At 30.0% G+C, this 144,179-nt stretch overlaps 9 protein-coding genes across 9 annotated transcripts in view; 2 read left to right on the forward strand and 7 right to left on the reverse strand.

Moving 5' to 3' along the window:
* Positions 1-1,953: 1,953 nt before the first annotated feature.
* LOC119687370 lies at positions 1,954-3,130 on the reverse strand. Its single transcript, XM_038101661.1, has 2 exons — positions 2,914-3,130; positions 1,954-2,861 (listed from the first exon to the last, which is right to left on the reverse strand). The coding sequence occupies exons 1-2, from the start codon at positions 3,044-3,046 to the stop codon at positions 2,032-2,034; spliced, it is 963 nt and encodes a 320-aa protein (XP_037957589.1). The 5' UTR covers positions 3,047-3,130; the 3' UTR covers positions 1,954-2,031.
* Positions 3,131-9,831: 6,701 nt separating this feature from the next.
* On the reverse strand, positions 9,832-11,616 carry LOC119687376. The gene is made up of 4 exons (XM_038101665.1): positions 11,444-11,616; positions 11,277-11,386; positions 10,959-11,210; positions 9,832-10,795 (listed from the first exon to the last, which is right to left on the reverse strand). The coding sequence occupies exons 1-4, from the start codon at positions 11,511-11,513 to the stop codon at positions 10,766-10,768; spliced, it is 462 nt and encodes a 153-aa protein (XP_037957593.1). The 5' UTR covers positions 11,514-11,616; the 3' UTR covers positions 9,832-10,765.
* A 9,997-nt stretch (positions 11,617-21,613) lies between these two features.
* Positions 21,614-22,827, reverse strand: LOC119687375. The gene is made up of 2 exons (XM_038101664.1): positions 22,530-22,827; positions 21,614-22,468 (listed from the first exon to the last, which is right to left on the reverse strand). The coding sequence occupies exons 1-2, from the start codon at positions 22,636-22,638 to the stop codon at positions 21,759-21,761; spliced, it is 819 nt and encodes a 272-aa protein (XP_037957592.1). The 5' UTR covers positions 22,639-22,827; the 3' UTR covers positions 21,614-21,758.
* A 3,926-nt stretch (positions 22,828-26,753) lies between these two features.
* Positions 26,754-115,104, forward strand: LOC119688415 (voltage-dependent calcium channel subunit alpha-2/delta-3). The gene is made up of 17 exons (XM_038103096.1): positions 26,754-26,782; positions 29,261-29,342; positions 69,284-69,394; positions 102,172-102,639; positions 102,712-102,993; positions 103,058-103,765; positions 103,831-103,928; positions 104,960-105,075; positions 105,152-105,360; positions 105,521-105,732; positions 107,425-107,457; positions 111,252-111,356; positions 111,421-111,682; positions 112,644-113,117; positions 113,189-113,344; positions 113,412-113,568; positions 114,875-115,104. Exons 1-17 carry the CDS (start codon positions 26,754-26,756, stop codon positions 115,066-115,068), a joined length of 3,696 nt encoding a protein of 1,231 aa, XP_037959024.1. The 3' UTR covers positions 115,069-115,104.
* Positions 45,269-46,367, reverse strand: LOC119687374 (zinc finger protein sfp1-like). Its single transcript, XM_038101663.1, has 2 exons — positions 46,148-46,367; positions 45,269-46,080 (listed from the first exon to the last, which is right to left on the reverse strand). Exons 1-2 carry the CDS (start codon positions 46,335-46,337, stop codon positions 45,377-45,379), a joined length of 894 nt encoding a protein of 297 aa, XP_037957591.1. The 5' UTR covers positions 46,338-46,367; the 3' UTR covers positions 45,269-45,376.
* On the forward strand, positions 46,406-48,047 carry LOC119687371 (zinc finger protein sfp1-like). Its single transcript, XM_038101662.1, has 2 exons — positions 46,406-47,146; positions 47,214-48,047. Exons 1-2 carry the CDS (start codon positions 46,957-46,959, stop codon positions 47,915-47,917), a joined length of 894 nt encoding a protein of 297 aa, XP_037957590.1. The 5' UTR covers positions 46,406-46,956; the 3' UTR covers positions 47,918-48,047.
* Positions 115,105-130,168: 15,064 nt separating the features above from the next.
* LOC119689237 (dynein light chain 1, axonemal-like) lies at positions 130,169-132,035 on the reverse strand. Its single transcript, XM_038104022.1, has 4 exons — positions 131,679-132,035; positions 131,228-131,570; positions 130,495-131,149; positions 130,169-130,429 (listed from the first exon to the last, which is right to left on the reverse strand). The coding sequence occupies exons 1-2, from the start codon at positions 131,940-131,942 to the stop codon at positions 131,289-131,291; spliced, it is 546 nt and encodes a 181-aa protein (XP_037959950.1). The 5' UTR covers positions 131,943-132,035; the 3' UTR covers positions 130,169-130,429; positions 130,495-131,149; positions 131,228-131,288.
* Positions 132,036-134,160: 2,125 nt separating this feature from the next.
* On the reverse strand, positions 134,161-135,059 carry LOC119689222 (dynein light chain 1, axonemal-like). Its single transcript, XM_038104003.1, has 2 exons — positions 134,702-135,059; positions 134,161-134,633 (listed from the first exon to the last, which is right to left on the reverse strand). The coding sequence occupies exons 1-2, from the start codon at positions 134,963-134,965 to the stop codon at positions 134,328-134,330; spliced, it is 570 nt and encodes a 189-aa protein (XP_037959931.1). The 5' UTR covers positions 134,966-135,059; the 3' UTR covers positions 134,161-134,327.
* Positions 135,060-136,350: 1,291 nt separating this feature from the next.
* Positions 136,351-144,179, reverse strand: part of LOC119689027 (glycoprotein-N-acetylgalactosamine 3-beta-galactosyltransferase 1-like) — an 8,549-nt gene continuing 720 nt past the window's right edge. Inside the window, exons 2-5 of the mRNA XM_038103761.1 lie at positions 138,486-139,136; positions 138,329-138,425; positions 137,984-138,262; positions 136,351-136,657 (exon numbers count right to left, since the gene is read on the reverse strand). Coding sequence (XP_037959689.1) covers positions 136,463-136,657; positions 137,984-138,262; positions 138,329-138,425; positions 138,486-139,045 — 1,131 coding nt within the window. The 5' untranslated portion in view covers positions 139,046-139,136 and the 3' untranslated portion in view covers positions 136,351-136,462. The remainder of the gene's footprint in view (positions 136,658-137,983; positions 138,263-138,328; positions 138,426-138,485; positions 139,137-144,179) is intronic.

The following is a 144,179-nucleotide window of genomic DNA, read 5'->3' on the forward strand; positions in this document are numbered from 1 at the left end:
TTTTTACAGAAAGATGCTTAATTTTTGAATTTTTTTTAAAAAAATCTATACTTATGTAAATGATTTCATAACTCCGCCGCAAAATTCTAACTTCATATGTCATTTTATTTTACAAAATTATAAACTTTTGTATTTTCTCTGCTTTCTATGTTGGAAATATGTGGCCTTAGTTGACTTAGTTAGTGACAACGCAGGATCTCATATGCAAAAACGTTAAAATGAAATGGCAGAGCAGCTTAAATATTTGGTGTGGAATAAAGCCAACTCTTGTCTGTTTGTTGCAGTGTATGTTGGCTTTTTAACTAGAAAAACACATACATACACACATACAGCGACATATGCATCGAAACGAGGGCGCATATGATACTATGCACGCACATTTTTGCATATATTTTATTATTATACTTCACACATTCCCAAACACACAAAAAAAACATTCATATAGAACATTTTGTATGCTTTTTTCGGAGCATTTTGTGTTGTTGGTCTTTCTCTCCTTTGACATTTGCCAAGCAGCACTAAAGCCTTTCCACACTTTACACTGTCACAAATATTTTGTGTTTTGTTACGTCTTTAATGGTTTCATAATACGATTTTGTGCAGGGCCTGGCGTTACATAAACTTATTTGCACAGACGTCCTTTCCGTGCTAGTGCCCTCATACATTTGCTCCTAATTAACCTCAGAGTAAGTCACAAATTCTGCACACGACATGTCACAATATTAGCAACACTGTTATCCCAACACTGGGTTTTTCCCTGTTTTTCCTTGGGTTGAATTATAACTATTGTTATTTATTACTTTTAGAAAAAATTAAGTTTCATTGGTTCACAAATGTAATTATCAAATATAATGATAATTAAAAAATAAAATTATTCCAATTTTCATTGATTAAGAAGAAAGAGTGGTAATCGCTATTTCCTTATAGGAGTATATCACTTAAGCTGAAGAGATCAACAGATCTTAGGCAAATAACCGCACTTGTTTAATGTTTGAGCTAATGGATCTAAAATTGCTAATGGAAGAGTATTAGATGCAGAAGTTATTTGAAAAGCATGTTCTGTGGCTAGAAGTACCCTCTCATGAGTAGAGTAAAAATTGTAAGACTGCGAAGGAAAAAGAAATTGTTGAAAACTTCTTCCGTGGCTGCCCAGCTGTCAGTTTCACTTTTATTTATGAATCGATGGATAGGTTCTGTATTAGGTTCCGTATTAAAAAGTAGTTTCACAACGGACTAATAGTGGCTAAGTTAAATAGCCAACTATGCTGAGTGCTACGACAACCAAACCTGTTCTACCACTTGAACAACTGAATTGACGACACTTTTTTCTTCGTTTTTAATTTTTATTAAAACCATTAATGGTAACATTTATTTTATTAACTTCCTAGTTCCTACAATCCATTGATCATTTTAGCAATTACGGAGATATTTTTTAAAAATGTTTTCACGTTTTGGCTTTTTTAATTACAATTTAATAAAGTTTAATAAGGAAGTTTAAATTCTACGTTGGGTTAAATTTTGATATTTTTGAAAAATGAGCGATTATTTTTGCGGAAAACCCTATGTAACTCATAACTGACATTTTTCTGAATTTGGTTCTGGTACATCAATTACATCAATTAGCTCATTAACTGATAAACATTTTCTTCTTAGAATTTTCCACTATCAGGCATCGTAATACTGTTATCATCCATTGTCTGTTATCATCCATCAACCGCCTACAAAGTTTTTCAACGAAATCACACAAACTTATTGACTGATACTAATATTTCATATAAGTTTCAAGCCTTTATCAGACAAACACTATTAAAAAGAATCCATACATAATATCTGATCGCATCAGTTTTTATTCAGTTTGTAAATACAAATGCTCACTGAATTTTATTTAAAAAATCTATTTATTTACCATATATACATTACTTTCAAAAAATGAAGGAAAAATTACTTAACTGAACATAGCTTCAGTTGAACAATGTTACAATATCTTATTATATATATAATATGTTATATAATAACGCAAACGTAAGTCAACTAAAAAAACATTTTTACATGTTCCATTTTTTCTTCGAGATCTCTCCAAGGTGTGGTTGTTTGTTGCATGCCGTAGTTATTAATCCGATTTATACTCAACCGAATTTTTTTCAACTCCCTTTCATAAGATTTTGAGTGATACTTAATCCCGTTCAAACTTTTATACCTTTTCTTGCAACCACGAATGGGACAAGGAAATGGCTTTAATTGCGAGTGATCCGCCCTTAGAACCGAGTTTTGGACAATGTCTTCCGGGGTCAAACCACTTAAGGCAATATGGGTACTTTCGTTAAGTTTTGGAGGAGATGATATAGAGGTTGGTTGTGTTGGAACATCATTTGACTTTGGCATAGATGGCTCAACATTACGGTTAATAGATGAGATTCTCTTCTTTGAGAATGAGATTTTAGAACTGTTACTTTTTCGCTTTACCGCCGATGATGATGATGGAATATTATCCTTCTTAAATGATTCAGCATCACGATTACCACCTAGTCCCATTGACTGTATCCGCGCTTTGGGAATTGCACCGTGCTTTGCTTGTGCAACGACAGACTGATACGGTGGTACGCAATTGTTGCTGTTTGTGAAAGCCATTGGTACCCGAAATGGTGAATTTGCACTACTGTTAACAATAACAGGTGCTAACACGGACTGCAATGACGAAGCAGCACCATTACCAACATTATCAGTAGCCAACGCAGACTGCAATGAAGAAGCACCACCAATTTCATTCATCATCTGAATTGGACGTTCACAATTAATGTTGTTTAGTGGAGATACTGATGGTTGATGACGTGATCCATAACTAATGCGATGAACCGGAGGACCTATTGATCAAATCACACAAAAATATAAATACTCTAAATACAGTACACTTACGCATCATCACGTCATTGATATTGTTAGGCAATACTTTATGGACACGCTCTATATGCTGAATCAATTTAGTCAGACTACCGAACTTTTCACCACAACCGCTGTAGTGACATTTGTTGTTAAAAAATAAATCCATTGTTTCTATATATAAAATCTGAACTGTTTTATTAATTAATATTAAAATTAACTGACATATATTCGCGTTTAGTTGAAGCTGTGGATTTTTTTAACTTCGCTTAGTCGAAACAATAAGAACGAATGGTAGAATTGTCAAAATTAAGACGAAGGAACGATTTATATTGGAACATTGATAGTTGCCATGGCAACAACGTTAACTGTACCTTAAGAAATGCAGTACACCAAAAAGGAATGCTTCAATCGTTAAAATTACGACGAAGGAACGATGCAGAGAACTCAGACTTACAGAGTTGCCATAAGGAAGTGTTTTCTAATTAAAATTTTTATTAATGAATTGAGACCGTTTAACACTTTATTAGTTTTTATCGTCTGGTGTTTGTCACCGCCTTAGATCTGTGCGCAATACACTTTCACAGCAAAATCCGGTGTGTTTACATTTTTCCTCAGTTGCAGATTAGTCTAAAGTGTCAATTTAAATAGATAGAATAGACTTAATGAAAATAATCGGAAGAATTTTCTTTCTATTAACCTACACAATAGGGATATAGTGAATTATATATTAAGTTATGATTTATTATTTATTTATTATTTTTAAATTCCGCACAAAATAATATACATAAATATATTATATTAATTAATTATTTTATATTCAAAGACATTATTGGGGAATAAGTTAGTAATAATACTTATGTTGATAACTATAATATTATCAACAATAATAACTTTAATAGGTAATATTATTTACATAATTGTAATAGGCACAATAAGAAATTACAGTTTTTATATTTAATTTTAATTTTTATTAATTTTTAAAGAAAAAGACTCTGCAGATACGTAATTGAACACTTTAAGTCCTGGAGTCGGATAATGCAGTTACAGTTATTACCTACTTTAGCAACGTTTCCATTTCGATTAGTCTGTAGGCTAGAATCGAAAATAAAAGTTAGCATGACTTTCTCAGTATAACATTCCTAGATTAGATTCTATACATAGAAAAGAATATATAAATCATGCAGCAAACAATGCCTCTACAAACAGAATAGTATTGAAATTAAACAATTCAAAATAAAAATATAATTAATTAATTCAGTTATTCTATAGCTGGTTTATGATTTTGTTCTGATATAAAGACAGTAAGTAAATTTGTTAATAAAATATTCACAGCAAAGTAACAGAATTCCAGAAAAATGTGCGAACATAAAAGTCAAGTACGGATTTGGATCATTTGATTAAGGAGCGTTTACTCTGAGCTGCAAATTTGGCAGGGCACGAGTTCGATTCCTGATATTGCAGTGTCTTAAAAAATTATTTATGAATAATGATACACAGGAATTATTTCCAAGACCACTGATAATGAATATTTGGCAATACTCGAAACAGCTATATGCTCAGCGCAAAATTAAATTAATTAAAATAATATAAATAAAATTGTTTGTTGTTGTAGTTCACTACTTTTCAAAATCTCTTTATAAACATTTTTAAGAAATAAGCAGGAACAAAAAATTGTCTAAACTCTTATTTAAGTATGTATAAATCTTTCTAATATTTTGTTTAATTCTCTTAATCTTTATTAATATCTTGTTTTCAAAAATAAAAGTTATTCTTGAGTTTTACATTTCTAAGCTAAAAATAACAGTTATTTGTGCGTTTTAAAATAAAAAGTTTTGAGTTATTTGAGTTTGAGAGTTATTTGAGCGTGAAAAAATAAAAGGTACATGATAATAATTATTATTTCTGAAAAATGGAATATAAATCAAATATAATTATTATTTTTTGAGTTTTATTTAAAAATGCAAATAATAAGAGTTATTAATTGGTTTTTATTTTTTCAATGATAATTGTTACGGTCCCAGTTTTCAGCCATTACTCTATATGTTTTTGTATATGTTATCTGCAAATATTTTGCCAGATCAGCAAATGTTAAACGAGGTACAAATATACCGATCAATTGAGTTCAATTGAACATCTTTACCATTTTTCAAATATCCACATCATTTCAATAATTATATAAGTATAGTTGTGGTACATGATAGTGGAAAGGTATTAGGAAGTCACTCTATACGTTGAGTTATATTATTTAATTTTAATGTTTTTGGTTTATTTGACTTCATTTATTATTTTTAGTGATTAGATTATATCTATAGTCTGAGAACACACGTCTCTAGTCAAATTCGCCAAGTGATTGTGATCTGCATGGTGGTAGCATAACATAGACACCCGTTTTTATACGTTCGTTTTCATTATAAAATCTTTAATATTAATGATGAATACATCCCGGCTAAACAGCTAAAGATTATAATGCTTGGTTAGAATTTACTAAGATGGAACGTAGTCTAACAATGTTTTTCTTTCGCTCAATAAGCGTTTTCAGTTTTTCGGACTTAACATAAAAATGTTAAAATTTGTGTAATTTAAATATATATAATATAAATCTAATGTTGAGCCTTTTCTGGGTTAGTGGATCTGGGCACTTTTACTCTTTGAAAGCTGGGGGGTTTCTGCAGAGTCACACCCATCTCACTGACTTATTTGTGTATACGTCATAAGCTTTGTGATTATTCAATAACTGATCTAAGATCTGCGTATCGCCTCGTCTGGCTAGTGATTACTCTGAAATTAGATAGTCATAAGTAGGGCAGCCGTTTGGTTTTCGCATATAGCTTCAGGGCTTCGACCTTTATGTATTTTTTGACCGGATCTATCCTGAGGTCTCTTAGCATGTCATTCGTGCGCATGTATCACTGCACTTTGAAGACTCTTCGGAGAGCCTGGCTTCTGGATAGTAGAGTCGGCAACTTTGCTTATAATGAGTTTTACTTGATTGGTTTTTTATGAGACTGAAGCTACGTTGGCATAACTGCACAATGTGGGAATTAGTTGGTGATGGAAAAAACATTAAAATTAAAGTGAATATTTTGTGAATTAATGTTTAAATATCAAGTTTTTAAATTTTGAAAATCAAAGTGGTTCAAACGAAAGATATTTTTAACTAAAAAAATTTATTTTTTAATGATAATTTTTTCTTGCCAAGAGTGACACGAAAAGAAACTATTTTAAAGTTAGACGGAGTCGAATAGCAAAGAAAAAATAAAGACGAAAATTTTATTTAATTTATTGAAATTTGGCTGACTTTACAACGCTGTTTCGAGTATTGCCAATGACTCATAATCAGTAGTCTTAGGAAATATTCGAATTTCTTAATTAGTTTATAGTCAATATATACATTTATTTTTGATTAAGAGAATTTCTAGATTGTTTACCTAACAGTTTTGTATACTGCCTAGAAACACCACTGTTGGCTTAATTTCCAGCTTATATTTTTTTAACTGCAAGTGTCTGTTATTAAATTCTGTTAAAATACTTTATACAAAATAAAAAATTTCCGAAACTTTTTGATCCTACTTCGTATAATAAGTTTTACGTACTGCCTGATTTTCAAAAAACCATAAAATTTTAAATTATTTTATTAAATTCTTTGTTTGCTAATAATTTATAACTTATAATTCGCAATTACTTCAATATATTAAATTAATTCTCTCTGGGTAGAAAAATAGACGACGTAACAAAATGACAGGTATCACAAAATAAGGTACTCGTACATGGCATATGTTACAGTTCCCCAACTAATTTAGTGATACTACAGCTTTCCAATAAATATATTGTTGTTGTTGTTGCCTCGACCCCTTTTTTGTCCGCATATACAAAAATTTTAAATATTAAACTTTTCCTTCATTTTCTTTTTAAATTGCTCTCAACTTTTTTATTTAATCAGGCAGGACGACTACAGACACGCGCTGCTTGTTGTCGTCGTCACGTTTGCTCCAACAACGGAAACAAATTAAAAATCTTAAATAACCTGGCCCAAAAAAATATGGGAATGAAGGTTTTTTGTATTATTTTGTATTATTTCTTTAAAGAGTATCCCAAATTCTAGTTATATTATAAGTATTTCACCCATTCTATGGCGAAGCCATAGTTAAGCGCACTACTGGAACGGGCTGTGGTGGTGACTTGCAATGAGCATGACAAAGTTGAGGAAAGAAAAAGTAGTTTAAAAGTATTGAGGTCAGCAAAACCGATAAGGATAATAAAAATAAAAATCAAGTGGAAGCGAAAAATAATATCAAAAAATCAAAACAAGAAAAAAAATTATAAAATTAAACAAATAATATATAAAATCTGTAAAGTTCTTTTTATATTAGATAAATATGAAAAATACTTTTCTTTGCCTTGATTTTTTATTTCATAAGTAACATTTTTTTTGTAGAATTTTTAATATCTTTTTTCTATAGCACATATAGTACAAAATGTTGAATATACCATAAGTAGATACATAGAAATCGATATTTTACTCCTATCTGGGATTTGTATGTATATTTAACACAATCGACAATAGTTTAATAATACATATATAACAATTTTTATTGTTAAATAAGAATGGTTGAGAGTTATATAATAGTTACTCTAGAACATGGCTGGGTCCAGACCTAATGCGATCGCGGGCCATTACCAATCACTGTACAGATTCAGTGGCGGAGCTAGACCAACTCTGCACGTCGGCGACATCAGAATTCCGAGGCCCCCTTTATAACCCAGTTGTAAAAGTAAATAAGTTACAATTACTAATACGACAAAGTATGATTGAAAGTTTTATTGCTAATCAATTTAAAATAAACACAAATTAAAATAAATGAATTTTCCTACTTTTAGTATCACCCTATTTTTTTTTAAATTATATCATAATGAAAATAGTCTCTCTTGGACCATCATATTTTTCTAGTACGTCTTAAACAATTTTAACTTTGCTTCTTTCTTTTTTCGAAGCTATACTGACTGGAACTGTGAACATGAATCTGATTACTATATAAACATTAGGGAATACTTCGAATATAGTTAATGCCATTATCAAACCAAATTGCTCAAAATATTTATTAAGTGCTTAGAATCCACAGTCAGTAACTTTTTGCGAGGTCCCTGCGGGCGCGAGGCAGTCGGCGGTCGCCGACAAATACATACGTTCATAGTAGTTTTTTAAACGAAAATAAAAATACGGTTATTATGTCAAATTTAGTTTTATTAATTTAAATTCATTTATTTGGTGTACCATTAAAATAAAATAATGTACTTTTACCAGTACACCAAAAGAAAATGATCGTAATTGTAGTAGATTGAAAACATCTCGAGGACCGCACAAACACTAACCACGGGTCGTGCTTTGGATAACCCTGCTCTAAAAGAACTAAGTTCATGTAATTGTTAAGCGTACCTAAATAAGTGGGTTACTGTAATATCATGTTCATAAATATCATGTTCCTAAATATCATGTTTCCTTTGTAGCTAAAACTATCTATGTTAATGAAATTAACATTTGATCGTTTCCATTGCATGATAAATAGTTCATTGGTTTACCTTTTTACATATAAAACTAATGACAAATAATTTACATTTTAATAACTTCCCTTGTGGAAAATTTATTTTTAAAGGTTGCATTCAACATTTTTCGACTTAAATTAGTTGATTTATTTATAATGAGTTAATTTATATGAAAGCTCTTTGTATGGTAAATTATTCTTATATAAGCTACCTTAAAAAGCAAAACTGCCTAAAGGAGACAGTAAAAATATGGTATAAGACCATTTGAAATTATTCAAAAATTATCTTTTAGTAAATGTATGGACAAAACTGTTTCTGTTTATCACACTCACTATGTTGCGAAAAAAAAAAAAATTAATCGGTCATCTGCTATTATACTTTTCGAATAACACATGGGCTCTTCTTTTCCTTGTTCAAAAAAATTCTTCTCATCATCCAAATCTTCAGCTCATCCATTGGAACTGCTAATTGGTTGTTGCAATTATATTTTGACTCTTAAAATAGCGAATAGGTTTCTAGATAACAAAATTGGGGTAGTAGCAAGCAAATATGTACATATTCGTTTAAAATTTTATAAGAGTAGTACAAACAGAAATCTGAAGATGGAATGGTTAGCCTCAAAGTCTGTAGTTTAGAAAAAAAATGAAGTGTAACAATTATTATACCATTCATTATAGTATTAAGATAATATAATCTCATTTCATACTAATAGAGAGAGTATTTTTTATTGTAATTAGACCAGATCAGATCAGATTAGATCAGCTTAATGATATTGTTTATTGATTTTGTCACCATTTTTTGCTGGTTTATGAAATAAATTTATTTTTTCTCCCGGAAAAATTATATTTAATCCGATTTTAAATAAAAATTTTTTTTTTCTTGATTTAGCTTTTAACAAAATCAGCTTTTAGTTAAGCTATAATAATGATTATTCGTAGTTGTTACGTAGTCCTTGATATGTATATGATTCTTATGTTAGTGTGACAATTATTTTATTATCGGAAAATAAATATACATTACTTCGAATATCAATTTTAATATATGGTTTATCATTATTATTGCTATTATTAGACGTAGTAGTGGTACACTGTTGGCAGTGAGAACCATTTTATTAGTGTGCTTAGGAGAGATTTTTTAAGTGAACGCGGACCAGCTTAAGATATTGTGAAATCGAACATTACTTCCTTGTTTAAAATCTCAGACCTTTTTCGAGTCAGGTACTGGATCTGTATTCTGGCAAACGCTTAGCACATGTATATATTTCCGTTAACTTTTTTTTCAGATGTCTTGTTAAATATAATATAGTTCATATGAATCTTTTTAATATTTATAATTAAAGAGTTTATGAATTGCAGATAATTTTTATAATAAGTATACGAATATGAATGCATATTTATATATACACGCAAATATGTTTCAAAAATTTAAAAATATATTTTTATTGAATTATGAGGCATTTAACATGTAATATCTTTTTCTAGAGTCTATGTCAACAAAATTAATTTATTATAGACAAAATTAATTTTGTTATATTCAATATTGCTTTTTTTGTTTTCTTGTACAAAAGGACATCCTTCTAAATTTGGATCAATATGCCGGAATTTTCACCAAAATATTAGCCACTTCTCATATTGTACATTTGTGGATTTTATATATTGAAGGATTTCATTTTTAAAGGCTTACCGTACTCCAGATTCAGTTCATTCTGTCAATTTTCTTTTTATAATCCTTGTGTTTGTCGTTATCCTTCATTATTTATATCAACATATACTAAAGCAAATAATACTTCTTGGTGCTGGTTACTGTGTCGTTTATTATTAATATACTGCATTGTCAGAGAATCTTCTGGCCGGTGGTTCTAGTAGTATTTTTTTGCTCTACTATAAGTAGAGGACATCAATTGTTACAGATCCTATACAACCCGATGCAGTTTATTTCATAGTTTGTTAGTTCAATTATTATGTTAATAATTATTCTCTTAAATTTGTCTTAAAATACTGTAGTATTAATAAAACTTCTGGACCCTGGTCAAAATGTGGTTTTCTTCTTTTTTTTTCCTGTGCTTAAGGAAATTTTTAATGACGGAGTACCATACAATTAGATTCGTAGTTTGTTAATCCAATTCTTCTAGTCGTCGTTATTCTGCTTGCAATGCATTATCACTCCGTCATGTTAGTACCACTTCTAGGCAATGGTCTCTTTGTCTGTGTTTTGTTATACTGTTAGCTGCTGTTTGGTGATATCTGCAGCAAAATCCACAATTTTAATATTCCAATCAGTGGGATTTTATCATAGTTTTGTCACTGATTGGTATAGCGCCTGTGCAGATAAAATGCACTGGAATTTACCATCGGCGACGCTGCCAATGGTTCAACTTTAATAATGAAAAATAATAAAGTAAATTAAAATACAATGATCTAAAATGAAATAAAATAACATAATATAAAATAGAATTAAATAAAAAAAAAAAATAAAATAAATCAAGTGAATTAAAATATAATATATGTATCAACGATCATAATTAACATTAAGATTACCCGTAAATTATTAAAAACCAATATATCGGCATCACCTCCACCCCTTTCCATCCTACGTCGCCTATGGTGTTGCAAAAGCATCTGAAGTTCATGCAGATTAGCTAGTGGATTTTGTACAGGCTCAGGCTCTGGTTCCGCTTCTGGTTGTCGCACTTCATTTTGATTATTAATCCGTACAACATCGCGAAACCGACGTAACATCATTACAATTTGCTGAAGCATCGGGATGTATAATATTGGACCATATCTTCTCTGTAAGCGATAAAAAAACAAAAATTTCACGTATAAGCTCTAAATTATTGATCATCCAAAAATTACCTGTACAATTAGTATTAAAAATTTGACGACTACTACAATAACCAGCACCAAAAAGTGCTTTGCTAGTATAGTTTTATTAACAGAACCTGAATGCTGGTGAGAAAAAAACACTGGAAAAAATTTGAATTTAATATAATCAGATGACGTTATTTTTAATTTATACATACGTCCATTAAAACTTGGAAAAGGATAGTACGGACACATAAAGATTAAAAGTGCAGTTAACATCGTAAACATTTTAGAATTTGTTTTCCACAAAAATGTCGAGGTAAAGCCAATAACTATTCGAATTTGCTTGACAAAATATCCGTTTCCGTTTACGAAAAAAGAAAAATATTCTGTAAAATATGAAAATTAAAAATTGAGTTGATATATTTTTAAAAGAATGTGTTGCTTTGTTAAATTTTTATATTTTTCAAGAAAGTTAAATTGAAACAATTTGAAACAAAAATGTGTGTAATTATTTCCTCACCTACTGTGTTTAAAGGGAAGTAAAGGGAAGTAGTCATAATTGTTGAACTTCGGAAATTATTTTAATATACTAAAAGATCATTGGTCTAATTTGGACAAAAAACGCACTAGTTAGCTATTTCAACTAAGGTGGAACCTGCTCAGGACCACAGTATCTGTGCTAGCGGGACACTGCGAAATAAGAAGATATGCTATAAGACTGAGTCTACCCGATAATGACTTTTGTCGCGGTTGTAGCTCGCAGAATGACAAAGAGACCGTGCTCTATCTTATGTGTCAGTGCCCTTCTTTGGGTAATTGACGATAAAAAATTTTCGGGGACTCTTTTCTTACTGACTTGACTGAGTTGTCATCCTGTAATATTAGGGACTTAGGACATGGAACTGTCAACTTGGTTTTCCTTTAAGTTATAGGGAAGTCGTTATTTTTTTCGACGTTGGTTTCTGTTAGTCTATGTATGTACCAACGCTACTTCTGTGGTATCACAATGTGACATTATTTGAGCTCAATTGAACTTTTGGATACAAGGCAGCCACTCCTACCTACCTACTTAAAATATCATACTAAAATATCAATTTGCATTTGCTGTTTTGCAACCCATGTTTGAGAGCAAATATGTGGCCTCTAATATTTTTCAATAACCATGAGAGGATGTGCCATACAAAAATGAAGAGATTTAAGGGAATCTGCATCGAATATCCATCTCTCTTCTTATTCGTATGACTTGAAATAGCATTACGACATCTGCTGTAGTTATCATTCATTATAGTAAAGTATCACATTCTTTTATGAATATAGCAAAAAGTTTCAATAGTTGAGGATTTGAGAGGTAAAACCATATGACATTGATCAGCTAAGAATAAGGGACTTTATGAAATATTTAATATATTATATAATGAGTTGTCGTTAATGCTCAAGAGTCAGCCATATCCTTTTTAGAGATAAGCTAGGTTTTACAAGTAGTTAGCCTTGGAAGTTACATACAATAACCCTGTTGAAATATACAATTATGAACTTTATCCGGACGTGCGGTTTTCTAATTACTGAAGCTTAAAATGGTTAACCTGGACAACTTATAGCTAGTAAAAAATCTAATAATATCTCTTAATTCCAGAACACAGACCTTGAGGATTTCCAATTATTGCACTTCACACTAGCAAATTTGGAAAATTTTAGACTATAGGAAATCCTTAAAATATTTTTCGCTATCAAAAAACACTGATTTTATTCTTTTCCATAATTGAAGATACTTTATTCGTTTTTTGTTAATAGCAGAATATGAAGTGGCAAGATAGGCAAAAGATTTATTTTTATGTTTAACACAATCAGCAGATGTCTGTGTTCTTTAGTTCTAATATATTTATGAAAGGTAATAGATAAGAAATCACTAATTAATTCAGATCTAGTTACACTAGTTAGGTGCTTAATTAGTTAGGTGCTAACGTTTTTTAGGATTTCACAATTTTGCATTTAACAAAACCAACAGATGTCGGTGTCCTTTAGGTTTACTATAAAGAAGAAAGGCGATAGTTAATGATCGCCTTAAGACAAAATTCAGATCCATTTGTCTTAATGTTTATTTTGTACTTGAATGAACTCCATGGATTGCGTTAGGACTTAAGAATTGGTTTGAATCTTTTGAAAGCGCTTATATTCAATCATTTTAAATACTGATGAAATTTTACAAATGGAAGATTGTGTGCATACAGGGTTGCAAGTTCAGATTTTACAAAGGCAGCTAGTATATCCTTTTTATATTTATGTTAAAAAAATTAGAATAAAGGAGTTGAAAAAATTGAATAAATAAAATAATAAAAAAACATAAAAAAATATAAAAAATAAGAAGAAGAATAAAATAGTTACACTAAAATACAAAAAAAAAAATAAAATTAAATTAAAAAATGGAAAAAAATAACAAAAAATTAAAAAAAAACAACGAAGAAAGTAGTAAATAATAATAAAAAAAGAACAGAAAAATAACAAGAAAACAAAAACACAAAATAAAAAAAGAAAAAAAAAACAAAACAAAATGAATAAAAAAAAAACCAAAAAACAGTAAGAAACACGAAATAATAAAAACAGAAATAAGGCAAAAAAAAAAATTTAAAAAAAGATAGAGAATAAAAATATAATTAAAAAAGGTGACAAAAGAAAAATAAAAGAAGATAATAACAAAAAAAAAAAGAAAAAATAGGGACTAAAAATAAAAAAATACTAACAAAAGTAACAGAAAAAAAAGAAAAAATATTTACAAAAAAATACAATGAATAAAATAAAAAAACACAATAATTAAACAAAAAAATAAAAATAAGATAAAAAAGATAAAACAAAAACAACTCTGAGCTTCAAATTTACAAATAATTAAATATAAGAAATAGTTCCCAGACCCCTGATGATGGGTATTTGGCAATACTCGAAACTGCTGTATGATCTGCCAAATATTCAATTGTATAATTAAAATAATATAAAAATAATTTTTGTTGTTGTAGTTCACTACTTTTTGAAACATTTCTATTAAATACCAAAGTTTCTATTAAAGTAATAGTCACTACTGACTAAAAGTTTCTATAAAAAAAATCAAATAAATAAATAAATATAATAAAATTAAAAAATAAAAAAAAAAATATGAAAAAAATAACATCAACAATATAAAAAAGAAAGAAAAAAGTAAAAAAGAAAACAATGAAAGAAATTAAAAAAATGACTTTTTTATATATTTTTAATATGGCTGTAGGTCCCTTCTTGTTAAATAATTAAACCTTTAATATTTTAATAAGCAGGTCGAAATGTAAATTTAATGAAAAAAATTTAATTTATGATAAAATTAAAAAAATATTTTCATTTATTTAAATGAGGTATAGTTTCAGTGTAGTTGTGTGTTTATACGAGTATACTACTCTCCGGCGCTTAAGGAAGTTATGATTTTTGTCATTTTTAAAGATATAGACGCCATTTATGTGGGTCAGTAAAATTAATCACAGTTTATTGTGTGCTTCAGTGACTTATGCTTGAATGCGGTAATTATTAAAATGTGTAAAATTAAAAGTCCTTTTCTTCCTTCCCTTCACTATTTTCCACAACTAACAAAATTCTCAACTAACAAAATAATTCAAATTTTTTCGGCTTGATTTGATATGCCCACACGTAATTAAGTCTAAAAATATTTCCACATTCTATAATTTAAACATTTTCTAAATGACTGCTATTAAAAGAGCAATAACAACGACGAAAACAATAAAAACAACAAAAGCAACAATAACAACAACAACAACAGATTAAAGTTGGAGTTTATTTTCGGTTCTCAAAGTTTTGTATTCGCATGAGAATCTCAAAAAGAATTTCAGTCAAATCCACTCAAAGCCAATGAATTTATTGACGTAAAGAGTTGAATGTTGAATGTTAACTGTCGGAAGGTACATGTGTAAGCGTAGGTAAGCATGTGTTCACCGCATATGTACATGTGTGTCGGCATGTGTAGTTGTGTAGTGCTTTGCATCCAAAAGTGTACTTATATTAGGTGGGCAAGGAGTATCAACACAACATAGGTTATTACCCAATATTTACATAAACTAGCAAAATAAAAAAAAAATTATATACATATGTAATGGTAAAAATAGTAAAATTGAAATTTTGCCATGATGAACGTTGGTAGCTGCGTTGAGAGTGCGAGTTACAGTAGTAGTTGGCTACACACACATGCATAATTTGCTGTATGCATGTGAGCTTCTAGTTCTGCATGATTATTTTGAAAGCGGGGTTGATGGATATTTGCTTTAGCTACTGTGGGTGTACTAATTGGTTTGTTTATGTTTGTTTTCATTTTTTTTTGTTTTTTGTTTTTTTTTGTTTTATTAATTTATTGTTTTGTGTGAGTTGCTTTTGTGCTTTTTGGTGGCGTTGCTCACGTGGAACTTTAAAATCGTCCCAATCAACGATTTAGCTTATATAAAGCGTTTTCATTTGGATGGAAGTAAGTAACCAAAATGTGAAAAGATTAAGTATGTTAGCAGTATATGTGGGTTTGCATATTTGTGTGTCAAAACGTGTGTATGTATGCGTGTGTACATGAAATTCAACCCTGCATGCAATTTTTGTGAAAATTCTTTGGCATTTGATTGAAAGTACATAAAATAGATTTCTGTAGTGTAAGAATTTTTCAAGATGAATTTATTGAATTTAATTTAATAAAAATTTAACACAAATTATTGGATTTGACTGAAAATATCAATTATTTATAATCGGTTTAATGAACTGACCAACAAAGTACTAAGATGAAAGAAAATATTGAATATATTTTCAACGTAAAAGAATTCCTACAAAATTCTAAATATTTCTATAACTTAAGAAATTGATTGATATGAAATTTCTATAAAATATAATTAAACAATTATGTAATATATTAAATAATTAAAAAATATTAAAATTTCAAAAAAAAAAAAAAATTAAAAACATTTTTAATAGGAAATAATTAAATTAATAGGAAATAATTTAGAAATACTTATATTACTTTTTAGATGGTTTCAAAACATTTAATGATTTTTTCCGATTACACATTTAAGCAATTCACATATATAGTAATATCATATTTAATAAAAATGGAGTGGCCGAAGTGATAACTGGTCACTGCCTACTGAATAAGCATTAGGTGCGGTTAAGACTTTCAACAACCGCTGAATATAAACAATTTATGGATGACACAAAAACACTCTTACCTATCCTTGTGGAATATTGCACTCTTTTACAATAGTTAGTTGTGGTGAAGTGAGGAACGAATCCTCCTCAACTAGCTAAGAAAGCGGTTTTGAAATGAACCATTTTCGTAATAATGGGCGGAATGCCATAGCTGTAAGCTTTATATATATAATATAATTGTTATATATTTCTATGTAATACAACAAATTTAAAAAGTAATAAAACTAATACTACTACTACTACTAACATATTAGGTAGAATAAATACTACTAATAGGTAGAAAAGATAAGGTCAAGTTAAAACCAGCCAGAGGCATTTATTAGTCTGTTCAATGCTAATGCTGGAGATATCGCCGAGTGTGTTAAAGAAAGGGGTCCCCAGGAACTTAAGCCTAGTTCTGACCATGCCTGAACATAGACACAGCAAGTGTTCTGATATCCTCTCTTTGAGAGCAGGTTAGGCCAAGACTAGCTCCATGCCGGCCTATGCAACTAGTGCCCTGTAAAGACAAATATTAATCTAGATACCTCTGATTTGCTTCTGTGTATTAATTCAGAGATTCTACATTTGGAATAGATTGGCCATGTAGCCATTGACCTGATTGCTGAGGCGGTCACAATTTGCATTCGGAAAAATGCTCATGAATTAATCTCTCACTGTAGCTGACAAGAGCAGAGATTTAAATAGGGGTATCAGCGCGCTCATTTCCTACTACATTAGAATATTCATATTAGTATAGAATAACAATACTCTTATACAATATTTGATAAGAATTTTCCATAAGAAATTGATCCACCAAACAGAGTAGTAAAACTAGAAAAAATAAATTTTCTGAATACAGCCGAAGTGAAACAAATCGTTTAGTCATTAAGGATAGGTTTGTCAGGTTAGGCTCATCATCACGGTGAGTACCATCAGCGCTCATATTGGAATTCTAAGAAAATTCTTCAGTACCAATTAAAACCATACATTTGATTATAGTTTTCTCCTTTGGAAGAAGTGAGATTCTTTTAACACAATTGCTGCTGTTTAGGTTACAGCATCCGGTTGTAAAATGCAACTCCACATCGAATGAAACTAAATAAATACAGTCATTCTAATCGTCTAACTTTGGGTTTTAACTAACTACAGCCACCACGATACTGCCATTAGAATTGCCAACCCCGTGAAACGTCAAAACATCAGAGTATGGAAGTCACCAGATGACGAGAGAAAATAACACTGTAAGAAAAGCAAAATTTAGATAATGATACTAGTTTTATTTGATTCAAAGTAAATCGTTTACAGTGAATGCGTACCAGACGGTCGAATAATAGTACCGCAGATAATTGCGACAAATTCGATTAGATAGTCAGAGAGATGGCTTTGTTGTACGATAACATTTCATTTCACACAAACATTATAGTACTTTAGTGTTAAGAAAAAGGTTAAGAAAAAGGTTATTGCTGTTAAAAATCGCCTATCTTTTTCAGCTGATTTCGATCAGATGAATTAAAATTATTTTAATTTATTCGAACGTCTCTTATCTTAAAGAGTTGGACTGATTAAAACCAAGTACCACCGATGACTATAAAAAATATTTCAAAAAATTCATTAAACGTTTTACACCGCTATGTTAGAAAGGAAAGGAAATGACTTTGAATGTTAAAGAATAATAATATAATATATTATAAATTTTTTTTATTAGGTGAGAGACAATATGTACTCAAGAAGGCTACAAATAAATTTAGATAGGTTAGTAATAATGATGACTTAATTATTTATGAAGTGAGTATTTCTAGAACTCATACTCCCTCCTATATTAGTATGTTTTCTTGTATGCTTTCACATATTTTTATAAGTGTGAAGTCGCGTCGTCTATATATACCTAGAGGGCTGAGTGAGTCAATCAGATTCATTTAAAAAATTTTTGAACTACTTCATGGATTTCTCTAATATTTTAAAGCGCATATTCCAGTACGTTTTTATTCTGGAAATTCTGGTTTGTTTATAAAGTTAGTATTTCTAGAATTCCTACTCTATGCTCATTTAATATCATGCATACTTTTTGATTTATACTCCGAATTTTCGTAAGTGTACAGCAGAGGCGTTCATATTTAGATAAGTGATTAAGTTATTACATTTCTGAGTTTATCTTCTAGTTAGATAGAGGGACTGTTAATATTTCAATACGACTTTCTTCCAGAAGATCTACTATTATTGGGTGTTATTTTAAACGTCGCCCGACTGATGATAAATTGAATACATTATTGTTATTGTTATAACTATTTCTGTGAATTACTAAACTAATGGAATTTCAAGATCCATTGTGCTCTTTGAGTGATTCTCTGAGTTCAAGTTCTTTACTATATTCTTGTGTAAATTATAATTTACTGAGTGTTACTTCGTTATTGTATGTAATCTGTTTACACTTATTCTATATATATTGAAAATGTTAAAATATGTTAAATACGTTGCTAAGTGATGTACTCGTGTATTACTTTCATTATTTTTCGCAATAAATTTGTACTGGAGGCATTAATTTTAAGACTATACAATCTCACAATGTGTGCATAGGCATATCACCAAATTCTAAAAGTTCTTCCAATTAAATTTTAAAAATAACTAAAATCCTATTAGCAAGCTAAAGTAGCACTTATAACCTACACGTGGCCCTTATTCTCAGGGTATAGAACCTTTTCAAATGTGTACCGGGATATGGTTAGATACATACATATGTGTGTATTAGTTCAGCGGTAAGCGTGCGTATTTTCAACCTTATTTTCGTAAAGACTTCCAGACTTATTTGCAAATCGTTTTAGGCTTTTGTTTAAAATCGCGCCTACTAAATCTTCCCACCTTTCACCACCCAGGAAAACAAAAAAAGACGTAAGCTGATGCTACTTGCTTTAGGGCTGTTGATGTTGTTGGTGCTTGTGCTGTTAGCTCATATTGTTGTTGCTGTTGTTGGTGGTGGTGGTGTGTGTTAACCACGCAAAAATAGGTTTTTATATTGGGGTGGAGTAGGATTTTGTGCGGGTTTCACTTAATTTTCCCCTCCACTGCCATTTTTACAAAACTCATTCATACAAATTCATGTTTGCATCTACCGCACTTTTGTAAGAATTTTTATACAAATTCAGTTTACACATGGTTTAATATATTTATGCACATTTGTGTTAATGTATACGTGTATATATGTCACATATTATAATCTTCATCATATAAAAAAATTTTTTTTTTAATTTAATTTCGCTTTATTGTTCATCACAGACATGAATAAGTCTTGAAGGCAGCTTAGTGAAGTGACTGGTAAATGCATTTCAGCACGCTTCACTTAATACTGAAATGTTTGTATTTTCAAATGGTTTAATCCCTGATTGCACAGTTAATTATTGTATTAAAAAAAAACAAAAAAAAATTAAATAATTATGTTAAATTATTTTTTATAAAGAGTTTTTATGGTACTTAAGTTTAGATGTAAGAAATTGAAGATAAATTAGAATAGAAACTGTCTTTAAGCGATAACATTTCATGACAGCGAAATTAAACTGTGTAGTGTATAGTGTACTGTGCAATATGATTATTACTGTACACTACGCGAATGACAGTACACTAAATAAAGTCAAAAGCATATCAAAATGTAAAATTTTTAGTATTTGCGTTCACGTAGTCAAGAACTAAAATTAAAATCAGCCTTCAGGCAAATCAAAAACAATTTAATATTAAAATAAAAATAAAACAAAGAGGTTTCTTTATTCAAGCTCTGAATTAATAAATAAAGTTCTCATATACACAACTGGACATATTGCACTGTTCTTGACATATGGAATATAGTTATGAGTTACTAGTTAACTTAAATATGAAAATCCTGAAATAATCAATAACGCTTAGGTTAATAAGCAAGCCTCTATGTAATGCAAGATCTAGATATATCATTCATAAGTCACTCTTTTACAAGTGAAAAACACTTTGACAAGAATTAACTTCATCACCACCAATTGGGTTAAAATTTTTCTTCATTTTTAAAATTAAATACCTATACTTCGGAAAAAAATTTTATAATTTTCTCTAAAGATAATCCCTAAAAAATTTTTAAATGGCCATGTCTCAGACTTCGTAAATGATAAAGACTTATAATTTCTTGCGTTATAAATATGATATATTGAACATTTTAGAAGTAGTTTAAACGATTCAAATTGATTATATTTAGACACTAATATAAACAGTTAATTTACAAAGATTTACTTAACAAAATATACACCTATGATTTTTATTAATTTTATTTTTTATTAATCATGAAATTATGTGCGCTTATAAAGGACTCCCAGATACCATTTCTATTAAAATTTAGAATACCTATGTACTTGCGTGACAGGTTGCTATGTACTTGCAACCTGTGATTGGTTGCAATTCTGACCTACGTTTAAACGCTAAAGCTACCACTAAATAATAAGTTAAACTAATTAAATATATTATGTGACAGTATTTACAATTTGTAAAATTTTATTTAAGATTGGTTCAAATGATACTAAATTTTCTAAACAGACAACTAGACATAGAGTTTGTTGTGCTTGACTATATATGATAGAACCATTAGAAAATTGCAGACACTAACGTTCATAAATTTTTAAGTAGAGAAGTATATTCCATATTATATAGAAAGTCCATTCATTCATATTTATATTCTTTATGTTACCTAAAAAAAAGGACGGAAATACGATTTAGCAATGAAGAAACAAAACGATCTTCCAAAGATAGTTTCCATATCATACAAATCAATTATTCACCATTTAATTGTAAAAATTATTAAAATATTATTTTATGTCAAAAATACCATTCAAATTATAAAATAAATATATCTTTTATTTTGTATAGTTATTTGGTATAGAAACTGCCATTTACTCGCATTTCAATTATCTTCCAAAAGTCAAGAACATGATTTGTCTATTAATACAAAGATATTCGAACAAAAATACAGGGAAATAAATAAGCAGATTATTTCTTCCAATTAAAATTATTACAGTATTTTCAAGCAGATGATTTGAAAAAAAAACGTATTAAAATCTCATTAGAAAATAATAAATACTTGATATTTTAGGAAAATTATATGTATCATAACAATTCTTAATAACATAGGATATAACAATTGAATGTCTTAACAAATGTATTAAGATTTGTAAAATATTATTATTAAAAGTAATAATATATTATTAGAGACCCGTGAAACCTTATTAAACACAAACTCAAAAATGAGTTAACTCAAAAATACTCTTATACATGTTCCATTTCTTCATCGACGTTTCTCCAAGGTGTCGTTGTTGTTGCAGACCATTGTTATTAATCCGATTTATGTTCATCTGCATTTTTTTCCAACTCTCTTTCATACAACTCCGAATGGTATCTTATACCATTTAAATGTTTATATCGTTTGTTGCACCCTGGAATGGGACAAGGAAATGGCTTCAATTGCGAGTGATCTGCCCTTAGAACCGAGTTTTGGACAATTTCATCCGGAGTCAAATTACTCAAGGCAATATGTGTACTTTCGTTAAATATTGGAGGAGGTGATGTAGAGGTTGGTTGTGTTGGAACATCATTTGTCTTTGCCATGGATGGCTCAACATTACGGTTAATAGATGAGATTCTCTTCTTTGAGTATGAGATTTTAGAACTATTACTTTTTCGCTTTACCGCCGATGATGATGATGGCATGTCATCGTTCTCAAATGATCCAGCATCTTGATTACCAACTATTTCCATTAAATGCATCTTGGGAATAAAACCGCGCTTTGCTTGTGCAACGACCGACTGAAACGGTGGTGGACAATTATTGCTGTTTGTCGAAACCGTTGGTACCTGAAATGGTGTATTTGCGTTACTATTAACAGTAGCAGTTGCTAACACGGACTGCGATGATGGACCAGCACCATCATATCCATTTGCATTCAACAACTGAATTGGAGGCTCACAATTATTGCAGTTTACTGGAGCCACGGATGGGTGGAGACGTGGTCCGTTGTTGATGCGATGATCCGGAGGACCTATTGCTTAAATCAGAGAAAAATGCAAATTTTGAGGTAGATTAAATTCGAAAAGCAATACACTTACGCATTATCACATCATGGACACGCTCTACATGCTGAATCCATTCAGCCAGACTACCAAACTTTTCACCACAACCGCTGTATTGACATTTGTTGTTAACAAGGAAAGCCATTGTTTCTGTATATAAGATCTGATACGTTTGTCTATTAATATTAAATAAATTGGTATATATTCGCGTTTGGTTGAAGCTGTGGATTTTTTTAGCTTCGCTTGATCGAAACAATAAGATGAAATGATAGAATTGTCAAAATGAAGACGAAGGAACGATTTATATTGGAACATTGAGAGTTGCTATGGCGACAACGTTAACTGTACCTTAAGAAATGCAGTACACCAAAAAGGAATGCTTCAATCGTTAAAATTACGACGAAGGAACGGTACAGAGAATTGAGACTTACAGAGTTGCCATAAAGAAGAGTTTTCTAATTAAAATTTTTATTAATGAATTGAGACCGTTTAACACTTTATTAGTTTTTATCGTCTGGTGTTTGTCACCGCCTTAGATCTGTGCGCAATACACTTTCACAGCAAAATCCGGTGTGTTTACATATATTCTCAGTTGCAGATTAGTCTATAGTGTCCATTTAAATAGATTGAATAGACAATGAAAATAATCGGAAGAATTTTCATTCTATTTACCTACACAATAGGGATATAGTGAATTATATATTAAGTTATTATTTATTATTTATTTATTATTTTTAAATTCCGCACAAAATAATATACATAAATATATTATATTAATTAATTATTTTATATTCAAAGACATTATTGGGGAATAAGTTAGTAATAATATTTATGTTGATAACACTATAATATTATCAACAATAACAACTTTAATAGGTTATTATTTACATAATTGTAATAGGCACAATAAGAAACTACAGTTTTTATATTTAATTTTAATTTTCAATAATTTTTAAAGCAATAAACTCTTCATATACGTAATTAAACACTTCAAGTCCTGGAGTCGGATAATGCAGTTACAGTTATTATCCACGTTAGCAACGTTACCATCCCGATTAGTTTTAAGCCTGTCGTCGATGGTGCCATATGGCTTTTCAGTTAATTGAGAGTATTTTGTCAAACGCACAAATATTTACCGAGGTACCAAAATACCGAGTAATCGGGTTCAATCCATAACACCGATTCTGCATATTTCCATTAACGATTAACGATTATTAACGATAGATGTATAGTTCAGGCATATGAAAGCCGACAGTATACTATATATAAATTTATTCATTACCTTGCCTTTAACTAAATTTGCTTGCGATTATATTATTTAATTTTAATTTTTAAAACTTTAATTCATTTTATTTAAATTTATTTCTTTTCATTTTATAGTAATTTTTTATTATTTGTAATGATTCGACTGAATCTGTAAAGAAAGTCTGAGATTACACGACTTTAGCCAATTTCTCCAAGGGATTATGATTGGTGTGAGAGTAGTCCCAAGGTCTACAACCATTTTTTTTTTTCAACTAAGCAGTTGAATGTTACAGTACCCAAACAAACCACAACTAAGGATAGAATACTGAAAAGATATTAGACACCGTTCACAGGATTAATATTTAAAACTCCAAAAGTTTGGAGATGAGAAATAAACAAGTATATCTAGTAAAGAGAAGGTAAGGTATTATTAATGACATACCTAAAAGTCGGGATAGCACTGATTTGAATTCTGTGATGGAATCAATAGATTAAATATTGCTCCTTTTTAAGATAAAAGACAAAGAATTTATTAAGAAAGAAATATCTCATAATGTGTAGCAAGGTACAAGGTAGTGGTTTAAAGTGATAACATCGCCTCCAGGCGTGTATCATGCCATGAGATGATGAAACTCCTAGCCAGGCGTAATAACTTATCATTAACGCGAGTTACTTTAAAAGAGTAACAAATGAAAGAATTTAGAATAATGTACGAGGTCAGCACATGTAAATAATTCAATCAATTCCATGTGATGAGAGCTAATTCCATAGTGTCTAATTGCCATTACACTAAAATTCTTAAATAGAATAATTGTGCTAAGTGAATTTCTGAAATCAATATTTTTGAATGTGGCATTCCAAATTGCATATTTGATATGTGGGACAAAGCTTTGTTTGTGAGTAAAGACCACTTTAAAATATTCTAGTAGTGCAAAAAGCACTGGGAATTGCCTTTAAATTTAGTGTTTTTAGTATAAAGATAATTTATAATACACTTGCGTAGCTTTATCAAGCTATATTCTAGCACTTATTTTTATAACATTTTTTTTTTATTTTTATTTGATACGTATATGTATATAAGTAAGTTTTCACATAATTTTATGGTGATATAATTGGATATGATATTAATATATAAATTAAAGCACCATGGCGTATTTAACTGATAAGCTACATTAGCTACAGAAAAGCTAGTTAAATTATATTTATATTATTTTTATAAAACTTTTAGACCTAACTGTAAATTTTCTTGTGCGTCTATTCGTTTATGTTACGTCTACTGACGTTTATGCTAAGCAAGTTTTGGTGGTGTTACCTAGCACTTTTTGTACTATTTTGTAGACTTTTTTGTGTGCTTTTTTTGTACTTTGTATTGTTATTGTAAAATATTGTGAATAGCTTAGTACAAGAATGTGTCATGAAGTAACAGTCATATGCTTTAAAGAACATATCGGAATTGAACAAAACGAAAAGGTAGATGAACTTGCAAAGCCATGAATTCTGCGGCCCAGAGCCTACAATACCATTGGACTACAATATGACTGCAGCCTATATCAATAAATGAATAACTTCACTTCATCTTAGAGAGATGAGCATTTGTAGACAAACTAAACTAATGTTGTTGAAATCATTGGCTAGGAAAGCGATAAAAGTACTTAGCTATTCCCGGAGCATTCTAAGTTGGCTGACCTCATTGTTTACTGTACATTGAAACTTTAAGTATCACCTCAAAAAAATAACTCTTGTTGAGAAAGACACTCACAGACTATGTGTAGAAGAAAAGGAGACACCGATGCAAATATTGTGCCAATGTCTAACACTAGAATGCAGAAGAATGACTGTCTTCGGACACCATTGGGTTGATGTTGACTTGGCAGCCAACCTCAAGCTTAATGAACTGCTTGCAATAACAAGAGATTTAGTTACACGAACGGAAGCCACTTTAGCTTTAACTCAGTACCGACAGCCGAGAATCGAATTACGAAAAAGGACTCTAGTTGTTTTATGGTTTATATCGGGTAATCTTTCAATTCAGTGTGGCCACTTGTTGGACAATGCACTGTCCCATATACTTTTGATATTAATTTATTCACTCTTTATACTTTTGCTTGTTTTTGATATTCTTTTTGCGAAAATAGTGATTTGTTAGTTTTTGCTACTCATTCTGTCTAGTTTCAGTGCTGTCAGCTTGCACTTTTGTCAATTTTTGGTGCTGTTTTGAATACTTTTTGGTGCAGTTAGCTAGCACTATTGTTTTTTGTTGGTGCAAATTGTTCTTGTATGTCTTTTGTGGTTCTATAAGGTAGTACTTCATTTGCATAAAATTTTCTTTGAACTATTAAACAATTTAATTTCCCTCTTTGGGTAAATAATTGTAACTTGTAAGCCATCACAGTGCATATATTTACCTGAGAACTAAAGGCAAAAAAAAAAATATTTTTAAAAGGCACATTAAGCTTAAAATGCTTCTTTTGTAAGCTTATTAATATAATGTGTGTAAAGTCGCCTACGTGAAATTCAATTACTGAAAGCGACTGAAATACTGTGGCTCTTTGGGGAAAGGAAACGCAAAAACTTTTTTAATGCATCAACTTCCTTTGTAAATCAATGTTTACCACCGCCGTATTTATTTGCAATCGAAATTATGTATACAACATTTTTTTTGATTTTTTTTTTGCTAGTGGAAAAAAGAAGAAAGTATGTAAAACTTTTTTCAACACTTTTTTTATTCGCAAACTATAGTATAAGAGAAACAGTGCCAGGACGACAGCAGGCCACTGTGACACTGCAGTACGTCACTCAACGCCTTTGTTGTGCAATGTACGTGAAGCAGAAAACAGAACACTGAACACATAACACAGGACACGGAACACAGGACACATAACACAGGACACATAACACAGGACACAGGACACAGGACAATGCGATGCGTGGAAACTCAGGAAGAAAAAAGTTGAAATAAAGCATAAAAATCTATTCGGTGTAGACGTACACACTGACACTGGCACCAACATCAAAATGGCGGCAAAAATGGCAGTTACGTTAAGGTTCAGTTGTCCTTATTTGGTGGCTTCATCTGTGAATAAATAAAATGCCTAGGGAAACACAAAAATTATTAAATAAATATGTCAGCACTTCTTTTGTTTGTGTGAATGTGCGAGCATATGAAATGTTAGAAATTCGTTTTATCTCTTATGAAGAAAGAAAATCTTTTAAGGAGTTGGATAAAAGTTCCATGTGCTAGCAGTCATAGTTAGTTGCTTTCAATAATTTCAGAAATTATTGCGAAAATTAATTATAATCGAACACAAGAAAGTCCTAGGATTCAATAAAAGTTAGGGAATGTTATGAATTTGAATTAATACTAATTCTGCTAACTAATTAATTCGATTATCTTAAGTACTTCAGCTACTTTTTGGCTTACAAATTAATAAAATAATGAAATTAACTAATCTCTTAGTAACGTAAATTAGTTAATTTTCTTTTTAAATAAAAGATTTATTGTTTTTTAAATTTTTATAAAATATTTGAAAATTTTGAGGGTTTTCGAATAGCAAAGAAAGAAAGGAAGGACAAACACAAAAATTTATTTAATTTTATTGAAATTTGGCTGACCATACAACGCTGTTTCGAATATTGCCCAGTACTCATCATCAGTGGTCTTAGAAAATATTCGAATTTTTAATTAGTTTATAGTTCGTATACAATTTGTTTGGACTGCAAGTGCCAGGCTTAGAACTTGTGCCAGGCTTAGAACTTGTGCCTGTCAAATTAGAAGGCACAAGTCGTGTTTATCCACAAGTACCCAAGGCTGCACAAACTTTCAATGCTCTAGTTCCAGGTTTTTTGGAACTTTTTTTTGGTTTTATTTTAAAATTTCAGTAAATGAAAGAATATTATTATCTTCATTATTAAAAGATTTCTGTTAATTTTTAACTAAAAAACTTTGAAGTTGGTTTTCTACTTTTATTTAATGTACTAATTAACTATAGAAAGGTTTCGAACAGTAGTAAGTTGCAACAACAAAAATTATTTTTGCATTATTTTAATTAATTGAATTCTTGGCCATATGATTGTGTCGAATATTGTCAAATTTATTATTCATCAGTGATCTTGAAATTATTTCTTAATAAAAACTTTCACAGCAAATTAATAAAATTCCAAAAAAATGTGCGCACATAATTTAACATAATAGTTAAGTACGAATTTTGGTCAGTTGGTTAAGGAGCGCTGACTCTAAGCTTCAAATTTGGCAGGGCACAAGTTCGATTTCTGGCACTTGTAGTCTCAGAATATTATTTACGAATAATTAAATACAAGAATTATTTTCAAGACCACTGATGATGAGTATTTGGCAATTTTCGAAACAGCTGTATAGTCAGCCAAAAATTCAATTAATTAAAAAAATTAAATTTTGTTGTTGCATTTCACTACTGTTAGAAACTTCTCTATTAAATAAAATGTAGTAATTTCTATTAAGTAAAATAGTCACTGTCATTATAAGTGATGTTAAAACCAAATTATTTTCTACATCAGGGCTGTCTAGACCAGATAAGATCGTGAGCCCGTACAAATCATTGAATAAATTGGAGTTCCGCAGAAATCCATGTATACGTTCATAAATTTTCACTTATTCCCTTATATTCTGCAAAAAAATATTTAGTCCCAAATGACAGTGTGGTTTAAATTAATGTCAGATGAAGTGTCTAATTATTGTTTTTCAAATAACTGCCGCTTTAAACACTAATTTCATTTCAGCATCAACAGTCTACCTCTACACTTTCTTCATCTGACAATAGATTCTTTATAATCTTATGATCATAGATCTTCAATATTTTACTGTTAAACAAAAGTAGAGGAACAGTATTGTATCTAAATAAATAAGTATGATTGATCGATATCTATATTTCACAGAAATTGCAAGAGCTGGCATCTTAAGTCACATCAATTAAGATCTGGTGCCCGACAAAATATCCATTGGATACTAGTAGAGATCTACTGCTATGGTTGGATTTATGAACCCAGTCTTTATCAATAATTAATTTTATTTATAAAAAGCATAAGATACTTTTATCTTCAATACTTTTATTTTTAATTTGATTTTGTATCTGAATTGGGAACTGGTTAATCTGATTCGAAACCAAATATTTATTTCGCGGGTGACTTATAGTTTAAATAAACACTTTTTTAAAATTATCGTTTAGATTTTTTTTTTTAATGAGAAGTCAACTCCAATATGCTATTGAATCGAAATAATAGTATATACATTCAGTTTAACATGAACAGTTTCATTTCCTGATAGAGTTTTCATCCTTTGTGATGACAGTGAATATTCTTTCAACACTAACTGTTACATAGAGATAATCGCTCCCCTACTTAATATTGTAGTGTACAATTGAATTTTATAATATTAAATATATGAGAGACTAAAAAATATTTTTCATTAATCTTTGTTATTTTATTTTAATAAAATATATTAAATATTAAAATATATATTAACATTAATTATTGTCATTCTATTACAGAGTACGAAACTGGGCGCTAAAGTTCGGTGTTGATCTATGGGAGTTTGGAAGACAATTTACAAAAATGAATGAAATTAAAAGCGTAAGTACACGTAGCGGTATTAAATCTTTTTAAAATATCTCTTAAAACTCATATTGATTTTTAATTTATTATTTCTGAATCCATAGGTGCCTATACGAACTTCTTTAAAACGTGGTAACGCTTCCCGTATACACCTAATTTAGCATCACATATGACTAATACTTTTTAGAGACAAAAAAAATAATTCTTTTGAAAAACAAATGCTTCATAGCCGCATTGACCATCTAAAAGGTCTCAAATATTTCACTATAGTATGCATTAAAAAGCCCAAATTAGTGCTTTGTTTTACTAAAAGATCTACAATATATATAATTTTTATAACAAAATAATGTTTCGATCACAGATGTAAAATGGGTCTTTGCGCCTGGTTCTTTCACCGAAGATGCAAACGTCCTCTACCGCGTTTTTTACCTGCGGATACCGAATCAAATACCTTTCTAGCCGGAGCACTTTCTTCCATTTGCACGACATGACCAAGCCAGCGAAACTGCTGAATTTTGATGCGCTTTACTATGTCAATGTTGCGGTATAGCTCATACTACTCATCGTATCATCTAATTCGTTACGCGTCGATAACATGTAAGGGACCATAGATCTTCCAAAGAATTTTTCTCTCGAATGCCCTTAACGTATTCTCATCACTGTTGGTGACTGTTTAAGCTTCTACACCATAGGGCAGGACAAGCATGATAACAGACTGGTAGAACGTGGTTTTTGTTTGTCAAGAGAAGACTCTATTTCTCAATTGCCTACTTAGTCTGAAGTAATATCTGTTGGCATGAGTGATTTTTTATTGAAACTTTAGTCTGTCGTAAGATTTAGTAATTACGCTGGTTCTCAAATAAATAAAGTCTTTTACAACTTCGAACTTATTATTGTCAATAGTGACGTGGGTCTCGAGACGTGCAGGAGATTTGTTTGTTGATAGACAGTACTTTGTTTTGTCCTCATTTACCACAAGACCCATTTGTTTAACTGCAGATCAATAACATCAACATTTCACTTTTCTAAAATATTATACCAGTGCGGTTTAAATCTGCTGCTCGAATTATCGTTTCCAACATTAGGTTAAAGTAATCACACGATAAGAAGTCACTCTGTTTGAAACCTTCTGTGATATCAAACGACTCGGAATGGTTCCTTCCGATTCTAATGGAACTGATGGTTTTGCTCAACGTAATTATCCTCTCGTCCAGCCAGTATATGGTAGGTGCTGGGTAAATTAATATACAATTAGCTGTAATGAGTCGAAATATGGACGTAATGTTGCCAGCAGTTTACAAACTTTAATAGTTAAAATTTGGTTGCAAATCAATTAGGCCACCACTGTTAAAACTATTTACCGCATTTTATTTAATAAAAGATAGAAGTGTTAAGAAAACTATTTATATTAATTAAAATCGATCATTTATAAGATTTTAAAACTGCAATGATATTTTTTTTATTTTTTAATCTAAAATTTTCAAATACAAACAGTGAATGTCACAGGTCATTCCGTTTATATTGCAAAAAGGAAAAAAAAAAATATTAAACCTTTTAATGTTAATTTACGCTTTACGCTGTTAAATAATTAAAATTTAATTATACATGTTTACGTTGCATTACATTACATTACGTTACGTTCCGTTACGTTACATTACGCCATTCACTTTAATTTAAAAAGTATTTAATTGATATTTAATTAAATCAGCAAAAAATGAAATAAACTCAATAAAGTGTTTGCGTTAGCCTTTTTTGTTGTTGTTATGAGTGCGACTGCTACAACTGAGGTTGTTTTTGTTTTTGTTGCTGTTGTTGTTGTTGTTAATTTTCATATCGATAAACTGATTATGTCGCTGATGTTTTATTGTTAACATTACCAAATACAAACACTTATTGTACGTGAAGAGTGGCTTACACACACACATGCACATACGTATGCATAGTAACGTTCATACATAAATTAAATAAATAAGCTGTGGTAAACGTATACTCATGCAAGTACACATATGCATGCATGCTTGTACATATGATATGAACGAACACATTTTTTATTTACGTGTACAAACAAACGTAATACAATTATGTTGCATACACGCGTACGCTCACAATTCATACGTGAATGCTGTGTAATGTCGTTGTTGATGGCATTAATGATGGCGTAGTCCTGTTAAAGCGGAAATGTGCAACTAGATATGGTGGAGATGTTGACTGTGGTGGAGTTTGTGTTTGCCTTAACTTACCTTTGTATGTGTATTTTCGCAATCTGATATAAATGCTGATATATGTCTATGTGTAAAGGTTGGTAGGTTGGTAGGTTGGTTGGTTGGTTGGTTGGTTGGTATGTGCATAAATTTAAAATGTTGTTGATATATTCTCTTCTGAATATTGTTTATTTACACTCGTAACAACAACAAAAATATTAACAACTTAACATGCCAAACATACCAAAAAAGCAGCTTAATAATTTTAACAAAAAAAATATTGTTAGTAATATACGAGTACAGCTTAAGGTGGGTGCATGGCATGAGGTGCCATGAACAAAGGTGAGGTGAGGTGAGGGTTAATATATCACATGACTAAGAATTGCGTTTTTCGTTTCACAAGTGTTGTTGTTATTATTGTTTTTTGTTGTTTTTGTTGTTGTCAAATATTAAACACTTGAACGTATATATCATTTTTTACTTTTTATGTTTATTAATGTTTTAAAAAGCTTATCAATTTTTGCACACAATTTGTGAATTTTAACATATCTGTCTGTGTATGTAATTGTGATTAGCGTAGACACTGTTATTTTCCTTTATATACACACACATGTATACATATATACAATTTTTTTTTCAAAATGTCACACTTAGTAAACAATTTGGGATAAGAAATTGGAATTAAAATCTAAATTGTTTCAATGGAAACGAGAGTAGAGGGTTAAGGTTTTAACGTAATTAAGAAAAAAATAAGAAAATAAATTACTCATAGTTTGGGTCCTACAGAAGCTTAGACATTTTACTTACTTTTTTTGCAGTGTACACATTATGTCAATTTATTTTTTATTTATTTTTCATTATTATTACTTTTTTTTTTTGAGTGTAGGCATTATTTTAAAATATAGTTTTTTTAACATTATTACACCGCGAAAAAAAAATGGTATCGGTGTTTACATATGGATTCCAAACTTGGATTTTTTTATAAAATATACTGCCTTGTCCTAGTCCCTTTCCGGGGAGAAAATTTAAAATGTATAATTGCTAGTCTTATACGTGAGAAAGATGATTCCAGAGTTGAAGAAAGATCTGAACTAAAATTCTGAGAACAGCACAATTCTATTGATATACGCTGGTAAAAAACGAAATAGAAGACGATTCTTCGGTGGAAGGATCAAGTGACCAACGAAATGAAGGCACACGATATTTCTAATTGGCAAGTAACTGATCTGGTTGGCTGACAGTGGCTACTACTCTTACTGACAACTTAATAAGTAAGTAAGATTGCCAAGAGTAATTATTGATGATATATTTATCCATTCATTCCGTTTGCAAACTGATGTCAACAAATTAGTCACCTTGAAACACATAGTAGTAGCAGCGCAGCTCTTATCTAAAACACTATCGTCTATTGTATAAAATCCGTCAAGCACAATCAGTTTTTCAGGTTTTTTCCGCACATAGAGGTATATAGATCGCATAACGCTGTTTTTTAAAATACTAATATTAAATTAGTATTTTTTAAAACAATATGTAACCTAACCTAATTTAAATAATTGCGCCAATTTGCTATTTTTGGAAGTTTGAACAATTTAAAGGGCGATGAAGCGATCCTGTCATTTAAATATATCCCTAAATTTATAAAAGTGATTATAATAATTTCACTTTGACAAAAAGCAAATCTCAAACCCTCCTTATTTTTATCGATTATGCAAATATGGAGTTCACAAGTGATAATAATTTGAGACAACTTGTCATCTATTAATGCTCTTAAAACGTGTCACTAAATTTGCAGGAGCAGAATCATGTTACTATGTTACACGTTAGTATTTGCAGCGTCTCCAGAATCATTCTGCCTCATATATAGGACGAACACGTTTCTCATACAACACTATTTTCTTCAAAGCAGCCAATTAATCAGAGTGCTTTTTGCTTTGATTTCATACGTAAGCATTAGTTGGACCATGGAACTGTACTTAGTACATGGAAGACAAGAGAAAAGTTTTTGGATTTGGGGAATTTCAAATAAGACTTTTTGAGCTTCAGCAGCCACTCGTGTGTTTGTTTATTTATATTATTATGAGCAAATTATCTAAGATAAATAAATGATTTGAACTCGTGATGTACTTAAAGTAAACAAAGTCAATATACACTTTGTCTTGCCTTCATTAATAAATAGCTTTATTCCTTGTTTACACTTGATTGTTATATAACTTACTTGATTAGTTATATAACTAATCTTCCGATGACATCGATATCTATATAACTGCCAATATTTGGTTTGATTCGATCGGACAAGTCTGTCTTGTCAAAGTACCAGAGTCACAAATTACTTCTTAGAAGAAAAGGAAAATTAATCCCTTATAGAAGTCCTTAAAAGCTGTTTATTGATTTGGATAACAATCTTTAACTTCTGATGACTTTAGTGTCTGTGTATAAAATCAATATTTGTTTGTATTTATTTAGTCAGAAGTTCAACCTATTGTAAGTGTAATGCTTCCTTTCATTTTCAATTTTATTCATGATAAGTTCAGACATTTCTCTTATAGACTTTGGTTCTTAATGCAATCCTTGTTTTTATTTTTTCTTTTTTTTTGGTGAATTGTTAGTTTTTTTTTCCAAACTTCATAAAATATGGAAAGTACATTCACCTTTTCGTTGCCTTTGACTGTAATAGGTGCTAGAATTAACAGTAGATTGTTTTTGCCTAATATATTCAGCTTTTTTAAACATTCCATTACTCGTTCTGATTACTTCATGAGATTTGAGTACTTTGGCTCCCAGGCTAGTTTGTCATAATGGCTATTTTTTGATAGATATAAGCATTAATTTCGATTTCGCCGATCTTACCTCTAGCACAATGATCTCTGGCACAGCTCTCTCATCAGTGAATGCGATATCATTGTATCAGCATATCATGTGTCTCTTTGAGACTATTGAGTATATAACAATTTATTTGTTTTCTAAAAAATGTAAAATTTAATTTTGCGTGGTTTTTCGTGTATTTAAGCTACTGTGCACCGATGAATTAAAAATTATAATTAGTCTGTAATAATTTCACTCGTTTGTTGTGATATGCTGTATTTTAACCACTTGTAATATGAAAAATATAATGTGTAAATACAAACAAACTCTTGTAAAGTTTACATATCATATCTGGATATACATATATGCTATTCATAAATCAAGCTTTTGATTATTACAGTCTTTACATAAATTTTAATTAGCTGTGTGCCTGATATATTTGTTTTATTACAAATTTAAGGATGTATGAATGTGAAGTGAATTTGTGTTTGTTTTTTACACGCACATTTGTACTATATACTAATATTTATTTATATGTAAATGCTTTCCAGGAATATATTTTTCATACACCGATGTATTTATATATAGATATAAGTGCAAAACTTTGTTCTAAAGTAACACAAAAGGTTTTTCTCTGGAGTGAATCTCTCAAAAAGCGGTATGCATGCGTATGTAATAATGACTTAAATCAGAAGTGGAAATTTAAAGTTCTATAAGATACTTAAGGTTCGGGTAGTAAAGAGAAGATAATAAGCGGAATTGAGGATCTAACAATAAAGACAGAAAAAGTCAGACAGAAAAAGGCGAAAATAAGGGTTAAGAAAAAGAATATAACTTGTTTGTTCAATAGGTACAATGCATTCTCACCGGTTTATCCATTTTATGGTCTTAAAAGTAAACGTTTATATAATACTTTTTTTAGCAAGATTTCGAATCTTGGTATTAGACACGAAACACAACGACATTCAATTGTTCTTCACAGACAACAAATAAACCTTAATATTTGAGGTTATATTTTATTAAATGTCATTATATAGCTAGCAATAGTTCGAACATTGCTTGACGGATGTTCGGTTTTGAAGCATCAAGAAGCATTAAGGTCGAAAAAAAATGTGTTTCTAATACTTAAAGAAAATAATTCGAGAGCATTTTTAAAAGAAATTTGATTTTCGAAAAATAAGATGTTATGGTGGCCCATAACTACACCAACGATATGCCACATTAAGGAATAACACATTTAGGAGAACCACTATGATCATTATAACATACTTTGATATATTATTTTAGACAGTCTTGTAGGTATCACATGTATTTTCTTTAATGACATGAGTGTTAAAAGTTCAAGCCAAATTTTTCTCCTATTTTTCATGCTCTTTAATTTTTAAGAAAATATATATCCTGTACAAATGAAAGCTATGTATTGTAACGAATCTTTATCACCGAGGTTTAGCTCGCCGGATCCCAGCTCCAGTCCTACAATTAATTTATTGGGAGAACTGTGATTGCTTGAACTAAACAGCGTTAGTGATGCGATGTGATCACGAGCTCGCTGCTTAACTGACTCTCATTTAAAGAAAAGTAAATTTCTTTCTTGAAGTAAAAGCTTTGGTACAAAGTGAAAACAATGGAGAAGTGTTTGCCATCAGAATAGCGCTTGTAGTTGGTGCAATCACGAAGGAGTTTCCACTAAAAGAGATGGATTTTTAAAGACGAGGCAGTCGTTGGAAAAGCAAATTTGCTTGGTGGAGCCCTGCATGAGAGGAATGTCTGCTATAAACAGATAAACCACACTGCAGAGTGGTCTTGGGAAGAAGCCGAACTGGTAGAATTTGATACAAAAATTTTGTATTACAATATATACCTTATTATATAAAAACTTCGTGACACTATATTCGTAAATGTTAATCTCTAAAAGTCCGCAACCGATTTCAATAAAATTTTGTGAATCTATATGGTTTGTACCCACTTCAACGAAACGATAAAAAGAAAAGAAAAGACAGTTGTAGTTTCGACTAGTGGTGTTGTTGTCACGATGTAATAAAACTTTTTTAATTTTTATAAAGACGATGGTTGGGAACAACTGTCAAATCACTTAACGCATTTAGAAAAAACACAACATTTAAACATCGTTTCATTTTCGGTGCCCAGAGACGAGACCTATATATTCTATAGTGATATTTTCTGTTGAATTCCAAAATCATAATGGTTTTTTTTCTTTTGTTATAGTGCATAAATATACTCAATCGTTATAAAAATTGATTTTACTGCATCTTAGGGTCAATCAGTTAATATTCAAACATTCTTCTAGTATATACATTGTGACCGAAAAGCTTCCGGAAATTTTAAATAAAACGCAAAATTCTTAATCTTCATCAATATTTATTTTATCTCCTTCAAAATATGCTCCATAAAAAGCGATACACAAATGCCAACTTTCTTCCAATCATCAAAACATTTTTTATAGGCGCTTTCCGGTATGGCTTTGAGTTCCCTCTGCGAATTCTGTTTTACGTCTTCTATGGATTCAAAACGCGTTCCTCTGAGTGGTAATTTGAGGTTGGGAAACAGGAAAAAGTCACACGGTGCAAGATCAGGTGAATACGGTGGCTGTTCGATGGTATTTATTGAATGTTTGGCCTTAAAATCGTTGATAATGTTGAACAAATTGAGGTGAATCGGAACAAGCCGGGCGTTGACACGTCGCATACACAAATTGTCCACCAAAATCAAACGAGCCATCTCACGACCGATGCCTAGCTCTCGTGCTATCTCTCTAACACTCACATGAGGATTTTTGAACACGATTTCCTTTGCCTTTTCAATGTTTTCGTCGGTGGTAGAGGTCGAAGGTCGTCCAGAACGCGGCATGTCTTCGACGGTCGTACGACAGTCCTGAAAGGCTTTGTACCACTCATAAACTTGAGTTTTCGATAAAACTGATTCCCCATAAGCCTTTTGTAGCATTCGCAACGATTCTGCACACGAAATTTCGTTCGAAAAACAAAATTTGATGCAAACTCTTTGTTCAATATTTTTTTCCATTGTTTTTTTCGCAACGCACTACTGAGGTGAACTGGTTTCAACAGCTGCCGTAAACGAACTGTCTGACAGATCGCGCTCATTTTTGGCATAGTAATTAAGGACAGTGCTGCCAAACTACATAAACTTAAAATATCGAAAAATATACAGCGCGCGAATTTTAAATGAGAACCTCCGAAAACCTTTCGGTCACAATGTATTAAAATATAAATTGTATATGATGTAGTATAGAGTTTCCAAATGGAGTTACTCTTCACTTACGCAATTTAGTCGGAGGCTAGTTATAGTATTTAAATAAAAACAAACTTCATTCCCACATAAATTTTTGCTACTACATATTTCCCCGTACCTTACATGAGCCGTAAAAGTGTAACAAAGTTTTTTTCTTCAATGAATGAGGGATATTATATATGTGTAAAGAAAAATAATTAAATAAATAGAGTTTAGAGTAAGTAAATAGTTTAAAGTTTATGTTGGATTGAATTCAAGCTTCTACTGTATGTACCTCCCAAATCCACCAGTGTGTCACTGTAAACAAAGTAAAATCACTTTTCAGTAAGACTTTCTTAGAATTTATCTGCTCCACTCTGAAAGAAGCATATATTTTATATTCCTACTCCAAGTCCAACTGCAACTGCAACTCTGATTCTTGGTTGCTGCAGTTTGTTATTTGTTCCTTTAGTGATTGGTTTGCGCCTGCTGGTCTACAGCGAGTTCTTAATCCATAGTCAGTAGTGAAATTTAAATTTAAATAATAAAATAATTTATGTGTTCATGTTGCAATAGACCAAAATACTATGCTAAGGCATGAAGTAGTGTAGTGGAGGCATTCAAGCAAACAGTAATGACAATGGAGCAAGCGTTGGCTTAGCATAGCATAACGTTTGGTATGGTAGTACTGGTTAAATGACAGGGCCAGACGTAAATATTTGCATAGACAAGAACATGGGAAAATGCAACGAAAGGCCACACTATACACATACATATACACACAACAACTACGGTTACGAGTACAAGTACGACGACGACGGCGACGACATTGGCAGTGTCGTGTTTGAAGGCAATGCTAACGGTGTTGGCGTTTATGGCCACTTTGGCCACTCTTTTGGCTTTGGATCTGATTTAAACGCAAGCTATTTACTAACCTACCCCAACGAAAAATTCCAAAATATAACCAATAAGGGTTATCTGCAATTCCTAAGTGACAATGCTATAAAGCAGCAGCATTTGCTGCAATCGCAGCAGCCAACACCACCCATGACGTTAGTATTGGTCGGTACTAGAGCTGAGAGACTACTGTTACAGCTGATGCAGCTATGGCATTGTTGGCATTGTTAGTTACATATCTCCAACTCATTCCGTTATTGTATTTAAATGAATTTGTGTGTGCATGTGTGGGTTTGTTTATATGTATGTTGATATATTTTCCACCAAAATTCACTACAACAACAACAACAACAACAACAACAACAACAACAACAATAACAACAACATTAACAGCAAAAACAATGATAATGTAAATTTTCGGTTACACCCAAAAAATTATAATTGCACACAAAATAATCTGAAAATCAGACAAACAGATAAATACTTTAATTCTGCATTTACTTATTCGAATTCACTTATCCATGCAATCGCCATTCCCATTTCCCATTTCCCATTCCCCATGCCCTGTACTCTTCTTAATGCATTTTCTGGCATCTTCAGTTTGGACAAGCAGCCACCAACAGCAATGCAAACGGCATTCAATTGAGGTGTCCCTGCATGGAACGTTAGTTGGGTTGCTTTTGTTGTGGAAAATTCAATTTAAATTTTGAAAATAAGAAACCAAAAATTCTATTTAAAAAAAAATTTATGAAAATGGAATAAATATATTTCCCTAAAAATCTACACAAACATAATCTATAGAATATCCCGTTGAAACACTTTAAGCTCTAAGTATTTTACATAAAAATGTAGAAGAGTTTAGAAGAAGAATTTTTATTTCATTTTTAAAAGAATTTATTTGTAATATTAGAATTTACGACAATTGTCTTATCTGGTATTCGTATCTATATTGTGTGCCCTATACTTATAACTAAGAACAATATATTCTCTACAAAGGCCATAGCATTTCAAATAAAAAATTCATGTCAATAATAAGTTTGACATCTTCTTCAGAGAGAGGAAGACTAATATATTCTATCTTAGCATGATATTTAAAATGGAGCCTTTTGGAAAATGTATTGAGAATGTCTGGAACTGTAATCAAAACACTAAAGAGGTAGTGGCATCAAACTGTATAAAAGGAGCCAAAGACTGTTAACTACTGGAGACAAAAACTTAAGTAAGTTCTAACTCAATTTGAACTCTAATAAGCAGTTATGTTGGTACATGCCATCAATTTGAGGGATGGCACATTTTCCAGTACTATAAAAATTTTTCGTCATATAAATAATTAATATTAAACTACAAAATAAATGTATGAATCCGCAGCATCCGATCAAAGAATCTGGGGTTTAGTATTAGCTTCTGTGAGTTTTTTTGGTTTTGGGAATAACCATTAAAATTTTTATGTTCTATGGCAGAAATTCTATTTAAAAAAAAGAGATGTTGATTTGTTTAATTTAAATAAAAAAAGAGTTTAAATAAAAAAAAATTGGTTGCAGTGGCAGATCAGTCAATAATATTAGCTGTCATATTTCTCTTAATAAAATCTAAACATTTAAAAACTATACCCATTCTTTCATTTAACCCAAAAACTTATTTCTGCCGAAATTCAAAATTGGGTGGTTGCACTGGAAATGCTTCCTTGATTCTTTTATTCTTAGATTTCCAAAACCTGGATTTTTAATTTTATAATGGAAATAAAAAGAATATGCAGCTTTTCTGCGTTTGTTCCTACACACCAGTTACTAGAGATAACTACAGTAATCCTTACAGAACTAGCATGGTTCCAGCTAATGAGCTCTGAAACCATGGTCTTACGGCATGATGGTTAAGTCAACGTTTAGTGGGTAATGATGATGAAATTTTCAAATCCGAAAACACAATTTTTAATTAAATGTATCCTTGGGATGAGCATAACTGAAATAGTAAAGAAGAGTAAGTAATGTACCAGATAGTTAAAAATCCTTACTGCGAGTATGAACTAATTCATATCTATTTTTCTTAATATCTGTAATTGAATTTCAATAATAATTGGAATCTCAATAACCAATTGGTTAAGACAAATCACACTATATCCATGATATTATTTTGTAGGGGTAATCCAAAATATATATTCATTATCAAATATATATTGCCATCTATTGGCAATCAAATGCAAAATTAAAGTAGATTCTTTATTTTACTTTAGTCAAGGCTTCAGACTTGTCACAGGGTTTCTCACTCGATATTGCAGCATCAAAAAACATCTACGAATATAGATATTACTGTCACGAAGAAGCGGAAGCAGCAGAACACTTTTTGTGTCACTGTGATAGTCTCGCCAGGCTCAGACTTCGGTACTTACTGCCTATCCACTTATAACGGAATTAGACAACATCTCTCCAAAAGGCATAATGGTTTCTCACAATAATCCTCAAAGGATGCAGTGACGTGGTGACATAATTATCATGCCTTTCAAAATCTAATCGAATAAACTAAAGTTATTCTTAAATGATATACTGTCAATAATTTCATATCATATAGGGAAATAGAAACGGAGTTATTGTAACACATCCACAATGTTTTTATATTCTTTTAGAGGTGTTTTATTATGACCCATTATCCAATATTGCTCTTTGGAATCGATTACGAATATCAATAAACTCGCAAATTTTTCATTACATGATTGTGGATTAAGTATTTGTTATTATTTGTCTGTTCATCTGAATCTCCTACATTCTACTTATATTTATTATTATACCGAATCGAACACAAAAGTGATATTTTAGTGTGAAATGACTTTAACTTTATTCGTATGCAGTCATGCTTCAGATACAAGATAACAAAATAGCGAACTGACAGTTTTGTTATAAATTTTCCACTATAAAATCAATGGAAAATACAATGCATAAATTAGAACAATATGCTCTGTGGTATGAGTAAGGACAGTAACAATATATATACGTATATAAATATATAAGTATGAATGTGCTCATATTTGGAATATTACAAGATGCACAATACCATAAAATTTATTTGTTAGTTGATATGTACCACATACATTTGACATGACCCATATAAAGCATACAAGCCATTGTGATGACCATTGTGTATAATCCGATTGTTGTTCTTAACTATTTCAAAATCATTATCGCATTAAATGTCATTACTTAAGACACTATCAGTGCATAAAGTGTATAACAATAAAACAGTAACTACTGTAGTATTGGGAATGAAGTGTATACCGAACAAGTAAAGCAATTATTGCAAACATTTATATTTTCAAAAATGCATTATTATTACTTTTATAATGTCTCATCGTCGATCTGACTACCATTTGCTTCGATCTCTGCAAAACTTTTATAGGGGTAATCCAAGATGTCTAACCAAAGAACTTAAGAGTTGTCCAAATTTTTCACTGATAAGCCTTAGAAATTCTACACTTATGGTATAATGAAGCTACCTGAATAATGGCAAAAGTTCAGTAATAATAATGAACAACATAAACTGTATCAAAATTGATTTTCATTAAAGAAAGTTTTTGTTCAAGAATGTACCAAAAAACCGTGACTAATTTTTAATAAGTGTAGTAAAAACAAATCCATAGGCCAAAAATCACCGTGTTATTCGATAACTTGTTGCTATTTTGAAGATAGGTTAATTTCATTATGCCTCTCTCATAGAAGTCCTCATCCCTATTGTCAAAAATTGAGACAGTCAATTTTAACAAGCCTCTCTTTAAGCGAATTTATCACCAGAAAAATTATTCATCGTTCACAATGGGCAGGAACAGATGGTAATCACTTGATGTCAGGTTTGGACTATAAAGTATAAGCAAAAGAATTTTCCAACCTGCCGTGGCTTCGTGAAACACAATTACTTTCCTGTTACTCAAATCTAGCCATTTCTGGGCGATTGCTTCCTTCAGACAGTATATGTCCAATTATTGACAGCACAGTTCCTGGTTAAGAGTTTTGTCGTGGAGAAGCAGCTCATTTACTGCCAATCCCACGAAAAACACAGAACAAAACATACCTGGCCATCAATTCACGATCGGTTTCACTGGACGATGTTGTAAGTGATCGTGTTCCACGTTTCATCATTAGTCACCAACCGCCACAGAAATGGATCGATTTTGTTGCAATTCAGCAGCGATTCGCAGATGAAAATTTGATCCATGAGGTTTTTTGCGTTAACTAGTGTAGCACCCATACATCAAACTTCTTTTTGTATCCAGCCATATTCAAACGGTTCTAAACGATGTTTGGTTTTTATGCAATCTTTAGCTCTTAGCCAATCGAAACAGTGCTTAAATAACTGTAACTAGTTGGACTTGACAATTTTCATGATTTGATTGTATCTTCGACGATTGGCCTACTAGAACATCTACTGGTGCATTTTTGATATCGAAATTAACGGAACCGAGTCGACGAAACCAAAATAGCGCATGATTGGCTTTTACAGTATCAGGACTATAAACACTATTCACATTTTCAGCCACTTGGCTTCTGGCTTGCGGTTTCGCCATTATCAAAGAAAAACTGTGAAATATGACGTATTTTTTTTTTTTTCTGCTTATGTTCATCTTTAACAAGCACTCAAACAAAACTGTGCCAACCAATTGTCAAAATTATTTTTAATATGAAATCTCATCCTTCAAACGCCATCTAGTGTGACCCCATCTGACTTTTACAACGTGGGATACAGATAACTAAAGTTATCTAGTGGAAAAAAAATCGATTTCCTTTTACTGCACCAATTTATCATTTAATATATGTAATATTAGTGAGTTATATAGGCGTTCACTTACAAGATTGTCATATATCAGGACTTTCCAGATCAGATAAGGTTGCGATCTATTACAAATCACTGAATAGATTGGAGGACCGCGAAAATAAATACATTCATAATTTTTTCGAAGAATAATAAAAATATGGCGATAATGCTAAATTAAGTTCTATTAATTCTTTAATCATCTTTCTTAATCATCTTTTTTTTTTTTTATTTTTATAAAAATTATATATATTTTAAAAATTTTAATAAAAAATAATAACATTATTTAAAAAATATATCTATAAATCAATATATAAAATAAGAGAAATCAATCAATATATACTATAGTCATTGTCAAGTAAGTAAATTAACATGAAGTATAATTTTTTATTATATAAATTTAAATTCAATTATTTGGACTACCATAAAAATAAAATAATGTTATGTGACTAAAATATAACATATCGTAGGCCGCATGAGGCCCATAGACCATGCTATGAACAGCCCTGTCTCATACAGTGACAACAGTTGTGAGACGGTTTTCGATACAAGATGACTGATTAATAAAAATACAATTAAAATATATAGGCATTAATCACTTAAGTTAATAAATAAACAAATGAGTAACACTTTTAAAGTCTTCGATTTATAGAAATCCCAGTTTTAATACTTGCTCTCAATATTCACCCTAGAAAGCAAATACTAGAGTGTGATTAAGATATTCTGCTTTTTTACTCTCAACATATTTTATTGACTTGGCAAAGTCTATTCATAGAAACTATTTAAAATAATTGTGTATATTTTATATATATATACATATTTCTTTTTTTGGTTTTATTAGTAGTAGTAGTACCTTTTCCTCACCTCTTGGGTTAAAATATATTTCCTACCTAAAGACTTAAAGAATATTTCTTTATACCTATGTGCATATGGGTATGCAGATGTACGTACAGAAAGTGGAACGTGTACACGGTGCGTGCCAGAATTATTTCAAGCGATAAATTTAATATATTTAAATACCTCTAAGCTTATATTTTCATCCTTTTGAAATCCTTTTACATGTTCTCTGACTTGTGCGTGTATGCATTGATATGTGCGTGTTAATTACAACAGAAATGGCGTTAAGCCTCTTCTGCATTTCATCATACCTTCAATGCTTCATTTCGGAACGTGATATCCTGCGTAACTCCTTCTTTTGCATTTATTTCAAGTTTTATTGTTGTAATTATTATTATTTTTTCTCAACAATTTTTTCTTAATTCAGTATATTCCTTTCTTCCATCCAACTTAGTTGTTGTGTTCATGTTCGGCTTTACTCTCGTTTAGTAATAACTTGAAGGACAACTGTCAAATGAAAAACTGCTACGGCTAAAGCGTAAACACTAATATCCTTTCGAATCAGGCTAAGCAAAACTATTTCAACAAAAACGTAAGTTCTAATGAAGTGAAAATATGGAGGGAATAGGTGTACTGATGTAGTGTGCAAGCAAAAAAAAAAACCGGGGTAAAAAATAATGTATATGTCACAATCATTTTGATGGAATAAAAATAACCTTCTAAATCAATTTATTCGTACTTGAGATATGAACCCACTAAAACTAACCCTTAGGAACGCAAAATGTACAAATTTTAGTCAATGGCATTAAAACACTGCATGCTTCTTTTTGGAACAACCGGAGAAGTATGGCTAGTGGAATAGACTTTGTTGACTCATGTTAAAAATTAAATATTAAATATGATTTAATTGTGTCTATAGGTCTACAAATTACGTCTATAAAAATTTCTTTACGGATTTGGCTGAAATTTAAAACAAAATAAATCACACGTACGCCGAAAAAAACATTTTTAATTTTTTGCCAGTTGATACGGATTAATGGAGTTTTGAAAATTTATATGTAAGAAATTTCTTAACTGGTCACAAAATTTTCATAAGTTTATTTCAATTATCTTTCAAAAGTCGAGAACATTATTATTAAAAATAATAATATATAAAGATCCGTGAAACCTTATTAAACACAAACATGAGTTAACTCAAAAATAGTCTTATACATGTTCCATTTCTTCTTCGACGTCTCTCCGAGGTGCCGTTGTTGTTGCAAGCCACTGTTATTAATCCGATTTATGTTCATCTGCATTTTTTTCCAACTCTCTTTCATACAACTCCGAATGGTATCTTATACCATTTAAATGTTTATATCGTTTGTTGCACCCTGGAATGGGACAAGGAAATGGCTTCAATTGCGAGTGATCTGCCCTTAGAACCGAATTTTGGACAATTTCATCCGGAGTCAAATTACTCAAGGCAATATGGGTACTTTCGTTAAATGTTGGAGGAGGTGATGCAGAGGTTGTTTGTGTTGGAACATCACTTGTCTTTGCCATGGATGGCTCAACATTACGGTTAATAGATGAGATTCTCTTCTTTGAGAATGAGATTTTAGAACTGTTACTTTTTCGCTTTACCGCCGATGATGATGATGGAATGTCATCGTTCTCAAATGATTCAGCATCTTGATTACCAACTATTTTCATTGAATGCATCTTGGGAATTAAACCGCGCTTTGCTTGTGCAACGACCGACTGAAACGGTGGTGGAGAATTATTGCTGCTTGCCGAAAATATTGGTACCTGAAATGGTGTATTTGCGTTACTATTAACAGTAGCAGGTGCTAACACAGACTGTGATGATGGACCAGCACCATCATATCCATTTGCATTCAACAACTGAATTGGAGGCTCACAATTATTGCAGTTTACTGGAGCCACGGATGGGTGGAGACGTGGTCCGTTGTTGATGCGATGAACCGGAGGACCTATTGATTAAATCATAGAAAAATGTAAATTTTGAGGTAGATTAAAATCGAAAAGCAATACACTTACGCATCATCACGTCATGGATATTGTTAGGCAATATTTTGCTCATGGGCACCATGGTTTCAATTCCAGAGACTTCTTCACTGTCATCCATTACAATATGTACACGCTCAACGTGCTGAATCAATTCAGCCAGACTACCGAACTTTTCACCACAACCGCTGTATTGACATTTGTTGTTAAAAAAGAAAGCCATTGTTTCTGTATATAAAATCTGATATGTTTTTCTATTAATATTAAAATTAATTGATATATATTCTCGTTTAATGGAAGCTTTTGATTTTTTTGTCTTCGTTATACCGGAATTACTAAAAACGAATAGTATAGTTGTCAAAATGAAGACGAAGGAATGATTTATATTGGAATATTGAAAGTTGCTCTGGCAACAACGTTAACGACGAAGGAACGGTGCAGCGCCTCAAATCTGTGCGCACTACATACAAACATCGCAAGATAAAAACAAAGCGCATTAATAAAAATTTTAATTAGAAAACACTTATCCAATTATATTTGTGAACCTTTCGATTATGACAACTCTGCATGTCTTAATTCTTTACACCGTTCCTTCGTTGTAATTTTGGCGATTGAAGCATTCGTTTTTGGCAGATGGTACAGTTAACGTTGTCGCCATAGCAACTCTCAATGTTCCAATATAAATCGTTCCTTCGTCTTCATTTTGACAATTTTATCATTTGTTCTTATTGTTTCGACTAAGCGAAGCTAAAAAAAATCTACAGCTTCCATTAAACGCGAATATATACCAATTCATTTTAATATTAATAGACAAACGTATCTCGATTTTATATATAGAAACAATGGCTTTCTTTTTTAACAACAAATGTCAATACAGCGGTTGTGGTGAAAAGTTCGGTAGTCTGGCTGAATTGATTCAGCACGTTGAGCGTGTACATATTGTAATGGATGACAGTGAAGAAGTCTCTGGAATTGAAACCATGGTGCCTATGAGCAAAATATTGCCTAACAATATCCACGACGTGATGATGCGTAAGTGTATTGCTTTTCGATTTTAATCTACCTCAAAATTTGCATTTTTCTGTGATTTAATCAATAGGTCCTCCGGTTCATCGCATCAACAACGGACCACGTCTCCACCCATCCGTGGCTTCAGTAAACTTCAATAATTGTGAGTCTCCAATTCAGTTGTTGAATGCAAATGGATATGATGGTGCTGGTCCATCATCACAGTCTGTGTTAGCACCTGCTACTGTTAATAGTAACGCAAATACACCATTTCAGGTACCAATATTTTCGGCAAGCAGCAATAATTCTCCACCACCGTTTCAGTCGGTCGTTGCACAAGCAAAGCGCGGTTTAATTCCCAAGATGCATTCAATGAAAATAGTTGGTAATCAAGATGCTGAATCATTTGAGAACGATGACATTCCATCATCATCATCGGCGGTAAAGCGAAAAAGTAACAGTTCTAAAATCTCATTCTCAAAGAAGAGAATCTCATCTATTAACCGTAATGTTGAGCCATCCATGGCAAAGACAAGTGATGTTCCAACACAAACAACCTCTGCATCACCTCCTCCAACATTTAACGAAAGTACCCATATTGCCTTGAGTAATTTGACTCCGGATGAAATTGTCCAAAATTCGGTTCTAAGGGCAGATCACTCGCAATTGAAGCCATTTCCTTGTCCCATTCCAGGGTGCAACAAACGATATAAACATTTAAATGGTATAAGATACCATTCGGAGTTGTATGAAAGAGAGTTGGAAAAAAATGCAGATGAACATAAATCGGATTAATAACAGTGGCTTGCAACAACAACGGCACCTCGGAGAGACGTCGAAGAAGAAATGGAACATGTATAAGACTATTTTTGAGTTAACTCATATTTGTGTTTAATAAGGTTTCACGGGTCTTTAATAATATATTATTACTTTTAATAATAATATTTTACAAATCTTAATACATTTGTTAAGACATTCAATTGTTATATCCTATGTAATTAAGAATTGTTATGATACATATAATTTTCCTAAAATATCAAGTATTTATTATTTTCTAATGAGATTTTAATACGTTTTTTTTTTCAAATCATCTGCTTGAAAATACTGTGATAATTTTAATTGGAAGAAATAATCTGCTTATTTATTTCCCTGTATTTTTGTTCGAATATCTTTGTATTAATAGACCAATCATGTTCTTGGCTTTTGGAAGATAATTGAAATGAGCCTGAGAATGAAAATGAAAATTTTGCGTCGAGTAGCCTGAGAACTTAGTGTAATAAATGGGTGAATGGCAGTTTCTATACCAAATAACTATACAAAATAAAAGATATACTTTTTTTTATAATTGGAATGGAATATTTCACATAAAATAATATTTTAATAATTTTTACAATTAAATGGAGAATAATTAATTTGTATGATATGGAAACTATCTTTGGAAGATCGTTTTGTTTCTTCAGTGCTAAATCGTATTTCCGTCCTTTTTTTTAGGTAAAGAATATAAATATGAATGAATGGACTTTCTGCATAATAAGGAATATGCTTCTCTACTTAAAATCATTAGTGTGTGTAATTTTCTAATGGTTCTATTATATATAGTCAAGCAAAACAATCTCTATGTCTAGTTGTCTGTTTGGACAATTTAGTATCATTTGAAACCTCCTTAAATTAAATTTTCGAAATCATCATTATTGCCACTTAATATATTTAATAAGCTTAACGTATTATCTAGTGAAAGCTGTATTATTTAATTGAGAGGATCGTAGAAATCTAGTCGGTATTTTAACCCAGTTCATTTTATTAGATCAAAATAGTTGTGCATTTGGACAATAGAGTCATGTAGGATTTTGTGTATTAGCACAAAAGATTCCCATAGAATGATAGGGAGTGATATGTACTTTATATGTTAACGTTGTAAGAATAATTAATGGAGTATCTGGCAAACAATACAAATAAATGAAATTGTTTGTGAAATTTTTTTAAAATTCAGTTTTTCTTGATAGCCTTATTTTTTGAAGTATTTTTAAAAAATTCCACTTTAAACTTTAACTTAACGTATCAATTTAATTTTTAAGAACGACTTTATTTTCAAATAATTTTTGAAAAATAATTTAACAAGCTTTCACAGTATTTGTGAAATGTTTGATATATTATTTTCATAACGAAATTTATAAATTTTGATTTACAAATCAGATTAAATATTCTGACGCTCTTTGAGACCAACATAGGCGTAGCCCAGGTGTTTATATAATTCGATGCCACTCTTTTAATATGTATTCAATGTAGTTTTTATAATGTGATTGGAAAATAGAATGAACCCATCTTTTTTGTTTCTGAATGTGATTGATTGATTGGGTTTCAATCAAACTGGAAACGGTTCCCGATTTTAATATAAACACCTTGCTTGATTAACGATGCAATTATAAATATGTTTTGCTTTGATTGTACTTTTTGCTGGTTCACTTCTTGACATCCAGAAAATCATCCACATACGGAGCAGGCTGAAGATAGTTTTATATAACTAGTTCATTTAATTTTCAACCGCCCATAAATTTTTTTGCAACTTCACTTAACTAATAGAACTATCATTCACTATCATTGAATAATTATGTGTAAAGGAAATAATAATTCAATTGTATAACATCATTTACTGCAAATTTTAATATAATTATTAAGTAGTCGGTGCAATAATTGCAAATGCATTCTCTTTCCTAGTGTCGTAGTAATGAAGGTTGTCTATTGTTTTTTTTTTTTTGTATTTTTGTGATGGTTGATGTACTAGAGCTATTCAAAGTACAGGTATGTTGCTCTATTCATTTCACTTCTACTCTGTTGCACATAACCTGATTAATGACTTTACGAGTTGTTATAATGACAACAACATGTGGTAACAATAACTTTGTTAAATAGGGAAAAACAAGAAATCTAAATAACATTAAAAACTTAGTAATCGACAAAATGATCACACGTTGAAGATTTATTTTACTGTCACTTTTACTGTATTTTGCTGCAGACACTAAAGTTGACACTACCCTTTAAAACTGGGAGTAGCTTTGGAAGTGGTGTTTTCTCAAAAGAGTTGAATATGTCCTCTTATTATAGGCTTCCAGATCACTATAGTGTTTGTCACGCAGAAGTGCCTGTCATAAAGAAAGCTTTCGGTTGTCTAGAAGTAGATAATATACTTAAAAGGAATAAATACGTACAACCGGAGAGTTTAAATACTTTAAAGTCCTTGAGTTGAGTCCAATTAACATCTAGGACAGTCTTTGACTACTACACATCTCTAAATGAGATTTCGACGCAGTTTAATATTTTTGTAATCTAGGTTCCTGATCATATGGATACTTTTAGCAATTGCGAAACGGACCAGCTAGCCAGTTGGGGTGCTTCAGGAGATCTGAATAGCATTATAAGCTGTGCTATAGATTCTTAGTGGTAGCACAATGCACCTAAAGGCCTAAGTGAATCCCTTGAGATCGCTGGTATAACCTAAAACGTAGCTATGAAGATTTTACGAGCATTGTAGTTGGTTAATATTTCTCTCGTAAGTTGCCATTATTTTTTTGCTCCTCTAAAAAAAAATTACGGCTACTGAAGCAGCTCCTTTAATCACTTCATCATTAAAACCTAATTAATAGCATATTTTTCAGCGTCTTCATTGCAGCATTAAGTAATGTTAAGTGTAGGGAACAGGCTTACATGAATATAGACGCATCGTTTTTATGCATCGTATAGAAAACGACCCACGAATAAATGTTATTTGTTTTTTTTTTATATGTGCACTTTATCCTTAAAATTTTTTTATAATATGCATAAAAAATTTCTTATATCCGGGTCTTCCATTAATAATATACTTTCCGCCAATATATTTCTACATTAAGCCGTATTCTACAAGTGTTATTCTTAAGTCGCCGGAGGTAGTGCTTGACCTGCTCATGTATGTATTTAGTGCATAGACGTGCACATAGATTTTTCATTAAATCAAGCAAATAATAGTAGAAGTAGTAACGATAAATTATAGTAATAAATGAGAGAAAATAAAACGAAGAAGTTATATAGCATTGTGGAAAACGAAAGGAAGAGAAGAAAAATTTTCTATAAATATTAATGTTCTCATTTATTGGTGAAATTTCATTCTATGGACGTTGTTGTTGCTTTGCAGTTTATTTCCTGGCTATATTTTAAGGAGTACCAACTAGTACAGTTCCCTCTACTGTCGTGTATGATGTCATGTAAGTAGTTCTACTGCAGAATATTGATACATTTATTTGGTTTTGACTTAGTGTGAAAAAATTTGAATACATTGGTAAAAGTATATTTAATAATTAACATTGAAGAGACATTTTACAAATGCACACTGATAAAGTTCCCGAAAAATTGTAATTTCGACTAGAAGTAATTCTTACATGAAACTTTTTCTTGTTAAGGACCGAATGTTAACTCTACTCACTTACTAATTCTTTTAATTTATAGTAATAAAATCTAAATCTTAATTTAACTAATGGCAAATATTTTCAGTCTTGCATCTGACGGTTTTGTCGAAATTTGTATATGGAATTCCTCAACTCCCAATGGAGGTACAACTCCTCCATAACATAAAAATGAACTACACTGACAATTCTATAAACTTAGCTAATGCAAAATGAAGTGTGCAGTCAGTGTCAAATTTTCAATATACTATATACAATATATTACCACGTTAAGTTCATTTAGTTCTAGAATATTACCTACCAAATAGATGGTTTAAAGTTGTAAAGTAGTAATTTTGTCAAATTTTTTACGTTAATGCTAAACTTCCTCAAGCTAACGATCTCAAATTCTTTCCAAACTTGCAGCAAAAATATATTTCTACTAATGATATTTCTACTAATGATATTACTACAATTATTGATGATAGTGCTATATTTAGCGATTACAAAGCTGTTTTCGTAGATACTAATCTCTTTTAAACCCATCTAATATTGATTGAAAAATTGTTTCGGAATGGCGAATCAAGTTAATGAACTAAGAAACCGTCATATTACCATCACACTTGATAGTATTAGTTCACTAGCAGTCTCCATAAATCTCTTTGAGCATATATTATGCACCTATTCCATTCTCTAAAATAAATAATCCGTTTTATTAGGTGATAAATTACTGTGCAGTACTCTATTAGAGCTTTTGTAATGATTATTAAATTGGTTTTCTTGAGTTACATATATACTTAAAATCGATTTCTGTTGAGAGTTTCTATAAGCGATTTTGTTTATGACAGCTTTGGTACATTGTCCCAGTATACTTAGCTCTGTTTCTCCTCTTCGTTCTGAATAAATGGAAAAAAAATAACTTCTTTCTAAATTCTAGAATGATTTAGGAACTACAAAACCGCAAGGCTGTTTTTTTTTCTAGTTGATTTTGTCTGGTATTCTGGGGTCAGAAACTGTAATGTTACTCGAAAATCATTGGGTCCATATCTGAGCAATGTAGCAACAAAAAAAATCTATTCGAGTTTTTTTATATTTTTATTTTCCCCAGGTAGGTTGAAAGTATAGAAAGTTACTGTATAAAATTTAAGTGGAAACAAATTTTGGCATTAGATGGTAGAGGTCAAAACCTAAAACCCAATTCCAGTAATACAATACATACACAGAACATATATCTAAGTTGAAATTAAAGAAAAGTGAGGAGAGAATGGAACGATGTTTTTACTAGGTCCTAATAACTGATGAAGAGCACACTCTGCGTAAGAGTTTATTGCTACTACAATTGTAGAGTTGGAGAGACATTTTTTTAATATTGCTTGAGGTCTATAATATATTTTATAACATTTGAAAAATACAATCGAAAATATTCCGTTTTCGTGTAAACTGAACTGAATACTTTAAATTTCGTATTGATTTCTGACAAAATCTGAAGAACAACTGACCGAACAATAATATTATTTATGACTGATTAATAAATCTACCTATTAGTGAGGTGTAAAGCTCCGCACACTCCCACATAATCCCCAAGTAATTTAGGAATTGAGTATGTCTTTAGCGTTAATAATTTTAGAAGCATTTATCCATATTATTTTAATGCCATGGAATTGTAGCAAATAATGGAAGGTGACGGTGACTGTGGCGATGGTGGTGATGATGCCAGTTGTTGCAACAACTTGCAACAATAGCGTATTGATACTTAATGTTGTTGTTTTTAATGGTATTGTTGTTGTTCCACCAATAGTGCCTTGATTGTAAGATTATGTATTAAAAACGCATATGACGCTACTAACATCACCATTGCCTTATGTCCTTGCTCCAGTTTAGTGATTTCTATATGACTACATATATATATATATATATATATATATATATATTTATTTTAATGTGTATTTGTGTATATGTATTATTTTAGTTGTTATAGTTGTGATTGTTGTGTGTGTAGCTTGGAGTTTTGTCATGGGAACAATAAACGCACACAGCAGCTGCTCCTGCAGGCTTCATCAGTTCGAAACTGTTTAGTTTGTTGTTTTATTTGCACTAGTTTTGTTGTTATCATTGCTGTTGTCACTGTTGCCACTGTCGCCACTGTCGCCGCTGTCGCCAGTGTTGCAATATGGAATGCTGGAATTTCGGAATTAACCACAAAATGAAAACTTTTTCCTCCATGACAATTGTTCGCCATACTTCGCTGTTGTTGCTGGTTTTTTTTTTGTTTTTGTAAAACATTTTTTTTTTACTTTTTTTTGTATTCTTTTTTTTTGTTTATTTTTCAGTTTATGTTTTTTTTTGCTTTTGTTTTTTATTTTTTTTTCCATTTTTTCGTTTTTTTTTTTTTGTAAACACCAAGAACAGCGTATGCTATTGCAGTTCTGCTTTGGGCAATCCTTGGTGATGTTCGCCATACTATTCCTTCACATCTTCGTTCCTGGTTAGTTAAAAGCCTTTCTAGAATATGTTTAAAAGTATCTATGCATAGTGCAACTCATATGCATACTTCTCTGCATTATACATATATATGTATGCACATATGAGCTACTCTACTAATGTTCAAGTATGTTTAAATGTGTGCGCTTAAAGGAACTCACAATGCCGAGCATATATACTCGTACGGGAATTACAAAAATTGCAACATTAACGCAATGAAATGTTGTTTTACGTTCTATGTGTATACATATGTATATGTTACTATATGTAGTACTCACATATCTACATATAGGTTTTTGTTTAGAAATCTACCTTTTTCGCAGCAGATGCAATGGAGAACTAAACTTGAAATTAAGGAATTTTCTTTTAAGATGTAGTAAAGAAATGCAAGGAATATTTGCTTTTCCTGGCAAAGCAACAATGCTGAAGGATTAAGTGAAGTGGCTGAACTGTAACTTGCAACATTGATAATCCACATAAGAATTATAAAATTCTAATTTTAATAAAAGTGTTAATTCCGAAAATGATCTCAGTAATTGCACTAATGAAAGCTATAATGATTAAAGTGCATTAAGTGAAGAATTCTTCGTTTTATATGCTATTAATTTTTTTAAAAAAATCAAAAAAATTAACATAGATAGCGATTTTAAAGATTTTAATCTTTTACACAACTTTAATAAAAGAAAACTTATAGGAGCTTTTTTTTTTGAACACAATAAGTCCTTTGAAATATCCATACGGATATAAAGCTTTTAATATATAATAAAGAATTGTTTTATAAAGATGATTTCGAAAAGTAGTGAACTACAACAACAAAAATTATTTTTTATATTATTTTAATTAATTGAAATTTTGGCTGACCGTATAGTTGTTTCGTGTATTGCCAAATACCCATCATCAGTGGTCTTGGAAATAATTCTTGTATGCAATTATTTGTAAATAATTTTTTTTTGAGACTACAAGTAACAGGAATCGAACTTGTGTCCTGCCAAATTTGAAACTCAGAGTCAGCGCTCCTTAACCAACTGACCAAAAGCCGTACTTGAGTTTTATGGTCGTACATTTTTCTGAAGTTTTGTTACTTCGCTGTGAAAGTTTTATTAACAAATTTACTTACTGTGTTTATATCAGAACGAAATCATAAACCAGCTATAGAATAATTGAATTAATTAATTATATTTTTTTATTTTTAATTGTTAAATTTCAATACTATTCTGTTTAAAAGTAATTCTAAAGAATTTATAAAAAATTAAATTTACAAACTTGTAAATAAAATAAGCTCAACATAACCATATAATTAAAAGTAAATTAAGGGGTAAGTACTTAATTAAACAATGGGAATTATAATAGACTTAACTGTTTTCAAATAACTATGATAAAAAACTATAAAAAAGATAATAATATAATTTTAAATATAAGTGAAAAAAAGACAATATAAGTTTTAAAAATTAATAACAAAAAAAATTATTCATAATAAAATAAGATAATTATAAATAAAAAAAAAAATTATAATAAAAAAAATAATTCATAATAAAAGAATATTATTCACAATAAAAAAAGATAATTTATAATAAAAAAAATAATTTAAATAAAAAAAAAATTTCTATTAAAAAAAAAATTATAATTAAATAAAAATAATTTATAATAAAAGAAAATAATTTATGAAATAATTTTAAATCTATAATTTTCTTTATAAATAAACAGAGGTAAACTGACTTCATTTATTCAGTGTACAAAATAATCGGAAGCTGGTGCAGCATATATGAAATACAATCTTGTATTATCAGTTCCTGCATAGATTCAATGCATAACACGTCAGTTTAAATAGCAAAAATTGCTATTTTAAATAGACAAAAGGTTTAATTAAATAGACAAGGGGTTCAGAATGAATTAGCAGTTAAGAATATTGGAAATGTCAATTGTCACTTAATAATTTAAGGTCGACATTATGTTTAATAAAAATAATGACCCTCGTATTGTGACTACTAGCTACTACTATTAATGCAATTATACTATTTTGATACGGGGTTTAATGTTCAACGCTGGGTTGTTATTTATGATTAAATTTTAAAAAGTGATAATGTAAACATTTGACGTTTAGAGATCAACTTTAGCAAAGTTTGTGCACTAAAACTCGTAATTTAAACTTCTACGACTATTTCGGATGCTACTATTATTATAGCTACTTTATTATTTAGGTATTATTAAAGCTATTGGAATTAATACTGTGTTTACATTACAAACTTTAGTGAACGAACTTTACTAAAGTTGATTCACAAATGTCAAACGTTAGAATTATCGTTTCGGGATTTCATTTTGACAATTGTGGCCTTTTTAAATTCATTGATGACCAATTAGCTGGAAATGTTATTATGGAAACCTGAATTGTTCTTTATAAATAAATAATGAAAAATTTATAGTTTTTAAAATAAATGAAATAAACAACTAAAATGCATATTATTTAAAGAATTTTGAAAAGATTTTCAATTTGTGTATAAAAATTGATATTTTCAGAAAGCCTATTTTTAGAAAAATCTAAAACCGGTATTAATAAAATAAAATAGAGGCATAAAAATAGAGTAGTAAAATTTTGTGAAAGTCAAGCTTCAAAGTCAAGCTTCTAAACAAATATGCTCCAGAAAAAGAATTAAAAAATGTTATTTCAATGTTCAATTCAAATTTTAAATATTTCTGAAGAAGTACAACAAATAAATAATTTTTTTAAATTTATTCATAAATAACAACCCAGTTTCTACAGTAACGTTGCTAACTTGGCACTAACAATATGGTATATGTATTATTTTAAACATCTGTCATTTCGCTGTTTGGTATCAAAAAATTGTCGATAGCTCATTATTTTTAGCACTGTATTCAGGAAAAGGTATTAAATGGAGCTAACTTTGTTGCGCCTATTTTTATATAACAAAGTCAGCTTTGGTAACTAGTTTTGGCTACTAAAACCAAAAAACTACTTTTACTATTACTACTACTATTACTATTACGACTACTACACTACTACGTCACTACTACTACTACACTACTACTGCTACTAATACTATTACTACTACTATTACTACTACTACTACTACTACTATTTTTATTATCACTAGTACTTTTCCTGCTAAAATTACATTTTTAATGTAAACTAGTAATAATTTTTATTATGATATTTTTTTCTATAAAAAAAGTTCAATTATTATTATTATTGCTCTTATAGTAAGTACACTGGTACTGTTTTTTTTTTATTTTTTTGACATCTTTTATCTAAGATAAGTTAAACACATACGGGTGGGCACTTCGCTTTGAGCTCTATTTGCAGGGAAATTTCACAATCGTCCTTGCAGTTGTCATATTGAAAACGCATTAAAATTCCAATTTTTATTACACTGAAAAGTTTTAAAGGAATTTTCCCCGCTCGTACATTTCAGCCCGCAGCGAAATGCTATGAGTTTAAGTATTTACACTTCGTGGCTACTATTGTAGTATTTTTATTACTGGAAGGAGTACGAACAAAACCGAAAGTACAGGAGCAAAAAATTATATTTAAATTCTTCCATTATTTCATTGCTTTTTACTATTTATTCGCATGAGTTGGGAACTTATTTTATTTAGGAAGATTTCATGGGCGGTACAATGGGAGTTTACAAGCTTATGGTGAGTATTACGTACTGTAAGTGATGTACTGAAAGGAAGAGCAAACTTATCTTTCTATTTACAATTCAAACAATTAAAATCTTTCATTTTTCTTAGCAAATAGACAAATAGAATTCGAGAGTTGATATTTTAAATGAAATCTTAACCGAACTTATTTAATTTCTAATGAACAAATAAACTTAAGACATAAATTAATGGAGATGGTTACACTCTTGCAGTCAGTCCAGTTTATTTATTTTTTTTTTGAAACAGTCAGTAAACAAATTCGAAATGCAATAATTTCTATTAATTTAATAGCCGTTGGTAGAAAGTCATAATTGTATTAAATTTTTTATTTAATTTTCTCTTAAAAGCTACATATTATCATCAATAAAACAGTTTTAGTGTTTTTAAGTTAACAATACATAGGAACATAGGTACATAGGAAGAATTTATTTGTCTATACCATACAATTAGTAAATAGTGCAGTTTATAGTGCAGCTTTTTTTATATCACCGTAAGTGGAAAGCAACGAAAGCCACAGTGTGAGGCTTAAACCCATTAAAACTACCTCTTAGGAATGAGTAGAGAAGAGTTCCACAGCCATGTAGAAACTTCATTCCAGTAATCAAAGAAGGTAGATGAGAGTAGATAGGCTTAATACCTAGCAGGCTAGGTTTATCTAAGCCAGAAAGCATGGCCGTAATTAGGGAGTAAGGGTGGAATGAAGAGGGTGGGGTTATAGCGCGAGTGCAGAAGTAAGACTAGCGGTAAACTGTGTGACTAGGATCACGAACCCGCGTTTATACAAGGGAATAACGTGGGGATTACGGTCCCACTCCTCAAAGTAATAGGAAAATTTGAAGCACAAGGTTTGAATAAGGTCTTCAGGAAGGGAGTTCAGAATGGAGACGTCAGAGGTGAGGTCATGGAGCCGGGTCAAGTACCTACGGGGGAGTGACAAAAGGTACTTGACAACACGATTGATCTTGGCATTATTATTAAAGATATATGCTAAATAATTTTTATACGTGCTATATGTTATCAGTTGGTGATAGAAAAGTACGCAGCAACCGAAAGAAGTTGCTTTTCATCCAATACTTCAGATAAACTTCAAGGTAGAAAGTTAGTTTATCTCTACACTTACAATTGGCCGTTTGTTCTTAGTAAGACAAAGTTGAGATTATTGACAGGTTATATGATGAGTCACTGTAGGTATTTTCACACGCATCCATCATTCAAGGCATTAGAGTCATTTATTGGAATGGAAATAGATAAAAGCACAGTTAATTTATATTGGTAATCAAGATCTACTTTGTGTTTAACTTTAATCATTCTCAAACGTTGTAAACTTAGTTAGTAAGTTATGGTTATCATAGAATCCGTGAATTTTACATAAGCAAGTAATGTGGGTAGTCTATTAATAATATAATATGTCCTTGGTTTAGATGCATTTATTTTAATTTTAAGTGAGTGCTAATAAAAAAGCAATGTTGGTGGCAATTTAGTAACATTAATTTAGTAAAGCTTCATTGTGCTACTTTCAAGCTTAATATTTTAACATAGTAGTTTTTAATCATCTAAATAACTAATTGGTTTCGACTAACAAGACCAGCATTAAATACTTAGGAATCACGTTTGATAAGCGGTTCATTTGGCACAAGCACATACAAGTCAAAAGAAGTAGTTGTGCAAAAACATTGCACTGCTTACAACCACTTTTCAAACATAACAACCTCAGCGCGAAAAACAGAAAGCCGATTTATAGCCAGGGTGTGTGGGTGTATCGCATATAGCAAAGCTGCCGACTCTACTATCCAAAAGCTACAAGTTACTCAAAGTCCGAAGGCTCTTCAAAGTGCCATGGTACATCCGCACAAATGACATGCTAAGAGACCTTAGAATAGATCAGGTCAAAAAATACATAAGGGACAGAGCTCTGAAGCTATATGCTTCATTGAATAATCACGACGATTATGAGGAATACTTCAATTAGTCAGTGAGATGAGTGGGATTCTGTAGAAACCCCCCAGTAAGGCTCTATAATTGTCAATTATCAGAAATATTCTTGTAATTTTTTATTTCATGTATTTATCGAGCGAACTAGCAGCGTACTTGGTCAGTACACTAACGTTTGTCTTCTTGGTTTGACAAAATATCAAATAAGAGATGTTTTGTGAAGTTTTTTATTAGGAACGGATTCAAATACACCAATGTATTGAAAATATTAAGGAAGATCCTTGCTGACAACATCATGTCACCATGACGAATTTATTAATGGTATAAACGTTTTTAAGAATGTCGAGTAGACATTAAAAATAATCCGATAACTGTGGTATCCTAAAACATCCATTAATGTTAAAATCGTGTAAGAAATTTTATAGAGTATATTTGCTAGTAATAGGATGATTGTAAGAGAGATTAAGAAAAAAAAATTGTACTAAATAGTTCATAAGAAGCCACTTTTAATTAAAGAGGAATAGCTATACAAAAAATATACTAAATATGAACAACAAAAATTTCACAATTTCAAAATTTGTTAATGAACATTTACAACAAATGAACAAAACTCCAAAATGCGAACAAACAAGTCAAGTACGGCTGCGGGTCAATTGGTTAATAAACGTTGACTCTGAGTTGCAAATTTGGCAGGGCCCGAGTTCAACCCTTTCTACTTGCATTCTCAAAAAAATATTTACAAATAATTAAATACAAGAATTATATCCAAGACCACTGATGATGGGTATTTGAAAACTTATACATATCATTACTGTGAAAAGTATTTCACTACTTTTCGAAACCTCTCTATTACTTAAAAATAAAATTTTGTTGTATTTTACTATTATTTAAGAGTCTTTCTATTAGTAAAAAAAATTAAATATTATATTTAATATATGTTTTTCAAATTATGTGTATAAAGAAAATAAATGATGTTGTTAAATTTTTTTTAATGTTTGTATGCTTTAGTAATCATGTTAATCAGAGACCTACAAACCTCCATTCAACAATTTTCTATTTTTCTAGCACTTGTCGACCTTAAATTTTTCCACATTAGATTTTGTTATGTCCGTCTGTCCATCCAGTTAGCTAAGTAGATTTCATTAAATTAAGATTTTCATCTTTCTAGAATGAGACTGTGTTAACGATAACGTTACATGCATTTAGTTTTTGCTTTAACATTTGTAATAGAGATATTTTTTAAATTAATTTTTTAGCATTCCTACTTCTTGATTTTCTCCAAAAGCGATTTGAATTAAATTTTTTGTGGTTAAGAAGTAGCTCAAGTTTGGTATTTTAATTTGGAAATTCATCCAGAAAATAAACATAAAACTGTAAAATATAACGAAAAAAAGGTATAATCACACTCCTGTCAAAAACAGACTCCGTAAATAAAATTTTAATAATTACTTCCTTCTTACGTGTGCGTTACTTCACCCTCAGTACTGCTACTACAACTCCTAGTACTATTACTACTACTTCTACTACTACTACTCTGACTACTCTTGCTCCAGCTCCTTACGCTGGAATATGTTCATTGCAAATATATGCGTCTACATAATTTGGGCGTTCAAATCCATGTTGAATTCGTAATCCCTTGCTTTAGCGTCTCTTGGTTTTGCTCGTCTTAGATTCACATTAAATATTAAACGATATACATATATATTTATGTGTACATGTGTTAATGTAGGTATGGTTCTATATCATCAGCAAGCAATTATATGCAGAGTGGTTAAGTGAATTTACCACTGCGTCAAAATATGCTCGTAACTCTTCCTGTGATGAAGTACAAGTACAACTAACATAAGTTAAATTAATATTGTATTATGGGGTATACGTTTTTTAATAATCGGTCGTGGCAGCCTGATTTGGTACACTACAATGCACTATGAGATATATAAATAGCTGTAAAGATGTTGCAGACTTTACTGAACTTGTATAACTTAAATCTGTAAAAAAGATCTGTTAATACAATATAAAGTTTTAAGTGCGGTTTCAGAAGATATACGTGACCTGGAAGAAAAAGGAAACGACATCAGAATAGATATTTGGATAACAAAAGAAATTAATCTGATATACAAGTATATAATTGAAAAAGTATATTCCCCTAAACAGTTATGCAAATTTAAAAGGTATTTCAGCAGTTCATATTTTGCCCAAGGAAGTTCAGAACCGTAGACGAAAACGATATTAAAATCTACACTGAACTTCTTATAGGACACTGTAGACTCAAATACCACATGAAGAATATAGGTGCGTTAAAAGTGATTCCTGTTGACTCTGTCATAAGGAGAAGGAAATATCAGAACATGTTCTGTGCAACTGCGCAGTAACGGCAGGACGTAGACTTGACTACCTTGAAAGCTGGATTCTATAAATTTTCAAATCTACTTGTCAGAGATATCATAACATCATCTCAGTTAGAAGAACATAAGGAAATGACACTCCTATTTATTTTATGCCTACAGTCCCTTTAGCTTTGATATGAGCTTGGATGTAGATGGCGAAGCAGAAAATTCTAACCGCTTTCAATATCAGAAACTCTTCACCGAGAGAAAATTGGTCATATGACGCAATGAAAATATTTAAATATATTTGATATACTTCCATTACTTACGAATATTTCTCTTTTTCCAAAACAAAGAGAAAAAAATATTGCCTTAAGAAAACTGGTTAACGCCCCATGGTATGTAAGAGGAGCCGATATCCACAGAGATCTGAGAGTGGATTCAGTTGAAAAATACATTAAAGATCGTGCTCTGAAACTGTTCAACACAATTGACAGTCACAATAATCCAACACTCAGTATCCTAAAAATACAGCGAAATTTGATAAACACAGGCAGATACAAAGACATCAGATCCATCATATTATAAAGCCCCGTAAAGCCCCGTATTTAATGTGACTTAAAACTGTCCACAGATAAAATAGAGTAAAGGTGCTGATTCACCAACTCAGACATCTGAATATCAATATCAATCTATACTTATCTAGCATATGTTAGTGCTTTTGCTAATAAATAAATTTCAAAAAAATCAGTTATTCCGTTTACAAAATACTGAAAAATACGTTTAGTTCAATATAAGGAAATAACATCAATACAGTAATATAACTATATCTGACTTTCATTTTATATTAAACATAAAGTAGATGAAAAATCACAAAAGCCACCATTTCATCTTATAGAGTCTTAGCATTATGGCGTTGAGAATTTCATTCCAGTAATTAGGGAGTCAATTAATCCGTTAGAAAACGGATTTCATATTAGTCAAAAAGCATAAATAATAATTAAGGAAGAAAAGAATTAAATAAAGAGGATAGAGTTATTACGCAAACGTGATTGAAGATCATTTACAGACTTTATAAGCGGGATCTCGAAAGCAGCGCTTATATAAAAGAATGATGAAAATAGATGAGTGCAATTTATTGAAATCTAATTAAAGTATACTAAGTCATGGGGTAGGGTGCTGGGTTGGAGCTCATCAGGAGGCAGATCATATAGCCAAGCACCTGCCCACCGAATATCAATGGGTAATCATTAATGTGAGTAATCCGGAGTTTAGTATACAGCAGGGAGTTTATCGTTAGACTTGCAGTTATCCTTGATGCACCCGTGGAGAACTTTACATTCATATAAATGAGTTTCTTCTATTATTTCCTATTTAAGTTAATTGCACACCAAATAGGAAAGATTTACGAAAGACAAGCACGAATAAGCTGCCTATAGGAAAGTAATTTAACTTTGTAGTTTAACTGATTTTGCCTGCGAAGGGCATTTCTGAGTTATATTTTATACTCATATTTCGAATTCAGTGAAAATTATAAATTTTTTAAGGAAAGTAGTAGAAAGAATTTACAGAATTTGAATTTCAAGCAATTCTAGCATCAAAAAGCAGTGTCGATGTTTCATATGATACCTACAAAGGTCTAGCTTAAAGGCATGTGTATCGTATAGCCAGTTAGATCATATAACAGGATTAATTGTCAACTGTGTGAGTGTTGTTATATCGAAAGGAAAGTAACTACCAGAGTTTGTATATAGGTACTCATGAGCGACTTATTTCTGTACATTCACAGAAATACAGGATATGAGCAGGCAATAATCTCTTGTGAGATTTAAAGAGCAAATTGAAGGCTTGATTGAAATTTTGTACTCACGTAAAAATATGCTCATGCTCATCGGTATGTGCTTCTCACTAGTGAGCAAATACGAATTCCGGTAACTACTCAAAGAAAACTCTCTAACAGATAGTTTACACTCATGAGCACCTCTTTAATATGAGCAAATAGAGAGCTCAAGCTCATGAGCAAAATTTGTATTCACGTAAAAATATGCTCATGCTCATGGGTATGTGCTTCTCACGAGTGAGCAAATACAAACTCTGGTAACTACTCAAAGAAAACTCTCTAACAGATAGTTTACGCTCATTAGCACCTCTTTAATATAAGCAAATTGAGAGCTCAAGCTCATGAGCAAAATTTGTATTCACATAAAAATATGCTCATGCTCATGGGTATGTGCTTCTCACGAGTGAGCAAATACAAACTCCGGTAACTACTCAAAGAAAACTCTCTAACAGATAGTTTACGCTCATTAGCACCTCTTTAATATGAGCAAATTGAGAGCTCAAGCTCATGAGCAAAATTTGTATTCACGTAAAAATATGCTCATGCTCATGGGTATGTGCTTCTCACGAGTGAGCAAATACAAACTCTGGTAACTACTCAGAGAAAACTCTGTATTTTATTACTTTTAGAATGATACGAGTATTACAAGAGTAATGAGTACTCACATATTTTGAAATTCTTTAGTGTTTTCTGAATACAATAAACGTAAAGAGTTTATTTTTTCTACGTTATGAACTTCGTGGAAAATAGTCCGCGAGTTTCAATATATTGAATACCAAAGCGATATTTTTCCTAATATATGATATATAGGTATATATATTAAGATGGATGTATAATTTGTTGAAAATAAATCAAGCAATATATGTGCAAAAAAAATAAATACTAATAAAATAATAATAATAATAAAACATAAAAGAAGGAGAAGCACTTTTTTGGTTTGGTTTTTATAAGTTGCAGTTAAACCGCACTTGCTTGGAACATCAGTCGCGTCATGTTGATACGAAACATCCTTATTGTTATTTTCTGTATTTATGTCCTTACAACTATAAGGAGTGGCCTTTAAGAATGCACAAAATAAAAAAAATAAAAGAACAAAGTAAAAAAATATAACAAAAAAATTTTATAGAAGAAAATGCAAGGAAAATACATTTAACCAACTTACCCATATACCATATACCATATGAACTAGGAATGAAAATCCCATAATCTAACCAACGAAGCAACTAAACAGCAACTCTCTACCTCAATACCCCAAATTTAGCTGCAGGAAAGCAACAAAATATTTTATAAACATTGCGTTACATTTTAAGCTACAGCTTTAATATTCCGTATCCACCCCTTCACCACCATGGTAAACCCCAGCACTTGATCTTCTGCCCGTAACGCTTCGCTTTTTAAGCAACTTTAGTACGTAGTACGTAGCTAAGAAAAGTTTTCTAATTAATTCGCAAGAGACATGCGGAACTACAAAAACAGTCACTCGTACTCGCTTTGGTAACGAGTGGAGCAGGCAGGCTGGCAGGCTGGCAGACTGGCAGGCACACCGATGATGGCAATGGTTGCAGCAAAAGCATCACGGTACAATGATGATAATGACGACGATAAGGAAATAGCACAAAAATAAAAAGAAATTAAAATATTTAAAAAAAAAAAACAAAAAAAATTAAAATACCTACATAAATATTTTTTTTTTTTTGACATCGTCAACGTCTTCAAAATAATAATTTTTGTTTTTACTTCTTTGGTGTGTGCGAGTACTCTGGTACTCGCATTTTCCAACTCCTTCTTCTGTCGTAGCGACGATTTCTTCCATAACGTTTTTGCTACTCATGGATGCTTTCGCAATTTCTATCTATCATCTGCTGTATAGCGTAACCCCTCAGCACTCCACTTTTGACAATTTCAAATTAGTTGACAACTTTGCTGTCACCTTTGAATTCCCATCCATTAGAGATTTAAAAATTGTTTTGTTAAATGAATGAATTTTTAAACGAAAAGTTTTATGGATATTAAAAAAACTGGAAGGTCCTAGGCGAAAATATTTACAAGTTTATAAATACAAATAAAATTTCACAAATTTGAAAACTATTTCTGTGTTTAAGCAATAAAAATCGGAAGTTATGAAATACACAATGAAATGGAACCAAATTGGCAGAATATGGTTAGAGTCTGGGTACTGGAGTTTTGATACCATAATTTCAATATAAAAATATATTTAATTAAATTCACCTTTGCTTCAACTAAAAATGGACCGAACATTTTTTAGAAATTAATATAAAAATATGAACGAAAATAGCTACAACTTTGCTGAATTATAAATTCTTTTATATATTCATCTTTATTATGAATCATCTATTTACTGCTTACTTCTTACTATATTTTAGGCATTAACGAATGTACAACCAACATGCCACAAATGTGAATATATTCTAACCACGAGCCATCTCATACACTGCTACAACAACCCAACCAACCACACCAGCTTTTTCAATGCAATCAAGCATATAGTGACTACTATATAATACAGCTCCACCTACCCAAAGACACACTAAATAAAATTTAGATATAATTCTCAATATGAATATAAGAACAAGGTGAAGAACCTAGAAGGCCAGTTCCTTATTATATATAGTATTTTATATTCAAGCATAAGCATAGCGACTACTATATAAGAAAGCTCCACTCACCCAAAGACACACTAAATAAAATTTAGATATAATTCTCAATATGAATATAAGAACAAGGTGAAGGACCTAGAAGTCCAGTTTCATATTATATATAGTATTTTATATTGCGCTATATGTTATATAGTATATAGTACTGTTATGTAGTATTATATATAGAGCAATAAGAATAGAATCGATCCATATTATTCATATAAAATTCTGAACTAAATAAGCTCTAAATGTTTTTTTTTGTAGTTACTTCTCTCAAAATTGGTGCTAAATTTTTAAGAGTGAAATTTGTTTTTAATTTTTTAGAAAAAAATTCAAATTTGCCTTAAATTTTTTTAGAACTACTCCGGCTCTATATTAGCTCTATATTAGCTTACAATTAAAGCTTGGTCAATTTTTAATGGATCTAATCCAGTAGAGAGACCTACAAAAGTGTTGAAATAGACAAATAGGCATTGCTAAATCGTTTCATCTCCATACTTTGATTTGAAACCATCCTCATTATTATAATTTGATGTTTTTACAACCTAGTTTGGGCCAGAAGTGACTCAAGTCTTTGTCTTCAATGATCACTATCATTGACTATTATTTCCAGTTTTATGCCTCTAAGTTCTTGACGTGTTTATCAATACCGCGTGACTTCAGTTCTTCCTCATGTCTGTGTTTCATTAGACGCTCTTTTAAATGTTTTTCTTATTCTAATATTATCTTTGCACACAATATACCCAGTACATATATAATATGTATATAATATGTATATGTATATAATATGTATATATACAGACAGTGATTATATCGTACATGTTAACTTTCTTTTCAAGTGCGTTTTCATTTGTTCTTAACAATATCCATGATTTTGTTTCATATGTCAGCACAGAAAGTATTATTGTTTTTTACGTATACATTAGTTTTTTTGATTTGTTGGGTAGATAGCTTACTTTTAAATAAGGATACTAATTCATAGAAAATGGTACTGATAGTCTAACGTTTATTTCTCCAGTCTCATCGTTCATAATTGCGTTTAGTTTGAAGCTTCACACTGTTTTAAATAATCTGATCGGATATACAAAGCGTGACACCTATTAATCGAATTTTTCTTTCAGTAATGATTGGCTGAATTCTCGTGTTTTCCATATTTACATTTAAATACAGACATAGTATCTAGAGTTCTAGAGAATTGAGTAGTGAAAAATAAATGTGTTTCCTATACTCTAATCGTCTATTCCGAATTTCAAGCACGTTAGATACTACTGAGTTTTCAAAACGGTATGCCTAACTTTGAATTGAATATACTACAATTGAATTTTACATCCTTCAAAACAATATCCACTTTTTTAATATACTTGCATTTTTTGTATAAAGTAATGAATATATCTAATCTGCATGAGATTGGATTTATTCTAATCCACATAATTAAAATTTATGGATGATGGGTATATAGTAAGCTAAAGAATGTATAAGTTTTTATATATAGGTTTTCTATATTAGCAATAAAAGGGATAATTTTCTCTATCAATGTAATCAATATACTGTGAACTTCTATTTCTTCCACTTCTATTGTCTAACAAAGAACAGTCAAATCATAAATGCCCCAAATGGTCTATAAAGAGCTCTAATATCTATTTCATATTTTATGGCAAAGCTTAAATTGGTTACTGCTTTTCTAATTAGACATGCTTCAGTTTAGAATTATTATTCAAAGATGGAATTAAAAGGCATTGACAATCTTCTAGCCCCTTTGCGGTAATCGCATATCGGACTCATGAAGTTTTTGCTCTACTTATTGCAGTAGAAGCCAACACCCATATATATAGGATATGTTTTAGTGTATTTTCCCCTATAACTGTTGTCATATTTTCCTGTTGCGCAGAATAGACTTTGTCTTCTTTATTGAATTAATCCAGTGCACAAATTTTATTTGGATTACATCATTTTGACTGGTACATGAGCCTTAATATATAAAACTTTACACCAATCAAGTGTAATTATTGATTAGATTAATGTATTTGGTTAAACAATAGACCTTTTGGTCTAAGGTGTATCTTGTTGTTTTATAATAATAAGAATGTATCATATAAGAAAGTAAGTTTATCTTATTACAGTGATTTAACGGTTCCACTTAAACCTATTGGCGTAAGAACATGTAAACGGATTATAAACTAATGAAAAAATTCCTGTATTTTATCAGACCACTAATGATAAGTACTTAGCAATACTCAAATCAGCTTTGTATAGTCAGCTAAATTTCAATAAATTAACTAAAATTTTTGTTGTTTTTTCGTTTCTATTCGAACCTTTCTTTTGTTTCTATTCGAACCAAAAAAAAAAAAAATTCACAATAAAAAAAACTTGATTTGAACTAAATTAGATTTATTTTCGCGTATAAGTGCTTACTATATCCAAATTATATCTGATATCTTTATAGGATATCTCAAAGTGGTTGCTAGATTCTTGATGTTTGGGATAAGCAGTTTTGGGTACAGAAGTCAGTTACAAATTGTTGATTCCCCCTATCTTTTATTATCAAAAAATAAATTATATTATGTAAAAAAAGAAATTTGAAATAAATCACAAAAAATTTGAATGCAATAATAAGTTTATTAAGGAATGATATAGTTGAATTGAAATTTGGCTGAATATTTTCAATTTCTTCGAGTATATCATTATTTCTCTGAAAATTTATATCAAAAGAAATTGAAGTAATGAATTTTGAATAAGTAATGTTGAATCAAATAAATTTATGCAAAATTTCTTATTGATTTTTTTTTCACCATCTTATCCTTATGCTCAATAAAACAATTCTTATCGTTGTTGTTTTTCTCCTTTCTTTGCAGCGATTTAAGGACAATGACATCGAAGTTAAGCGAAAGGATGGCATACTACTTTTGCGTGAGTTAGCAGCTGAGGTGAAGAATTTTATGGATTTCAAGCGTAATGCCGTTATGGTAAGTTCACAAACCATTTCTAGCAACTAACAGCCAAAGCCCAATACAGTTCAATGCTTTCACATTGGTATTTGAAATATGGCCAATGACAAGGACTAAGAAAATGTGTAAGACACGCCACAGAAAGGCACAAAAAAGCAAGAAGACTAAGCCACGAAGATTGTGTTATAAAATATTTAACTTAGAAGGGGGCATGAACATGTATTGGGTTATGTTATTACATATAAGTATATATGGCTTTGTGACTATGTCGATACGAGCATTCGAGATTCCTCAGACCACATTTCCATAGCTCAGATTTTTTTCTTTTTTCTGTACGCACTTCTGATTGCATTTTCAAATGAAACCATTTTCCAAACACCCGCAAGGCTACTTTAAATTGAATTGAAAATGAATTTGTGAAATAATGTGAAATACGTATTTTGCAATGTAAATAACGAATCAATATGCATATTAATGGAGTAAAGGACACTGCAATAAAAAAATAAAAAACAGAAAATATAACTGTAGTATAGAGCCTGTAGCAAATTTAAAACAAAATAAAAAAGCAATAATAATCAAATAAAATGCTAAAAATATTAAATAAAACAGAAAAAAAAATAATTCAAAACCAAAAAAAGAAAAAAGAATTAAATGCAAAACAAGGATATACGAGCAGCGGAAAAAAATATCCTTGCCGCTGGTGCTTATGCTTTCCAATTTGACAAACTGCGAAAATTTCATTTCATCCCAACACATCAGCACCGCCACTGTGAGTGATGGTGAAGTGGGGGATTTGCTGACAGGGCGCGTAAAACTTTACTAAGTTTCCGAGCCTATTTGATGGATTATTCTCGCTGTCTTTCGCCGTTGATTTGTGTATCTTACTCGAGTATTTTTATTTTTTTGTTAAATGTTTTTTGTTTTTTGTTTTTTTTCATTTTGCGAATTTTGTTTTTGTTATATTTTTGCTTTCTTATGTTTTTATCAGTTTTACTTCCTATTTCACGCATAAAAGTATTTTGACCTACATTTTTTTAACGATTTTTTACTGTCTTCCAAATTTTATGCCAGCATATCATACCACTGTTGCCAACATTGCCATGGAACAGGACGAAGCAGCACTGCAGCACTGCCGCACTGCCGCACACACTTTCAGTTCCTAGTATCCTGCAGCTAAGAGTGGCGACCGTAGTTTGAGTTTTATTCATGTTCGGCAATTGAATTTCCAAATTTAACGACTTGTCATTTGATTAGTTCGTTGTTTGGTCCTTTTTAGAGAAATGCTGTCAACAAATTCTAGCTCATCAATTTTGAATTATGGAACATAAAATATATTTCTCATATCTTCAATTTAGTCTCATCTTATTCCTATTTTATCCTATTGCCTTAATGTACTTTTCACTGAAATACACTCGCAATTATGTTATTATATTGTATCTTCATTAAGCGAGTATTAGAAAAAAGGATTTCAATAACATATAAGAAAGCTTCCACAAAACATGCTTAGGATATCGAAACCTGTTAGACCGTATAATGAATTTAAATAAATCGAAACTTCTTAAAAGTATATAAATATGACAGCAAATAAAGAAAATTTATTGTCGATTAAGTCGGAAGTAATCTCAACTAACCTGATGAATATATGTTTTCAGATGTCTGATTTCAGCTCGTAATTTTTTTTAAGACACTATTAAAAAATGGGTTGTTCACAGTGGGAGGATAGTATAAAATATCTGGGGGTCACTTTTGACAAACGGTTCAATTGGCTTAAACATTTGAAATACAAACGGAATAGCTGATCTAAGATTCTACATTTATTAAAGCCGCTATTTAATAATTATCACTTCAACTTTAAAAACAGAAAGTTACTTTATACGCAAGTAATTAGACCTGCACTACTGTACGGATGTGTTACATATAGCAAAGCCTCAAATACTACCTTAAAGCAAGTACATATAGTTCAAAACCTGGCTTTAAGAAAACTGTTTAAGATTCCATGGTATATTAGATCAACAGACATACATAAAGACCTTAGAATTGACTCAGTGAAAAAATATATCAAAAACAGAGCTCTAAAATTATTCACTAAAGTTGATACGCTAATTAACCCCGCCCTAACAATCCTCAAGTCCACTTCTGGACTCTCAGGAAGATATGCTGATTTAAGGTCCATAATCAACTAAAAGACAAATAAATGATATGTTTTTTTTTTAGCCTAGTTAAAGCCTAGTGTGGGGTAGAGATAAGCTCCCCAGCTATTATAGAGTAAAAATGCGTAATAGCACTAACTCAAGAAGAAGAAGAATCAAGAATCAAGAAAAGTTATTTTAAAAACTTGATTCATTTTTCGCTCCAATGTTATATTTCTGCTCAATACACAATTATAGTATGTTTGCACTGCTCACTTAGTAAGTTCAACAAACTAAGTTCAGTTTACATTAACCATACAAAGCGCTTCCATAAAGTAAAAGCATATTCACATTATCTCATTTAGGCGATTTTGATCATTATAGTCACTAATGAGGATGATTTACCATACAAAATGCTTTCATACAAATGAGCTCATTATCAATAAATCAGCTTATTTAAGGCAAAAAATGTAGAATGCAACCCTTAAAAATAAATTTCCCACAAGGGCAATTACCAAATAAGTGTAAAATGTAAACAAATAATAGCTGAACTGTAAACAAAGGTAGTGAGGAAGTAAATATTTAATAAAATCTTTGTTCTTATTAATTATATATGTAATTGATATATAGAATATAAATAAATGAATCGGTACACAACAATATCAATTATATATTTTATTGTTTGTGTGAAGTATTAGTGAGTAAAATATTTCTAAAAGAACAGAAGCTCTCTTAAAACTTTCAAAGCACTTTCTGATACATAAAATCTCTTTCACATGCAATAAGTAACTTACGTTAATGGAAACGACAAAATCCTAAAGTTATTTAAGTAACTTACTAAGTAAACAGTGGAAACATGATATTAAACTACAGTCGCTGGCTAGAATTGCTGACTGTACCCACAGTAATCCAATTATGCTGTATTATTAAAATATATTTACAGTTAAGAAATTAACTGACAGTAAATTAATCTTGAAAAATTAGCAATTTCCAATGATTAAGTAAATTTGAATAGCTGCGGTTTATGCGTAAGTTTTAAATAATAGTACAGGAGCTGCAATAGTTGTTTATGAATAATGATTCAAAGTTGACAAGGTTTAATTTCCGAACACGGGCAATTAAACCAATAGCTATTTTCAAGGACCACTGATTATGGATATTACACGATATCAGAAACAGCTCTATGTGGTAGTTTCATTTGGATTTGGAAATGCATTTACTCAATTTAATTTTTGATATCTTTTACTATAGTGACGAACTACTGTTGTTTAATCGTACGTTTAGTCTAAACCCGCATTTTCGCTATATATTTCGATAGTTAATATAATAAGGCTCGTCAGTGAAAAAGTTTGTTTGATTTCGGGAAATAGATTTTGCTTAATGCTTTTCCAAATAATGACAAAGTGTCAAGAACAGAATTTTCGGTTTATTTTATTTTAGTGTTATGAAGAAAGTGGAAAATGCTGTTTAAACAAAAAGAAGAGAATTGGAAGAGAATAGTAGATTTTACAATGTTAGTTAGTTAGTAACTTGAGGTGGAGGGAGGAACGCATACTCCTCAATGAGCTAAGAATGCCGTTTTGAAACTACAAATCTTCATAATATTGAGTAGTAAAAAGGTCAAACAAGAATCAGCCAGAGGCATTTGGCTAGATTAGACTGCCAATGTTAATGCTGTAGCTATCGTCAAATACACTGATTCTGGCCAACAGACACTACAGGTGAGAGCACAATGTAATGCGACTGAAGAACTGAAGAATATTAAACTAAATGAGAATTATAATTGCTTGAAAAAATTAAAAAATAAATTAAAGTGCTCAGATTATTCATAATAGTTTCTATTACACCATATATTTACATATTTACTGAATATTTACTAGTAGTTTTTATACTGATCACATTAATAGTCATACCAATCATAATAGTGACTGTTTCTTTTATATGCTGGTTATTGCTACAACTATTATATTATATAGTTAGTTATTCATGATTTTATTTCATGTCTTTACGATTGGATTTCGTATTTAAATTTCATCTGTAGTAGTCAAAAGAGTAGCATATTTATCATACAGTTTTACTGACAACTGCTGAAGCTTATGTACTAAAACCAATAAATGTCATTAAAAATAAATACTCATTTCTAAACTTATAATACCATTCAAAGCCATTTCTAATATTATTTATTTGCCTTCATATCCGCATTTGATGTCGCATTGCTATGCAAAACGTTTGCGTTAGTATTCAGGATAACTTAGCATTTATATGTACATAGAGATGAACAATATATAGATTTATATATATATATATATGTATGTATATATAATAATTCACTTCATTCATATACTTGGCACGCACACTTATTATTGTAAAACGAAATTTCGTATTCCGGTTGCGTTACTAGTCAACTTGCGTATCCTACTACTGGGGCAAGGATGCGCTAAAGGACACTCGGTAAGTGGTCAACTTATGAAACCAATCACTTGTTAGTCATTTGACTTTAAATTGGTTGTGTAATATTAAATGTTACAATATTTAATGAAAGTAAAAGTTTTTTTATTGTTTATTAAGTTTTTTATTAATAAAACTTTTGTTAGCTCTTCGTAACATAATTTATATATAGAGGCAACAATGGCAATGATAAAGTTTCCAAAATACTTAATAAGAGCAATTAAAGCATAAATTGAGTACTACACTTAATTGGCTTCTTTTATGCCATTAAGATACATATAATTTGAAAAGGAAAAGAAAAGATAAGGAGCTCTAGTGCAACGGCACACTTACATCGAATCGGCTACTGTGACAAAGGAGGCCGAAGAGGACCATCAAAAATAAGACACTGATCACTAATCAAGTCATAAGGCCTTTCCTCTTATATGGAAGCATAGCAACAACAACATTTGTAAACCAGATACCGAAATAACAATATATATATAACTTCTTTCAAACGCATAACAGAAAGCAACCCACTTGGTATAACAGAAAATACGACGTTCACATAAATGAGAGGTGGTTAAACGAATGAAACTGTTTTAATAGATGATTAATAGATTTTGTAAAACGTTATAGGCTAACTAAATTTCAAGCTATTGTCTTTGACTGGAAACTAACATGGAAGAGAAACTGCGTAGAGTGCGTTAGGAAAGCCAATATTGCGGTCTTTTATGTAAAAAGGCAATTGGTAAGAAGTGGGGACTAAAACCACGAAACACTTAATGGCTTTATATAGCTGTTATTAGACCTATAATGTTATATGGCATCAAGCTGAACAGCTGTTGACAAATCTTCGTACTGTTCGTTACTTAACAGGGTTCAAGAAAGGTTCTTAGCATTAACTGTGATGAAAAGTAGTACTGATAAAATGTTAATCTGTTCATATTGCTCAAGGTACTATAATGTAGCATTCTGCCATAAGTACGAAGAATTGCTTATCTCTCGAGATTATTTCTTACACAATAGCAGTTAGTGGACTTAATGGTGTCTTCGTAGATTTTACATTGCATTTTGAATATTATAATAACTGTAAGAACATGAAAGATTCTTACTTTATATTCTAAACATTCTATAAGATGGATTATAAAAGGGCTATTCTCTACAAGACCCATAAAATTTGAACAGATAATTCTTAGTTTTTGCACCACAATAATGCACCAACTCAGAATTTAGTTTATATTCTTTCATAACTATCGTATTCGTCTAATTTTGTACCGTGTTATTTCGGGCTAGTGTTTTATCTCAAAAATTTGGGAATCTCAATGGGGGTTATTAATTAAATCACTGCGCGTTTTCAAAATCACTCCGTTAGGTAGCTTAAGCAATTGTTTCCAGGATTGTTATAAATATAATTTAACGCGAGTGAAGTTCTTTGATGGTGATGAAATATATAATTGTAGGTATAACTACAAATTTTAAAAGTTATAGAAAATTTCACTTTATTTTTTATTAATAGTGTTATGTTGTCTACACATTAAGAATATCAGAATATTGTTCAATGGCTCAACAATACGATATAGTATAATATTAATGATGACTTTGTCTGTACAGGTCAATAAGACCATTCCTCGCTTATCAAGAGGGGCTTTATTTCTGTAGCTGCTTTATGACTACCGATACCTTACATTTTCGTGATTTTGTTTATTATTATTATTAAATAATAGGCTATGAATAGCACCCCGATCCAATAGATCTATTATACTGCTAAAAGCCCAACTAAAACAATTCTAGACAATTCTATTTATAAATCTCATAATTGCTGCAGGCTTAATTTTACCTATTTGATTTGGGACCAAGACCCAGCTTCTAAGGTAGTTACGTCTATGTTTTGCCAATTCTGGGCAATTGCATTGAGCATATGCCGTTGTTACCTTCTCTTTATGACAAATTCGACTGGAATCACTTTCTACCTCACTTATATTCTTCATGTGATAATTGAGTCTATAGTGTCCTGTAAGAAGTTCAGTGTAAAGTTTATATATTATCGTTTCTGCTAAGATTAAGGATAGCATCAACTTTGTTGTGTTCAGGATCAATAAATCTTCTTGACTGCCGCATGCGTGTTTGGGTTCTCCGGTGTTCAAGTAGATTTTGTTTCTCCCGTTCACATATTAAGTTATTTGTGAAGCTATTTATTACCCCGCAGAAGGGCACTGCGGGGCTAATGAAAGGAGTGTTTGCACCCTTTTTTGCTAGGGTTTATAAAAATCACTATATGACGAGTATTGAAGCCGCAATTAAGCCAAACTTCAGTTGTGCATTTGTTGGTCTTTTTCAATATTAATTAAGTAGAGAATTACTTGCTGCATTAGTTCTTGGTTTTTTGCTTCAATCTTCATTAAAATATTTTAATTTGCTGAAATTACTAAGTTGAGTTAGTAGATTGCCGTTAAATTTATTGAAAGCGATTTAGTTTTTCTTCTTTTTCTTTTGTACCAAATATAATGGAATAACTGCACAATAAGTAAACAGTAATTAAATTGTTGCTTATTTTTGACATTAAGTAATTAATAGGAAACAAATATGCCACATTGTGTGCCAATAAAGCCTGAAACCCCATTTCAAACCTTAGCAGACCAAGTATTGACAAACAATTGCTAATTGTCGTTAGATTTTCCATATCAGCTGCCAACTAAATCGAATTAGAGTAGAAGTACGTCGAGTTAAACGGTTCGGTTCCGTTCGATTCGATTCGATTCGATTTGAGTCGAAATGCATTGATCTAAATCAAATTATAGCGGAGCTGTTTTGGAAATTGGCACGCATATTGAACATTTTACATAAATTGTGCCTTCAGAAACAGCGACATTTAAAACAAAAATGTTTAAATAATGAAATACGCGGTTTGTGACCACAGAACATAATACAAAATTCAACCATTTATGAAAATGTGACGCGCGCATCAGTTGAGACGCGTGTGTGTGCTGTGCCAACTTGAATGTTCATTCATTAAAGTGTCCGGAGGCAAACAAACAAGTGCCGGCACTCGGCGCTTACACACTTGCAAGCAAACAGGCAGGCAGGCAGACGGACCGAACAGCATCCAATATGCAATCCTTCCATTCGCGTGTGTCCGGTATGTGCAGCAGTAAGGACTACTCGTTCATGCAGTTTCATTTTGTCTGTACACAATTCCATTTAACCGCTGATCCAGATCCATTTGCCAAAGCAATTGATGCTCGGTTTGATTATTACCCGCACAATTGATATTCAGTTGTAAATGGTTGGAAAATGGAAAAATGAAAATGCAATTAACAAATGCAATAGCAACAACAAAAAGACCAAAGAATATTGCAACAACCAAAAAGAATATATACACTTATAGTTTGGTTAGTCATTGCACATGAAGAGCAGAGCATATGCCACACCAACAATTTTTTACAGCTCAGATAAACACCAAGTATTGTACTCCAGTATGAGAATTTCCAATGACATTGCAACATGAATTCAAATAAATATATAAATAAATAAAAACAATAACAAAAATCAGAAAAAAAAATATAACATTAAAAAGCTTAAAACTTGAAAGCAAAATGTATCTCGCTTGCATTTTTTACACATGCACACAGCCTACATCCCCTATTCGCTATCCCCCATCGCTCAGCACACATCACCCCATCACCAAATGCCACAACGGCAATTTGCACTTATGTCGAACATGAAAATAATAGCGCAGATACAATACAATTGTATTGAGTGCTGTGTGCATACTCGTCTTGTCCAGTACAGTTCAGTACAGTTCAGTCCAGTCCAGTCCAGTTCAGTTCAGTTCAGTTCAGTTCAGTTCAGTCCAGTACGCACCATATTGGTTATAACGGAAAAACAACAACAACACCGCCGACTACAAAAAAACAATCTGAACAACAATAACAACATATACAATAAGTACACAAACAATATACGCCTGCACCTACAAATCCTCCAAGACCACAATGTACCTACAGTTACACCTGTAAATGTGCGCTTAAATGGTGGTGGTCAATGTAACAACGTTGGTCGGTTGGTTAAGCCATTTCAAGTTGGAAGCCATCCATAAAAGCGATTTTTACATACGTTTAAGTAAAGATAACTGTAACCTTAAACGTAGTTGCAGTCATAGAAAATAAAAAAAAAAACGAAGTAACAGCAACATCAAAAACATCAAAAAAAAGAGATGGAAAGGAAAGAGAAAGCAATAATATAAAAACCAGTTGTGCGGTAGTGTAAAGTATAGGCAGTTAAATATGACACACATGCTACTCGGCACAGCTAAAAATCAGTTATGCAGTACAAATCGAAAACGGCATTTTATTTCTATACGCAAATAAATCAAACCTAAAATACAAATCAATTTTTTAATCAACTGAGTTTTTAAGCTGACCATACTGCTATTTTGGAAGTATCAACCGTCTGCGGTCTTTGGAACAATCTATTGATTTAGCTCTTCACTTATAAATATTGGACTGTGTCAGGAAATTAAACCCTGTCAACTTTAAGTTGTGGATCCGTGTGAATACACAACACCAACTGAAACTTGATTTGCATTATTCAAGTTTAGGGTTATTCTAATTTTTGTTGTTTATTCAGTAGCTAGCATAGCATAAACGCATATACTACAGCTGTGCAAATTAACTGCGCTATATAAATTGTTGATTTTATAAACTTCAACATTATTATGTTTTGAAAACATTTCTGCATACTTACTTTAACATATATCGCTTAATAAGAACTTTTGTTAAATGTTTTTTTAAATTATTTCACTAATGTTAGAATTGTCCACATTAAGTTATCTAATAAAATTAGGTTATTAAATAAAGATTAATATTAAAATTACCTGATATTTCGAAAGAAATGATCTTTTCGAAAAATGTTAACAACATCTTAGTCTTATCCCGAATATAAGAGATATAAAATTTATTTTTAAAATATTTATTATTGACATATTTATTTTTATGTTAAGATGCTTTTTGAATTATAGTTTTAAAGGAACTATCTTCCTTACTTTTGTTTGTGTAATTTTTTTGTTAATATACTGTATCTGCTTTATCAGCGTTTAACCATAGGCAACTAAAATCAATACTATCTAATTGCTCAATGGTTCTATTCATCACCGCGTCATCTGAGTTACCCTGAAAACCCTCCATTTGCGAACAGCTGTCACTATCATCAATGCTGCTTACGTTAGACGCAACAAACTCGTCAATGCATTGAGTATGCCAATCAGGAATGTACTGATCAACGGAAACCGCACCATCAGTAATATCAATATCAGTTGCATAATCCTCATTATTTGGCATATCCGAAGTCAACAAGACATCCCTGACATCACCATTAAATTCGCTTCCCGTACCCAATATGTCATCTGTGGTATCCTCATCAAAAAAGACATTATCATCAGTTGTCACGTTCTCATCATCTGCAACCAACATGTCCTCTGCGATCTCCATATCATATTTAATTTCCTGATTAATCCTGAAAACTGTATCATCTGTACTGTTGGCATCGATTTGAATATCTGTAGCCAACATGCCATCAAAGACATTCGCATTGGATGGAATATCAGCAGCTAACGTGTCATCTGCCCCAAATGGGATACTTGCCGCTGATATCATGCGATAGTAACATCGCATGTGATATCCACTATAAATAGAATACCCTCAACATATATAACAAGTGGGGTATCTTACTGGTCACACTTGTCTAAACAAATGTCATTTTCAACATTACAACTGATTCTCGAGACACCCACCATCTCGTCATCAATCGATTTGTTTTGCTGCTTCATTTCATTATCTGAGACAATGTCACAAAACTCCATTGCATCTGTAGTAATATCTTCTATAAATTCGATGCTATCGTCGAAAATTTCATCCAAGGTAAATGGATTACTTTTAAATTTTTGTTTCTTTGAATCCATTATTTGAATTCCTTGTATACCCTCAATTTAACGAAGTTATAGTAATTCATCTATAATAACTGAAAACAAAAGATTTATATTTCTTTTTATATGAGGAAATTTGAATTTTCATAAACATCCATCAAAATTTGAAGAATTCATTCATTGTTCACATTTAATCGAAGTAACGATAATGATATATTCATTATTTATTTTTCAATATACAGTTTATATTAATATACCAAGTACAAAAATTGACAAAGGTAGATGTGTTTATTCTGTTTATGTCTATTCTAGTCTTCTTTTATTTCAATATCTATTATTTCAGTTATTAACCAGTAATACCGATACCTTGCTATCAAACACCCTTAATACTATTTTAAAGCAATTGTAGACTTGATATAATATTACATGTAATGCTTGAAAGACGTATTTACTTACGTTTTTGATTGAAAGAGTAATCAAAAACTAGTGGAACCTGTGATTTCCACTGTATAGGGGAATTATGAGGCAACAATTGAAAAGTTCCCGAAAATTTATTCAAGTTTACCAATAATTTCAGTCTTGATCTAGTTTCCTGATTTTATTATAGCAGATACTATGCAAAGCAAGTAATTTTTCAAATACGTCAACTAATGAAAGGAAAAAGCTATGCTAACATAAATGGATGATAAGGTTAAAATTACAGTGTTGCCATAACACAAAAATAAATTTAAAGCTGTAGTTGTAAAGATGTTAAATGAAAATTTTTATTTAGATTACTATATTGTTTTTTATTTTTGTATTAATACATAACAATCCAAAGTTATTCCATTCTTCTGAAAAAAATTGATGTGAGTTCTCTTTGATCTAAGTCAAAGCTGTCCAAAACATTGGCCCATGGTTTACATGCGGGCCGCGGCTAATGTTTGTAAGGTCTAGACCGCATCTGGTCTGGACAGCGCTGGTCTAATCAACAAATAATAAATAAATAGTACGAAAGTTATTGGTAAACTTGGAAATTGGAAATTATTGGTAAACTTTTCGATTGTTCCCTCGTAATTTTCATATTCAGTGGGAAACACAAGTTCCACTAGTTTTTGATTACTCTGTTTACGTATTTACTGAAACCTTTCAAGCATTACATATAATATTATATCAAGTCTACAATTGTTTTAATATAGTATTGAGGGTGTTTAATATTAAGGTACCGGTATCACTGGTTGTTAATTGAAATAATAGATATGGAAATAAAAGAAGACTAGAATACACATGAATAGAGAACAAGAACATGTACTTATTTGTTATTGCAATTTTAATATCATAACGAACACATCCACCTTTGCCAAACTTTGTTATTAGTATATTAATAGGCCTTTTTTTTGTAAGCATATCGCAAAAGAACAACCGCTTATTTTAAAAATAACATATGAAACAACAGCACTGCTGGCTTATTTAATCCAACGTTTTGAAATCGCTTAACTAATAAGCGGCTTAAATCGCATGGTTGCCAAGAGTGAAAATTCGTCTATTGTTAACGATTTTTGGTAGTGCATTCAAAATTCCTAGTTAACTGCCAACGAATCATTGCGTTAATTATTCGTATTTTTTTGTCGTCATTGTTCGGAACAAATACGTCATTATTTTTATTTATCGTATTACTGTTAAAAGGCAGAAAATTCATATTTTTTTCACAATCATGTAAAATAAAAATAATCTGACCAATAATTGCAAAGGATTATTACGTGTTTTGCATATGTAAGCCTAACAAAATTTCCATTTTGTCCAGAGTTGCCATTGAAAGTAGTGCTTATTTTATTTGTTCTTTTGCGACATGCTTACAAAAGAAAAAGCCTAAATTAGATTGTATTAAAACAAAAATAATAATAAATATATTATTACCGTTACTTTGATTAACTGTGAAGATTGTTTTTTTCAAATTTTGACAGATGTTTATGAAAATTCAATTTTCTTCATATAAAAAAAATATAAATATTTTGTTTTTAATTATTATAGGTGAATTACTATAACTTCGTAAAAGTGAAGGTTTACAAAGATTTCAAATAATGGATTCAAAGAAACAAAAATTTGAGAAGCGATCTAAAAAGCGTGAAAGTATGAATAAAAGTGATCCATTTACCTTAGATGAAATTTTGGACGATGGCACTAAATTTATAGAAGATATTACTACAGATGCAATGGAGTTTTGTGACATTGTCTCAGATAATGAAATGAAGCAGCAAAACAAATCAATTGATGAGGAGAGTGTGGGTGTCCCGGGAAACAGTTGTAATGTTGAAATTGGCATATGCTTGGAGGAGTATAGGCAGCAAGAGTCCCCACATGTCTTATATATTGAGGGTATTCCATTTGAAGTAGATTTCACATGCGATGTTGCTACTCCATGTGAAGCAATTGGCTTAAATGACATATCAGCGGCAAGTATTCCATTTGGGGCAGATGGCACATTAGCTGCTGATATTCCATCCAATGCGAATGTCTTTGATGGCATGTTGGCTACAGATATTCAAATCGATGCCGACAGTACAGATGATGCAGTTTTCAGGATTAATCAGGAAATCAAATATGATATGGAGATCGCAGAGGACATGTTGGTTGCAGATGATGAGAACGTGACAACTGATGATAATGTCTTTTTTGATGAGGATACCACAGATGACATATTGGGTACGGGTAGCGAATTTAATGGTGATGTCGGGGATGTCTTGTTGGCCTCGGATATGCCAAATAATGAGGATTATACAATTGATATTGATATAACTGATGGTGCGGTTTCCGTTGATCAGTACATTCTTGATTGGCATACTCAATGCATTGACGAGTTTGTTGCGTCTAACGTAAGCAGCATTGATGACAGTGACAGCTGTTCGCAAATGGAGGGTTTTCAGGGTGACTCAGATGACTCGGTGATCGATAGAACCTTCGAGCAATTAGATGAAATTGAGCCCAGCTGCCTATGGTTGAGCGTTGATGAAGAAGAAATAGTGGGGTAACGAAAAAAATTCAAGAGATCAATAGAGAAAAAAGATAACATTAAAAAAACAATACTCAGTAAATAGCTTTTAGAGTCAAGAAATGCTTATTTAATTTTCTTAGTATCTATTTTAAAATGTTATCTCTTATTAGTCAAAATTTTTTCATAAATTACCACTTTTTTGACATGGGAGCAAGTATATCCTTATATGCTGTTCTATAGTTTAGGTCACAAGTTTTCAAAATTTTAAGTTCGTAGATGACAGAATTCCTGCATTCTCTGTTGGGTCGTTAAACGTTCGTGAAGATTTCTATGATTAATCGACAACTAAATGCAAAGAAAGCTAGTAGTTGAATTTACGTACCCCAGATCTAGTTATGCCTAGATATAATGGAGCAATTTCGTTGATTAAAATCGATTTTTATATCACTTTTCGCACAGTTGATTAACCCAAGCTATTTATTCGTTCTTTTTGTGGTCTGCAGTTTTATACCGACACTCTTAAACAATCACAGTTGATTCACACCAATTTTCGAAATTCGTCACATATGATCTAACCCAAAAATTAGTTCACCAATTTTAGTTTTCAATAATTAGTTGAGAACTACATTTGCGTTGAAATATTTATTTAATTTTGTACAAAGATTCAATCTCTGAAACAAAAGAGAAAATGTTTGAATATGTTAGAGTGACGTCATTTCCAGTATTTTGATCCATTTCTGAGCAATGGCTTTTTTTCAACGCATCCATACTGGAATATTTTTCAGTCCTTACCTCGCTCTCTGAAGTGGTCCAGATGAAACAGTCCATTGGATTTAAATCTGGCGCATTCGAAAGCCATTGATTTGTGGGGACGAAATAAAGTGTGGAACATAATTTTTTAACCATTCGTGGTTTACACGAGCTTTATCAGACTGAGACAGGTGTCGAGTCTTGTTGAAACGTCTGTGGTCTACGCCCAAAATATTTACGTGCCCACAGCTCTAAAGCAACTTCCAAAACATTTTCCTGATATTAAGTCGCATTGATTTTGACACCAGGCTCGATGAAAACGATGAGAGCATCCATCGGCGGTAACAGCTCCACATACCATTACTTGAGATAGAAAATTACTTCGAGTGGCCATTCGTAGTCTCAAGGATCATTTAAGTAAACAAAGTCACTTTGAAAGTTTCTGAACTGCTCAATGGGGAAATTTTTCTCATCAGAGAACACAATGTTTGGAATTTCGCCGCGCTTGCGCAACTCCTTTGCTCTTTCGAATCTAAGTTTTTGTTGCTTTGTTGGAAGATCTTGTGCCTTTTAGAGCTTGTGAAGCTTGACCTTCAGAATATACCTTCGGAATAGCTTATAAACAATATAGTTGGCAATATCAGTTTGACAAATATATCTGTGTATAGTTGATAATATTTCAATCACATTATACAGTATTTTAGAAGACAGTATTCTTTAGTGGATTGTAGTAAAACTATATTAACCCATATCCGCCTAACGTTCGATTAATCGAACAGCAAATTTTACCACTTTTCATGGATTTTTTGTTTATATTAGGAAAACTTTAGAGTTTATATGTCATTACTTTGAATGTATGTATAATAATATTTGTGACTTCACTCCACATCCCCCACCTCCTTACTAATGAAACTTTAAAACAAACATTTTAACCAAAAATTAAAAAAAAAGAAGTCCTTGGGCGGGTATGGGTTAATGAATTTCTATATCTTATTTAGTTAAAAATATTTCATGGCATTTCTCTAGTGCGATACCAGACGTGCTGAGTGTAGAGTGACTTCTTATAAAATTCCATTTATTTCAGAGCACATTATAATTCATAAAAAATGAATATATACTCATATATTCGTGTTAGCGCAATTATAAACTTATATTTATATGTATATATATATATCTTTATTACGAAATTGTAACCTCTCATTGTTTTCCTGTTAATATATTTTACAACAATAGCAGTTTAACACAATCACTGAAGCACGTAAATGAAAATGCTCATATACAAATATCCTTATTCGCAGGCGGTCATTTATAAATAATCCTTTATGCAAGTTTAAACAACCATTTTTTTCGCTGACCAACCGCTTCATATTAAGCTCAAAACAAAAAAAAAATAATTTATACATAGTCGAATCCAAAATATGTTTCAGAATACGAGTAATGGTAACAAGAGCATAGAGTCAGTTAACCTATTGTACTATATGCGGTTAATTAAAGATGAATTAATCTTTTCCTGTTCTATTTTTTTGACAACAATTCAAACGCATAAATGTTGTTTGTCATTAAAATAATTATATCTCATTCACACGTGACTGTATCTTACAAATTATATTATTTACTTGACACAAAAGCAGAGACGCTATAATTATTAGGCTGTATGGAACCGTTTAATTACAGTTTGAACTCTTAATGCTTCAATTATTTAATATCAATTATAATAAACACTCTATTTGTGCTCGTACCGCTTATCAACCATATTATTGCATAAAGTTTTTGCCTTCTCCTTTTTACATTTCCAATTTTCCTCCTTCTCGGGGGTAATAATCTATACAGTATACCTAGTATTGTGTGTACGAGTGAGACTACAACACAACATAATTTTATTGCATATTTTCAGGACGAATAAAAATAATATGTTAAATGAGAATATTCTTTTATCTCTTTAATTAAAATACAATAAAAGTAGTAAATATTTTAAACTATTACCAAAGAAGGAAAAACCTTTTGTATTTTCTAAAAATAACTATTAATGAAATAAAGTGCATTATTTTGAAACAATTGCTAATTATTTGGTTAGTTGGTTGCAGTGGCAAGCTATCAGAAAGCCTCCATGTACCTCAATTAGCAATTTTTCGCCATGTTTAGCTACCACATTCTTCACAAGAACCCCTAATATAGAAGAGTTTAGCCTAAATCCTTCCCGTCGAATGTAAATAGTTTAATAATTCTTTGGTCTTTACCAATGAACAGTCTGATAAACTATCAAATAAGTATCTTCCTAAAAACCTATTTCTTTTAAACACCGAAGCCGGAAATTCACATAGAAAATGTTTAATGGTTTATTTTTTCTGCATGTTTCCACAACTTCTGCAGTGAGTATTAAAAAGAATGTGTAGTTTCTCTGCGTAGGTTCTTATGCCCAATAACCAAAGAAAATTGCTGTAGGTAATCAGACGATCACTCTTGCTTACTTCTCAAGATGCTATTTTACTACAATTCATGTTAAGCGGAAAGTTGCACATGCCCTAAGCACCTTCCATTTCCTATTGACCAAATAAAAAAAATATCTAGAAGTAAATGTTTCTCTTAACGGTCTTCAGGATTACATTAACCTGCATACCAGGGACTTTCTGCTTCGACAATTTCTTTCAACTTCAAGAACTCACCTTAAAATATATTTTAAGCTTTGTTAAAGAAATAGTTTTAAATTTTTTAGAAAGTCTAAATAAGTCTCTTAGAATCACCTTGATAACCTTAATTTAGTCTTACATATAACATAATAGATACGAGGAAACAAATTCCATACCAACTGCATTTGCATGATAATAGATGATGTACACTTTATTTACTAAACGTCGAATTAGTACGAATTCGAGGGACATTTCGCTGTAGTTTGACATGTTATACATATAGTCTGACTTTGCTTACGTTGGTTGAAAAGTCAGTGTGGAGCAAAGAGCGAATTACCTAGGAGCTTTATAGCGATTGTAGGACAAAACTTAATAAGCTTAAACGAGACAATCAGTAGCCAAGCAACTGATAGTGCACGATAATGTATGATCGTTCAAAGCCTTTATGCTCAATATGAGCACTTTATTGAGCATTTGCTATTCCATCATGTTGGGGTCGTTCTTCAAAATTTTTGATAGAAGCTTAAAATAGCTCGAATAATAATTGAAGCTTTACTCAGTGTGATTACTTTCTAGAAACAAGTGTGTAAAATTATTTTAAAAATTGTGTGCAATAATAATAGCCTAATATTATAGTGATAATGTTATCACTATTTTAACGACTATTGTTACTACTCTTATTACTACTGCTACTACTTTTACTACTACTATTTCTACTATCGCATAGTATATTTTTTTTTGTAAATAACTATATTGCTTTAAGCAACTCAATGCATTTTTTGTACATTCAAATTGCTTAAACTTCATCCTATATATTTTTTTGTTATTCAATTTTTCATCTTTGAAGCTACTATTGAAAAACTTGCTTTGCAAACTTAAAATTTTGATAAAAACAAATTCGAAATTTTTCCAACAATACGAACTTCAAAGGTATTCCATTTCCTACTTAACTGTTGCCTTCCTTTTTTCATCTAAATTTTTCGTACTGCTATGAGATTTAAATAACAGAGCACTTTTCTCATTTCCTTGTAAAGCCTGCCAGCAACTTAATTTTTAGAGCTTTACGTTTTACTACCTTTTTTTGTAGCTTTTTTTATTACTATTTTGTTAAATAGTAAAAACTTTTGAGTAGCGAGAATAGTATGTTTGATTGATTTTACTTGCTTCGCACTGCAATTTATAGCATTTCCGATAGATGAGTTCGTAGGGTAAGAAGGAGCAGTAAACATAATCCTTAAATTCAATTCATTACAGAGTTGCATTTGGCTGGCTGACTGGCTTTGACAACGAAAATCACTAGAATGAATGTGAACAGTTGCATTTCCTTTGGCTTGAACACATAAGTTTTAAGTTTTTATTGACTTTAAAATTGCGTTAGAAATGAAAGTCAAAAATAGATATTAACAGCAAAATAGATAAAATAGATAAAATAGATAAAATAGAAAATATAGAAAAATAAAATAGAAAATAGAAAATCATTTTTCTACAATTTTATGATGACACTTTATCGTTTGAGCTATGCTATCAAATATAAAACCGAAATAAAGAAGAAACACCAAAGGGAGTCAAGCCACTACCACTACTCGTTCGTACGACTTGGCATGAGTTGTGTTGGAAAAGTGTTGGAAAAATAGCTAACGAAGTTCTTTGGGAATAAGTAAAGAGTATAAGTGCACTACCGTTGAGTAAATGTCAGTATAGATACTGTAAGTTAGAGTCAACTACTGCACTCCTTCACGAGAGTGGTACAGTGGTGCAAGACTACTTAGTTTCACTGTACTTGTACAACAACGAAGTTTTAGGTGATAATGTTGAGTATCTCCATAGATTAGTTTACTCTTTCCATATTTTCACTGCCTCTGTTGGTAGCGTTTGACTGATTGTGCTTGACTGTTGGTCTGTCGATATATATGGACTTTTAATGCAGTGCAAATAGTTTTTGAAGTTGATGGAGTTTGTTGGTCTTTTCACTCTAATTTTTCTTTTCTTTTCTTTTACTTACTGTTCTGTATTTTTTTTACTACCCATATAAATGTCGTCACCTTACCTCCTACCCTGTGGTCAGTGCAATGTCTATCGATATTAAATATTGAGTTAAGGGAAAACTTAGGTGTTGCTCTTAAGTGCTGGATGACTTAGGAATCTCAGATTCAGTCATTTTTATAGAATTTTTTTCCAGATTTTTTCCCATGCTTTCTTTTGAGTTTTCTTTCTTTTCCTGAGTGCATTTAGTAAAATGCATTAAAAAATGTCAAAGCCAGTGAAGTTGTGAGTTGACATTTCTAATAAATTAAATTGCTGACAAAAACTAATAAAACTGACAGGAATGGAAATTATTTTCAACTTGAAAACAGTTAAGTCCACAATTTGTGTTACTTTTATTAATAATTTTTATTTAAATTTCTCAAATGTTATTCGCAATGTCCTTAAGCAATTTCCACCACTTGACTTTTATCGAAATGCAAAGAAATTGAGATTTTAATGAAATTTTATTAACTTATATTTATTTAATGAAAATAGCCGGAGTTCATGTCAAAAGCAATTTTATTTATTGTGTGGACTTAATTAAAAAGTCCAGACAATGCAGATTAAAGTTTTATTTATTCTTTGAAGTCTTAAAAAACACTCATATATTTCAAATAAATTTTTAATAAAATAAATAAAGATGTTTTCGAAAAGTAGTGAACTACAACAACAAAAATCTTTTTTTATATTATTTTAATTAACTGAATTTTTGCTCTGACCATACATGTGTTTTGAGTATTGCCAAATACCCATCAACAGTGGTCTTGGAATTATGTCATATATTTTATTATTCGTAAATAATTTTTTTAAACTGCAAGTAATAAGAATCGAACTTGTGCCCTGTCAAATTTGAAGCTCAGAGTCAGCGCTCCTTAACCAACTGACCCAAAGCCGTACTTGGCTTTTATGTTCGCACATTTTTCTGGAGTTTTGTTAATTTGCTGTGAAAGTTCTATCAACAAATGCACTTGCTGTGTTTATACTAGAACTAGAAATCTTAAACCAGCTGTAGAATAACTGAATTAATTAATTATATTTTATATTTTTTATTTTTATTTTTAATTGTTATATTTTGTTATTATTCTGTTTGGCATTATTTGTTGCATGATTTATACATTCTTTCTTATATATAGAGCGTAATCTAGAAACTGAGAAAGTCATTCTAATGTTTTTCTATAATTCGCACGGGCAAGACCAATATTTTGTGAATATAAGTTGTAATTTAACGTTATAAAGTATTAAAATAAATAAAATAAAATGCAAATAAATGAATGAATGCAATTAATAAATCATATTTATTCATAACTGAAAATTTTGATTACTAACGATGACAAGAATTTTATATAGACTACAAAAGTGAATAATTCCTAAACCCAAATGTACAAAAAAAAAATTGTAATCAAGTAATTTTCGGTTACTGCTCTTTCAGATAATGCAAAATATATATCATCAGTAAATTTCGAACATAACTATTGACTTAATTGTTTTTTAGTTTGCCAGTGTCAGGAATTGAACACTGCCAAATTTGAACCGTAGACTCATACAAAATTAATATGAGTCATTTTTTTACAAATCGGACGAATTTTCCTAAAAATTAACATTGAAGGCACATTTTTAAATACGGACGTCCTCTAGCACGTTTTGAGGTATCGAATCAAACACCTTTCCAGTCAGAGCACTTTCTTCCATTTGCAGAACATGACCAAGCCAGCGAAACCGCTGAATTTTTATGTGCTTACCATGGTACCTTGAAAAGTCTTCTCAGAGCCTGGCTTTGTGCAATTTCTAGCTGGCGAATAGTAGTGTTTGAAGCTTTGCTAAACGCTACACATCCATATAGCAGTGACGGACGAATTATTTGGTTATATATCAGTTTCCCGTTCTTAGCATTGAGATTTTCATTTCTGAATAGCGGTTGGAGGTGATGAAGAATTTTGCCACAGCCATGTGAATCGTTTGTCCAACGTGATGTCGAGATATTTAACGCCATCCTCCCAGTTAATTACTATATCTCTCACTCTCACTCTCGACGGATTCTGTGTCCACTTACACGTAATAAACACAGCCTTATTTTTATCATTATTTTTTTATTTTCAATTTCTGGAAATACTCCAGAATGAGATTTACATACTCTTGAAATGTGGTGGTTATGTTGAGAGCACATTTATCTGAGTATAGCATTCAACATAAATAATATAAATTAATTATTATTTTTGATTTCGATTTCTGATAAAATTCTACATAAAACCCAACATTTTCAGGACGTTATTGTCCTTAAAAGTATTTTTTAAAAATTAATTTATCTTTTCCCTCACGCCTAACACATACACAGTATTTTTCAATAAAAAAAAGGAAGACCATATCAGAAAAATTTTTTTTATTTTTTATTCTGGATACGGATTGACCAGTGAGGTGTTGTGAGGTGTTCTAGTGAGGTGTTGTTTCCAAAAGTATTTAAAAAAATTAATTTAACAGGTGCCTTACACGTCACTCATACGCACCGTAATACCACTAAATTAATTTTCCACAAAAATTTTGCTTATTATTTTTGAATTAAGTTTATTATTAAATTCTACATAAAAATGAAACTTTTTGAGTCGTTATTGTTCTCAGGGGTTTTTTTTTGTTAAAAGAAAATAATTTCGTGTTATTTCTTTTAAGTCACGAATTTACAATTTTCAATATTTCTCCCGATGATTCTAATAATAGCGATGAAGAAGATGACCCGCTTCAGTTGTAAAGAATCTACAGGAAAACTTAATGGCACAGTAGATAGAACTTTAAAAATAAAAATATTAAGTGTAATGCATAATTGGTCTTTTTGAAGGGTTACGCCTTACTTCCCAAATGCCACAAAGCAAATGATTACAGAGAAAGGTATATTAAAACGATCCACTTCAAAAAGCCATCAAGCACTAGGAATACATGTTACCGAAGCAGTTTTCAACTTTCACGAATGGAATGAAAATAATCAAACCATTTTGAGAAAATTTTGGCCCATTAAAAGTTGATAGGTGAATAAAAATTATGATTCCTAAAAATTTTGGTATAAAGCTTGGTGTCAGTAATTTGTTAAGAAACTTTTGATTAAAGTTCTTAGATATCTCCAGGAAATTTAAAATTGGAGTTACTTTTGTAAGCTTTTTTTTAGTTTTCGAATTTTTCGATGAGCATTCCTTTTAGGCTATGATTTAAGGTTTCATGACTTGAGTGTTAGCTTTAATCAATGAAAACTTTTGTACCTGAATTTTTCATAGTAACAATTTTGAAGGGCCTCATCAAATTTCTAGTTATTGTCACCTCTAAACTTTGTAAGTATTTACGTAAACTAAACTGAACAACTGTTCTGTAATTACAGAAAACTTTATCTTGATACATTATATTTATCCCACCTATTTATTCTGCACACGTACTACTCATATGTTGTAGTCCAACTCATATTCAAATATATGTTCACATTGCAGTTTTTTGCATCTAAGCTCTGATGAAGTGTTACATATGATGATGTCCGCTTGACGTTGTTGGCCAAAGTGTTCAAGTGACTTTTCACCTTTAACGGAATAGGCCCAATAACAAAGGCGAGTGTAACCTTTAAAGGTTACACAGGAAAATATGACACAACTGAACAAGTTTCTTTATTAGATAAGAGCTCTTATAGTCTCTCTTGGTTTTCAACCTTTCCTAAAAAAATAAACATAAACTTAAGAAAAATATATAAAAGCTACTAAAGACAAAAGAGTATTCATCAGGTAAACTTAAAGGAAAATATATCATGTATATAGGAAATATGAATATTTGTTAATGTTTCAAGATGATGTTCGAAGAATGAACGGAAAACAATAAGAATATTGAAATACATCACTCATTGTTTAAGTAAAAGTATATTAGAATGAAAACTTTGCTTATTTTGCGATAAAACAAAGAGCTTCAAATTCTCATTTAACTTAACAGTTGGCAATCCATGCAACCATCAAGCCGTTCAGATGCGATTGAACTCATTAAAATATGAAACCACAAAACGATAAAAAACACATATCTATTTTTCTAACTATTGTTTAAGCACTCATAAAAACATATTGCTTATGTTTCTATAGTCAACTATGTTATATTTAAAAATATATTTATAGTATTGAAAATCTGTACTCCGTTCAAGAGCTTCAAACACTACCAGTACATAATTATACTGGCTTTACTTCTATAGTTAACACTCCTATCTACATATACATACTTATAGTTTATGAAGATTTAAGAATTGGTATTCGACTTCCAAGCATCCTCTTTTAGAATAGAATAGAAATAAACAGGGTACAAGCTCCCAATGGAGCACAGCACTGCGACCAGATTGATCTTTTGTGCTGCAACTGACCCTAACCGAACAGAAGACACTCTGCTTTTCGGATGAAGGCCAGAATGTCGTCCGTTGAGAACCTCCTAATGTCAGAAGGAGAGAGCAGCCCTCCTCCCAGTAATCTCCTCCTAGCCCAGATCAAGGCTGGGCAGTCACAGAGAATGTGACTGGTAGTCTCGTCTGCTTCTAAGCAGAGTCGACAATCCGTCTCCTCGGACAGACCCATCTTATTAAGGTGATAACGCAGTCCATGGTGACCCGTTAAATATCCTGCCAGCAGTCTCAAGTCTGATCTGCTAAGGAGGGATGCCTTGCCATAACTATATGGGTGAACCAGCTCTTTAGCCTGACGGTTACCTCGATTGTCGCACCAGTAGCGATCTCTTTCGGCTAAGATCCATTTATCAATTAGATATCTAGTTGTAGACCAACTTAATCCACAATAGGGCTCCGGTCCACAGGTTTGAGTGGCAGAACCTGCCCTTGCAAGACTGTCGGCAGATTCATTACCCTTTACTCCTGTGTGACCAAGCACCCAGCAAAGCATCCTCTTTTAAATGTATGGTAAATTTACAAGATTCCCTCAAAATTTGAAGTCCATTAGGGATAAGCTTGTCTTTCTTTACCTACAAATTCAATATGGGAATTTCCAAAAAAAAAAGTGAATGGAAGAATGAGAGACATATACAGCAAACCATTTCAAATGGTACGACTATGGATCAAAAGCTGAACCCAGGTAGATTGGTGCTGGTATCCATGCACATATAAAGGGAAAAAGGGAAAAATTTTAATAGTTTTTCTGCTTCGATGGCAAGCATTTTGCCCGAAAACTGTTGGAAGTTTCCCCTTAGAACGTGTAAATTAAAATTTGTTTTGAAATGTCTAAGATGAATTCGACTATTCGGGTAAATAACATAAAAATCGCTCCAATGCAAGAATTTCATATATATGTTGAATATAACGAGGAAAGTAATACTTACTTAGATGATTATCTCATCAGCGGACAAATTTACGAAGAATGGTATTATAACTACATTCATAGAACCTCAATATTGTTGTTGGATATTCATCTGTCAGAATACATTAGTCCTTATAGATATTGATTATACCTCTGCTCAAAAACTATTCGGATTTTGTAAATAAAACTCCAAATTTAAAATTCCAGATTTATTTTTTCTCCTTTAAAATAAAAACAATTAATCAAATCACTATTGAACTATAAAATTCAATTCTCTGTGATTTTTCTAGTTCCAAATATAAATTTAAATAATATAAATATGCAAATACTCAAAAACAGAGTACCGGTATGTACTTTAATCGCGTCTTGGCATATCTACACTTGAGTTTTTGAACGCGTTCTTTGCGTTGATAATAGTTGCCGTCTCAATTGAAGAATTTCTTGAGTCTCATCAGGTTATTTAATCATGTGAGCAGCGAAGCAGCAATCTATGCAGTATCAAGAGAACTGAAGTCAATCTAGATATCTGACAATGTGGTTTCTCAGCTCAGTATTGAGAAGGACGCCTATTTGGCTTCTGCATGAAAAATACTGCAATGATTGAAAAGTCGAAGCAAAAAACTAAAACCTGATTTTCTAGAGAATATGCCACAGCCGACTCGATCATCTATATTCGAGCCATCTGTGTAATTGTTTACCGTGTTCAGAGAGATCATTTTTTCAAAAAGCCAGACCTCGAACCCCTGGTTGAGGTCTGGGTTAGAACACATGTAATCAATTGAGACAGGGACTGGTAGATCCCTGTCACTCAATAAGAGTTTTAATATCTTCTCTGCTCTATGAGTAGTAATAATTTCTCTGCTATATGAGAAGTTTACTTAAGGTTGTATTGGATGGCTTGATGTATATTTTAGCTTGTTATTAGGTTAAACAATTCACCTGGAATTAATGTTCTCTCCAATGTCCTGCTCATTAGTCAGCAAGGTAATCAGTCTTATCGTTTCTTTCCTCTCTATCATGCTTAACCTCACAAACAAAATACAGTGGTTACTACGTTTCATTTCATTAAGGATGGATGGACAGCTATTGTGCATACCTGAAGATATTTTTAACTTATAAGTCAAATGTTTTGTTAGGACTTAAGCAAAGTTTGTGAGGGTGTTGGTCTTAAAATTTTAGTTTCAAATTTATGAGAATTTTAATATCAAATATATTTTTTTAGGGTTTATTGCTCCAAATGTTTAATATATTGGGAATATTATAAAGTGAAATACGACTTCGTTTGCAGATTATTTTATTTAAAAGGAATTTGTTGTAATGAACCATCGTCTTTGTCCTTTTTCAATCACAGCAAAATGTTCAAATGTTCTTTACGTATTTATGACAAGGTAAACTATCTGCAATTTTACTGTGCTTACAACTGAAAATAGTCGAATTCTATGTAAAAAATTAAAGGTATCCGTAAAAAACTTGCGGATTAAGGTTTTGAATTTTTTATTCAATTTCTTCCTTGTTCTTTCTTGCAATTTTCTTGTAACAATTTTGTTGTCATCTTTTTTACATTTCACATTTTACATTTTAAGTTGGAAGTATTTTTTGAGTTGAACTTTGCATTCCTTATCTGCATAGGAAAAATGGCAGAGATATTTCCAAGAAAATTGTACAGACGAAACAAAAAGATGAGAAAAGTGGAAGATGAAAAAATGTTCAGATTTCATATTTAGTTTTCGACATTTTAACTTATTTCCATTTTCATAAGAAACGTCTTATGGACGGATTAGTGCATCTTGGACAAGAATAACAAGGAAACAAGTCCTTTTGCTTAGGTATGATTAGGTATGAGGTGAGATAGGGGACGAATGAAAAGTTCGTTCTCCTACAGAAAAATAGGAATAAGAAGGGTTTTTGTCAGCTTTGAATTTGGTTTAATGTTAATATCAAACTTATTTTGGTATAATGTTTACAAAACCACATAAATATTTGAGTCATTACTGAATATCTATAAAAAAAATTTAGTTTGTGGTTGTCAGAAAAAATTCTGATAGTATCGTAGTAGCGGTAAATATAACTAAAAAAAATATTTAGAAATATTGTCGAAGAATCAGCTTCGGTGCTTTATTAAAACTTTAATTAAAATGATCAACTATTTTGAGATAAAAATCAATTATTTTTAAAGTAGGACGCAAATTTATAGAAGTCCACAAGTATTGATGTTGAGGTGATGCTATGTGATGTTTTTTCAGCTGCATGAGAACTTAAAATGATAATACAAGACAGAAATATTGTTTGAATGAAATTTTTTTTATTATAATCTAATAGTTAATTTTATGGCATGTATTCTTTGAATATGATGCATATGTCCGCTGCGGTTACGGGTTACTTAGTCCATTTAATCAATCTAATTTTTGACTATTTTTTGCAATAAATATGGCTTTATGGTGGTATGAATACTGGATTCCAAAGCTTCAAGAGCTGCTGGGGTGCTGATTTGTCGGCATAAACAAATAACTCAACATAGCTTCATAAATATAAAATGTAATGGAGAGGCGTTAAATCGCACGTACGAGGGTTCAACTTAACTGGACCACTTCTAGAAATAAAATTCTTGCCCAATTGAGTGCCCAAAAAATCGATTGTTAAGTGCGCTGTATGGTAAGTTGCGCTATCTGTATGACCATTGAAACCAAAAATCATTGATATTCAAAATAAGAATTCCGTCAGCATGGGTCGATAACGCTTGTCATTCACCGAAACGGCAGCTCCTAGTTGCTTCGTCATTTTGAAAAAAATAAGAACCGAGGTGTAAACGGCAATAAACAGTCACTTGTTGATAGTTTTAAATCGAGAAGAGTAAAATTGGTGCGAAAATGATCAATAACTGAACGAGTTGCTTAATCACTAGGCCGATTATGTTGACCATGTAATGGATGAAGTGATCTATGAATTTCACGAACAGATTTCTTTTTTTTTTAAAGTAAATTTCAACAATGTGGAAACGTTGTTCTAGCGCTAAACGATTCATGATTACTAAACAGAAATGTCAATACAGTTTGACATGCTCAGTTGTCAAATTATAGCTATCGTTATTGATAGTTCTGGTGCATGTAAAAAAACACACAATATTAGCAGTTACAGTTAGGTAGATACTTCACTAAGGTGCTATCAAAATTTCATGATATTTCGACTTGTAGAACAGGAGTTATTGAGAACTCTTTGCTCAAGACACTTTAGGATCAATAAAAAGTTTCAAGTGTTGGTGTTGAGGTCAGCTATTGGCTGTTATATGCGTTAATAGGTTAGACTCTGATTAACTCCAATAAACAGCAGAACATTGTTAGCTTTAATATTAAAGAGTAAGTACTTTAATGTAACTAATAAAGAAACGTTCAACGAATATAGCTCTATATATATATATTTATATACATATAGCTGTCTACATCTATACATATATGATATATGGATGTGTAGAACAGAATTTATTGCATTTAGAATAAAAATTTTCCATGCCCAGTAAACTTTATGGTCAACAGATGGTCTCACGACAAATACTGATTTTGAAAAGTACTCTTCAACAAACATATTTACAATATAATAAATGTTTTCAATATAGTATTTGAAAAATACCTCTTGATTCATAGCATAACACTAATAGCTATTATTGGCAATTAATATCTATCCAAAAATTTGTTTGTTGCATTTTCATAATATGAACTCTAAGTGATATATTCCGGAATATGAATTAAAAAGTGCACTATTGATTTATATAGAAATGCTTTGAAGTCATACTTTGGTGACTTTAAGATTCAGCGTATTTTTTTTCTCCAATATGTATAATATCTAATTTGAATATACTTAAATATGAAGCTTGGTGATATGTGTGATAATAGGTGTTTGTTATCATTATAATAATACGTTGTAATATAGGTGCTTTAATGCCTCCTTTGATGTATAAAAAGTTTAGTTATTATTATTTAGGACATGCTAGTTGCTAATGTAGGTACAACCTTTCACATTTAGATATATTAACGAAATCTTAATTGAATTTTCAATTCTAAAAGTTCATGTCTATTAATATATACTAAAAATTATTTAAAAATAATAAGTGAATTCCTTAAAGCATTATTATGCTCTTTTCAAGCAATATATTTTTACATCATACAAGCTTGATTTCATAGAAATGCTTGGCATAGCGACTTCTATGAATGGAAAGGAATAGATTAATAAGGTATAAGTAAATAAATAATTGTTTTTATTCATTCGAAAATTTTTTTCATTAGTTTCAATTATAGATCACTGATGAGTTTAATACTATAGATCGCAATATATTCTATTCAGCTGTATAGGAACTTGGAGATGTTGTTTAGTAACTTACAGTTTATCTACCTATTGTTAAGATTTGTGTAAATATTCTATCTTAAATTCAACGAACTGAACATGGTTCAAAATAGATGTTCACGTCACGTCGTGAAAATCGTGAACCTTACATCGAGAATGTCAAAAAAATTATCCGAGACGACCATTATGTGCATGTGCAATTCATGAAAAAAGAAACTAGAATAAATAAAAGTTTAATGTTGAATGCAGATTTCACCACAAAAAAGATCTACACACCTTTCACACCACACACCAACTGACTATCAACTGTCGGTAAAAGAGTCTATAGAATTAAGCTGCTCAAAACTGCTACAAAAAATTCGTCAAATTTAGGAAATTTCTAACTGTTTCAGGGACTTAGAAATTTAGATTAAATTTATATAGAACTCTTTTTACAGTGAATTAATTACGAGATGACTGTGAACACATGTCTATAAGTCCCAGACGTTGAGTTTGACCGGAACTTTGAGATTCATAGACTTGAGTCTTATTGCACTATAATGTATCATCACATAAAGATATCTGGATGTATGTATTCTTACATTTCAAAAAATTCAGTTAAGATTTGTTAACGCAGTCTTGACTTGAAGTGAAACTATTTCGATTTAACAAACGCTTGTTTGTTAAAAAATATATGTCCATAAAAAGGATCTTAGTCAAGTCTGTCCCTTAAATTTTTTGGTCTTTAAATATGTGATATGGACATTTGTTGTGTATGTAGTGGGATCAGAGAGAAGTGGTCTGCCAATATCAAGTAATAGATTTAAACCGTGCATTAACCCATGCCAACAAACAATGTAAGTTGATTTTGTTCTAACTTCTAACTATTTAACAGTTAGAGGGGCTTGAATAGAAATAAAAAGACAACAACAAAAATTTTAGGTAATTTATTGAAATTTTACTGACCATACAACGCTGTTTCGAGTATTTCCAAGTACTCATCATCAGTGGTTTTAGTTGATTTTACTGTACGATAATGCTTGACCACATGTTGCGAGACAAGTATAAAAGACGTTGAAAGCAGTTTAATGCGATAATCTACCGCACGCTTCTAGAACATACTCCATCAGATTACTATATGTTCCGATCAATGCAAAGCGTTTTTCAAGATCGGCACTTCAGAAAACACAAAAATCACGAAAAATGGCTTGTTAAATGGATCTATCAAAAGACAAACAATTTCTTTCTCATGGAATTCATAAATAGTATGGTTGCTAAAGAAATGACCGAAAGTCATAGCTAATGATGGAGTATATTTTAATTAAAATAAAATTTACAATTGTTTTGTATACACTCAATATTTACAGAAATATTCATATTTTACATAAATATTTCTTTTAATGTTCGTCCCCTAGGTTTTCTTGCTACCTCACGTGTATAAGTGCCCATGTGTTTATCTTTAAGTTTTCATCCCTTAAGCACCTAAATAAGGAACTATAAATTATTATAATTGTCATTTAAAGGAGTGCACAAAGACTTTGAACTATGAATGATAATTATGTGAAGTAAATGCAGGGCATAGCATATGGCAAAAGAAAAGGTACGAGGAAACAAGCCAAGAGAGATAGACAGATAACCAGACTGACATAGGGCAGACGGCAACGAAAGACCTACAACCGAACATGCATACCGGATATAAACAATGGATGCACTGCTTTCTTAACTTAGCTTATTAAGCTGTGAATGGCTTGCTTATTTGTGAGCTGAGTGCGAAGGTTTGTGCTGGTGTTCCTAAGTGAACACGAATGAGTAATGTGACAAAAGTCACTCACACGCTCCGATGTACCTTTTTATGCACACTTTTTTTCAGTTGCAATTATGACAAAGTAAGTCTGAGGCGTACATAAATGGCAGTGATAGAAAAAAAAAGGAAATAAAAAAGGCGTTATTTGTACATATGTACAAATACACATACTTGGAAGCCTGCGAATTTATTTGTTATATGTTAGAAAATAATGTATGAAAAAGAAAATTGAACTCAAACTTGTTTGCTCTTCCAGAAATGCTGATGTAACAACCCATAAACAGGTTGGGGAAAAAGTACCAGACGTTGGAAGCACTCATTTTTTTAAAAACTTAAGTGCAAATGCCTAAGGGAAACATAAAAATCAGTAATTGAAAAATAATTTGACTTACTGACAGATAGACATACAGACAGATAAAAGTTCACTTTATTAATATATGAGTTAAAACCTCTTAAGCTAAAACCACTAAAAAATTTTCAATCAAAAACCAAGGAATATACAAAGAACGTTAAAATAATATCTTCTCCTCACCGCATGAAAACCATAAAATCTACAGATTTAGGTTTAGACTGATTTAGACTGGATAGACTTGCAGCAGTAACAGTTCATAAAAGTAACCTGTAACAGTTAGCAATTATTATTACTCTACATCAGTTCATTTAATATCTATTTATTAGATTTGAAATCTTTTAAGTCGTCTTCACAAAAACCTAACTAGATTGAATTTAACAAATTTTATAGTGATATTTTTATTAAAAATAATTAAAAATAAATAATAATAAACAGTAATAATAAATTATAATTAAAAATAAAAATAAAAATTGTTAAATTTCAATACTATTCTGTTTATAAAGGCATTATTTGTTGCTTGACTTATATATTCTTTCTTATGTATAGAACCTGATCTAGGAACGTTATATGAAGAAAGTCGTGCTAATGTATAGTTCAAATAAATTTACTAACTGCTATTTAATTTGCCATATAATAATAGAATATAATATTAAGTAAATAATTTTAAATAAAACTTTGCAATGTCAAAGCAAACTTCTTTTTTTGATTTTTTCTTATAATTTTTTAATGGAATATTATTTTTTTTATTACTGAGAAGAATGCATAATGTTGACTTAAAAGTTTCCAAACATTATTTAAAGTAGATAAAAAAAATTATACAAAATTCGCAAATGTTACAGGGAACATTGACATTTGCAGCAAAAAATAAACAAAAAAAAAAAAATATAATGACAATTGGAGTCCCTCAACCCACACATAAAGTTATCCTAACAAAACATTGGAGACACTGAATTATAAATGCAAATGAGATGTGAAATATGTGAAATTGAATAAAATGGTATACATCCCAACTTTTTATGTAAAACGATTTCCAACAAGTATTCAAATTTTATTGACTAAACTCTTTTCTTATTGTTGTTGCATTTTATGTTCCTTACAAGATTGCGTTATGGATGTAATGTAAATGTCAAAACGTCTGAACATTGTCTGACAACTCATCAAAGAAGACCTCTTGCAAATTATTCCATTTGTACTTGTTTACTCTTTTTATGAACCAATCGGTTTACTTATCAACAACTTAGCGGACTTAAAGGTCAAATAAGGATAACAGTTTTGAAATCAATATAAATTGGTAGTACTTGTATGTGATATTTCTCTAGTAACTATAATAACTAAGCGGTGCACTCTCGTTAAGTAATAGCTTAGGGCCTTCACATCTGCACTACAGCTTAGTGTATAATTAGCTGGCAGAAGTTCAGCGCTTCACAATCATAAACTGAAATTCTTGACTCTATGGTTCACAGAAGCACAGCTCAGCCTTACAGTCTAGCTTAAAGCCTCTACGTGCTTTATAAGCTTGAGACTAAGAATAGCCTTAAAGCATGACGATTACAAAGCAAACATTCGAAGCAAGCGTGTAAAAGTCCGGAATAAATATTATAGAGTGTCAACCATTCATCCATAACATATCATTTATGGTAATGGTTTATGTACTACGACCCGCTTGATATGTTGTGCACCCATTTCTATTTCGAAAATTAGTTTCTTGAACTAGCTTCTTCGGAGATAGAGCTCTAGTTGGTAGGCACCTAAAATTTTGTGTCTACTGTGGCTTAGAGCATCAGAGTTGGTGATCAGATGTTCCATACATTTCTCCTCATCACAATAGAATCTGCAAATATTTCTGTTTATTGCAGGTCGCGTGGCCTGTTGGTGAACCAGAGAGCTTATCCTCTCTGAAACTTTGGCACTGAGCTGCTTGAAAAATTCTTCTCAATTGTATTGAAGCTACTGCTATAGAGATTTCGAAAAAGCTTTATGATCAATCTAAAAATCTATTAATTAAAAATAAATAAAAATTTTCTTGTTCGAATACCCTTGTTCGAATACTGTTCGAAACCTCTCAAATAAAATTCTTTCAATGTTACTTATTATTCCGTTTAAGGTGACCTTAAATTCAAACTTTTTAATCCATTAAAACTCAATAATTATTTCTGTTTATTTTCAGCGCATAATGGACTCAGCAGAACAGGCAGCTTTATCCGAATTGGACTCACATAGTTCATCGGCTACAGCAAGCAGTCAGCACTATGATGCACGTCGTATAAATGAATATAATTCAGATGGTAAACTGGCGGATGGTGCAAGACACATGGATATACGATTTATGCGTCGTTTTGAACGTTTACCTGTTAATCTCAGCCTAAGCTCAATACTGGTGCCAACCGCTGTGTCTTTGGACGAGAGCGATGTAAAGTCTGCATTGCAATGGAGCGCACATTTAGATCCATTATTTCAAAACAATTTGGAACGTGATCCCGCTTTATCATGGCAATATTTTGGCTCTACTACCGGATTTTTAAGACGTTTTCCAGGTACTGCATGGCCACCAGAAGGTTCAAAAGGCAGCAAACAGATACATGATTTTAGAGCACAAAACTGGTTTGTGCAAGCAGCTTCTTCACCGAAAGATATTGTAAGTGCTATTAACTAAAATAAAATATAATTGATTCGTTATTCAATTTGATACGTTTCTAATTGCTAATAGATGGTGTTACTTGATTCCTCTTCGAGCATGTCGGAGAAATCTTTTGAACTGGCCACGGAAACAGCATTTAATATACTCGACACACTCGGCGAAGATGACTATGTAAATTTGATTACATTTACAGAAATGGTTAAGACACCAGTACCATGCTTTAAAGACCGCATGGTACGTGCCACACCCGATAATGTACAAGAGATAAAATCTGCTGTTAAAGCTATAAAACTACAAGACACAGCTAACTTTACGGCTGGCCTGGAGTACGCATTCAGTCTACTACATAAGGTAATATACTTATTTATAGCAATTGAAACTATGCATTACACTATAATTATTTTCATATTTTTAGTATAATCAATCCGGTGAGGGTAGTCAGTGCAATCAAGCTATTATGTTAATAACCGAAAGTACATCGGAATCACATAAAGATGTTATAAAGCAATATAACTGGCCACATATGCCTGTACGCATATTCACTTACCTAATTGGCAGTGATTCGGGTAGTCGAAGCTATTTACATGATATGGCCTGTTCAAATAAAGGCTTTTTCGTACAAATCAATGATATAGATGATGCGCGCAAGAAAGTTATCGACTATGCTCTGGTTATGGCACGTCCCATGATTATGTATCAAGCTGATCATCCAGTACATTGGAGTCCTGTTTTTGTTGCTGGCAAATCAGGTGGCTTAGGTCGAGATTCAGAGTATCAACGACGTTTGGTAACGACAGTTTCAACTCCGGTCTTCGATAGACGGAACCATTCGGTGCGTGTCGCCAATTTGCTTGGTGTAGTTGGCACAGACGTGCCTATTGAGGAAATACGTAAAATGATTCCACAACATAAATTAGGACCGAATGGATATTCGTTTATCGTTGATAATAATGGACGTGTACTCTATCATCCCGATTTGCGACCATTAAGTGATGGTAATCAGTATATCGATCAGTTACGTCCAAAATATACGTCAGTTGATATAACGGAGTTGGAACTGCCGGAAACCGAAATGGACAATGATCATGAAGTTGTCGAAATGAATAAAAATCTTCTCTATGATGTAAGTTTGCCGAATTTCCAAATATCTTTAATATTAAATATATTTTTAATATCAATTGATTATAGATGCGTAGCGATATGATTATGCCAAAAGAAGGTGAAACAGAATTCACAGTACTAAATCATTTTGACGAAATGAAAAGAGTTACTGCTCGCACACAAAGGTATGTAGAGTAATACTGGTTTCTCTAAGGTACTGGTTTAATACATGTTAAAGTTGAAAAAAATTGAATTGTATTGAATATATGCGCCATTCTGTTATAACCGGGACGGATTTTGACAAAAACTAACTTCATAATCTCCAATTAAGCTAAACATTTTAAGCTGAAAAGTCTTCATAAGATTTCAAGAATTTGCATATCAGTCTTATATGTACATATTTAACTCGAAAGAAGGGTTTGCAAGTGCCGCAAATATACTCAGAACACTTCTTATGGATAGATAAATGAACTACAGGAACTAGAGCTACTATTTGCAACGAAGCACTATAATTATCAGATCTATTATATTGCAACTATCTTTATCCGAAAGGATGTTATTCCTCGAATAGAATAAAGATTAAAACGTTTTTCGTTAAGAAGTTTTTTAGGAGAAGTTTCCTTCCCATTATTCTATTTCTGGCAACTTATGGAAAACAATAAAAAGTAAATGTTATTTGTATATATATTGGAGTTATATATATATTGCATAATTTTTAAACTGCTAAATAAGCACTTGAATATAGAAGAATGTCTCATGTTTTAATATATTTTCTACTGAATACTTGTAAGTTCATTAATCCATTAAATTTATTCTTATAAGTTCCATCAATTAAAATATTATCATAGATGAATATGATTGCAAAGGAATTCTTAGACCAACTATGCAAATAAATACAGATAGACTTTAAGAGATCCTTATCATCTATTGAAAAGAAATTTAATCGTATGAGCTTATAAGCAAGATTAACGTTATGACTTTACGTTTCTCAGATGCATTAAGCAAATCAAAACTTTAAAGACGTTCTATGTTTAAGACATTTTCTACACTGATATACTTAAACTCCCCCATTCTATGTGCAAACACTTGAGACTTATAAAACCCCATTCAAAACATGCTCAAAAGTTATTTTAAATTAGTTTCTATTAACTTCAAAATGATCAAGATATGTTTTCATTCAAAATTACAACTCTCATGTCCTGTATTTCTATTTTAGGTACTTTTATGGTCCCATTGAAGATACACCATTTACGCTAGCTGTTGTACTACCGGAAAAATACGGTAGCCATGAATTAGTTTCCCAACAAGAAATACGTCATTCAAGAAAAAATGGTAAGAGATTTACTTTTATTTTAAAAAGTCTTTAATTAAAAATATTCTAATATTGCGTGATCTGCCTTACTTCTAGTTACGGAATACTTTAAGGGAGACAATTGGCGTGTACATCCCGATTGGGTGTATTGCGAGTACAATAGCGTAAGCGAATTAGAGAAAGAGCGTGAAAACTCTGGTGAATACTCTTCGTCGCGCGATCAAGAACCTAGTTTTGGATCGCCCGAAGAGCAGGTGTTGCACTTTTTAGCACGTGCTGGTCGACCAGGTTGGAAGTGGATGTCGGTAAGCACTGTTAAAATGAAAAAAAAAATTTTTAGTGTAAATTTTATGTAATGTGTGAATAGGTATTACAATTTTATCATAAAATTAAAAACCTAATATGAAATATTCTTAAATTTAATTTAATTTTTATTTATTATTATTATTATTTTTTTTGTATTAGGTGCGTCCAAAATCACCACAACCACATCATTCTATACATGGTGCTACACCTGTGGGTCATTTTGCCCAGCATTTAAATATGCAAGGTTCTCGCAAAGCCGAACCATATTTTTGCGATCGAACCCTTATACAAAGTTTGGTACGTGATGCAATGGTAACAGATGGTCTAGATAGAAATTCGACTGCAACTTCGAATGGCAAAGAAGATAAACAGTAAGTACATGTCATAAAATGACTATACCTGTTTTGTTGCAAGACAAATTTTTATATAGAAATTTTCTGTTTTCATTTATAATTTTATAAACAACTGATCACTCTGGGCAATTTATCAATATATATATTCTTCACTTTAATTTTTTTTAAACATTTTCCAAACACTTTCCACCCTGTAGATTTGAACTCGTTGACAAATTTATATGTTCAATTAATGCAATTCTTTTCCTATTTCTTCGCGGTTGATATTAGCGCCAAATATCTTGAAGATTCTATAGCAATATTGCGTATAAGAGGTCTTGAAGTTGTTTGATTTCCATATTGTAAATCCCACTAAAGTGGCGCATTTGAATTATGTAAGATTACATTACATTCTCAAAACTCTTCTCAAACATCTATTAACAAAGAACAACAATTTCGTCTAATAATTTTCTACAAAAGGACATATTACCATATCTTATACGAGTACAAATACAGATTGGTGTCACAATAAGACATTGTTTATGCTAAACTGGGTTTTCATGTACAACGCCACCACTCCAATCTAACTTGAACTAACAACACAGACTGTATGCATTCATTAAAAATGTTTAACTTATAAAGTACTTACATGATACCATCTATTCACATATTGTGGGACGTTGGGACCGATCAATCATTAAGTGAATGATCAGCCGAAATAGAACACGAAGCGACTTGAGACCGTTTCTGTCATTCGATTCTCGAATATAGTTATTGAGTTTAAACTAAAGTGGCTTTCATTCTTATAACTATATCTTTTGGGATTGCATACCATTTATGGATATTTCTATGTCCTGTTTCTAAATGCCGTGTTTCATTCACTAATTTTCTATTATAATTTCCATCAAATAAATTCTGGAATTATTCTTTTATAGATTGAAATATAACATTGAATTATAATAATTCTGTGTTACTTTTTGATATCAACCATATGTTGTACTTGATTCTCGTATAATTAATTTTCTAAGCGATCCGCTCAAACATAGCTCAACTTAGTGTAAAAGTAACTAGCGTTTAATGCATCTCAAAATAGTCTACCTTTACCGTACTATCTATACTATCAGTACTATCTCAACCGATTATACTATTTGCAGTTATAACACCGCATTTCACTTTCTTGTAAGTCTATATCTATTTGCCTGTTGGTTCTGTTACCTTTTCTGTTTCATTCACTCTAGGCAATTCTTTTTTTTTATTTTAAGGTCAGTATAAACCTGTTTAAGGTTTGATATATAAGGTCTGAGAGTTTGTATTTCTGCCACATATTAGCTATATTGTAAGCTGAAACTTTGCCCAGAGATGATCTGCCGTTTAAAAAAATATTTCCTTTAACTTTATTTTATTATTTAAGTATATTACCGCACTTACTAAAATAATTATAATTAATTTTAATTATTTAAAATGAATAAATATAATATTTTATAGTTATTTAAATGCACTAAAGCACTTTATACCTTTTGTGTGTTCTATTTTTTATTCTTTTTTTCCTGCAAACTGTTTAAATGATTTAATTTAACTGTAATTTGCATATATTTTCTATTTATATAATAAATATTTATATATACGCATAAAACTATATATCTTCACCATTGTTAAAATTCACCACTATTATTTTATTCACCTTTCTTGAATTTATAAAATATTTATGTAAAAAAAAAATTTAATATGTAGTCCAATAGCCACTTTAATGGCAATACTTAAAAGGTAATTTACATGTACACACCTAAACACCATTATATATATTATGTATATAAACACATAAACACGGCATATGTAGCATGTAGATCAATGTTTCATGTATATATATATATATTAATAGTGAAACACGAGTTCTCTAATATTAGATACAGTATTGCTAAAACATATATAAAATATAGTTAACATTATTAACTCTTAAACTCGAATTCGTTTATAGTATCTTATACTATCTTGAAAACTCTGTGATTGATTCTATGGTTTATATAGAATCACGGCCCACAGATAAATTAATGAAAAATTAAAAAAAACAAATTTTTCATTATCACCGCATTTTTATTTTGCTCCGAAAAGTCTCTAAACGTATGCATTTATTTCTGCGACCCTTCAACTTATTCAATGATTTGTATTGGCCCGCGATCTTATCTGGTCTGGAGACAACTGGTTTAGATAATACAAGTATATGTACATAATACATTAGGTTGGATTAGATTTAAAAACGGGTTTGGAATTTTTCACCACGTCACTGCATCCTTTAAGGATTATAGGGACATACCCACTTTACTTGCATAGACACGTAGCAGTTAGAAAAGCCATTATGTCTTTTGGAGAGTTGTTGCCTAATTCCGTTATAAGTGGATAGGCAGTTAAGTACCGATATAATATATTAATGTACGTATATTGACACTCTTAAGAAAAAAACTCCTTAAATAATTTTTGTCTTTCCAAAATAGTTCACAAATACTTACAATACCCTCTATCACTTTGATAGAGGGCATACTAACACTTACGGACCTATTCTGTGCACTTGACAAATTTGTCAAATACTTTAATAAAATTTTTGATTATTATAAAGCAGAAAGCTTTTTGGTATTCTGGACACATCTTGACAAATTTCAAAGCTTAAATACCTAATGCTTCTCACCACACTATGGTGTAAAGTGTTTTGTATGTAAAACTGTTCGTAACTGTGCGTAATTGTTCGTAACTGTGCGTAATTGTTCGTAACTGTTCGTAAAAAATGCTTGTAAAGAGCATATATTTTAAATTGTCGAAAGCATTTTTCATGCATTCAAATCACAATAATAAATATGCTTGTAAGGAGCGTATATTTTAGTTAAGAATATTTGTCATGCATGCAAAAAATAAAAAATGCTTAAAAAGAGCATATTTTTATAGTTGTCAACAGCATTTGCACAGTGCACAGAATAGGTCCGTTAGTATCTTTTACCAGAAATAACTAAATTTTTCATATGTTCACAGTAAGCATAAAATTTGTTTAGTGCTCATGTATGAGAGACCACAAATGAGAGTTTTAGTGCTAATTTGATTTCTTCTCTTTTTCTAATTTTCACTTTATTTTGCATTGCACAATCACAACACGAGAAAATTCTATTTTACAAAATTGGTATTGCAAGTTCTCTCTCAAAAGCTGTTTGAAGATCGGGCAGTCTCAGGTCAAAAAAATTTTGTTTACTCTGGACATTCAAATGTTTTTAGTTATCTCTGCTCTCACACTCTGTGAACCGTCTTTCGATTATTAGTTATTATTAAACTGTACTGTTGACTTCTGAAAATAATCAAGACTTGTTTAAATAGCAACCAAGTTTATAATATGTGATGTATATAATAGTTCACTAACAATTTTCTTTTTATTTGGTTTTTATTAAGAATATTAGCTGGTTCCAAGATCAGTCGGATCTACGTCCTCGAGCCACTCGTCAATTTCGACAACCAAGTGCCGTTTAAAAACCACCAAAGGAATTTTACAAGCAGGTCCCCGGAGGTCCCCAAGAATATTAGCTCTGTTGGTTAAGTTCATTAAATAAAAATTGAACATCTACCACTGATGTTTATAGGGCATTGTAATGCAGTCACATATACCATATATATGTAGTATATATAAGTATTCATGTTAAAATATTCCTTATATAATGAGAGAAAAAAGTATAGTTAATGAAAATAGCTAGAAGTGGTGACTTGAGGTTTTCAAATTCACTTTGAGGAAACAAATTATATTGAATTTATCTTCTGGAAATACTAATGGAGTTTTAAAAAGTGATGAATAAATAAAAATCAATTCCGGATTATTTAATTAAAAAATTACGATCATAACGTTATGAACCTTTTGGTATAATTTATATAGGAGAGTCCAACTCTCATATATATTTCCTTGCAATTTATCGATCTCTAACACACCTAATAATAATCTTCGGATATATGATATTTCTAAATAGATAACAGATAATTCAAAATAGTGCAATATGGACAACGCAACCAAAAACATGACGAATGGATATAGGTTTTAATAATATTAATTACTGTTTATTAATTAGTACTTATCCTGATGATGACTCTCAAGGAGAGTCAAAATATAGAAGTCATTAAAAAAAATTAAACAAACGTTTAATTTTAAAAAAGTGTTGACCTTACTAAAGACATTACTATATTAACTCATTCTTTGATCACTATTTGAAGACTTCTTACAAAAATAAACATTGGCGCATTCTCAAAGCGTATTGAATGACTATATTGAAAATTTCTGTATAAGATTTCTGAATAGCTTAATTGTTCCCAAAACTCTTTCATTTATGCACGGTTTAAGAGCAAATGACCAGAATTGCCCTGGTAATATAATGATAACCCTATGAAGTTTGGGGCCTGCACAAGTAATAAGTCACTAATGACAGACCAAACAAATTCAGTACAAAAATAATATAATTCAAATTAGTGTCATTATAAAGCACTGCTATAATATATAAAAGTATTTGTATAAGTATGTAAATGAACAAAAACTATATAATCAGTATGTGTTCAAATTATTTAATCGAATAGAAACTATTCTACCATTAGGTTTCATATAAGATTTTAGTCTCCTTAAAAATCAATTTTTATTGCTACACCTTTTCGCTGATTCAATTTAAAGATCTTTAACTGATTTTCTCGCTATTGTTCTTCAAAGACATATAAGCAGCTATGCAAACTATTTTCCCAAGTTTAATGACTTTATATAAGTCACACTGACTTAAATGTATGACCGATAAAAGAAATTATTTACTTGTTTGACCATAACAACACATAATCGGATTTAGACGCGATATAGTATTTCTCTCCAAATACTTCCCCGATGTCGTATGTTAACCGGTTAGAGTTACCTTGAATTGAGCAATCCACAGGAGACATGGTCTTCTCCTATGTTTTATTTTTTAAACTCGCTCTTTAAGCGCTTTTTTCTTTTATGTACCACGATTTATTTTCAGGACATGTTCACGCCAGCACAGAAGCGGATTGAGGTTAAGTCATTAAAAAGGTTGTATAGTTGTGGTTCTTTAATGTGTTTGAATGTGTTAGACATTTCCAGATCGAAAAGTACCAGGAAGAAACTTTTCTTCCGAGCACTTTCAGTACTGTTTCAGTATTCTGTGATACCGTCCATACTTCTGCACCATGCAAAAGCACTGATGAATATAGTTTATTATAATTTAACATCTTGGAGAGTATAAAAAGTTACACTGTATCTTGCAAATGAATAGTCTTTAAAGTCTTTTGAGATTATATATAAAATAAAATAAACATCACTTTGATTATATATTAAACTCGTATTGCATTTGCGAATCATAAGTCTCTTTTAATGGGATGTTACGATTAGCTTAGTTATTTTTTAAATTTATAATAAAAAATAGCAATTTACGCTTGCGATATATCACCATCATATTGCACTGTCACAAAAGTCGTTCAATTACTTCCAAATTCGAAACTAATAAAATATTTTCTTTTTGCAATACTATTCCTACACTTTACAGACAAGGTTATCAGAAGTTTGTTGTCGCTACTTCATTTGTGGCAACGCGATCTGGACTTTTACGTTGGATCGATCACATAAAACGAGCAGATGATACACCTGAACCGTAAGCGAAAGATTTAAATATTTGTTTTTTAAATACCATTAATATCGGTTTTTCTTTATTACAGTCATTTTAGTGAGGATAATATTAGAGCTATGGATATGTCTTGGTATAAACGTGCCATCGATCAGCACACCGTTGAACAGGATAGTTTCGTATATAGTGTACCATTTGGTTCAGGTTATGCTGCTAAGGTGAATTCGACACTGGTAACAGCCTCGCATGCCATATTTGTGGAGCATCGTGGTCATAAAGCGCCAGCCGCTGTTGTGGGTCTACAATTTCAGCACGAGTCATTAGCCAAGCATTTTATAAATATCACTTCAGCGGTAAGTAAATATGTATACTTAACATAAGTTAGGTTATATTAGAAGAGTGATCGTGTGATATTTATTTGGAACTAATACAGATTCATTGTTTTATCGGAAATATAAATTTATCTTTCGATTGACTTTAAATTATACAGGGCTTTGAACTAGCTCAAAATCAAAAACTGAATAACAGTAGATATATTTGTTGGAACCGGACGGTTATATTTTTATCCCATCTGAACCAAAACGAAAACCAAAATGAAAATATTTTCGGTTCGAAGTCTTGCAAGAATCTATTTCGTATATTTAACATGTATATAAAGTTTATTCAGAAATATATTATCGGAGTTGTTAATATTGGTATTTGATTTTATGATTAGAGGGTTAATTAAACAAGTTCTTACAGTACTACGAAGATTTTTAGATATTTATGTACTCTTAGTAGCAATTAAAAATTCTCCAAATATAGAGATTTTAGGACGTGACTATATTTGACGCTTTCCGGATAGTGTAGTGGGTCCTAAATATTTCAAGCAGCTGTCTACAGATTTATAAATCATTAACATGATGAAAGCTAGCTGACTTTGCTTTTGTAACCATTGCGTCTAATGCTTCGATAACTACTGGACTGTTAGTGTGAACATATATAACTGTAGGCGTAAACCATTACTTTTATAGTAACCCATTACTTCCTGCTTTTTTCTATTTGGAAGACACTGTAAGAATCAAGAAATTTAATATGGAATTTTTTACTAATTCCATAAAATAAATTCGACAGCCCACAGATTGGCTTAATGTCGATCCTTTCGCACAAAAATTAATTTGATCAACATATTCTAAAATTTTTTTTTATCCATGCTGGACTATACTAAATTATAATTTGGATTAAAGATTTTATATAATAATATATTAACAAAATAAATTAATAATCTTAATTTATTGTAAAATATGAATAACATTATTTCACTCTTTTTTTTAGTGTACTGGCATGACTGGCTGCAAACGTACCTGCGCTTCTGATAATCTTGATTGTTATGTGTTAGATAATAGCGGTTTTGTCATAATATCGGAAGATATGGAGCATACTGGTAAATTTTTTGGACAAATTGATGGCACCATTATGGATTCATTGGTGCAGGATCGCATATATAAGCGCATTACAGTTAATGATTATCAAGGTGTTTGTTCAGATTCTGATAATCCCTATACTGCTGCGGGTGGCATTTTACGACCACATCGTGCAGCCTCATGGCTCTACAAATATGTTGTCTCGTTAAGTTTCACCTGGTTATCAATGTTACCAACACCAATCAATGCCTGGCCACAAGATGATTATACCTATAACGAAGATGTTTTTGAGGAACCCAATTATACTGATGATTATGAACCATTCGATGAATATAATCCACCAGTCGATGAAGAAATGGACGATTTCTTTACAACCGCCGATGTTGTAAATAATTTTATATTTTTAATATTATAAAATGAAAAAAAAAAAAATCTAATTTCATTTATTTTTAACAGGAATACACAACCCCGCCGCCAAAACAACACAAACCATATACTGGTCCACGTTCAGCACCTGATCCACATCATGCACGTCGCTGTGACTTACGTACTGATTTATATATGTTACAACCTGAACGCCTTAATCAAGGCGGACAAAACAATCCATTGAAGGTTTGTTTTTATTTCCTCTTAGCATATTTTTGCAGAACTTAAGAATAATAATCGTTTCTTTTTTCAGGGAAAACTAACCAACTGTCATGTGTCGGGCTGTGAACGCCCATTTAGTGCGCAAAAAATACCACACAGTAATTTGATTCTTTTAGTTGTGGATACGCTTTGTCCATGCGGTTCAAAACAACTTGATATTGAACCAATGGAAGAGTCTGGTATTGTAGGTAAGTTGGTAATAAAGAAATAGCTATAATAACATTTATCATGATCAAGTAAATTAATTCATAATATAATCAAAAATAATTTTAAACTGTGTAGAATTGCTGACCGTTACGATCCAAAAAAATAAAAAAAAATATAAGAATGCTTTTTCGATTCCAATTTCAGTATCCAATCAATGTCTAGGATAAAATTGTTCCATAAATTTTGCGACAGTCGAAAATGTATCTACCAAATAGAGAGCTACTGCATTTGTACCTATAACAAGGTTTAGGCATACAAATCTTCAAATGCATTTAAATCTTTTCATTTTGAAATTTTAAAGCAATATATATATTGAATGTGGCCAACGGTAATGCTTACAGATAAAGCAAACTTCTTGATTATTATTCCATCATCATCCAATATATTGAATTTTTCATCATTAATGACAGTTTTTGGTCATCCAGAATGGTTTTCAATTACTCTATTTCTCACTATTGCATTTTTCGTACGGTTCTAGTAAATTCATTAAATTAAATTCGTAATGAAACATTATATCTTAAATAAAGACAACACCGCACCATTTTTCTAAAGTCGGTCAATTAAAAAAATTATTAAAAGTTATTTTGACAGTAGCCAAGCGTATACTCTAAAGATTGCAATTTTGAAGCAGGGCTCAATCGTCAGTAAATCATATTTTGTACATCAAAAATGTTTCCCTGCTGAAGGATATTAGTTTTGAGAATATTGGTTCCGGTCTTTGGAAATCACATTAACGATTATTCAAAAAAAAACACTATTTTAAGCATTCTACACAAAAGCTAAAAATTGTCTTCGCCATTATGCATTCAGATGTTCCACCTATTTTTTGGTAAAAAAAAATATTAAGAACAATATGATGTCCGCACAGCTCGAAATTTTCGATCGTTCAAAGTATATCATCCAAATAATCGAATTGGAGTATAGTCAAACTGCTTAAACATCGTAACGCTCCATATTAAATAAATATAATGTGATGCTTTAAGATATTACATTTATTCTCTTTGTATTACCAAGTAAGTCGCTTATCTGTTTTAATGTTATAAGAAAAAATCTGTACGGAGAAGGGTTTCGAATCTTTGTTAGTTAAGATCAGAACTGCTTGCACATCGTAACGCTTCATATTAAATAAATATAATCTGGTGCTTCAAGACATTATATTTATTCTCTCAGTGTTACCAAGTTATTCTCTTATCTGTTCTAGTATTATTAGGAAAATTCTGTATGGAGAAGGGTTTTATATCTATGGTAGTTAAAATATTTACTAAAATATTTTATTATTACTTTTAGGCGCTTGCAGTACACGCCGACAGTCACAGGAAACGCAAAAACGACGTCGTCCTAAAAAGTGCATCAATTATCATCCCGAAGAAATTGAAATACAACAGTGTGGGCGTGGTACCACTTTGAGTCACCTATCAGCATCCTTAGTCTTAGCGCACGGAGTCATGTTTCTTGTGACTTACGTGTTGAGAAATGCGTGATATGAGATCCACTACTAAATCAACTAAATTACAAAGCAAAGCGAAACTGAAACAACGCAATAACAAATTAAAAACAGAAAGTATTAAAATATTTTATTGTAATTAAATGTTTAAAGTTATTTTTAATTAATTAAATTTAAAAAAATAATTACAAAATTTATTTCTGTTGATATATGAAAATGATTTTTATGCAAGGTGGCGCACTGTTAAATATTTTTTTGAGTCACGCCCAAACAAAAGACGACATATTAATAATAAAAATAATAATAAAAATAATAATAAAAATAGAAAAACATTACAACAAAAACAAATAAATACAAATACATATACAAGAAAGTACCTATTTTTTAAGAACTTATTTTTTATTTAATTTTTTACTTTTAAATTAATTTATTCTTAAACTTTTACGAAAAGTTAGCATCAAAAAAAAATAATTATAAATATATTTAAATTAACATATAAAAATTATTAATATTTGTAGACAATAAAAAACTTTAGTTTTTTAATTAAAAAAAATATATACATTAAGTTTAGTAAATTTAGAACAAAATAATATTATAATTAAATTTAAATTAATATAAAAAATATAATTATTAAATTTAAACTTGTAGTTATTTGGTATGAAATATTTAATATGTATTGAAATGTATTACAAAACAAATATATATATATATAGATATATATATTATCATAATTGAAAAAGGCAAGTGTTGGTTATTGTTTCTTTTTTTTAATATTAGGTTTTAATCCTAAAAATTCATAGTAAAAATTAAAAGTAATTTTTTGAGAAGACACTGAAAAAATGCTAAAAGAATGTCAGTAAAATAAATATATTATTAGAAAAAAAAGGAAAAAAAATTAGGATAAAATGTAGTTAAAATATTGACGTTATTTAAAGTAATACAATAATTAAATTAATAATAATTAATAAAAAAAAAACTAATAGCATAAATTAAAAAATTTTTGTGTAAATAGTGTTGAAAAATTCCTACCGATTAATAAAAGTATTTTATTATTTCGTTAAAATAGTTTTAGCAATTTTTAAAAAATTTTGGATATTAAACGTAATTAAAATATTTATTAAAAAATAGATAAAAATTTTTAATTTTGTATATTTTTAAATTATATATTTGGCTTTTAGAGTTTATAAAACATAATCTTTATATATATTATGAGTAAATATTTATATATTTTGTACATACAATTTTGATTTTTTGTTTCTTTTTATTTATATAGTTTAACAAATATTTTTTTTAAACTTTCTTTTATTTTTTTTATTATTATTATTCATTTTTAAATATTTTATTATTATTGATTTATATTTATTTTATTATTTTGTAACAGCTTCTTTTGTTTTATAAATTTTTTAATTATTTATTCTGCATTTACATTTAAAAATTAATAAAAAGTTTTAATATGTATACATATTATGAAAAAAATATATATAACACAAAGTCTTAATTATCTTTTACAGACCATCAATTCTTATTTATGAATTTAAATATTTATTTTTACTAAATCGCCATTTTTCTTGTTTTGTGAATTTTTAAAATATATATATATATATATATATATACACATATTTTATTTATATATGCGGCATTTCCTTAATAATTTTTATATTTATTATTAATAAGGAAATGGGTCACATTTTTTAATAAATTTATTATTGCAATTTTTTATTGTTTTCTTATTTGTTTTTATTAAATACCTTACTTTGATGCATTATAATTAAAAATGCGTATAAAACATTACGAGTAAATAATATTTAAATTATTTGTATTATTTATTTATATTTGTATTTTTATTTATATTCTCTTTATTTATTTCGTAATTTTATTATATTATATATTTCTTTTCAACATCTCTTCAAAATTAATTTTATGTGCAACATATTATGAAGAAATATAAATAATGAAAATTCCACTATATATTTTATATATAATTTCTTTTATTTTATTTCCCAATAATACATCATATTAATTTTTATAATATTGTGATCTAATGTTGTATTTTTTTCCAGTAATTAATAATTATATAAATAATGTATAAAATATACAGAATCATTTATTATTCAAATTATTCAAATATAATACAATACTAAATTATTTTATAAGTAATTTTAGTTAATTTTTTTATTTTCGTTTTGGATTTTATTTTTCAATAACAAATATTTTTTACATATATTTTATAAATAAATTTTAATAATTTGAAAGAGTCGTTATACTTAATTACAAAACTATTTCAATCTCTTTAAATTATAAACATCAAAAAAATTAATTATTTAATTTAAAAAAAAAAATTTTTTAAGAAATAATTTTTTTACAATATATGAGATATTATACTTCATATAGGTTCTACTAATACTGCATATATAGATACAATATTTATGTATAGGAGATGCTCATGTGTGGACTCGCATTTAGCATTTAAAACATTAAATTAAAATAACAAATGTGTAATATTTTTGCTCTTCAGAGCAAATGACGTCAGAATATTGAATCATTATCAGAATCTTGCACCGATTTATACTTAATCATCCATCGAGTTTATAAGTTCGGTATGAATATCCTAATTCTGTTGCTTTATGACTTTTCATTTCAAAACATTTTTTAAAAAAGAATTTGTACTTCTAACTAAATTGTATAACTTTTATATTTCATTGTATATATAAAGAGATATTATTCATCCAGGAAACATAATTAAACTAAATCATATAATAATGAAAAAAATGCAACGAACTATTCAAATAAAATAAAGAAACGGTTAATTAAAGTGAATGTTATTAGGATATCCGGGAACTGAAGAATTGATTATTTAATAGAATTAATAAAATTATATTACTTAAGACTAAAAAAATAGTTTCCAATACAAATACATAAAAAAATATTCACTGTGAACTGAACCACTGCATCGGAAAATTTTCGGTACCGGTCCCAGCTTTGCAGAGTGAGAGTATGAAAAAAAATTTTGTTAAGTCTTTAATAAAAAATTACTTACTTAATTGGCCATAACACACCTGTTGCAGGGTTTCCGTATTTCCAGGCGCCTATGCTCCATGCGCGCATTCTCTAGTCTCGTACATCAAGTCCGATTGGTGCTCCCAGACAAATAAGTTCCGCATAAAAAAGTACAGATAAAGTACAAATTGTTGTTCAATTCTGTCGAATTTATATTATATATAATATATATGTATATTTATTATATTTATGTTGTATATAAATTATATATAAAAATGTATGTTATATATTACATTAACATAATATAATATAATATATTATATATATATTTTTAGAATTAAATAACTAATTATTTTCATGTGTTTAACTTAAAGAGAATAAAATACTTTTGTAATTAAGCATAACGACTTTTTCTAATTATTAAAATTTATTTTTAAAATATATGTAAAAAAAATTTGTTATTGAAAAATAAAATCCAAAGTGAAAATATAAAAGTGAACTAAAATTATGTATAAAATAATTTAATATTGTATTATATTTGAATAATTTGAATAATAATTAATTCTGTATATTTTATACATATATATATATATATATATATATAAATATATTATATATTCTGTATATTTTATACAAAAGCAATTATTGACTACTGAAAAATAGTCAATACAAATTATTGCAATACAATATTATAGAAATTAATATGATATATTATTGGAAAATAATATAAAGAATAATAAATTATATATAGTATATAAAAAAAATGTATATATATTTGTATTTATATATATATATATATATATATATAATTGTATATATAATTATATATATAATTATTAAGAGAGCACATGAAATTATGTTTGGAACAAAGTGCACTGCAATTTTAATGACATATTTATTGATATTTTTATATTATATCATTTTTGTTATTCAGTATATATATATATATTTCATTACACATATAATATATTATATATATATATATATACATACTTTTTATATTGTGTATACTTTTTATATTAACTTTTATGTATAAATGTAAATTTCTTGTTTTCAATTTTTTATTGTTAAATTTTTTGTCGAATTATTTAATTAAATGGAATTTTTTTTATATTAATTAATTATATTTTTTTCTTAATTTAATTTTTCAGTTATAAACTAGCTTTTTTATATATATTATTTTTAAAAAATATTTTGTTTTTTATTAGTTTAATTTTTATTTATTGTTATTATTGTTCTTTTCTTTCTGCACTGTCTGAAGCGCACAATATATAAATTTTTTATATCCAAAAATTTTTTAAAAGCAACAAAAAATTATGTATAAATTTATTACCTTTAAATTATTTCAACTTAAAGAAACAAAAAATATTATATATATATCGACATAAAAAGACTTAAAAGCAAAAGTTATTATGAAACTACTAATGAAAATCATATCAAATATATTAAACACGAAAACAAAGAACTAATTATTTTACTAAGAAGAAAACCAAATATATGTCAATATAAACAATTTTTAATTTTTATTTTTTGTGTTGACAAAAAATAAATTTATTTTATATATAAATTTATATACAATTTCATGCTAAGATATAAGTGAATTATTACAAAAACTCTACTCCACATATAAATAATATTTGTTTTACTATTAAATTGTATCTCAGAACTATGTAAATTGAACCATTATTAAAAAAATTTAAAATACAACATACGTAATATTAATAAACAATTTAATAACAATAATAATAATAATAATAATAAAAATAATAATAATAAGATTTATAAAATTATAAAAGTAATAATGTTATTACTGTTTTTTGCCGGATTTTAGTCGTTGCTTTTTAACTTTTAAATAATTTTAAAGTAAATAAAATATTTATTTTTAATTCTTTGTTAATTTTATTAATACAGTTTATTTATTTATATAGCTATTTCAATATACCATCTTGTGTTATTGAAAATTAATTTAATTTTGTTTGATTAAAATTACACCGATATATCTGTAGAAATAAATGATATGAACTAAATTTATAACTAAATTAAATATTTTTTTTTTTAAATTATTTAAAAAATAAAAAAAAACGTTTTAAAGCCCAGCAAAAAAAAAAACATAAATACATAAAATATCTAAATAAATACTAAATACAAATATTTATGAAAATAATAATAATGAAAATAATGATATGAATAATATAAATTATAACATAATATATAATAAATTATATGTCAAAATTATTTATTTAAAAAAGTTAATAGTACAATTGTTTTTCGAAAAGATGATTTTCTATTAAAAAAAGTTTTTTCCCTTTTGTTTTTTATTACATAATACTAAAGTAAAAAATAACAGATTTATATTAGTTTATTATTACAGAACATTTCGTGATTTTTTTTCGAATCTTAAAGTCACTTTAGAAATCGATGTACGCCTAAAGAAGCATATATAGTATTGCAAAACGTCAAGTAAATTAATATAATATATAATATAATAATATATAATAAATTTTTTTTTTTTTACAAAGGTAGAAAAGTTTTCTCTGTAATATAAGATCTTCTCTTTGAAAAATAAATTGTTCTAATTATCTATTTAAATAATTAATTTTGAAATAATAATAATTACGAAAATTATAACAGAAAAGAAATTAAATTTTAATTAATAACTATAATTATAATAATAATTATTATTAATTAATAATAATAATAATAATATTTTTTTTTTTTGGAAGGCTGGGTAACAAAAAATTTTTACACACACCCGCAGAAACATCTTACTGTAGGTAGTGCGAGGTTCATGCTAATCGTTGACATACAAAAAAACTCCCCTTTCCAGGAATAATAATAATAATATAATAATAATAAAAATAATAGCAAAATAATAATAATTAATTGATAATAATAATAATAGTAATAAATAATAATAATAATAATAATAATAGATAATACTAATAATACTAATGATAATATTAATAAAAATAATAATAATAATAAAATTAATAATAATAATATTAATAATAATAATAATAATAATAATAAAAATAATAATAATAATAATACTATTACTAATAATAATAATAATAAAAATAATAATACTAATAACAATAAAAAAAAATGATAATAATAATAATAATAGATACTTTCGCAAAGCCAAATTTGTAAAATTTAATTTTGTCAAAGAGAAAAAAAAATTTTAAATTGGCAAATATTTTAACTGAAAATTTAAAATATTGAAACGAATTATTAATAAAAAATAAATTCACTATAATATATAACAAATAAACGAATAAAATATAACAAAAATTTTAATTAAATTATTTAAAAATAAAAATAAATCAAACATATCTTTTTACATTTCAACTTTATGCTGTTGTTAACTTTTAAATTTATTTTAATAAAAATATTTTTTTTTAAGTAATAAAATTTTTTAAAATCTTTTTTCAAGTATATTTACTGTTTAAAAAAATATATTGAAAAATTTATAAGTAAACACAAACATTTTCTGTGTCTTAAACTTGTATAAAAAATGTCTTCCATTAAAATATAATTGATTATTTATAATTATATAAAACCAAACTATTAATTAATACAAAAACAGTTTAAAAAGATGAAAAAAAGAGAAAAATAAAAAGCCAATTAAAAAAAATGCTAATTAATGTAAATGTTAAGCATTCAATTTAAAAATAATGCATAAATTATAAATTATGATATATGATATATGAACATATATACGAAATTAAAATTGTTAATATAAATATTATTTGTAAGTTTATATATAAAGTAATGTACTAATATTTTGACACTGTGTGTAAAGGTAATATATATTATATATACTGTTTAGGTATCTGTAGGGATGTATGTGTGTGTACATAAAGTATGCATGATGTTTGATGATGTTTGCAAATGTTTGATGTAAAAATGTTTTCATTTTTTTTTATAATTTGCATATAACATATATTAAAATGTAAGTAAAAATTTAAGCAATAAGAAAACAATACATATGTATTCGGTAATTGCCGAATGTAGCATACACGTAATATATAATTGATTAGTAATTCCTGTAGAATTGCTTTACTCATACAACTAATGTAGTACATACATACATACATACATTTGAACATATCTCAATTATTTTGGCAACTTTATTAAATAATAATTTTTTATTCGGAATAGCAGTAAAGGAATATTAACGAATTGTTAAATAATTGTGAAAATGAATTATTTTTAAATGAGATCTTTAACAAAAGATTAAAGATATGTATATTCCGTATTTTATCTTTATTTTGCTAGGCTAAGAAGCTGTACTTACAAACCAATCCAGGCACTGAAATATAAATCAATAAATTTTATATAGTCTCAACCATCTTTAAACATCACACCCCAGGGTGAAGTTTGCCTTTTCCAACTTTTTTTTTCAATCTTCTGTGCTTTTCGTTCACTTTTCCAGGTTCTTTACTTTTATTACAGAGCAATATCAGTTCAAGTTGGTGTTCTTCACCTCCCATAATTTCCATCTCAAGACTTACTGAATTCATTTTAAGTATGCCTGTGAGCATTTATGAAGAGGCATCTGTATCATCGACTTGAGATGTGTTTTTGTAATTTCAATAATTCAGCAATGTTTCTTATTGAGAGAACTCTGTCACTTCGCCTTTTTTAATTTCAGTAACCGCATTATTTCTCCGCATTATTTCTAATTAAGAGGCCTCTATATCTGAGACCGTTTTAACTTCAACAAATTAGATTCGTTTCTTATTAAGAGGCCTCTTATCCTTATATTTTCTTAACTTCACGACTCAGCAATGAGTATAATTAAGATACCTCTTTGTATGCGTCTTCTTTAAACTTTAAACATCAGCATTTTATTTCAATAAAAGTTCTCTTCACTATTCTGATCATTTAAAGATCAGGAATCCAACAGAAATTTTCATAATACCTAGATACAAAATGGTTTGCTAATAAACTTTTTAATAATATATTAGCAAATAGGTATTTAACAATATGAACATCTTTACCCAGTCCACCTTTCTTATATTTTCTGCATGTTCTCAGACTTTTCACTGTTTTTATGCATGAGCTATTTTTTGTCAAGATGGTCGCCAGATTCTTAAGCTCAAACTTCCTTTCTTGTAACAATTAGCTTATTGATCACATTTTATCAAAGCTATTTTTATAGTAAAGAATTTCACTGATTATGTCGTTGCTCACTTCTCTTCCATATGTTGCAAAGTACCGTTTACCAGATTCCATTTGAGACTACCTCAACATATCTCATAGTTGGAGCTGTTAGGACACGGTGGGTAACTAAAAAGTTCCTTAAAGAGTTATTATTGTTCTTTAAAACGGTTACAATAGAAATTGACATGTTCTGCGCAGTTCAGACAGTATGTACTACCCATCAAATATAAGCTGTGGAGATATTCCGGAAAACGTTTGGTACCACTGAGAATAAGACGATTATTAATATAACCAAGTTAGTATCATTCACTCTGTAATATAAGAGATAACATAGGTCTTAGTGGCGCCAGATAATGTGATGGCTATATGGAAACTTGTAGTATGCATCAAAAGATGTGTGAGAAATAAGTCTATTTTTTGAATATAAATTGATTTGGTTGATTGTGTGTCACACATAGACCTATTAGGTCTTAGTGGCGTCAGTTAAAGCGGCAGCTCTATGGAAACTTGTAATATGCATCAAGAAAAGTGTATGTAACTTTGTGCTTAACTTTTTTATTATGTAGTTAAATTCTAGACTTAAATCAATCAATAAGACTCCTAGCAATTTATGTATACTTCTTTCTTCTCACCTGTCTGCATTTTCTGGATCATTGCAATCTTAACTTTAAACCCATATTGAAATGTTAAAAAATGCACAATCTTAGTATTGAAGAAAATATTTTGTTTTGCTCTTCAACACGCCTAGGACTATTGTTATATGGATTGTATTGTTTCTGCAAAATTTTTATATTTCACCGTGTTAACGGTGTTGTCAGCTTTAAATTTTCTTCAGAATAAAAAGAAAAATATTCTTAAATATTTTGTTGGCGATATGTAGTACAGTTTCATGGTTATGACACCACTAAGTACGATTTATTATAAAATAAAAAAGTTAAAACAAAATTAAGAAAAAATAAGATTATTATATGTATATGTGGTAGCAACTTAGCCTATGTAAAACAGATTATAAAGAAAATTGATAAAGATTGATTAAGATTGATAAAGAAAATCTATTAAAAATAAAATAATAATTTTCATTAAATTTAATTTTTTATAAAATATTAATATTATTTTTTTTATTAATATATACTTTTAAATATATATATTAAAATTCAAAATTTAAAGTTATGTCATGAACTTATTTTGATCATAGGTGTTCACAAAGCATATAAAATTTTTAAATAATTTTTAAAAATTTTCAAATCAAAATATTAATTTTTTTAAAATATGTTAATAAAAATAAGGAGTATTCGAAAATAATTTTAAAAAAATTTTATAAATAAAACTAAATTTCATTCATTCATTTCCTAATTATAAATAATATAATTTTATAGTATATATTTTTTAATTTAAATTTTATTTGCCTAATACAAATTACTAAAAATATTACTTAAAAATTTTTACTAAAATTGTTGCCATGTTATTATTATCTTCAGAGAAGAATTTACTAAGATTGAATATATATAACATATTTACATATATATACACATATATATATGAAAAGAATTTCTTGACATTGTACATTACATCTAAATATAAATTTAAATAAATGTATGTTAAAGCAGAAATATATAACAACAATTAATAGTAATTCAAATATATGTATACATATATGTTCATATATGTGTATATATTTATATATAAAAATTGTTAGCTAGTTCATGTTTTAAATATTAAAAAGTCAAAGCTCAAGTACGCATCTAAATAAAAAATAAAAAAAAACTAAACAAATTTTTTTTCTATTTACTGTGAAAAATAAATCTCTTTCATCTCTAATTCAAATATATAAAAATATACATATTACATGTATTTAAATTAATTTTTCCACTCTTTTCATTTTTAATAAAATAAAAAATTTATGATAATGCAAATGTATACCATATAAATATTGTCAGATTTAAAAAAAAATTGTTTCTTTTTAACATTCTTAAATTAAAAACAAAATACAACATAAAAATAATTATTATCAAAAATTAAAATGAGAAAATATACATACATATATATAATAATAATTGTCCAAAATATTTGTTAGAAATAAATTATATGCTCAATTGCATAAAAATATATATTTGGCAATTTATAAATTCTAAACAAGAAAAAAAATTGATGAAAAAAATAAATAAAATTTATTCATTAAAGAAATTAAAACAAATTTGAGAAAATCAAAATTATATACAAGCATGAATTTTGCAGAAAAAAAAAATAATGATATAAAATCTATTATATATATTACTACATGTTGTATATAACCATTTCGTTTATTCTAATCGTTCATTTTTAAAAATTTAAAATACAATATAATATGTCAAAATACTTACGTGTGGCATCACCTTTTGCCTCTGGACTAAGTCTATGCACAAAACGATATGAGTCTAGAGAGAAAAGCCATTAAGAATTTAAGCGACTTAATCATTGCATTTAATAGATCGTTTCATTTTGATTCTTATTACAAAATGATTTTCTCATAATTATATTATTCTAATTTTTTATTATTAAAATATGTGTATTATATACTTTAAATAAATTGTATATCAGATATATTGGCACCTACTTTATCAATTCCAAATCAAGATTTTTTTGTAACTCAACTCAAGTTATATATAGAAAATGACCGACTTTCCACACTTTAATGACAACAGGCTATATTGATGTGACAGCGGTTATATATATCCAAGCATTTAAGTCAATTAAAGACCCTTTTCTTTGAAGCTGTTTCTATCCAAGCACTTAAGCCAATTTAAGACCCTTTTCTTTGAAGCTGTTTCTACTAATCCAAGCACTTAAGCCAATTTAAAACCTTTTTCTTTGAAGCTGTTTCTACTAATCATGGAACTAAGAAGTTAAGTATTTACATTAGAAATGCATGGGTTTTCATTGGAACCTAAATATCTATTATGTATTCGTCATGAATTCATCGTTGTATTTCTTTAAGTCAAACTGTCTCGTTAAAGTGTAGCATACAATTTATATACAATTTATAATACATTATCAAGTATTATTTCTTCATACGATTTAAGATGTCTGTTTAGATACCCGCAAAACTTGTAGCACGTCTTCTATTACAGTAGAATCCCAGTTTTGTAAGATGGTAATTCAGTATTTAAAATTTACATAAATGAATCAAAATGATTTTAATATTGATGACATAGATATTTTCTTCTAAACCATATCTACAACAACTCATGGGTCCAGATAGACTTTAGTATTTATAACTTACCGTACCTTAACCCATTCTAATGCTTTATAATCTTTAATTCGACATAGTTTCTGCCAGTTATGGAGTCAGTGAGAAGTTGTGTATTGCATACTATAAATGAATCAAAGTACGTCTTATTTTGATGCTACATAGCATTTTATTCAAAACGATTAAAAAGTTTAAGTTCATATTAATAATTTTCAAAAAAAAAACCTTTTTGATACTACACAATCTTTTACTTGACACCTCTCCCACTACACATAACCCGAATGATGTTCAGTATTTATAATTTTTATGAGCTCTACTCTACTCTACTCTCTATACCTGCAAACGTGATCTATAAAAGAAGCTCTAAAGCAGTGTCAGCCTAAAATTCTGTACTCTGCAATATTAATTCGTTTGTTTCTATATTAATTTTCTGGATTAAGTCTGAATTTGTAGAGTTGAAATATGTGGGCTATGTCGTTTTTCGCTCAACTGTTGAAGAGAGATCTAGCCAATTCCTATTGTTTTGGCACAAAAGAGAAATATCTTCACAATTTGTGTATACCCATTAATTTGGAACGCCTATTTTAAATTAAAGAGATCAAAAATAAGTGTTGACTGCTCTTTAATAAAGACTTGTGGTTATAACAAAAAGAAAATCACGTTTTCAGGAAACATTTAAAGAAAATATGTGAAAATTTATAATAATTTTAACAGAACTGGGGATTATAGATGTTAAAGTAATAAAAAAGAATTGGGCATTGTAGTTAAAAGTTCAATTACAGAGAAGAAGTATAAAGTTTTTACGAAGTGTGCTTTATAGAGATAATTGTTTGTCTTGTGTTAGAACAAAGAACGCCACATCCCGACCTATTAAAATGAATATATCTATGGTACACAAAATAAATAAATACTGTTTCTTCTTTAAAGTGGGATATCTTTCGCTAACGCCCTGAAAAACTACCTCTTCGAATTGTCATTAATGTAAATTAATTTCTTAATTATTATATTGTATGTATTTCGCAATTTATTTAATATATATTATATACATATTTTTTTTCTATATATAACATTTTAAAATTTTTTATTTATTTTATTTTTTTAATTTATTTTTTAATTTTTTATTTATTTATTTAGCACTTAATTTCTTTTATTCTTATTCATTAATTGAAGTTATTAAATACGTTTATGGTATAAAGTGATCATATATATTATGATTTTTGTTCATAAACAAGCAACCTGAGGAGGAACGAATTGCTTAACGAAAGAAAGTTAAAGATTTAAGTGGAGTAAAGAAAAAAAAAATATTTTGTTAATGTTGAAAAATTTAAATAAATTACACAAAACATTCAAATTTGCATATAACAATGTTATACAATAAAAACAAAATACATACAAACAACTTAAAGAAAATCATCAATTGTAATATATACTCACACCCAACACAAAAAATTATGTATCACTATATATACATATGTATGCATATTACTATATATGATATATAGTGTATATACGTATATACTATATATATTATATATAGATATATATGTATATACCATATATGATATATAATATATATATATATATAATGATACCAAATTATAATATTCACTCATGTAACCATGGCTTAAAATCAATATACAAATTAAGTACTTCGAATTAGAAACAAATTTAATTATAAAATTTTACTATTAAATGAAACCATTTTTTATATACATTTTATATTTATATATTACTCGTATATACTCAAAAATGTATTTTAAATACAAAAAAAAATTGAAAAAATTTTGTATACATAATATTCCACAGTTCACACATGCACACATACATTTTCACAACAAAAACAAAAAACTAATAATAATAATAATAAAAAATAACAGAAGTTTTTTTCCTAAATTTTTCAAATATTTCATAAAAAAAATTTCAGACAAAAAATATATTTAATGAAATACAAACCAAATAGTTTTTAATATTAACGTTAATACATAAATAAAATTCATTACTACTATATGTATATATATATATAAATATATATATATATATATATATGTATAAAATTTATGTATTATATATATATAATATACATATATACATATAAAAAAATTATGTTTAATATACATATAATATATATATATATAATATATATATATATATATATATATATAAATATATATAAAATTTAAAAATTCATTACTTGCTAAATTACTTGCATTACTAATGAAAACCACAAACCAAAATAACTACAACAAAAAATCCATTATATATAAAATAATATTATATGATATTATAAAAAAAAAAAATTTAAAAAGTTAAAAAACTGAAGAATAAAAAATTTTAATAAAAATTAATATATTATTGTACGAATATTATTATTATTATTAAAATTATTATGATCTTAAGATATGAAAATAAAATAATAAAACAAAACAAGAAATGAAAGAAATTTAAAAAGTAAATAATGATAAATAATATATATAATTAAGAAGTTAAAGCTGAAGAGGAAGCAAAAATGAATTATAATTTAATAAAAATTAATAAAAATAAATAATATTGCGTTTGAATTAAATGAAGTGGGTTTCAAAGCTATTGACACGAATGCTTAAACACAGATTTAGTGAATATGTATATAATAAAATCTTATTTTTATTTATTATTTTTATTTTAATTTTAAATAAAACTTATTATTTTAAGATAAGTGGCAGTGTGGCAGACTATGTCTGCGCTGAAACCATTAGGATGTATCAAGTATAGATCAAGACGCTTGGAAGTTAGGGATGCTCAGTTAGATGATATTGACTTACAATTGCGAATGATGGAGGCTCTACTTAAAAAGAGGTCAAGATCGGACATCGATATTAGTGCCGTTGATGATGATGATATTACGTATATCAAATCTATATATATAGGTATATATATTGTACTTTGCATTCTATATAGTATATAGAAGAAAGTGTTTAAATTTAACTGCAACTTTTCACAACACTGTATTTTACTAAATAAAATTTTACTGAACATATGTAATTTTATGAATGTAATGTTAGAAAACAATTTAATTTTTCGTATTTATTTAGAATTTCCTATAAGATACCTTTAGCTTGAACTACAATTTTGTAAAATTTTGCAAACATATCGTACACTGTATAAATGTTAATCCGAGCAATCTTCACACATTCCAGTAAAAGGGCTGGCTTAGAAAAGCCTTAGAACATTGGTTTTTCCTAATGGCTATAAAATATGCTACCTAGACGACGAGTGGGTCTGACGTGGTGAGAATGGAACTCACTCTCAAACAAAATAAATAGTGGAAGGGTATTTTTTGTAACAATGATAAAAGACAAATTTTCTAAAGATATAGATTGCCTGTACAATCGATTTATGTACATTTTCTTAAGTTATATCTGCATACGGCACTAAATAATAATACATTCTCTAGCACAAAATGTAATAGATCTTTAAAGATAAATGACGCACTTAACCGTTTATAGTAAACGTCAAAGCAAAAGCTGTAAGATCCCCTATCAGATATCACACACTCACTATAGATTTCAACAGCTCTGATAATATTTATCATTTCAGAGAAGATAGCCTTGCGCTCTTTTAATTAGCTTTTTCAGCTTGAATATTACTTCTTAGTATTTCTGTAGAAGTCTTTCTCTTGGGACAGGGGCAAATCATTGTTCTCCAATTCGTTCTCTTTCAATTTTTTAAAGCTGTTGAATTAAAGAAATTTGATGAATCGATCAGAAGAATGAATTCAGAAATTATTCGATCAAGTAAAGAATGTCGCACTTAGGCTCTCAATTTATTAACAGAGACATAAAGTTTGGCAATAAAGGTAATAATAGCCAATATAATCGGTTTTGTTCCTTCTTTCTATCAAGCTAATTATTTTTTGTAACAGCGATCAGACTTTGCTCTATTTGTTCCGCATTTTTAATTTGAGCTCTAGTTTTCCGAATAACTAATGCCGCACCTTCTTTCAACACGTTTCTCTAACTTGTCAGTTTCACTGGAATATATTATGCCTTAATATTTATTGGCGTTGAGCTATTCGAAATCTCAATGAATAACTACCTGTGATTTGTAGTTCAAATATACCGGTACTGTTGTGAAGGCTGCAGATGTAACTAATCACGTAATTCACCATATCGATGATACCGAAAAGATTCCAAGAACAGTCGGGTCTACATTCCGGAGCCAGTCGTCATCAACGACGACCAAGAATCGTTCAACATCCCCCAATGGGATGGGACCACAAGCAGGTTCCGGCGGGTTACAACAACAACAACCGGTATCATACTATTATCAAAGAATCTAAAATCTAGATTTTTTGCTGTTACGTTTCAATTCCATTATAAAAAAATCCTTACAGAAATTTAAGAACCACATGTTTCCTCTTCTCAATGCATTTCTTCAAACAACAAAATCAGCTGTTGTTTAGATTCTGCTACGCGTTCCAAATGAGAGCAGTTTGTAATTGATTAATGTTGAATCAGACAAATTCAGCTTACTTATATAAATAGAATAAAAAGCTTTATAATTCTAACAACTTTTCTTTATTTGTATTAAACAATTACGTCCAAATGTTCTTCTTTTTATCTATATTTAAACTATTACCACCAGGGAAAACTTATTGTTCGTTATAAATTGCTATATATGAAACCAACAACATGTCTGACTCACTGCAGAATGAAGACAGTTTTCGAGATAGGATTTCGCGTTATGGATTCTATTATTTGAGATTTAAATGAAAATTTAATTAGGGCTTTACATCAGTTCATTAATATTCAGAACATTAATTACTTACCATATTGAAGAATCACAATTTAAGCTCGTTAACTTGGGTTACCACTCATTACTGTTGCTCTCTAACGTATTAACGGATCACCATCTAATGTCGTTGCTCTGGGTAGACGCCTTTTTACCTCAGCTTTGTACGCGTCATCAGTCAGGGTTTCTTGTAATGGATTTCCAACAAAAGAAATTGCTTGCAATGGTGGAACAGCCATACGATTAAATTCCATCCAATCTTTAACATTATTATGTGATACATAAAATACTCGTAGTATTTTCATCGCTTCAATTGGTTTTAAATTTTCAATTAAATTATAACTAATCCATAATTCCTCTAACGTATTGGCTAATGTCTCCTACAGAGTAAAAGAAGAGAAAGAGAAAATAAAGAGAATAGAAGAGAATAAAGAGGAAATCTCTGAAAATTTCTAAAAATATTTGAAAATTTTAATTCATTCACTTACAATACCAGTTAAATGTTTGATTCTATTTCGTGAAAGGGCAAGTATCTTCAAATTCGTTAAAGAGCTCAGACCTGTGATTTTCTCAATAGCATTTGTGGAAAGACTAAGTTTCCGACATTCTTTCAGTTCACTCAAACTGGAATCCATTTTTTCAATCGGTGGCCATTGCAATTGTAGACTGACGTCATGAGCTTCAGATGCAGCTTGTTTGAATTTTTCTTGCCAATTGGTGATGGCCTCTTTTATTGTTGTGGGTTTAGACATTTTCAATTAGACATATAATTTTGATGTGTTCATTATGACTGAAATAAAAATCTTAAACTTTGTTACTTAAATATATGCTAAAAATATATGTTCGTTTCTATTCCATGGTGAATACATTATAAATATTTTAAAAATTTGACATATTCCACAAAGGAAGTAAGTTTTAAATGTAGTTACTAATATTAAGCTATTGTGTATATTTTAAATGCAGAGGTCGCTATTTATATAGTGATTGTTGGTAACGCTAAGTATTGATAAATACCAATTAATATTTTCACAGGCAAGTTTCACATTTTCGACATTTTTGTCCAATGTCTTATATTAATCCAACTCCGTCATTCTGAACTGAGGCAAAATTACTCGTATCGACGAGTACCTCCTCTCACTCGCTCGAAGGTACCTCACGTAGCTACACAACCGCCTGACATCTTACCCCCTATCATCTCACCTGCGGATTTAGTCTAAGCCTTGCTTGATATATATTAAGAACTATTATAGCTATTATTTATATAGCTTAATACAGTCCAATTGCACCCACCCACATATCTACCCGTTTAATTAACCAATGCTAGAAAATTACATGGGGAACGAACATTTCCTCAGAAAATTTATATCTTGTATTAATATTGTATCAAATGACACCATACATAAGAAATCACATCCACTATATACATAGAAATTGTATTATTACTTGTATTACTTGTATAGTAATAAGGTGGTTTAAAATAGCATTAAAATTAATATTTTTTAGTACTAAGCACTAAAATTAGTGTTAATTGTCTTAAGTGCAAGAACCATGTTATGTAGAGAGTTATGATCATGAGAAACTGAAAGAAAATCGATCAAACTTTAATGACAGTATCGACGCATTCTGTAACTTATCACGTTGGTCGAAACAGAGTTACTCACACTAAAAGATATTGAAATTCACACCTTTAAGAAGTATAAACATATATACATTTTTATGTGGATATATAAGCATATTAAAATTTGGGTACAAGTTGTCAGTTGTTAGTTAATTCCAAAAATCGCTGGAGGAAAAATAAAATTGGGTATTGTTCAGATAATAACTACTTTGTGTTACTACTACGATATCTATTCAGAGTTCTAGCAATTCGATAAAACCATAATCTTATTGAGAGCTTAATCTTTGTCTAGACATAACTAAATAGTGATATGACAGTGAATGTTTTAGAAGCTTTCAACGATTTTCCATATAACAGCTTTGACTAAGAGTTTTACTAGACTAGACTTCTTAGTGTTTATCTTTTTACCGAAATATAAACAAAAGAAAAATGAAGAATTTAATATTTTCTGGACAGTACATTACCATTTGTTTTTTCATAATTAATTGTTCAAAGAAATCTTATAACCAATTCCTAAAGATGAATAATTCTTCAATACGACAGAGCGATCTCGATATAACTCAAAGCGAATTTTTCAGCACTCAAAATATCGAACTGAGAGGTCATTTATTCTAAAGTGCAGATATGTCATAAAACGACTTCTTGTCGTTCCTGCAGATCTAGGACAAACTACAAAAATACCGATTATCATCACCAAAGAAAGCCGGTAATGTGTTCCAAATCTGTAACTTGGAGAGGTCTCAAGTGTAATGGAATAAATGGTATGACAAATAATTTGTACCCATTTATAGAAGTGTGTGAATCATAAAAAAGAATATTTTTAAATTCAATCAAGCCATTTTTAATTACAAGTGATTGATTTTTTATTATAAGTTTCATAATATTCCACAAGTGACGTAGTTAGTACTCATTAATTTCATCAGAAATGTAATTACTATACTTAACTTACTGAAACACTTTTTCGTTGAACTAATTAGAAACCTTTACTTAAAAATTTGTCCCATTTATTAGCACATTTTGTCAAGGTTGGACACTATAACGTATTCTTCATAGCCTGTAAACTCTTCTATGAATATTAAGCAATACCTGTAATTATTGGTTCAGATTTGGATCTTACTTTTATAGAAACAATCCCATTTAAAAATTCTTGAAAAAATAACATAAGTAAATATATTTTCACCAAATCTTTAGATAGATTATATTACATTATAATAAAGTTCATAATCACTCTTTGACGTGTCAAATCCAGATATTGAACTCATAATAATATGATCATTAAGAAGATCAAGTTTTGATGTAATAAATGCTCCTATAATACTTAAAATAAATTAACTGCTTTTTTTGTATCTCTGTTTTCTTTATTAACACTTTTATGATTTTTTAGTACATGTTTATTTCTATCGAACATATCCGTACTCTGACAACACCAAGTCCGCACCTCATCATACCTCATGTACATACTAGAACTAGATTCTCATGATAGTTCCAGAAGTTGCATTACTAAGCGAATAATTATGTTTCAGTGCCTTTCTATACATACCGAAGGCCATTTAAGAGAATCACCTTCTAAGTACTTTAAGGTCGGCAAGCGTTTTTTTACCTCTGCTGTGAATGCATCTTCTGATAGGAGCTCCTGCAATGGATTACCCACAAAAGAAAGTGCTTCGAGTGGTAGAAGAGCCAAGCGATCAAATTCCTCCCAATCTTTTATATTATTATAAGCGATGTATAATAATTTTAACTTTTTCATGCATTCAATTGGTTTCAGGTCTTCGATATAATTTTGATTTATCCATAATTGCGTCAAAGTATTTGCCAAAACTTCCTAAACTCGTATTCGTATAAAAAATGCTATATATACTTGTAAATTATTTACGTGTTGCAGATACTTACAATACCATTTAATTTTCTGATTTTATTGTGAGATAGTATCAGTACTTTTAATTTCCTTAGAGCGCAAAGACTCGTAATGTGCTCAATCATATTGTTAGCAAGGCTAAGTCTACGAACCTCTTTCAGCTCTGTTAAACCAGAATTCATGTCCTCTATGGGTGGCCACTGAAAACGCAAATTGACTTCATGGGATTGCGATGCAGGTCGGTCGTATTTAACCTGCCAAATGACGATAGCGTCCTTTATTGTTGATGGTTTAATCATTTTTTATATGACTTGCAATTTAGATAAGTGTTTTAAGACCAAAACAAAGATATTTTATTGCACAATAGTTTTTATTACATATAATTTTTATATAAATTTCTATTTATGTTCATGTTTATTTTTTAAGAGCTTGACATATTTGTCGAAGCAAGTGAATTTTAAAAGTGAAATTTTTAAAATTAAAAGAAATATATATTTAACTAACTTCTAAGTTTATTGTTTCAAACTAAAAGTATTGAAAAAGAGAAAGTACTGGATTGAATGGTAAGTGTACAAGTGGACAGATCTGTTCCCTGATTACTAAGTGTTTCGATTTCTGGTGGTGTGTTGCTTTATAGGTCTGAAGAACCTATAATATCACAATAATCCATTATTTCTGCTCAAGTATGCTTTGGTGCAGATGGCCGTCACATCAACCTATTGTAACCTACTATAAAATCACCACAAAATGAAAGTATCTCTTAGAGAACACATAGTTAAGGTCTGGGGAAGAATAATTTTCGATTAGTTTGTCTATATTATAAATAAGAGAAGCAGGTACTTAATCGCAAAAACAACAAACTCTTAAATAATTCTTAAAAGACAAATCTGCTGCAATCAAACAACCAATTAACATAATAATCTGCAAGCAGCCAAAACTCTATATAAGGTAGGCAAACAACGTACATATAATATGTGAGCTGATGGACTGACCAAACACGTCACTAGTAATTCGGAATACACAAGTATAATATATCTGAGATGGGCGTTCCCATATTCTTATCCCATATCCTCATACAAAGTATTACCTCCTCTGTATATTTTTACTTTGAAAAATTGTCGGGACGGATTCACCAGAAGTGGTTAAAAAATTTTCCTTTAATATGGTCTTTGAAATTTTCAGATGTCCAACTTTTATTTCTCATGACTTACATTGAAGTATCAAAACCATGCTGGAATATGATAATATGGCACAATCCATTCTTACCACATTAGATGTGCTATACGAATGTAATGTGGCTACTAGGTTAGGTTGAAAGACCTCGTTAACACTTACACTTGGTGGTAACTATTTCCTGTTGTGCTGTCCTTACAAAAGAAAAATTCTATAAGATTCTAACTTATCTTCAATTCTTGATTTCTTTAAGTTATATAGTCTACGTTTTGTTAAAGCCTACATTAAAGATCGAACTTTAGTTTTATAAATATTTTACATTCAACATATATCTTTAGGACTGTTTTAATTAAAACTGAAAAGTTTTGGTCGCACCAAATTTAATGTGTTTTAGAATTCAATTTTCAATATATAAAATTTACTACTTATAATATATTATATAAACTATATCATAAATACAATTATGAAAATTATTATTTAAATGACTTATTATGACACTAATAAGATTTGGCACATTTTTGAGCATATAGAGTATTTGATATATACAAATATCTACGGGTGTATAAAAATTAAATGTCTTTGAATATGAATATGAAATCTTTGAATGGTTTCATTTTGTTTCATCAATTTTCGTTGTCAGATATTTCAGAGTTCCATTTCTGTAGTAAAGACGTCATGTTCTGCTTCTGCGGTAACGTATTGTAGGCGTGTGATATACCAAAGGGACGCAAACGATATACAAAGTAGTCCAATACGTAAAAAAAGGACGGTTGGATGTAATGGAATGATATCGCCAGATCGGAACAACAGTCAAGGCCCTAGAATATAAATGTATATTATAAGTAAGAATAATAAAAATGTGTATGTATTTGTAGATATGAAGTATGTGTTTTGATTAATAAAAAAAAAATTGTTATAATTTTTTCCCTTCCCTTGTTCAATGACTACACAAGTGGATTAAGGAATTGCCAATTGTTCTTACAAAAGACACGTCTCATTGCCTTCGTAGCGAGTAATGAAGCTTCAACTGTCGTTATATGTAGCATTTGGTCATCGGTAATGTGTAGCTAAAGAAAGCTTTTACCGCTCCTAAAATCTCCATGCGTGTGTTAGTCTCTAACTGTCTGGACATCATTTTACGTACATATTCTTATGTACGTATTCCTATATGTATGTATGATTGTACCTTTATGTTTTTATATTTTCATATGACTATATAACTTTAAATCAATCTGTCTGTCAGATTAAATGTGCATCTATATATACTTCTATTTGAATGATGGAAAACTAGTGTTTCACTTATTGATCCGTGTATGGTACACTGCAACTTTTAGTTAATAATTCAAAAAAAAAAACAATCAAAATGAATTTCACCTTTATAGGTATATGTTTCAGTAGGATTTCTCGAACTGTTCGAACCTTCAAAGATTTCGATAATCGAGTATGCTTATACTCGAGCATATCCCAGCACAATAATCGTTCTAGAATGGTCAAACGGTTCCAAAAGCGGTCAGTTCCCTACATCATTTGTCTGGACGAACCAACGAGTATTTTTTTATTCTGCCAACAGGGACTCAAGTGTCCTCAAGCTAGAACAACAAGATTAACTAAATGTCTTCTAAAAAGTCTACACAAATTATTCTATTGTATAAATTTTTAAAAAATAAACTAACACATCCTATATACCTATCAGAACCAATACATTTTGTATTAGTTCAAAGGAAAGACACGTAAAAAAAAAATAACTCCGATGCCTAAAAAATAAAAATAACTTCGATGCCTAAAAACTTTTACACAATTATTTCCCGAACTAAAGTTTTACTGATGTCAAAAAGGGTTAGTCAGTGAATTCTTAGCTTTCCGAAAAATCCTCTTCCAGCAAGCATTTACGTTGGATTCTCGTTGTTAGTACCGTCTAAGCCCGCTGAATAAACTTTAAGTTTCATTTCAACATAAAGTTTGTCAGAAGGCAGAATTAGTTTTTATTTCTAATTTTATACTTTTACAAACAGGTTCCTCTTTTCACACATTTATTGATCGTATTATATGTTTAAAAAGCCATATGTTTAATTTCTTATGTACAACTCTGAGCTTTAATATTTTCATCACCGAAATATTTTACATAACTTAGTACAAGAACTTACATCTTCTGTCGCATAGTATATGTAACGCCAATACCAATGTGACTTATCTTTTGGTATAAGATGTCCTTGTGGACCTGAAGGGAAAAATCGACCACGTTTTTGTTCATCTCTAGAGTCACCAGCAACAACACCAACATTTTGTAAACAGTAACCCATTTCTTTATCTTCAGATCCACCGCTACGCTGACGACATATTTTTGAATTTGGATAAGCCTTATTAACAAAGCGACGTAAAGCTTCTTTACTTAAAGCGTAGCCAGCACCACCAGACATATAACCCTATGAGAATTAAAATTTATATATATTCAAAGACATTTCTAAGTATATATCTTATGACATATTTACCTGTCGTACATGTGGTTTGAACTTACAACCAAAGTATACTGGTGATTCTGATGAAAATTGATAGAGAAATGCTCGTAGATTCTCCACAATAACATAACTAAAGAATTAAAATACTTATCTATCATTCTACTATCTTTCATTACATGAAATTACTCACGTATCATCATCAGCCTTTAAAAACCAATCTGCCTCATCCAAATGATGGTCGTATATATATTTGGCGGCCTCACGTGTCTTACGCCATAAATTGCCACGACCTTCGCCAACAGACAGTTTAACAGCACCGAGCTCACTGTCTTCAGCAGAGCTCATAAATATTAATTTGTTGCAACGAGAACCCCAGGTATTTTTAACATGTACAGCACGCTTGGCATGGTTATTTGGACTGGTGAGCACCCAACATAATACACGAGTTTCATTGTACAATTTATCTGCTAACGATTTATAATCACTCAAATTACTATCAGATATTGGCCATGTAGCATTTGGTATTTCCGAATCGGGAGCCAATAAGTCTTTAACACGTTCAGCGTAGTAATCATCATGTTGTTCTGGTGAATATGTTCGTCCTCTTGCACTTGTCCAAAGAGTTGTTTGTATTTGAAGGTGGGTGCAATTTGTGCTATATAATACCTGTGATATTATAAGTCCCAGTGCTATGCCGAATATTAATGTCAGAAATAACTTTAACTGAGTAAAGTTTCTTTGCAGTAGCATAATAGGATCAGATTTAATCCTTTTCCAATTCCAGATAATTTTTTGATAAATAAGTTGTTACCACCAAGTCATTTGATTTTCATCCATATGTCTAGAAAAAAGAGTATTAAAAATATATATTAATTAAAGAAAAATTTTGATGATTTTATAAACTGAAACTGTAATTTGTATAATAGGTAAAAATAAAAAATGCGCCCATTTACATAAAGAAGTTGTATTTTTATTTAAGGTAGAACTGCTCTTCATGAATATTATGCGAATTTGGCAGAACTATTCTTGGTCTTGCACATGGATTAAAAGCAGTTTTCGTAGGATATAGTACTTGGTGTAATATATATAAAGCTTTTTTCGAAATATTTTCCAAAGGTGTGTGTCATAATTTAGTGATATTGGCAGAGCAATTATAAGTCTGATATATGGATTATGCTTGTTGAAAGAAGACTTCGTATGATGAACGCCCAAACAGCCGAGTGGACAATAAATGGCAAAATCCAATAAAATGGATAAACATCGATAAACAGTCGACAGTATAGACTATGGTGTCTATATTTTGGATTATGCAGTTAATGCATATTGTCAGATCATTGTTGGTGTCAGATCCAATATCAATGTTTATGGTGTCCAAATTTTATAAAATACACTTTAAACTGATTCACTTTTACACTGGTTGAAAAGACATTCAAAAGTTAAATCAACAAACAATGTTCTGGTGCCATTAATCCGGTGAAGCACACGATAGTAGTAAAATTCAAAATAAATTCAAATTAAAAATCTTAGAATAACCGATGTATATATTTTATCTGTAATGGGAAGTAAGGATATACCCATATAGTCAAAAGAACCATGACTTAATAATTTTTGGGTTTTCCATATTTATTATATGGTGGATAGCTATGTATTTGTCACAAATCTTGGATTACATTTAAGAAATTCTGCGGAAATATTGCGCTTTCGTTTCGAATGCGTCTACAAAGCTATAAGTGAAGCTCTATTGTCGGTTTATTAATTACTGGTTACAGACTTTATAGGCAATCTGGTTGACTATCCAAAGATTTGTAAAAACACTCGTATCTTTATGTAGCCTTCTATGCTGAAATAGTGATCTGACTACAATCAGATTTCCTTCACAACATAATAACTTACCCTTCTCCAAATCGTCTATTTAGGGGAAAATATCTTTATTTTCATAGATTACTTTTGCATTTATATCATCAAGAATATATAAAATATCATCTTTTACTACTTGTTGCTTTTTAGAACTGGTTAGCGATTTATAGAATCATATGAAAAGACGCATATGCCTTGATGATCAACATATTTATAACACTCGTTTTCATTTTTGTATTAAAAGTACTGGAGATAACTAGACACCATTCGGTACTATTTCTGGTAATTTTAGAAGTTTTCAATATTTACAGTATCGGAGCATAATAATATTGTTGCATCACCTGCTATCTGTCTGTAGGGTCACCTGCAGGCTAAGTATGAATAATTTATTTTTCAATACTCTCGACTCGAATCTCTTACCGCCCAGCTATTTCTTTAGGTTTGGAAAGAACAGAAAATAGTCACAGGGGGCTAAATCTGGAGAATATGCTGGATAGGGTAGCAGTTCGTATCCCAATTCGTGGATTTTGGTCACGAATGCTTAATCAGCACACGAAATTCATTTTTTTCCATTTTTGTAAAAATTTACGAGGTTGTCTGCTTTGAACGGCTATCAGACACCAACTGAACGACGTGGCTTGCTCAAAACTAGAAGGTTGCTTACTGGTAGATTACAGCTGACGGAAACACTGTTGCATTTGGAGTAACTGCGCGGGAAATTCAAAAGTCAGTGACTTATCAAACCGCCTTGGTATATAATTTTATACGACGCCATACATGCCTTGATTTGGTAAGTAATTCAAATGATTTTTTAGAAGTATTCGTTGAACCCCAACAAATCTTCCTGACGACATATACATATATTAATTTAAGAAAGCACATAATCGAACAAATTCAGTGCTCTGTTTTTGATATACTTTTGCACACTCTCGAATCCTTGTACGTCTTCATTTCTGTAGAATATTGTGTAAGTTTCAGTATAATATTTTAATAAGTTTGGAGTTTTCTAATGGTGGCTGACGGAGCAATGCCATAAGTAACACATTCATAAAGTAGTTTAGGTGTAATTATTTGCTTATAAAGAGGAATTTTATACAATTTTGCGGGCATATCCTTGCAGTCCCATATAAAAATATGCATATCTACTCCTAATAGGAACAATCTCTAAGAATTTTTGCTGAGTAACACTGTTTTGACCAAAGTGACGAAGAAAGCCTCATTACTTAAGCTAACATAATTAATTAATAAGAGCTGCTAAAGCTGTTTATAGTAACGACTAGGTTTGTTCAAATTTCTTATGTGGTATACTGAACTATGATTCTATAATGGATGTCACAAAAAAATGTGGTTATAGGAGAGTTAAAATCTACGTTTAGTTTATTATTAAAAGTGTTCATTCTAATGTTGTTATTGTTGTAGCCGACAATGATCTATAAAGCAGATAACATGAAAGAAATTACAAAGATGTATACATTAGTCAGGATGTGGATAGATAATCTTAGTGTGTGCGGAGATATTCTTCCAAGAATAGCCGGGTCAACGTCTCAGAGCCACTCGTCGAATTCGAAAATCAAGTGCCGTTTAACACTCCCAAAAGAGACTGCAAAAGCTGATACCTATTTGGTTTGATATTGACTCGCTCGAATAACTCGCTTTACTGTAGTTCCTCATGTAAATTGATAATAATTATGGCTTCAAAACATGTTTTTGTACACTCCAAAAATATATAGTTATAAAAAAGTTACAAGTTGTATTTAATTCATTATTGATGGATGAACTCTGATGTTGTGATTATAATGACTTAAAATAAATTTCTATTTACATCAAAAAATAATATGTCTTTAAAAAGATTAATTCATTAATAAAAATTCTTAAAAATTTGTGTACTAATTGCTTACTTTCTGAAAGATTCTTTTCTAATAATGAACTCTGATATTGTGAATATACTCCAAAGAAGTTGGTTATAAAAGAGTTGAAATATTTAACTTATAGATTATTAATAAGAATGTTTGAGCCAATTTCAGTCTTCATTTAAGTCTCAAAACTGATATACTAGATATGAATTAAGTCCACAAAGTTGATAACTTTATCATGACGTCTGTCAATATTGACACTCGAGTTACAACTGTAAAACCGACAACGATAACTTGTTTAGAAGTCACCAATGCCCAGCCAGGGTTTTAACTAAGATATTCACTCAAAATTAGATTATGGAGTCGGTAGTGATGTGTTTTCTAATAAATTAAATCATTTTATTTCGATTTCCAGACTTTCGATTTGTAGTATCTTTAAGGTAAAATTAAGAAAAAAATATTGTGTACTCATATAGTTAAATAGGTTTAATGCAGCATTATTTCCGATATGACCATCTTTTAGAATATCTACACTGTTAAATAGGTTTAATGCAGCATTATTTCCGATATGACCATTTTTTAGAATATCTACACTGTTAGAAAAATCTCTTATAAACGCTACTGTTACATATGTTCAAAAACGTACCGATTTTCTTATGGAGTTTGACTAGATTTGCAAGTGCCGAACTCATTTGGGTAAGTTTAACATGAATTGAAATGACTATAAATGGGATAACAGCTGTATTTTATTTATTGATAAAAACTTATGCTGTTAATACCAATTTCTTGCTTTGTAGAAGTTTCTCATGTAAATGATGAACTGTTATATTAGGAAAATGTTACTGTTATATCAGGAAAATGTTACTGTTATATTTGGAAAACGTATTAAATTTATAAGTGTTACATCTTAAAGTTTCGAGCCATTACTAGGCTCAATTTGCTGTAGATCAAAGATTGACAGAATGAATTGTGATGCCATGAGTAAGCTTCAAAGAAGTTAGTTATAAAAGGGTTAATATTTGTATTTTATTTATTAGTTAAAACTCTTGAAGTTTTTTGTACTAATTATTTGCTTTGTGGAAGTTTCTCATGTACATGATAAACTGTGATATAAGGATTATGTTTCAGAGAAGTTGTCGTGAAAGGGTTAACATTCATATTTAATTTATTACTAAAAGTTATTTAAGTTTTTATAGTAATGGGTTGTTTTACTGTAGTTCACTTATTGAAAGGATGTATTGCGACATTATGGTCACATTGTTATAAAGTTTTATAAAAAACAAAACTTTGAATAATTAGCAAATTAAATAAATGAAACCTTAAAATAATTCTATAACAATTTTAGAAGTTAATCAAAAGTCAAGTACGGCTTCGGATCAGTTGGTTAAGATGCGCTGACTCTTTGCTTAAAATTTGGCAGGACACGAGTTCGATTCCTGGTACATGCAGTCTCAAAAAATAATTATTTACGAATAATTAAATACAAGAATTATTTCCAAGATCACTGATGTTGGGTATTTGGCAATACTCGAAACAACTGTATGGTCAACCAACAATTCAATTAATTAAAATAATATAAAATGAATTTTTGTTGTCGTTGTTCACTGTTTAAAAGACTTCTTTATAAGTTGGTTATAAAAGGGTTATTTAATGAATTGCTCTTTTTGTTGTAAATCCCTTATTAAAAATATGAACTGTGGCGTTATAGGTACGTTTGAAAGAAATTGGTTATAAGAGGGTTAATATTTGTATTCAGTTGATTGATCTCTTTGTTGTTGTTCCCCTATTAAAAGGATGAACAGTGACGTTATAAGTACGCTCCAAAGAAGTTGGCTATAAAAGGATTAATATTTGTATTCAATTAATAGTTCTCTTTCTTGTAGTTTCCCTATTAATGAACAGTGAGTACGATCCAAAGAAGTTGATTATAAAATGGTTAAAGGGTTATTCAATGAATTGCTCTCTTTGTTGTACTTTTCCTATTAAAAGGATAAACTGTGACTTTATAGATGCGTTTTAAAGAAATTGGTTACAAGAAGGTTAATATTTGTATTCAGTTGAATGCTCTCTTTGTTGTACTTTCCCTATTAAAAGGATGAACAGTAACGTTATAGGTACGCTCCAAAGAAGTTATTATATAAAAGGGTTAATATTTGTATTCAATAAAATGCTGT

Source organism: Teleopsis dalmanni, chromosome X (genome assembly GCF_002237135.1).
Source record: "Teleopsis dalmanni isolate 2A chromosome X, ASM223713v2, whole genome shotgun sequence".
In the NCBI taxonomy this organism is placed as follows: Eukaryota; Metazoa; Arthropoda; class Insecta; order Diptera; family Diopsidae; genus Teleopsis; species Teleopsis dalmanni.

What these genes read in the sequence shown, in the direction of transcription:
- LOC119687376 (XM_038101665.1), bottom strand. Translation starts at nt 11,513, where the DNA reads ATGTTTACGATGTTAACTGCACTTTTAATCTTTATGTGTCCGTACTAT. An exon ending in TTTTAATACTAATTGTACAG is followed by an intron (nt 11,211 to 11,276) that starts GTAATTTTTGGA and finishes TATCGCTTACAG; the next exon opens with AGAAGATATGGTCCAATATT. An exon ending in TGGTTTTTAATAATTTACGG is followed by an intron (nt 10,796 to 10,958) that starts GTAATCTTAATG and finishes TCATTATTAAAG; the next exon opens with TTGAACCATTGGCAGCGTCG.
- LOC119687374 (XM_038101663.1), bottom strand. Translation starts at nt 46,337, where the DNA reads ATGGCTTTCTTTTTTAACAACAAATGTCAATACAGCGGTTGTGGTGAA. An exon ending in TATCCATGACGTGATGATGC is followed by an intron (nt 46,081 to 46,147) that starts GTAAGTGTATTG and finishes TTTAATCAATAG; the next exon opens with GTCCTCCGGTTCATCGCATC.
- LOC119687375 (XM_038101664.1), bottom strand. Translation starts at nt 22,638, where the DNA reads ATGGCTTTCCTTGTTAACAACAAATGTCAATACAGCGGTTGTGGTGAA. An exon ending in TGTCCATGATGTGATAATGC is followed by an intron (nt 22,469 to 22,529) that starts GTAAGTGTATTG and finishes CTCTGATTTAAG; the next exon opens with CAATAGGTCCTCCGGATCAT.
- LOC119688415 (XM_038103096.1), top strand. Translation starts at nt 26,754, where the DNA reads ATGGCGGCAAAAATGGCAGTTACGTTAAG. An exon ending in CATTCAGTCTACTACATAAG is followed by an intron (nt 102,994 to 103,057) that starts GTAATATACTTA and finishes TCATATTTTTAG; the next exon opens with TATAATCAATCCGGTGAGGG. An exon ending in ATAAAAATCTTCTCTATGAT is followed by an intron (nt 103,766 to 103,830) that starts GTAAGTTTGCCG and finishes AATTGATTATAG; the next exon opens with ATGCGTAGCGATATGATTAT.
- LOC119689222 (XM_038104003.1), bottom strand. Translation starts at nt 134,965, where the DNA reads ATGATTAAACCATCAACAATAAAGGACGCTATCGTCATTTGGCAGGTT. An exon ending in TCAGAAAATTAAATGGTATT is followed by an intron (nt 134,634 to 134,701) that starts GTAAGTATCTGC and finishes ATACGAGTTTAG; the next exon opens with GAAGTTTTGGCAAATACTTT.
- LOC119687371 (XM_038101662.1), top strand. Translation starts at nt 46,957, where the DNA reads ATGGCTTTCTTTTTTAACAACAAATGTCAATACAGCGGTTGTGGTGAA. An exon ending in TATCCACGACGTGATGATGC is followed by an intron (nt 47,147 to 47,213) that starts GTAAGTGTATTG and finishes TTTAATCAATAG; the next exon opens with GTCCTCCGGTTCATCGCATC.
- LOC119689237 (XM_038104022.1), bottom strand. Translation starts at nt 131,942, where the DNA reads ATGTCTAAACCCACAACAATAAAAGAGGCCATCACCAATTGGCAAGAA. An exon ending in TCAAACATTTAACTGGTATT is followed by an intron (nt 131,571 to 131,678) that starts GTAAGTGAATGA and finishes TTTACTCTGTAG; the next exon opens with GAGACATTAGCCAATACGTT.
- LOC119687370 (XM_038101661.1), bottom strand. Translation starts at nt 3,046, where the DNA reads ATGGATTTATTTTTTAACAACAAATGTCACTACAGCGGTTGTGGTGAA. An exon ending in TATCAATGACGTGATGATGC is followed by an intron (nt 2,862 to 2,913) that starts GTAAGTGTACTG and finishes TTTGATCAATAG; the next exon opens with GTCCTCCGGTTCATCGCATT.